A 125,219-nucleotide genomic window follows, 5' to 3' on the forward strand; every position below is an offset into this window, starting at 1 on the left:
TCACCAACTCCCGGAGTTTACTCAGACTCACGACCATTGAGTCGGTGATGCCATCCAACCATCTTATCCTTTGTCATCCCCTTCTCTGCCTGCCTTCAATCTTTCCCAGCATCAGGGTCTTTTCAAATGTGTTAGTTCTTCACATCAGGTGGCCAAAGTATCGGAGTGTCAGCTTCAGCATCAGTCCTTCCAATGAACACCCAGGACTGATCTCCTTTAGGATGGACTGGTTGGATCTCCTTGCAGTCCATGGGACTCTCAAGAGTCTTCTCCAACACCACAGTTCAAAAGCATCAATTCTTCGGTGCTCAGCTTTCTTTATAGTCCAGCTCTCACATCCATACATGACTACTGGAAAAACCATAGCCTTGACTAGACGGACCTTTGTTGGCAAAGTAATGTCTCTGCTTTTTAATATGCTGTCTAGGTTGGTCATAACTTTTCTTCCAGGAGCTGTTTTAGACATATTTTATTTCCATCACTTTATTTTGAAATTTTTCAACCATACAATTAATTTTTGTATGTGGTATGAAGTAGGGGATGGGATTCATTTTTGTTTTCTTATAGATGTCCATTGTTTCTACACCATTTGTTGAAAAAGATTTTTTTTTCTTTCTGGATGTCTTTGGCCTTTTTAATAAACTTATTTAGACATAGATTTTAGCATATATCCCTCTTGCATTTATGTAGGAGAATATATTTATTGATTCATGCATATATATCATGTGTATATATGATACATATTACACATATATACATACCATGCATGTAGATATAACATATATATGAGTAATAAAATTTCCATTTGTAGTCTTATTCTTCTGAACCACTTTTCAGTCCATCCACAATCTTTATGTGAATGTTTTTCCACATAGTATTCTCTAAGATATGAAGAATATCATATATTCAGGATCTCTTTAGAAAGTACTCCACTTTTATCTCTAGAATTTTTTTCCAGTGACCTCACACCCATTTTGCAAGTTTTGATTTTGGTGCTTTCTAGATCCCTGGGTTGGGAAGAACCCCTGGAGAAGAGGATAGCATCCCACTCCAGTATTCTTGCCTGGCGAATTCCATGGACAGAGGAGCCTGGTGGGCTACAGTCAGCGTGGTCACAAAGAGTCAGACACAACTGAGCAACTAATACTTTCACTTTTTTTAGATCCTACCAGAGGGGTCAATGTAAAAACTTGTGAATTAAAAAAAAACGTTAATCTAGCATCGTGTATCCAATGCCCAGGCCTGTGCCTGCCTACCAGGTGATCATCAGTAAGTATTTCTTGAACAAATAAATTGATTTTTTTTTTAATCTTAAAAAGTCCTTTGATCTGCTGTGTTCTCCTGTTCAGTAGTTCTGGCATATAAAAATATACTGTCATTATGTTTTCCAAGCCCCAAACCATTTGCTTACTAACTATAAAACTGTACTTGGGAATACCCACATTAACTTATTATTTGTGTTCTTGGATTTTCCTAAAGGCAACCTCAAGAATGAAGGAAAAGATGCACCAAATGTAGGTGTTTCCAAAGTAAATTTAAACAGTGCTTTTGAGGAACTAATGCTCAATGTGGCCTGGGAGGCAGGCTTTTCTGTTAATAGCTAAAATGTTGGTGCAGTAAGTTCTGTGATTGTGTATGCTATTTACTTCCATTTGAAGCAGTTCCAAAGTGTACTTGATGCATTTAAATAGTACTTTAAAGAAAAATGCATTTACAGTCTCATAACCACTAAGGATAAATGAAAATTTCCATCAGTATATTTTGTTACTTTAAAGTCAACTTATTTATTTTTTTAATTTTTGGCCATACCTTGAGGCATATGGGGCCTTAGTTTCCTGACCAGGGATTGAACCCTCACCGCCTGCACTGGAAGACGGAGTCTTAACCACTGGACTGCAGGGGAAGCCCTCAGCTTATTTAAACATGATATTTAAACCAATACATAGTCCATCAAAGCCCATGAAATATTCTGTTTTGACATCTATCTAGGACAGTGACTTGATCTCAGGTTACATATAATAGTGATGGTGGTTACTGGGTCCTTCTGCTGGATAGATACCTTGTAGAATAATCTTATTTGAATATAAAAAATCCAATAGGCCTCATCATATTTATGGCAGGATTTCCCCCCCAAATACTTGGTGTTTCAAAAAGAAATGATCTAGTCAATTTCCTGGTTTGGATAGGACACCATAGTTATGTCAGATATAACTTTGTAGTCTTGGGGAAGGGTACCTGGTACTTCTGTGCTATTTTTTAAATTATTTATTTATTTTTGGCTATGCTGGCTCTTCACTGCTGTGCGCAGGCTTTCTCTAGTTGCAGGGAAAGGGGGCTGCTCTCTACTTGCTGTGCACGGGCTTCTCATTGCAGTGGCTTTTCTTGTTGCGGAGCGCGGGCTCTAGAGCAGAGGCTTATAGGTTTAATTGCTCTGAGGCATGTGGGATCTTCCCAAACCAGGGATTGAACTCGTGTCCCCTATGCTGGCAGGCAGATTCTTAACCACTGGACCACCAAGGGAGTTCCTCTCTCTCCTATTTTTGCAACTTCTTTTGAGACTTTTCTTAGTTCAGGTGGCTTGTATATAGCAGAAATTTATTTCTTACAGCTTGGGAGGCTGGAACTCTGAAATCAGAGGGCTGCCATGATCTGGATCTGTGAGAGGCCTCCCCTGGGTTGTATCCTTACGGAGCAGAAAGGCTGCAAGCCAGCTGTCTGGCCTCTTAGGCCACTAATCCCATCTGTGAAGGTTCTAGTCTCATGACCTAACTTACCTTCTAAAGCTATCACATTGGGGATTATGGCTTTGATATATGAATTTTTGGCGAGACAAATATTTAGTCCATAACAAGACTATAATCATTTCAAAATAAAAATTTAAAAAAAGAAGTGATTTTTTTGGGGTCACTATATCTTAGCTTTCTGATTGGAAATTGACTTTTATGCCATTGAGAAGAAAAAGAGAAATTGCCCCTTGGAAAAAGTATCTCTGCATTGCTGTTACTAATTTTTTTCACTTTTGTACACAAAGCATAATGCTTTAAGCTTTAAAGATTTGTTTTTTAAAAATCCCACTTTAAAAAAATCCCACTTAACTTGAAAGTGAAAATGATGGTTACTTCTGGAGAGCAGAATAGGGAAGAACTAATTTTCATTTCTGTCATTTCTTTAATTGATAGAATATTATACAATAAATTTTTATTGCTTTAATAATTTGGGGAAGGAAACCTTAGACTTTTCTTGAACAGCTCTAAGTCTCAAATTACCCCATGAAAATGTTCCTGAATAATCCTCATTATCAGAGGGAAACCTTATTCCATTTTTAGTGGCCCTATAATTTATGTTTTGGGAATAATTTCCACATGAATAAATTTATACATCAAAATGATTTCTACTACTCTGATAAATAAAAGCAAACTACTGAATTAAAACTGAATCTTCGTATGCTTTTCCCCAAGTGGTCTACATTTTTTTCATAAAGGATTAGATGGTTATTAAAATTTCATAAAGCATCATTTTTATTTTTTCAAGATCAAAATATATCGTTCTCCAGTCACAGCTGTCATACACTATAAATAATTTTATGTTTCCAGCTGTGATATTACTGAAAATATTGGAAGAGCTTAATAATTTTTGACTGTAGGGTGGACTGCATTTCTTCCAAACTTTGGTGGTTGGATTTTTTTAACATCCAGACATGCTTGTGGGAGAGTGTGTTAGTCAATCAGTTGTGTCCAAGTCTTTGTGACCCCATGGGCTGTGATTCACCAGGCTACTCTGTCCATGGAATTCTCCAAGCAAGAATACTGGAGTGGGTAGCCATTCCCTTCTCCAGGGAGTCTTCCTGACCCAGGGATCGAACCCAGGTCTCCGGCATCACAGGCAGATTCTTTACTGTCTGAGCCACCAGGTATACTTTACTTATTTATTTATTTGGCAGCACCACTTGGCATGTGGGATCTTAGTTCCCCAACCAGTGATCAGACCCACACCCCCTGAAGTAGAATCACAGAGTCTTAACCACTGGACTACCAGGGAAGTCCCAGTAGCAGATCTTGTTAAATAAAGAGATTCTGAGATAACAAGGTAGTACTGTACAGCATAGGGAACTATATTCAGTATTCTGTAGTAAACCATTATGGAAAATAATATATATGTGTATTATACATATATTCCTTTTATACGTACAGATATACATATATGTATGTATATCTGAATCACTTTGCTATACACCAGAAACTAACACCACATTGTAAATCAACTATATTCAATTTAAAAAAACAAGGACTTGCCTCGTGGTCCAGTGGTTAAGAGTCCACCTTCCAATACAGGGGTGCCGGGTTTGATCCCCGGTCAGGACCATGAAGCCTGGGTGCTGCAACTAGAGAAGCCCAAAGGGGCAATGATGAGCCAGTGCAGCCAACGTTAAAAATAAAAACAGATCCTGGGATCACTCCTGTGCTTGGAACACTCCCTGGCTTTTGGTCACATTCATCTCCTTTGTTTTCCTCTGCTTGGGATATGGTTGTAACTCTCATTTATTTTTTTCGCAGCATACTAATGGCCAGTTGCTGATTAGCTAATGGGCTCCAGCATGATGCAGTAAATAGAATGAAATCCTTAACAATGGGCTTAGTCAATCTAACTCAGTAGGAAATATTGGTCCATTTGTGACTGGTAGTTAATCCTTCAGTAAACATCTGTCTCTATTGGGAGACACCTAGACCCAGCGTGACCTGCAGTAGAATTAGGGTGACCAGGTCGATTAATGATGTTTTGTTAGTTTCAGGTGTATAGCAAAATGATTCAGTTAAACATATACATGCATCTATTCTTTTCCCATTTAGGTTATTACAGAGCATTAAGCAGAATCCATGTGTTATAGAATAGATCCTCGTGGGTTATCTATTTTAAATATAGCAATGTGTGCATGTCAGTCCCAAACTTGTCCCCAACACTTGAAAGGCATTTTTAAAAGCAAGATTGCCCAGCACAATTTTTGAAAGTTGTGTGGGCATTTGGATACATGGAGAAGGTTAAATATAATTAAAGATTCCTGGAACAAGTATGCTATCTATATAGTAGTTTAATATCAGAGTTAATAAACCAAGGCCAATGGAGTCATTATTTGAAAGCACCCATCCAAATCCTTCCTTTTTCACCCATTGCTATTCCCAGAAGTTTTTAAAACTGCAGTCCTAACAACAGCAGGTAATTATATATGCTGTCTGGCTTAAAGAGTAAATTAATTTTGCATGTAATTCCCCCCAGAGATCTATATGACAGGCAATTCTGTTTTATACTTTTTTTTCCCCATAATGGCAATAAATAGCACAAGGTAACTGATATGAAACCAACTATTTAAAATCTACCTGCTTAGGTGATTTCCCTGGTGGTCCAGTGGTTAAGACTTCACCTTCTAGTGCAGGAAGTGCGGGTTCGATCCGCCGTCGGGGAGCTAAGATCCTACATGCCTCAGGGCCAAAAAACCAAAATACGAAACAGAAGCAATATTGCAAAGTCAGTGAAGACTTTAAAAATGTCCCAGACCAAAACAGACCAAAGACCCCCCCAATTCAGAGTTCCTCTCCCCGATTATCAGGAAGCCAGTTTGCTGTACTCTCAGTGATTCCCCACCCCCACCCCACTCTAATAAACTTTATTCTTCTTTCAAAAAAAAAAAAAACAGTCCACATTAAAAATAAAATGTACTTGCTGAGATATTCCCAGTTGAAAAAGCAAACATTTTTCTAGAAGGACTTAGAACCCATAAAGTAAATTTTCTGCATGGGTCTTTAATGGCTGTGCCTATTGACAAATACGTGTTTTCCCACATCAGCTGTGGGGGTGGGGCTGAGGTGGGCTGCGCATGCTCTGTGTACAGAGGCACTTGGAGCAAAGTCTTGTTTGCCCTCCAAACAGGCCACTCCATGGGGGCAGGTTAGAAATTATATTTGCATGTGTATTGCAGATACCTGAGTAGTAGGTACATTGTGAGAGAAAAAAATAAAAAACCTGAATACTTGTTACATGATATTTTGACAAATATGGGTTGTCTCTGGTTTGGATGCTGGATCCAAGCCACTGTAGAGAAGAATATTGGGTTCAGGTCCTCGTCTTTTTTCACACTTATTTACTTATTTTTGGCTGCACAGGTCTTAGTTGCAGCCTGCAGGATATTCAGTTTTTGTTGGGGAGTGAGGGATCTTTGGTTGTGGCTTGCAAACTCTTAGTTGGCCTGTGTGTGGGATCTAGTTCCCTGACCCGGGATCGAACCTGCGCCCCCTGCATTGGGAGCACAGAATCTTAACCACTGCACCGCAGTGAAGTCCCAGGCTTTTGCAGTTTTGAGGGTTCTCTTGAAAAAAGAAGACACACAATGATGAATACAAAATTAGGCAAGAAATGTAAAGGCATTGGTAGGGACCCTCACTGAGCTTTTGGAAGGGCCTGTGCAACAGAGGAGCTTGTGGCCATGACCTCATGATAACTCTACCTCTGAGTCTACAATCAACAGCATTAGAATGTCAGCTCCAGAGGTCAGGGATTTCTTTTTACTTTATTAAAGTATAGTGGATTTACAGTATTTCAAAGTAACAGTAAGGTGATTCGATTATACAAGCATGCATGCTAAATCGCTTCAGTCATGTCCGACTCTTTGCAACCCCATGGACTATAGTCTGCCAGGCTCCATCGGATTCTCCAGGCCAGAATACTGGAGTGGGTTGGTGTGCCCTCCTCCCAGGGATCTTCCCAACCCAGGGATCAAACCTGCGTTTCTTATGTCTACCTGCATTGGCAGGTGGGTTCTTTACCACTAGCATCACCTGGGAAGCCCTCAGTTATACATATGTGTGTGTGTGTGTGTGTGTGTTTATGTGTGTATGTATACATATATGAGGAATCCAGGGCACAGAGAGTTTAAGTTAGTTGCCAAAAGTCACACAGCTAGAAATGGCAGATCTGGGATTCAAAGCCAGTTCTTCTGGCTTCAGAATCTGTGCTTCTGACTACACTCCTGCCTCTCAAATAAGGCTCGGGGAGATCAAGGGGCCAGCGATAGTTAAAATGGGCCGACTTTTGCTCATGTCTGAAGTAGGTCCAAGCCTCTGGCATTTTCCTGCAGTATGTAGTCCTTAGATACTGCAAATATTGACTGCTCACTAGCAAGAGAGACAAACATGTCTGTTTAGTCTTTATTAGAACCCAGACTTAGTTGAAACATATGAAGAAAGGAAGAACTGAGTGGAAATCATTCTGTCAACCTACTTGGAAAAGTGGCAAAAATGTTGGGTGTCTTTCCTTTCAAAACCAGTGATTTCCAGGGTTCAAAGGTGTCACTGAAAGATGTGTGGGGTCCAGCTGCTTTCTGCTTAAAAGCCAATAAACAGGCCAGGTTGGTGGAAAGGAAAGAAAAGAAGTCAAAGTCGCTCAGTCATGTCCGACTCTTTGCAACCCCATAGACTATACAGTCCATGGAATTCTCCAGGCCAGGATACTGGAGTGGGTAGCCTTTCCCTTCTCCAGGGGATCTTCCCAACCCAGGGATTGAATCCAGGTCTTCTGCATTGCAGGCAGACTCTTTACCAGCTGAGCTACCAAGTTTGCTTTATTTCAGCTGCTGGCAACTGGGCAAGGGGAGGGTGGACATCTGTCCAAAGGCCGACTCTCTCCTTCATCCCTCGATCCCCAAGCAACCTGTGGGGCAAGAGCCTTTATACACAGAGTGCGGGGGTGGGGGCTAGATGCAGAAATAGCAGTCATCTCTGACAGTCGTCTTGAGACTGGTCATCGGTGGTCTGCTCAGCGTCATCTTGTTTGAGGTCCCGTTAATCTTCAGTTCCAGGGTCCGTTTGTTCCCATTTCTTTGAGGCCAGTTCTCAGAATTGTGGCAGCTCATGTCCTGGGTACAGTCTGGTCATCATATAGTTAACTTCTCCACCTGGGGTTTTGGTGTCTATAAGATAGCTCACAGGATATGGCTCAGAATATTATCTATAGCCCTGGAGAAAGAAGTAAAGGTCCTTGACTGTGCTTAATCACTGCATTATTATTTGGTCTCCTTTGACTGTTTTCCTTTGTTTCCACATTTCTCACATCTCTGATTAAGCTTATTATTTGACTAAAGTTTTCCACAGATAAAAGGCAGGTAAAGGACACGGGGTGGGACGGGGGCAAGAACCACAGGGTCCCGCTCTGTTTCGGGGGAGTGACCTGAATTAGTGTCTCCCCACTCTCAGCCCAGCCTCAGGCCCAGCTGGTGAGGGAAACATTTTCCCAACAGGACTACTTGACATTGGAGAATTCCCTGGTAGTCTAGTGGTTAGGGTTCTGCAGTTTCACTGCTGGGACTGGTGGGTGGGAGTTGGGGGGTTTCAGTCCCTGGTTGGGGAACTAGGATCCCACGAGCCTTGAGCTGCAGCCAAAAGAGAGAGAGAGAGAGGGAGAGAGAGAGGGAGAGAGAGAGAGAGCCCTTGACATAAATATGACTTAAAAGAAGATTCAAATATATTTCGCTTGTGTCCCATCCCTCCACTACCACCAAAAGATTTTTTTAAAAAGTCTTGCTCTGATAACATCAAGGAACTTGCTTTCAAAGACCTATTTGTAAGGAGAATGACTGGGCCATCCCTCCGGGGAGCACTATCTATTTCCTTGTATCCTTGGGTGAGTGATTTCATCTTTTTTGAGCCTTTCCGGTTTTCCGCCTGAAAATTCCATCAGGACACTGATGCTAGGCTGGAGGACTTCTGCTCTGCCCTGCTTTGCTCTCCTCTCTACCCTTTCCCATCCTGTTTTGGTACCAGACTGCCCTGGAGTCTGCCCTCTTGAGCCGCTTGGGAGCCTCAGCAGGTGATGGGAGAGAGAGGAGATGAGGCCTTTGCCAGGCCGTCACAGGCTGGCTGCTTCAGCTTCTGTACAATGGCAGCAGGAAGTTGTGAAAATCAGTGATTAAGGCAACCTGGAAGTGTGTTTCCTCTACCAGCAGTTAAAGGGAGCCCTCTGGGCCTTGGGTGGGGCCAGGGAAAGGCTGCAGAAGTGCCCATGTGCCACAAGCCCCTGCCTCCTACAGCCCAGATAAACACCACCTGTGGCAGGTGAAGACCTAAACTTTTGGGAGAGGAATTAGTCTCAGAACTGAAGCTGCTGAAAAGGGTCACGTTGGAAAGCCACCTGTGTTGGTTATTAAACATCTCTGCAGGATCTAGAGTTCAGTGCTTGGCCCTGCAAGTGAGAGCCCCAGGGAAAGTATTCCTTGGGCATTTACTTCATATTAGGCACGAATCTCTTAACTTAGATTCACAAAAGCCCAGTTAGACAGAAGGTACTATCTTATCATCCCCATTTTTCTGATGAGGATCTGAAAGTGTAAGTAGCGTGAAAGTGAAAATGTTAGTCGCTAAGTCGTGTCTGACTCTTTGCGACCCCATGGACTGTATCCCACCAGGCTTCTCTGTCCATGGGATTCTCCAAGCAAGGCTACTGGAGTGCGTTGCTATTCCCTTCTTCAGGGGATCTTCCTGACCCAGGGATCGAACTCGGGTCTCCTGCATTGCAAATGAATTCTTTACCATCGGAGTCCCCAGAGAAACCCAAGTAGCTTGCACAAGGTGAAAAGTACCTTGCACAGGTGAGAAGTTAATAGTGGCTGTTCTGGTTGGCTCCTGCTCTGTAGCAAACCATCCAGAACTGATGATGTAAAACAACCACCTTGCTATCAGGACATGGATTCATACATTGACTCAACAAATATTCAAGTGACAGCTGTGTGCCATGGTCTGTGCAAGTCCTGGGGAAAATGTGCCTGACCTCAAGGTTCTCAGTCCAGAAGAAAGGCTGCCAGGTAAATGTCTGTGTCTGATAAGTTCATTCCAACAGTCGTGTGTGGTTCACAGTCCAGTGATGGTCTGAGGGAGGCCATGACTAAGACTCCTAGGAAGAACTAGCACAGAAGGACAGGCCGAAATTGGATCCTGAAGGATAAGTAGGAGTTTGTCTAGTAGAGACCAGGGACATCAGGAAATCCAAGCAGAGGGCCAAACAGCACAACAGCATCCCAGAAGAGAAAGCTACCCATTTGGTCTAAAAGTTCGACCTGAACAAACCTGCCGTAGCTTAGAGTTCCCCCAGAAACAGACACAAGAGGAGGATTTTAGCACAAGTAGTTTATTTTGGAATCTGAAGAAAACAGGAGAAAAGAGCTAGGAAGAGATGAAGGGAAGGGAAGACGGCCAATAAAGGGGGCGTTGTTAAGTTAGTTACAGGCTCTGGACCCCTAAGCTTGGTCCCTTGAGAAGCTCTCAGAAGTGGGATGGGACACACGCCACAGATTTGTCTGGACCCAGGGCTGAGGACGCTGGGCTGTGGATGCTCTGACTCCTCCGGGCCACTTTGAGGACTGCACCTCTGCTTTCCTGCTCTGTCTTCCTCCCTTATTAGGTTTGGTCCTCAGTCCGGCTCCCCTTCACCCGATAGGCTTCTCTTCCAACCAATCAGGGCTTCCCTGGTTGCTCAAATGATGAAGAATCTGCCTGCAATGCAGGAGACCGAGGTTCGATCCAACCAATCAGGATGCAGAAATAGGATTACCCCTACTGCTTTGAACCAATCAGGGACCAGCCATGGGGCTAAAGGACAGATCAAACTCATTCTCCCACCATCCTCAGCCTACAGTGAAGGAGGAGTATGAGTGGTAGTTGGACAGGCAACCTCAAACCCACCCGGTCACGCAGGAGATTACCCTTTGACTTCAAGGCCTGGTTCAGGAAAATCTAAGGAACGGCGTCTTGTTTTCACAGTTCCAGATGGCTGCTTCTTGGAGCCAGATATGGGAAGATGACCTACCTCTCAGATCATTTTGTTTTCCTCTACTGTGTGAGTGTTTCATCATTCACTAAGGCTGCCAAGCTCCTACAGATTTAAGTTCTCTGGTTTTGATTTCAACATCTGCTTCAACCCATTTCAGGAAACATGATTCTTTTCCCAAGAAAAGGAAAAGGAAGGAGCTGGTGAAATTGAAAGGTGACATAGAAAAGCCCAGGATTGGGGTGATGGGCATTCAGGGAAGAGGACAGACCCTTTCCTGTGAGGTTAATTTAGAGAATAATAAATCAAAGAAGTCCCCTCCCCCAGCGAAGGTCACCTTGTATAAAAGGACAATTGTTCTGCCATGGTTTTCGATTATTTCCCTCTGATGCTATCTGCCCTGGTTGATGGACTCTGGAGTGCTTTCCAGTTTAACTGCTCAGAGAAGGGGAAAAGCAGAAACCGAGCTGCCCAGAAGTCTGAGATTCAAAGCAAAATGGAAAATTTCCCTGAGTTGAGACGTCAAATCAATTTAAAAAACAATAATGCAGTCCTGTGCTGTGGACACAGAGGTGAATGTCTGGAAGCCTAATATTTATTCTCCCTTCCCAGGTGGCTCAGTGGTAAAGAATCTGCCTGCCAAGCAGGAGATGCAAGTTCAATCACAGAAGATGCCCTGGAGGAGGAAATGACAACCTACTCCAGTATTCTTGCCTGGGAAATCCATGGACAGAGGAGCCTTGGAGGGCTACAGTCCATGGGGTCACAGAGTCAGACATTCAGTACAGTTCAGTTGCTCAGTTGTGTCCGACTCTTTGCGACCCCATGAACCGCAGCACGCCAGGCTTCCCTGTCCATCACCAACTCCCGAAGTTTACCCAAACTCATGTCCATTGAGTCCGTGATGCCATCTAACCATCTCATCCTCTGTCATCCCCGTCTCCTCCTGCCTTCAATCTTTCCCAGCATCAAGGTCTTTTCAAATGAGTCAGCGCTTTGCATTAGGTGGCCAAAGTATTGGAGTTTCAGCTTCAACATCAGTCCTTCCAATGAACATCCAGGACTGATCTCCTTTAGGATGGACTGGTTGGATCTCCTTGCAGTCCAAGGGACTCTCAAGAGTCTTCTCCAACACCACAGTTCAAAAGCGTCAATTCTTCGGCACTCAGCTTTCTTTATAGTCCAACTCTCACATCCAAACATGACCACTGGAAAAACCATAGCCTTGACCTTTGTTGACAAAGTAATGTCTCTGTTTTTTAATATGCTGTCCAGGTTGATCATAACTTTCCTTCCAAGGAGTAAGTTTCTTTTAATTTCATGGCCTCAATCACCATCTTCAGTGATTTTGGAGCCCCCCAAAATAAAGTCAGCCGCTGTTTCCACTCTTTCCCCATCTATTTACCATGAAATAATGGGACCGGATGCCATGATCTTAGTTTTCTGAATGTTGAGCTTTAAGCCAACTTTTTCACTCTCCTCTTTCACTTTTATCAAGAGGCTCTTTAGTTCTTCCATTGAGTCAGACGTTACTTAGCAACTAAACAGCAGCAGCCGCCCCTGTCCTCAAGCAGTGGCTTGGCAAGAACTCCAGGTGGACACCTAGGGGTGTGGCTCTGGAGAGGGAAGGGGTAGAGAATTAGACAGGCCAAATCAATTCTTGTAAAAGCTCAAGTCAAATCTTTAGGACTGTATTTTTTCCTGAAACTGTTTACCATCCTTAAGCCTAAAGCAAACAGTACAAATAAGATAACTGCTTTCTTGGAGTTCACCATCCTAATAGATGTGGGAGCTTTGGGACTACTTCCCTAGTTTTTTTTTGTGGGGAGGGGGGAGGGTACATGGAGAAAAGTGGGATAGGGTGTGTGGGAAGGGAAGACTGTTAAGACCATAGTTCAGAAACTTTGCTGTCTATTACGATCACCTGGGGAGGTCTATGGTCGGTTTAGTCGCTAAGTCATGTCCGACTCTTTGCAACCCCATGCACTGTAGCCCACCAGGCTCCTCTGTCCGTGGGATTCTCCAGGCAAGAATACTGGTGGGTTGCCATTTCCTCCTCCACCCAGGCTGTACTTCAGGCCAATTAAATCAGAATCCTTGGGGGTGGAGCCTGGCCTCAGTAGTTTTTAATACTCCTCAAGTGACTCTGGGCTTCCCTTGTGGCTTAGCTGGTAAAGAATCTGCCTGCAATGTGGGAGACTTGGGTTCGATCCCTGGGTTGGGAAGATCCCCTGGAGAAGGGAAAGGCTACCCACCCCATGTCCATGTCCACGGGGTCGCAAAGAGTTGGACATGACTTTCAGTTTCAGGTGATTCCCATGTGCAACCAGGTTCGAGAACCAGGGCTTAAAGCAGTGCTTCTAGTAAGCACGGAAGCACCAAGGATTTTGTTAAAATGCAGAGTCTAGCCCAACTGGTCTGGGGTGGGGCCCAAGCTTCTGTGGTACCAATGCTGTTGTGGCTGCTCTAGGGACCAGGGTAGCAAGATCTTCAGATGTTTCTGTAATGTAAGAGAGGGATGGAGCCAGTGACAAATCACAGCAAAACAAACAACTTTTCAGAACACACTGCTTCAAATCTTTCTGAAAATGTTCCCCTTTGCTGTAGAGATACATTGCAAACACCCTTCTATGGCTACAAGGAATCCCCTGGGAAATTTTCCCCAAAACACTGATGCCAGGGTTCCAGATACCACCTCATCCAGAGAAATGAAACCAAAGTTTCTGGGGGTGGGGATTGGACTTTGGTTTCTTTGTTAAGTTTGTTAAGTTCCCCAGATGACCAACATGCAGCTAGGCTCCAGGACTCCTGCACTAAGTTATCTGGTGGCTGTTATTTCCAGGGTTGCGATGCACCAGCCATTGGATGTTGATGGGATGAGGGGGCAGGCAGTGGGCATAAGTTACTCTCTTGGGCCCCTCCTTGGGAATTTGGGTGGGAGATGTAACGTCCAGCATGGTCTGGCTGCCCTTGTTAACCCAAGAGAAATGGAATAGAGAACTTTTGGCCACCATTTCTTACAGATAAACCAGGAACAGAGAAAGCTGGTTTTCTACTGGAAACACAAGATAAGGCAAAACATTTCTAAGGACTTGGGGGTCTTCAGGTCTGCCATCTTGAGGTTGTCTGTGGCCAGAGTGGCTAAGAACCTCAGTGACCACCACCTCCGTCTCTATAAGAGGGCCAGCTTCCAGGTTGGGGATCTTTATGTGACTGTCCCCTGTGATTCAGAAGCTCTGATGTGACCAACAAACCTTGAATAGTCAAATAGGAAAAATCTCTAAAACTTAAACACAACACTTCCACCTCATTAGCAACTGATCTCCTCCACTTCTATCCCCCACCATTAAAATTCTTGAAAAATGAGAAGACACGTCTTAAGTTTCAACAATAAGGACGTCTTGGTTCTCAAATTGGTTCTCTTTATAGAGCAATCATCAGCCTTGAATTTCTGCAGCTGCAACTTCTAAATCTAGACCCTCTGTGGATGTTGGGGGTATAATTGCTTGTCTTGTCTATTTTCTCATCTACAACATGGAATTAAGAGTACCAATCTGATCAGATGGCTTTTTGGAGCAACTCATAATAGGGTTATGGATCACGATACAGATGGTGTAGAAATGCTTCTCGTAAATGAGTCACCTTTCCCCAGAGCATCCCTGGGAGTAGTGGAAAAGAGGCCTGTGGAAAAGGGCTGTTGAAATCTCAGCCCATCCACCTACAAGTTGTGTGATCTTAGGCAAATTCCTTAACTACCCTGAGCCTCAGATTCCTCATTCCAGATACAGGCTAACCATGCCTATTTGCAGAGCTTCTGTGGGGAGTGAATGAGATGACCTGTAAAGACACTGGGTGTGCAGTAGATGCTCAAAGACATGACCTTCCTTTCACAACCTCACTCTTGACCTAAGGTGGGTTCATTAGGTTATGTTCTTACAGTTTTACTGTAAGGAAGACTGCTCTTCTCTCCCCAAACAGTAATGGTTAAAACTAGACGAAGAGTTTTCTCTCTCTCCTGTCACAAGCTGATCACAAAGGCATCTAGGCAGATAGGTTATGTGGTGTCCGGTACCCAGCCTTTCATCTTATCCTACCATCTTCAACGAGCAGCTTCCTTCTTTTCTTTTTTTTCACTTTAAGATTGATTTATTTATTTTTGGCGGCACTGGGTTCTTCGTTGCTGCGCAGGCTGTCTCCAGCTGCTGAGAGTAGGAGCTACTTTCTGTTTGTGGTGGGCAGGCTTCTCACTGCAGTGGTTTCTCTTGCTGCGGAGCGCTGACTCCAGGGCGTGTGGGCGTCAGCAGTCTCTCAGGCTCCAGCGCTCTGGCTCAGTAGTTACGGAGCAAGGGCTTTAGTTGCTTGGCGGCATGTGGATTCTTCCCGGACCGGGGATTGAACCTTTGTCTCCTCCACTGACAGGTGGATTCTTTACCACTGAGCCACCAGGGAAGCCCAGGCGGCTTCCAGCTTGTAGTTTAAGATGGTGACTTCCCACTGGCAGGAAGGAAAGATGGGGAGATGGGGAGCGAACCTCTCCCCTTTGAGGGTATGACCTAGAAAGTTTACTCACATTCCACTGGGCTGAATGTGAGCTAGAAGGCAATCTCTGAGGTTCCACTTTTTGGGTTAAAAAAATCCTCAGTTCTCCCACTTACCATCTGTAGTCATGGCCAAGTCAATGTCTTTGTACCTCTGTTTCCTAATCCTTATGGGGTTATTGTGAAATTTAAATGGGTTAGTACATGTAAAGCACTTCGAATAGTTACCTAACACATATTAGACTGTAAGATATACTATTATTGTTGTTGTTATTTGTTTAGCAACATGCCCACACCTCACTTTGAAGGAGGTTGGGAAATGTCCTTAATTAGATGACTGTGTGTCCAGCTAAAACTCTGGGGTTCTATTATTAAAGGAAGGAGGGGACAGAGGACATCTGAAGACAATTAGGGTCTCTCATGTAAGAGTTGCTAAAATAACTTTTATGAAAGTACTGTTGGTGATGAGTGATTGCAATCTCCGATTTGGGCCTAAAATACCTATGTCAACTGCTCTTTGTGTGATGGGGGGTTGATGTGATCCATTTCTAGACATGGAACAATAATCAAAATAAGAATAACACGTGAGCCTCTGTGTTGAGCACTGTCTCAATTGTCTGTGACGACCTGTTTAGAAATCCCACAATCCTCTGGTTTTGTGAAAAGTATTCTTTTTACCCAGTTCCCTCCCCAGATCCTGTGTGCTTATCACCTTGCAGGCACCAGGGTGGGAGTCCATGATGAATTTCATTCTCAAGTTTACAATACATTTTGAAGCTCTTGTGCAATGGTGGGGAGGGGCCTTCCCTGATGACTCAGATGGTAAAGAATCTGCCTGCAATGCTAGAGACCCGGGTTCAATCCCTGGGTCAGGAAGATCCCCTGGAGAAGAGAATGGCTACCCACTCCAGTATTCTTACCTGGGGAGATCTATGGACAGAGGAGCCTGGAGGGCTACAGTCCATGGAGGGTCACAAAGAGTCTGACACAACTGAGCGACTAACACCTGAAGCTCTCAGACGATCCCCCACTCTGAAAAGCACCCCACAGGGCCAGTCCACCTGCTTCTTCTCCATCAACCCCCACCTCTGACTGTGCAGGACATCTAACTGGCTTTTCTGGTTGCAGATTCACCAGGCCAAGGGAGGGGAGAAACCCAAGTGCAGTTTGTCATCCATCCATTAATAAACCTTATGCAGACGAGGCCCAGGCCATGTGACCCAGGCTCGGAGCCTCTCTCCCACTGTCCAAGGCAAGCACACGTTGTGCCGAAAGGACCAGTACCTTACCTGTGAACACAGGGATCTGAACGTGGGAATTCCAAGACAAATAAACAGGGGTGATTCTTGGCATTATTAACGTGCTGCCTGCTAAGTTGCTTCAGTCACGTCTGACTCTTTGCGACCCAATGAACTCTAGCCTGCCAGGCTCCTCTATCCGTGGGATTATCCAGGCAAGAATACTGGAGTGGGTTGCCAGTTCCTTCTCCAGGGGATCTTCCTAACTCAGGGATCAAACCCAGGTCTCACACATTGCAGGTAGATTCTTTACTGTCTGAGCCACCAGGGAAACCCTATTATTAACAGGCAATAGAATTTCTAGAGCCACCTCATAATGCCTTCTACCTTTTATTTGCCAGCAACTCTTCAAGAATGCATTTCAGTGTATCTTTTTGTACAAATGCATGCTTTTCATTTTGCATGCCTGCCTGCCTGCTAAGTCGCTGCACTCGTGTCCAACTTTTTGCGACCCTAGGGACTGTAGCCCACCAGGCTCCTCTATCCATGGGGTTCTCTAGGCAAGAGTACTCCAACGGGGTGTTTTATTAGTGCTTCTCGGACTCTTCGGCTAAAGATCCTAGCCACCTTTAAATATCTCAGCTCCATCCTCTCTCTTCAGTCAAATAGTTAACCATCTAGAAACAAACCCTCCAATTAATTCTTTCTAAAGCAAATGTACTTGGTAAGCAAACACCCACTCCCTAAATCGCTTGCTTAATACGCTCCTCTCAGAGAGTGTTCTGGAGAGAACCATGATGGATATAATTATCCTGCGTTTTCATCTCTGCTGTCCAGTTTTGGGGCGTGCTTCTGATCTCATTTGGGAAGATTCCTGGCGCTTCTTAGGGTGTAGTCAGCTATGTGGGGACAGGTCTTTGCTCATCCAGTAACTGGGGCAGAGGAATTCGCACGTGGGCGCCTAATAAACACTATTCATTAGCATTAATTACCTTTTATTCATTAAAAGGTGCTGGCAACAGGAACCTCAGATGCACCTCTGTTTCAAATTGTTATAAGAGCCTAGAACTTTTTTTTTCCGGTCCTACAAAAGCCTGTAGATTTAGCCCACAGAGCCTCCATGAGGCACTATTCACAAGCCCAGGGTATTGCTAACTGCCACTTTTTCCGGTTTTCCATCACTTTTGGAACTTTCTAGGGTGGCATTCCAAACTCAGCGGGGCTCCTTTCTAAATCCAGCACCCAGCCACGTGGGCCTCATTCTCAGACACATTCAAGGGTTTCCATTCATTTGTGAGCAATGTTGTCTGTTTTGTTGTTTGAATGTGATAAATGGGTCCCTGCAAGATATTGCAGGAAAATTTGCCCTTCCTCCTAGAAACCTCAGTTATTTTCCACTCTCAGACCTGATATGTGTGTGGGGGGTCGGGGGGGAGAGGTGGGGGTGGTTAACTAACCTGCCCTTCTTGGGGGAGTGACTTGGTACACAACCCCCACCTCCCAGTCCTCTTCTTGATCTTTGGTTTGGTAGGAATGGTACATGTATTGCCCATTTAATTTTCTACCGGCTTGTAAAGCAATTGCAGAGAAAGTAAAAAACCTACAGACCAAGAAAGTCTCAAGTACCTGACCTTGACTTTATTCACTTCTCTAAGAGGATGATATATACATATACACACAGGCACACCCCTGTACCTCTCAGGGTCTGGCAAGATCATGAGCTTTATCAGTGTCGCTGATGGAATTTCTCCCTATCTCCCCTTTTGCCAAGCACAGTGCAATTACTGTTTATGGACCAGATGGAGAGGGGGCAGGGAGGGCCAGTTGTTTTTCACCCTGGACAGTCAGGTGGGCTGAAACCCCCTGTCGGCACATCTCTCAGCAAACAAACAGATCCAGTGCTTCCTGAAGGGGAATTGTGTCCTTCGTCTGGAATTTCCTCCTCTAGTCCCTGATTCTTTGCTTAGCTAACTTTGAATGGCCCTTGAAAACACTTCAATGTCTGCTTCTGGAAGAAAGGAACCCTGGTCCCCAGGCTGACCATGCCGCCTTCTCAGTGCACGCTGACCTCCCCTGGCCTGGCAGAGATTCCCCCCATCACTCACTCACTAACTGCTCTCTCCCCGCTCCTGATATCATACTCAGTAAAGGAAGGGACAGTCGTACCGAGCTGTGTAACCCAATCATGCATGGACCTTGTGGATATTAGATCAGTGTTTCTTGAACCAGTGGCTGCAGCCAAGAACTCTGGGAGATCCATCTTTTTCATTGAGATCAAGACCCCTAAGAAGATTTCTAATTTTAATTTTATTTTAGTTTCATTTTAGTACGGCACAGCTTGTGGAATCTTAGTTCCCTAACCAAGGATCTAACCCAGGCCCTCTACAATGAAAGTGCTAAGTCTTAACCATTGGACCACCAGGGAATTCCCAAGAAGGTTTTTAAAAAATCAAACAGATGGAGTAGGAAATGGCAACCCACTCCAGTACTCTTGCCTGGAAAATTCTAAGGACTGAGGAGCCTGGCGGGCTATAGTCCATGGGGGTCACAAAGAGTCGGACACGACTGAGTGACTATGAACATCCATACAGTCTAGTCTCAATACAGCAGCGGGGATGACATTTAAAAAAAAAAAAAAAAAAAAAAATCAAACAGAATTCAAGTTAAGGCAGTGCTTGACCCAAAACAGACCAATAATAAATTAGTTATTACTTATTATTATTTTTACACCTTCCAAATATTAATACCTACTCCTAAATCAGCTGATTTTTTTTTTTTTTTTTTTTAACCACACCACGTGTGGGATCTTAGTTCCCCTGGCCAGGAATAAAACTGATGCCCCCCTGGGTGGAAGCTCAGAGTCCAAACCACTAGACTACCAGGGAATTCCCTGAATCAGCTGATTCTTTTTTTTTAAATTTTATTTATTTATTTATTTTAATTGGAGGCTAATTACTTTACAATATTGTGGTGATTTTTGCCATAGAATGACATGACTCAGCCATGGGTGTACATGTGTCTCCCATCCCGAACCCCCCCTCCCACCTCCCTCCCCATCCCATCCCTCTGGGTGGTCCCAGGGCACTGGCTTTGAGTGCCCTGTTTTATGCATCAAACTTGGACTGGTCATCTCTTTCACATATGGTAATACACATGTTTCAATGCTATTCTCTCAAATCATCCTACCCAATCAGCTGATTCTTAACCCCCCTATATTTTCCCACTCTTAACCTTCCTTGGCCCCACAAAACCCTAGCAGGCACTCACCTCTCCTCAGTAGGTCCTGCATGCCCCCTCCCGGCTCGGAGTCAACACCCCCACCCCAGGTTTCTAGCGAGCCTCCCAGAGGGAGGGGGAGGGGAGAAGAGGGCTGCCCCCTTTGTCTCAGAGGCAGCCAACTGATGGATACACTGTTCAGCCTGCAGAGGTGACACATACAGTCTTTTTAAAATGATGAATGTTAGTTACCAGTATTTAAAAATTGGGGTGCTTTTTAAATCGGGAGCTCCCTGGTGTCCCAGGATTACAGGCTTTCACTGCCATGACCCAGGGTTCAATCCCTGGTCAGGGAACTGAGTTCCCACAAGCCAAGATGTGCAGCCAAACAGTAAATGTAAATACATAAAAACTGGGATTTTTAGCAATACTAGGCCCCAAGTTTTGGAACTGAGCTCCTGAAAGCTGCATGGTGTGAATAAAGTAAAATAAAATAGAATACTGGGATTTCTAGCAATACTAGGCCCTAAGTTTTACAAGGTAGCAGTCAGGCGGAGCAGAAACCCAGCTGGCTCTTCTAAAGCATTCCTGCTCCTGTTCACCACAGACCCTACCACTCTGTGTTACATCCCCCACAACTGATTTCATTACATTCTCAGATTCCCAAATGTGGCTTTATGGTAAGAACAAAATGAAACATTTCTGGTCCCTGTGTTTCAAACTAAAGCACCAAAATACAGTGTGACCCAGGAGAGCATGTACTTGAAGAAAAAAGGGAGTGAACTGACTCCTTTGTGTGAGGGAAGAACTGTCTACAAAGTTAATATTTAAGCCCCAGTGTATCTGGTTAGAAGACCATAATTCAAGAAGCCATTCTGAAACAAAACAGACTGATGCATCTACTTGTTTGAACTTATCTGCCTAAACCCCAGAGGATTTAAAGCCTCTGGTCAAATCGATAGAGTATCTTGGAATTCAAACAGACCCTCTCTACACCCAGACCCAGGTGAATGGATCTGGGCCCAATGTCTGCCTGTTCTCAAATTGAGGAATAGACCAGACTGACTGATAGCTTTCAGGGCTGAGTGGAAAGAACATTCTCACTTCTCAGCCAAGCTCCTGGTTTCCTACAAGACCTTAATAATAAGTGGATGGGAAACAGGAAGTTCTGGGGTGGATAAATCACCCAGTCAATTGTGCTTGGAGGATCTGAACTACAGTTGGAATTGGAGAACTCTATTTGTGATCAACCATAAATCACTATTTTGATTTTCTTAACTTTGGGAAATAATTTCAAGCTAACCAAAAAGTTGCAAGAAAAAAAAAAAAAGACTTCCTGTAAAGTATCATCCAGACCCCACAAATGTTAACATTTTACATAAGATGTGAATTGTGGAATTAACATGGATACAATGCAGTTATCTAATGTACAGAATTTTATTCAGATTCCCCCCCCCAACCCCCACCCCCCCTCCCCCCCGCTATCATACTGAGGGTTTTTTTTAGAGTCCTTTAGCAATTTCACTTTGCACTTGGCTCTCAAGTGTGGAACAAATCCTCAGTGTTTGTCTTTCCTGACCTTGATACTTAGTAAAATGTCTCTTGATTTTGGTCTGTCTGTTTCTTCCTCGTGATTGAAGTTGGGTTATTCATCCTGATAAGAAGCCCATGGAAGTGACGTTACCTCCTTCTCGATGCCTCACATCGGGAGTTACAACGCTATCTGGTGACAGTGACTTTGACGTCTGGTGGTGTCTCACAGGTCTCCTCCCCTGTAAAGTTGCTTATAAATTCATAGTATTCAAAGGGAAAACTGCATCTTCTGGGGAGATACTCTGAGATGATGCAAATATTCTTTTCATTCTCATCATACTTTCATCCACTAATTCTAATATCCATTGATGGTGATTGCCTGAAACAACCATAATTAGTTTTAAACTAGAATAATAAGGAAGAGAAACAAGTATTAGGCATATCTCTAAAAAATTCTTTATAAATGAAAATGTCCCTTGATTCTCTTTTAGATAGCAGGTGGAAATCACAAGATGCCCCCCTTTTCACTGGATTATTGATGAGCCTTGCATCTCTATGGAGTGGCCTGGGCTCCGCAGACTCTTGGCAGTACTGTGTCTCATAGCTTGCTTGTTGGGTATTATGACCTAGTGGAAACCATAATTTGACTGTGTATAAACCCTCAACATACCCCACACAAGTCCTTTCTTCCATGCAAACAGATCCCCTTAGATTCTCTATCTGTACCTGGCCTACTCATGGGGGACTTGTGGTGTCACCTGGCCTGGTCCTATAGGCTGGGGTGATGTCTTTCTTACCTGTCCACCTTCTCCTCCAGTTTAACAAATTATATACCTCCCACAAGTCTCAGCTCAAAGCTCTGTTCTGCATGAAGTCTTTCACAGGAGGGCAGGGCCGACCTTTTCTTGCTCTGATACTTTTCTGCACTTAAGGATACAGTTTGGGGGGGTTCCTTGGTGGTCCAGTGGTTATGAACCCACTTTGCAATTCAGGGGAACATGGGTTCGATCCCTGGTCAGGAATCTAAGATCCCACATGACTCAGAGCAAGTAAACCTGGGCGCCACAGCTGTTGAGTCTGTACTTCCCAACTAGAGAGTCTGTGTGCCGCAACGAAAAATCCTACGTGCTGCAGGTAAGACCCATGAAGACAAAGAAAGAAAGAATAAAGTTTGCATTTCTGCATCACTCAACACCTCCTCTGGCAGGGAGGGAGACAAGGAAGGGTAACTCAAGTCCCTCAAGAAGAGGTAAGGAGAGGTGCATAAAATTAATGAAATGTAAATGAAAGAAAACAAGAGCAAGCTTTATGAAAACCTAGAGGAAATCACAGAAAGGTGATTTTTGAAATGGGCCTGAAGGATGCAGACTGGAGCTGTGGATGAAGTAGGAGGCTTTCTAGGCCGAGAAAAGCTGGTGATGGGTATAAAGCGGTCATACCTACAGAGACATGTGAAAATGTATTTGGGGTTGGGATGGGAAGCATCACAGAGCAGTTGGGAAAGGGGCAGAAGTGTGGGGTGTACCTCCTCCTCGTGGCTTTTACACTGTGCACAGTGAGACGTTAGCCCAGATCTGAGCCTGGCGTTTCGGGACAGTAATTCTTGCCGCAAAATGAAGGGTGGATTGAAAAAATACTTCATTGGAGGAACAGGCATCCCACTGGGAGGCTTGCAGGCAGAAGATGAGCACGTGAGTTTAGGCAGCGGTTGGGAAGAAGAGGACATTTGTCAACAACCAGTGTAGAATTTCTTTTTTTGTAATTCTGAAATCTAAGATGCTGAAACCCAAAAGCTTCCTCTCAAGCTGGCAGAAAATGTATCTGGAGAAATAGCCAACTTAACCTGGTAGGAAGTTAGTCGTTGTCTTTATTTGCTCCACTTCATGGATGAAAACACGGCCACAGTCGTTTTCTGCTCCTCTCATCTGTTTCCCCCCTGTCTGAATCAGGCTGCCCTGGTTACTGGCTTTGACCAATAGAATGGGGCAGAAATGATGCTCTGTGGTTTTCAAGGCTGGACCTTAAGAGATCTGAAACTTCTGCTTTTTTTTCCCCTCCTGGATGCCAGCTTCTGTGTAGAAGTCCATCTACTCTGAACCCACCATACTGTGAGGAAGCCCAAGCTTCATGGAGAGAGAGAGAGAGAGAGAGAGAGAGAGACCAGGTAGTGGAGCACTGAAGTGCCAGAAAGGAAGCAAACAGAATGTGAATGAAGGCTTTTCAGACTTTCCAGGCCTGCCCTGACCCCGTTGAAATCAGCTGAGTGAATGACTCCAATAGGCATGAGGAGCCGAATCTGCTGCCAAGTCCCACCCAAATTCCTGACCCACAGATTCATGAGTAAGATGGTTGTTATTTTAAACCACTAATGTTTGGAAGCATTTATCACATGGCAGTAGAAAAGCCAAACACACACTTATTTCGTTCATGTATTTTCGTTGCCCCAGAGGAGTGTATTTGATTCAAGTGCCATTCCACCACACCAAAGGTGTCATAGAGTGTATGGTATATGTACATTTTTACTTTCCTAAATTAAAGATCTGAGTTTTGAAGTCCATTTGGTCTCAGGGGTTTTCTGAGATGGGCTTGTCCTTTGTGATACAGAAATAGAGCTGTCTTAACTTCCTTCCTCCCTTCCTGCCTTTGATAATGTCCTTCGTGATGCCACAAACTACTTCTCAAGCCATTCCATGTGTATCTTTAATTTCTGCAGCTGCGAGATTGGTTTCTCTAATCCACTAACTCTCAAACTTCAGTGCATATCAGAGTCTACTGGAAGGCTAGTTCAAACACAGCCTCCTGGTCCTTGCCCTCAGAGTTTCTGATTAGTGAATCTAGGGTGGGGCTTGAGAACTTCCCTTTCTGAGAGCTCCTGGGTGATACTGATGCTGTTGGTCCAGGCACCACACTTTGAGAACCACTGCTCAAGGGGAAAGGGCTATATTTTTTGTCATATTTACCTACCAGAGATGCTCAGCACATGTTCACAGATGGAATTGCTCTAAATATCATCATCTTTGCAATGCTTTTTTTTTAAACAAAAATGTACACACACCCTTGTCACCACCATGACCACAGGCAAGCTAGGGAGCCGCTTATTTGCCATCCGTGTATCTTCCTAGAAGTGAAATGTCTATTAGCAGCTTTTGCCTATATTTTTAAAAAACGATTTATTTAATTTTTTGACTGCGGTGGGTCTTGGTTGCCGCACTCAGGCTTTCTCTAGTTGCAGAAAGCAGGGGATACTCTCGATGTGGTGCGTGGGCCCCTCATTGCCCAGGCTTCTCACTGTATTGGCTTCTCTTGTTGCAGTGTGTGGGCTCAGCAGTTGTGGAGCACAGGCTCAGCTGCTCCATGGCATGTGGGCTCTTCGCCCACCTAGGATCGAACTAGTGTCCTTTGCATTGGCAGGCGGATTCTTAAACCCTGGACCACCAGGGAAGTCCAGTGATGCTTTTGAAGTCTTTTACTTCCTGAGGTCCTCCTGCGTAGGCCCTAGACCCAAAAGAAACGAATTCCTTGTTTTACTAGATTGGATCGATCGTTTTTGCTTTCTGCTCGCTCACTCAGCTGACAGGACATTGTGGAAAAAAAAAAAATGTCCCTTCTGACCTTTTCCCAAAGGTGTCTTGGAACAGATAAAGAGGGAATGGAATGCCTGAGAGCAACCCTCTATTTGTGAACAAGGATTATTTCCTTTCCTTTAGGGCGTTCCTGAATAAAATAGAATATTTCTTGCCATTCTTTCACCAGACAGAAGGAGAGTGTGCCAGGAAGATGTTCTTGTTGGCAAGGTGCCCACTTAGGCATTTTACAGACGGTTCAACTGAGGTCCAGAGACGTAGGGCCCCTTGCTCCTGGTCACACGGCTGAGAAATGCAAGTGTTGAAATTCGGGTCAGCCTGACATGCCTCCATGCGTGGGGCTCCCTCATTCCCTCCCGCACCCCCGGAAAGCACAGCGGAAAGTCAGAAACTTCACTTTGCACAACTCGCACAGTTTTCAAGCTCTCCCCCAACATTTCCTCCCGAGGGTGATGGGACACTGATTCATTGTGACTAGGGGCCCCCAGAGATCTCCGCGTTCCCATCTCCGGGCCAGGCGCGGCCCCGAGGCTCCCCGCATCCGTGCGATCGAGCCTCTGAGAGCGCCTGGAAGCGTCTCGCCTTCCAAGTCCGGCGATGAAGCCGGTTCCTCAAATTGTTCCCGGCAGGAGGGGCAGGAAATCCCGCCCGGCTGCGGCGGCCGCCGCGGCGGGAGGGGGAGACGCTCCGGCCGGGCTGTCCCGGCGGCCACGCATCGATCTCGTTCGGGTCGAAGGTCCGGCCAGGTCGTAACTCCAGCCACTCTTTCGCCACCTGGAGTCATCGCCCCGCCCACCCCTCCATTCCCGGAGCCACGCGGCCCGGAGGCCTCGCTCTTCCCGGGGGCCCCCGAGCCGCGGGCCGGCCGCCGCCAGGTGCAAAGAGACAGGTCAGCGGTGACCCGCCCCCGGGAGGCGGCGCCTGGCTGAGCCGAGCAGCCGGCGGCCGCGACCCCGGGCCTCCCTCTGCAGCCCCCGCGCGCCGCGCCGCCGCGCCCCCGCGCCCTCCCGGCCGAGCAACAGGTGAAGCGCCCGCCGGCCGGCGGCGCCTCCGCGGGTCGGTCCCTCCCCGCCCACCGCGCGCCGCCCCTCTCCACGCCCCCTCCCCTCGGCCGGGCCTCCGCCGCCTCCCTCGGCCGCCGGCGGCTTCCCCCTCGCCGGGTCTCCCGCCGCGGCGCCCCCGCGCAGCCCGAGAGCCGGCGCTCGCCGAGGAGAGGGGGGCGCCGCGCGCTCGCCAGACTCGCGCCGCGGCCGGACGGGCCCGGGCGGGCGCCCCCGCGCGCCCCCGTCCCGCCGCCGCCGCGCTCCCCTCCCCCCGCCCCCGGCCGGTGTCCCCGGGCTCGGAGCCGCGCGGCCCGCCTGGACGCGCCGGTGGTCCCCGAGGCGGGGCGGGCGCTGCCCGGCCCCGGCGCGACGATGGAGGAGCCGCAGCGCGCCCGCTCCCACACGGTCACCACCACCGCCAGCTCCTTCGCCGAGAACTTCTCCACCACCAGCAGCAGCTTCTCCTACGACCGCGACTTCCTCCGCACCATGCCCGGGCTCCTCATCGTGGCGGAGATCGTGAGTGCCTCGGGGCGGGCGGGCGGGCGGGCGGCGCCGGGGCGCAGGTGGACCCCGCGCCGTGCTCCTCGCCTGGGAGCTTGTTCACATCCTTCCGACGGCTTCGGAGGAACGCTTTAGGCTCAGCCTCGCCGTCATCCCAAGGTGCCGGACTCCGAGACCCCCTCTCAGGAGACAGTCCCGTCTCACCCTGGGCTCTTCTAGGGGAGAGGGTCAGGAGCTTTGGGAGGACTATTGGGGACAAACCCGACCTGCTGGGCCCTCTCTGCGGCCGTGTCGTGTTCCCGGAGCGGGATGCTCGGTGAACATTGAGTTTTTGTTCATGAGTGTCAGGGATATCTGGTGCCTCCCTCACCCGATGTCCACGCGGGTGGCCTTTTCCCCAAAAGCAAAGCTTCTCGAAGATCAGGGGAGAAGACTTCTTCTTTTTCCTGATTATCTCCTTGGTAGTAAAACTGAGGTGAATCGGGAAGCGTTTACGGAATAAATTCCGAGGGTCTCCTGTCTGGTGCTTTTTGAGGATCAGAGAGTTTCTTGTCTGGTGCTTTGCACATCCTGGTTGAATACTCAGACCGTTGCTGGGAGGGGGTACAGAACCAGCCTTCTCCTCTCTGGAGGAGAACGTGGACGCTGAGACATCCAGTTATCGCCCCTTCAGGTTTCCTCCTGGCGGAGAAAGGTCCCGGGCTTGCTAACAGCTAACGGAGGCTACTGTTTACTCTCTTCAGGTGCCAGGGGCTCATCACAAGCCCTTTAGATACCCTCCTGCCCTCATTTCCCGCACAACAGCCCTATCCTGTGAAAAGTGAAAGAAAGTGAAGTCGCTCAGTCGTCTCCGACTCTTTGGGACCCCATGGACTGCAGCCTCTTTACCCTCTGAGCCACGTGGGAAGCCCATCCTGTGAAGGGAACTTTGATTATGACCCCATTTTACATGTGAAGAAACTGAGGTTTAGAGAGGAAGTAGGTCACACCTGGGGGTGGAGGTGGGATTCAAACCCAGGCCTGCCTGTCTCCAGGGCCCCGCTCTTAACTGTAATGGGGCATCCCTTCCTTCTGCCATAGCTCACACTGTTTACTTGGGCCCTGTTCAGTTGTATCTGACTCTTTGCGGCCCCATGGACTGCAGCCCACCAGGCTCCTCTGTCCATGGGATTTCCCAGGCAGGAATACTGGAGTGGGTTGCCATTTCTTACTCCAGGGGATCTTCCCAACCCAGGGATTGAACCCACATCTCTTGGATTCCCAGGCGAATTCTTTTTTTTGTTTTTGATTTCCAGACTGGTGTGTTTCAAAAAGGGTGTCATACAAAAGGGAAGGGGACCATGGCTTTTTCCAATGACAGGTGGAATTCTTTACCACTATGCCACCTGGGGGAAGCCCCATATCCCTCATACTTTCACTTGAACCTTTGTGGGATTGAAATCTAGCTTATATGAGCTTGGGGCCATGATGGTACCAAAGTGCCTGAGGACCCCAGTTGCCCTGAGAAACCTGCAGCAAAGCGTGCAACATAGCTCATCCACTTTTCCAGAGACGCAGAGCCACCCCAGACCAAATGAATACATCCTGGTTGGTTCCAGTGTACAGAGAGTTTGAAGTGTTGGCTTAGCCCATCCCCCATTTCGTTCCCCCAGCTGGCACTGAGGCTTTTGGGAGATCCAGTAGAAAGCTCGGGTATTGGAATCACCTTGCAGGGCCTGGCTTATAGGAATTCAACAAATATTTGCTGTGTGGATGAAGGAGTTGGCAGGCTCCTCTGCTCCACCTGAGCTAGTGGCAGCTACAGTGACAGAGGTGGGGCTTCTCCCCTGGTGTGGATGCGGACCAGGTGTAAAGTAAAACACCTCTTGTTTTCTGATTTATGATCAACAGACTCCATGTTCCATGCTTTCTCTGGAAATAGGAAAGGGAGAGAAAAAATGTAAATGGCCCACAATTCTGTTACTAGAAATAACCACTGTTAATGTGTTGGCATGTAGACTTTTTGATTTCAATATGTTTTTGGAAACTGATGGAAAAACATGTGAGAAAAATTATCCTGAATTACTACGAGAGTTTCTATTTTTGGCGATCTCTATATGCACAGGTTTTAGAGTCCTTGGCCTACAGGTAGACATATAACTTTCCCCCACCATTGCTGCACCAGAGGTACCCGCATTCACGTCTCTTAGACCTAAATAATGTGTTTATAATGTTCCTGATCCTTCCCCCACCAATGCTGTTATCCTTGGCTTTGCACTCTGACAAATGGGGCTTTAGCCCTCTTGGGCCACCCCTTCCCCATGCCCATTATACAGACACCTTTATGTCTTTGGGTTAGATCAATAACCAGTGCTGACCTTAGGATATCATAAACACTTTCAAGAGGAGCCGCTGAGCGGTCTGTGAGTGCTTTTCCTTTGCTGTCCAATTTCTGGTTTTTCCTGGAGATTGTAATTTTCCATTTCTGAGATCTCTAGATACTTAGTCACTAACTTTACTGTTTGAGTCTTCACTCAGGAAACTGAGAGACAGCAGGTATTCTATCAGGGTTGTCCTCTTGACCAGCCCTCTCTGGGAGCGTCTGACCTCCTCTCACCCGGCCTTCTCACCTGGACACAGCTGATGGCCTGGGGTCTCCTGCATGTGCCTTTTGAAAGCCCTTTCCCCTTTCTCCTGGGTTGGATCCTCTGCCTCCCAGGACCAGTGTCCTCCTCCGTCTGGACTCACTCTGACTCAGGGGAAACACACACCCTCTGGTAGTCTCCTAAAAAAGGATGCATGTGTAAATCAAGAGGCGCATCTGTCACAATGTCTCCATTCCACTGCAACACATAATTAATAGTTTGACTAGGTGAAGAATGGTAGATTGGAAATTTTTTCCTTCAGAATTATGAAAGTATTCCTCTGTTATCTTCTAGCTCTTCTAATTCTTTTTAAAAGATTCCAATTCTTGATTCCCCCACCCCCTTTCTGGAAACCTATAGAATCTATTTTCTTCCCAGAGAGCTGTGACATCACAGTGGTGTGCCTTCACATGAGTGTTTTCTTCCGTGATACCAAGAACTTGTTCTCTCGATCAGGAAAACTCATGGACATTTAAAGAGATTTAAAACATTTTTTTAAAAATTTATTTGGCTGCACTGGGTTTTAATTGCAGCACATGGAATCTTTCATTGTGGTGCACAAACTCTCTAGTAGTGGCCCCTGGGCTTAATTACCCCATAGCATATGGGATCTTAGTTCCCTGGCCAGGGATCGAACACACACCCCCTGCTCTGCAAGGCAGATTCTTAACCACTGGACCACCAGGAAGTCCCCTAAAGAGATTTTTTTTTTCTGTTTATGTTATATTCATTTATTCAACAAATATATTGAGCACCAATTTTGAGCCAAGCTAATTATTCTTTTTCTAAGCATACTCCAGTTTGCCTATGTCAAATGTTTAGAATGGCCTGAGGAAGTAAGAAACATTCTCTAAGCCTGCTTTATCCATTGTAGTGGAAATTGCTGTAGAAAGTTAAGAAACCTTCACTGAAATGCTGTTTTAACTAAAATTTCTTTTACACCATCTTAGCCTCTAGCACAGTGACTTTAAAGATTTAATGAGCATAAAAATCACAGTGAGCACTGTACTAAAATGCACATTCTAGAGTGCTGACTACAGAAATTCTATTTCAGCAAGTTTGCTGCAGTGAGACAGATACAGGGTTTTTAACAAGCTCACTAGATACTATTGCAAAGTGTTCTTGGATGATCCTTTGAGAAAACAGCTACAGAATGCTTAGATACTTTCTTTTATCATAATATACTATTATCTATAAAACAAATGTCAATAGCTAGCTATTTTAAAAATTCCAATTACTTCTGATATTTCAAGTGAGTCAGTTGATGATTGCAGAGTTTCTTCCAGTTGTGCTGTTTCGTAGATTACTTTCATCTACATAGAGGTTGGGCATGTGGAATGGGAGAGGGTGTCTTCATTCATGGGAGGAACGCTTCCTGAACTCACTGTCCGTACTGTGTGCTCGTAGTTCAGTTGTGTCCGACTCTTTGCAGCCCCGTGGACTGTAGCCAGCCAGGCTCTTCTGTCCATGGGATTCTCCAGACAGCACTATGGGAGTGGGTTGCCATTTCCTACTCCAAAGAGATTCTTAAAAATTTCTTTTTCTTTTTTTTGGCCATGCCACGGGGCTTGTGGGATCTTAGTTCCCCGACCAGGGATTGAACCCAGGGCCCCAGCAGTGAGGGCGCCAGGTCCTAACGACTGGATCACCAGAGGATTCCGTAGAACTCTTGAAAATGTTAAGAATCACTCTAAATAGTATATACTATGTTTTATTGATCCAGTATACTGTTTATATTTTATAAATATGTTTATTTTTGTTTATATTTTAACATCTGAGTCAGGATGTCGCTTACAGTGGATAGTTTTTTGAACTGTAAGGAAAATGGAACCATGGATTCTTTATTTGGGGGTGGAGGCAGGTCAGGTTTCAAACTTCTGCTGTTCCAGCCCTCAGATTAAGTTAGACCTGTCCCCAGAAGAATGTTACTTTCTGCCTTGAAAAAACAAAATACTGAGACAAAGAATTATGAAGAACCTGGCTTCTTGCTTGAGCCTGCGGGAAATAATAGAGAGTAAAACACAGTGTTTCCCCAAATCTGTTGTCAGGATCCCTTGGCCTGGCTTTCTCACAGAGGCGACCTGCTAAAACACCCTAGACGGTGCCGGTGTAAGATGGCATGGGAACCAAACTGTAGTGGTTTCCTTCCTCTTAAAGTTTTGTAACAAGCTAGAAGCAATCCAGGACTTGACCTATGACCTGTAGGATGTTGTGATCTCATAACAGTTATGAGGATTGGAAGAATAAAAGTGATTTGTCAGAAGCTGAGTTAAATTGCAGCCTTCCTGTTAATTGGCAACTTCAAAATGAGTTAGTTCATGCAGGTAATAATGTCAGATCGCCTCTCATTTACTTACTGTCATGAGCAAACTCAGTTGGGGGAGGACAGATAGGGTTTCCTGAGAACTGGCATCTAAATTAATTTATCCTGGGACTTCCCTGGCAATCCAGTGGTTAAGGCTTCAAGTTCCCAATGCAGGGGACAAGGGTTCGATCCCTGGTGGGGGGAACTAGATCCTACATGTGGTGCGGTGAGGCCAGGAGGAGTTAAATTAGTCTATCCTGGTGATTTCTTTTCAAAGAAGGATGAACACAGTTTCCTAATCTTGGTAGAAAAATGAGAAAAATGCAAGTAAGAAAAAAAAAAAAAACCCTGAACTGTGTTCCCCACAGTGGTTCCTGTCAGGCGTGTCAATATTGACCCATGTTTGGGCGTGGGGAGGCTTTGGGTTATTGTCATGCCTGGGGTCTCTCCTGGTGTTTAGCGCCCTGGGGGACCAGGGAGTCTCATGTCCTAAAGCGCTTGGGACGGTCCCCAGCCATGAAGAATTGCTTCGCCCGCTGCCTACAGCCCCACTGTTGAGAAATTCTGGGCGAACCACTGTTTACCCCTTGGAGTAAACCATTTCAGGGTTTCTACAGTGGCTGTGTATTATGTGCAGTTTTTAAAAATGCAGTCCCTTCTGAACTACTCCTCGTTTCCTGCTATGACCATCTGTGCTGGACGTCTTCCATTTGTCGCTCAGAGGCACCCTCCACCTGGCTCTCCACCCCGTAGGGTGACTTGCATGGACCCGGCCGTCTCCAGGGTCCCCTCGGATGTCACACTGGATTCCAGGGTCCTCCTGGCACCTGGAGGATGCGGCAGGTGGGAGGGGAGCAGGTTCAGGGCACTCGTTCTTGGGACCCCTCCCTGCCGGGGCTCAGCAGCCCAGCTGTGTCCCTCTGTACAAGGCGGGCTCTGGCAGCCCTCGGCCCTGGGCTGTTTTCCCTGGCTCTGTTATCCGGTCACTCCCAGCCACTTCCTATTGCCAGGGCCTGCGCAACGGCTTGTGGTTTTCCGCACCCTACCTTCTAAATAAGACCTTTATAAAACTCTGCTCAGATTACCCAATCTGAATGTGCCAGTTTTCCTGGGAAGACCTGATGAATTACCTTTCCGCATCAGCGGTTCATTTCTTTAGGCATTGTGTTTTGTTTTGTTTTGTTTTTCCAATTTTTAAAAACATTTTTTCTTCTGCTCCTGGCTTTAAAAAAATTATTGAAGCTCTTCAATCATTCTTAATGGCTGCCTGCGTGCGTGCATGCTAAATTGCTTCAGTTATATCTGACTCTTTGCAACCCTATGAACTGTGGCCTACCAGGCTCCTCTGTCTATGGGATTCTGCAGGCAAGGATACTGGAGGGGGTTGCCATTTCCTTCTCCAGGGGATCTTCCCGACCCAGAGATTGAACCTGAATCTCCTGTGGCTCCTGCATTGCAGGTGGATTTTTTACCTCTGAGCCACTGGGGAATCCCAATGACCTCCATAAATATCTAGGCTCCTACTGTTCAATTTAGGTTTCTTTCTTTCCTGTAACAAGGATGTAACAAACATTCCTTAAGCTCCATCTTTCTGGATATTCTTTTCAGATTTTCTATGGATGTGTACTTAGAATTGAGTAACAGGATATATGAATCTTCCTTAAAGTAAAATTTTGTCGATGTATACAGTAACATTTACCCTTTTTAGTGTACTGTTCTATGAGTTTGGGCATATCCAGGTTTGAGATTCAGCTTTATTGAGATATTAGCCATAACAGATTGATGATTTTTCTTTAAAAAACTAAAAATAGAGCTATCATCTGATCCAGCCGTCCCACTCCTGCATATATATTGGGAGAAAAGACACGTGCCCTCCTGCATTCACTGCAGCATTCTTTACAACAGTCGAGAAATGGAAGCCACCGCAGTGTCCATTGACAGACTCACGGATAAAGAAGTGATACATACATACAATGGAATATTACTCAGTCATAAAAAGTAATGAAATAATGCCTTTAGCAGCAATGTGGATAGATGTAGAGATGACGTAAGTCAAAGACCATTATCATGTGGTATTGCTTACATGTAGGATGTGTATGTCCTTTAATATACACCTGAAACATTTAAAATCAGCTATACTTCAAGAAATAATCAAATAAAAAACAAAAAAAATAAGAAAAGTAAAAATATACACGAAAAGTTGACCTTTCAAAGGTGTACAATTCAGAAATTTTTTAGGATATTCACAGAGTTGTACAACTTTGATCATTATCTGATTTTAGGACATTTTTGTCACCACAGAAAGAAACCTTCTATCTGTTAGCGTTCACTCCCTGGTCTCACCTTGCCTCAGCCCTTGGTAGCAACTAATGTGTTTTCTGCCCCTGTGGATTTTTCTGTCCTGGTTATTTCTTGTAGATGGAATCCTATAGTATGTGGCCCTTTCTGTCTGGCTTCTTTGACTTAATGTTTCCAAGGGTTATCCATGCTCCAGGATGTCTCAATACTTCATTCCTTTTATTGCCAAAGAATATTTCATTGTAGTATACATATATATATATGTATAGTTTATCTGTTCATCAATTGATGAACATTTGGGCTGTTTCCACGTTTTGACTGTTATGAACACACTGCTGTGAACCTCCATGCACAGGTTTTGTGTGGACTTAATTTTCAGTTCTCTTGGGCATTTACCTAGGGAAGGAGGGTTCAATGATATGGTAGGTCTTTGTCTACTATTTGTCAGGGTACTGCTAGACTCTTTCCAAAATGGTGACCCTAACTTACAATTCCAGCACCAATACTGGTTGAGTGTTCCGATTTCTCCACATCCTCACCAAGATTTATTTTCTGCCTTTTTGGTTCTAATCATCCTACAAGGTATGAAGTAATATCTCACTGTGGTTTTAGTTTGTATTTCCTTGATGACTAATGATGTTGAGCATCTCTTTATGTCATTTGTCTAGCTTCTTTGGAGAAGTGTCAATTCAAATCCTTGGCCATTTAAAAGGAACAACCAGGCCCTGAAAAGTTGAAAAATAATGTCAACAGCAACCTAATAAAGATAATGTTAACAACCAAAAAATCCTTTGCCATTTAAAAAGCTAATTTCTCTTATTGTGGGCTTGTAGGCATGCTTTTCATATTCTGGATACAAGTTCCTTATCATATATCAAATACATGATTTGCAAATATTTTTCTTCCATTCTGTGTGTTGTCTTTTCACTTTATGTGATGGTGTCCTTTAAAGAACAAGGGTTTCTTAATTTGATAAAGTGAAATTTGTTTATTTTTTTCCCTTCTTGTTTGTGTTTTTGATGTCATATCTAAGAAGACTTTGCCTAATGCAGGGTCAAAAGATTTGCTCCTCTGTTTTCTGCTGAAAGTTTTATAGGTTTTTTTGGCGGGGGGTTGGCGCTGCATTGCATTGCAGGCACGACTTCCCTGACCAGGGATCGAACCTGTGCCCCCTGCAGTGGAAGCACAGTCTTAACCTCTGGACTGCTGGTAAAGTCAAAAGTTGTATAGCTTTATGTCTTACATTTAGGTCTGTGGCTAATTTTGAGTTCATTTTTATATTGAATGTGAGGAAGGAGGGTTATTTCATTCACGTCCGTGTAGATATCTAATTGTCCCAGCACTATATGTTGAAAAGACAATTTTTTCCCCCACTGAATTGTGTTGGCACGCATTGTTGAAAATCATATGGCCATAAATGTAAGGGTTTATTTCTGCTTTCTCAGTTCTGTTTCATTGATCTAAATATCTGTCCTTATGCCAATACCACACTAACTGTAGCTTTGTAGAAAGCTTTGAAATCAGACTGTGAGTTTGCAAGTTTGTTCTTTTTTCCAAATTGTTTTGGCTATTCTGGGTCCCTTGCATTTCCTTGAATTTTAGTATCACCTTGCCAATTTCTGCAAAAAGGGCTGCTGGGGTTTCAATATGGGTTGTGCTGAATCTGTAGATCGATTTGGGGAGTATTGCTATTTGAAAACTGTTTTCTAATTCATGGACATGGGGTACCTTTCTGTTTATTGACATCTCCTCTAATTTCTTTAACAATGTTTTGTAGTCTTCAACATACATATCATATATCTTTTGTTAAATTTATTCCTAAGTATTTTATTCTTTTTGATGCTATTGTACATGGAATTATTTTCGTAATTTCATTTTCAGATTGTTTATTGCTACATCATCGAAATCCAGTTGAGCTCTGTATCCTTAACCTGTTATTCTACAATTTTGCTGATTTCATTTATTAGTTCTAATAGTTTTGTGTTGGAGTGGGGTTGCTTTATGTATTTTTAAGGCTTTTGGTATTACTGCCAAGTTGAACAGAAAGGTTTATACCAATTGGCATTCCCTCTAGTAGTGTTTCGGTGGGTTTGTTTCGTCTAATGCTCAAACTTTTAACATTTTCTCATTTTCTTGGGGTGGGAGATACTCTAATAAAACCTGATTTGGCATAGACACCCACCAGTCAGAGCATCAGCTAATATCAGGGGGGCCTTGGACTTGTGAAAAAAGAAAATTTTTTTAATTTGTATTTCTGTGATGATTAAAATTTAACATTTAAAATATGCTTATTAGCCATTTATTTCTTCTTTCAGTAAATGCCTGTTTTTCCCCTTCTACTCACTTAAAAAAATGGGCTCTTTCTTTAAAAGTGTTTTAAAGATATAAAAGGGAGTGAAAAAGTGAAAGCATTAGTTGCTCGGTCCTGTCCAACTCCTTGTGACCCCATGGACTATAGCCCGCCAGGTTCCTCTGTCCATGGAATTCTCCAGGCAGGAATACTGGAGTCGGTTGCCATTCCCTCCTCCAGGGGGTCTTCCCAGCTCAGGGATCGAACCCATGTCTCCTACGTTGCAGGGAGATTCTTTCTTGTCTGAACCACCAGGGAGTGAAGACATTTATGAAAATTTACCTCCAAGGAGGGAAATAAGATTGGTTTGTGGGATGTATTTGAATAGGGAGGTTTGCTTTTTAACTCCTTATTTTTTATATGGTTTTAATTTTTTTGTAATGAGAATGTACTTTTGCATTAATGTAATTAAAGAAATTCAGCAGTGTGTTCATTGTAAAAAACTTCACACCGTTTATATATAGAGTGAAAACTGAGCATCTCTGCTTACTTACCTCCTTCACTCTATCCAGCAGCTACCCCCATCTACTTAGTGTTCACAGACCTTTTCTGTATGTGTGCATGTATTTACACATAGTATATAATGTGCACACATGCATGAATGAGTGTAGTATACATATTCTGCAGGTTCTTATTCACTTAATGATACCTTGATATTTTTCCCTATTGCTTTTTTGTTGATTTGTAAGTTTCCTGTATAAGTATTAACTTTCTCATGTCACTTGTTAGTATCATTCATGCCATTTTCATCAAAATAAGTTTCTAATTTGCATGAAATCTAGAGTCTTACCCTTATTCAGCTTTCTTGGGTTTACTTTGCTTAAACATGCCTTCCTTATACCCAGGATTATACAAATATTTGAAGAAAATACCATGCTTTTAAATGTTAAAAATATTTACCAGCAGGAGTTCCCTAGTTGTCCAGTGGTTAGGACTCGGTGCATTCACTGCCAGGGCCTGAGCTCCATCCCTGGTCAAGGAACAGACCCTGCCAGCCATGCGGTGCAACCAAAAATATATAAACATTTTTTTTTCCTTTCTTTTTTTTCCCATTTATTTATATTAATTGGAGGCTAATGACTTTACAATATTGTAGTGGTTTTTGCCATACATTGACATGAATCAGCCATGGATTTACATGTGTTCCCCATCCCGAACCCCCCTCCCGCCTCCCTCCCCATCCCATCGCTCTGGGTCATCCCAGTGCACCAGCCCCCGAGCACTTGTCTCATGCATCAAACCTGGGCTGGCGATCTGTTTCACACTTGATAATATACATGTTTCGATGCTGTTCTCTCAGATCATCCACCCTCACCTTCTCCCACAGAGTCCAAAAGTCTGTTTTATATATGTGTCTCTTTTTCTGTCTTGCATATAGGGTTATCATTTTAAAAAATTGTGATCTGAAGGTATAAGTTCTTTCTGCGTGGATAAGAATGTAATTTCGTGATCATGGTTATCTCCCCTGCCAGAGTGAAGTAAGTCAGAAAGGGGAAAACAGATATCATATATTCTGTGGAATGTATGGAATCTAGAAATATGGTCCTGATGAACCTATTTACAGGGCAGGGGGCCCAGCAGGGGAAGTAGAGGCTGGGATGAACTGAGAGAGTACGACTGTCATATATACGTTACCATGGGTAAATGCATAGCTAGTGGGAAGTCTCTGTATAGCATGGGGAGCTTAACCTGGTACTCTAGTGCGGTGGGAGGGCGGTTCCCGAGGGAGGGGACACGTGTTTACCTGTGGCCGATTCACACTGTTGTATGGCAGAGACCACCGCAACTTTGTAAAGCAATTATCCTCCAATTAAAAGCAAATTTAAAAGAATGTAGTTTCATTTTTTCCCCCCAAATGGGTAGCTAGTTGTCTCACCGTTAATCATATTCCCATATATATGTAACTATTTCTTGATTCTGAGTCAATTCTAAATTGACTGTAGCTTTATCATGCATTTAAATATTCAATAGGGTCAGTTCAGTCGCTCAGTCGTGTCCGACTCTGTGACCCCGTGGGCTGCAGCACGCCAGGCCTCCCTGTTCTTCACCAACTCCCGGAGCTTACTCAAACTCATGTCCATTGAGTCGGTTATGCCATCCAACCATCTCATCCTGTCATCCCCTTCTACTCCCACCTTCAAACATTCCCAGCATCAGGGTCTTTTCAGATGAGTCAGTTCTTTGCATCAGGTGGCCAAAGTATTGGAGTTTCAGCTTCAGCATCAGTCCTTCCAATGAATATTCAGAACTGATTACCTTTAGGATGGACTGGTTGGATCTCCTTGCTATAAATCATACCAGTTTTTCTCTTTCTTGCTATACTTTTGTATACTTAAACTAACACTTGGAGGTGATTTTTTAAAATCATTGTTCCTTACATTCCACTCTGATTTTGACTGAGACTGCATTAAATTTATAAATTAATTTGAAGAGATATCTTTATGATATTGAATCTTATCACTTAAGAATATTGTATCTATTTATTTAAGGTCATTTTATGCTCTTGAAGTCCTAAGTTTTTGCCAGATGAGTCTATGTATTTCTTACTATATTTGATAAATAGGATTTATAAAAAATGAATTGGATTTGGCAATTCTTTACTGTTTGTAGTTTGAAAAAAAGCTGTTGATTGTTTTATATGTAGCCATTTTATTTGAATAATTAGTTCTAATTATTATTGTCCTAATTATTATAGTTAGTTCTATTATTATTTTATAACTTATAGTAATATCTGAACAAGGGTGGTTTTCTTCTTTTTATATTTATACTGTTTTTCATTATTGCGTAGGTTAGGACTGCTAGTGCAATGCTGAATGATTGAGGCAAGATGGATATCTTTGGCTGACTCATAACTTTAACTGCAGTGTTTCCAATACTTTAATTATAATACAGATTTTACTGTGGGTTCTAGTAGATATTCTTTATTGAATTAAGAAAGGGAGGTTTAACTGTACATATTTTAATCAGGAATGATTGTTGAATTTGGGAGGTAGTATTTGGCTGGGAGGGTGCCTTTCGTTAGGTCAGCATATAGGTTTTTTTTCCTTCTATTTGTTAAGGGAGTGAATTACATTAGAAAATCTAACGTTGACTCTTTCTTGTACTTCTGATATAATCTCTATTTAGTTATAATGCATTTTTTAAAGAAACTATTGGATTTTAAAACTTTCTTTTTTAAGTCTTGGATTTGATTTGTTGGTATCGTATCTGAGGGTTTTCTGTTTGTGTTAATAGAAGACCAGCCTTCTAGATTGCTTTGCTGTGTTCTATTTTGTCTGACTTTACTATTGTCCCCCCAGCTTTTTTTGGCCAGCATTTATCTGATATGTTCTTGTCCCTTTATTTTTAATTGAAGTGAGATTCACATAACATATAGGCATACTTCAGAGATATTGTGGTTCCAGACCAGTATAATAAAGCAGTACCAAAATAAAGTTAGTCAAATGAATTTTTTGGTTTCCAAGTGCATATAAATTATGTTTACATTATACTGTAGACTGATAAGTGTTTAATTCAATACATTTAAAAAACAATGTACATACCTTAATTAAAAATGCTTTATTGGTAAGAAATGCTAACCATCCCCAAATCTTCAGCGAGCCATCATCTTTTTGCTGATGGAACCTCTTGCCTGGATGTTGATGGCTGCTGACTAATCAGGATGGTGGCTGCTGAAGGTTGGGGTGGCTGTGTCAGTTCCCTAAAATAATACAGCAATGAAGTTTGCTGCATTCGTTGACTCTTCTTTTCATGAACAATTTCTCTGTAGCATGCTGTGTTCTTTGATAGCTCCTGACCCACAGTAGAGCTTCTTTCAGAGTTTGCGTCATCCTCTCACACCCTGCCACTGCTTTATCAACTAAGTTTATATGATGTTCTGGATCGTCAGCAGTTGATTAAGTTCACCATCTTTTATGGGCAAGCTTTGTGGCACCTCAAAACAGTTACAATTGTATCATCAGAGATCACGGATCACCATAACGAATGTAATAATAATGAAGAGGTGTGAAATATTGTGAGAATTAACAAATGTGACAGAGACCCGAAATGAGCAAGTGCTATTTGAAAAAGTCAGTAAGACTTGTTTGATACAGGGTTGCCACAAACCTTCAATTGAGAAAAACACAGTATTTTTGAAGCACATGAAAGTAAAGTGTAATGGAATGAGGTATGTCCATAAAATTAGCTATTTTAAAATGAACAATTGAATGGCGTTTAGCATAATACATTCACAATGTCGTTCGATCACTTTTATCTAGTTCCAGAACATTTTCATCTTCTGAAAGGAAACTGTACCTTTAATTTTTTTCCTTTCTCTGTCATCTTGTTAAGTCTTCTATATTGATCATGTAACTAGATTTTAGTTCTATACCCGGTCTGAGAATTCATCTTTCAATATGGAAATTTTTAACACATTTATATTTGTTGTGATAACTTATTTAGAGTTCTTAGTTTTCCTTATTTTTTTCTCTAGTGATTGTAAGTTATAAATTCTATTTCTATTTTGTTTGGAGTTATCTTTTAAATTTTACGCAAAGTATTTATCCATATTTTGCTAACTACCCAGAGAATTAAGATATGTAACCACATAATTCCATTCAAAATATAATGCTAACCTTTTCCTTATCATGCTCTTTGTGTTAGACAGTTTTTTATGTTTTTCTTAAATAACATTTTTTGAGATATAATTCACATACCATACAATTCACCCACTTGAAGTGTACAACTCAGTGGCTTTTGGAATATTCACAGTGTTGCGCAACCATCATCATAATCAATTTTAGAATATTTTTCATCACCCCAGAAAGAAACTCCATACTATTAGCAGCCATTCTCCATTTCCCCACAACCTCTTCCTATGCTATCACTAATTCTACATTCTATGTCTATAAAATTTGCCTATTTTGGACATCTCATATTAATGGAATCCCATAATATGTGATCTTTTGTGCCTGACTTCTTTCACTTAAGCTGACATTTTCAAGATTCATCTATGTTGAAGCATGAGTGAGTACTTCATTTCTTTTTATTGCCAAATATTATTTCATTGTGTGGCTTCATTTTATCCATCCATTCATGAGTTCATAGACATTTGGGTTGTTTCCCACCTTTTAGCTATTGGTAACGCTGCTAAGAACATACATGTACAAGTTTTTGTGTAGACATATACTTTTGTTTCTCTTGGATGTCTTCCTAGGAGTAGAATTTGCTGGCTTATATGATAACTATATTTAGCTATGTGAGGAGTTGCCAGACTGTTTTCCAAAGTGAATGCATAATTTTACAATCCCTGGGCTACTGTTTAAAAAACTAATTTCTTAGGAATGATTTCTTGCCAGTTGTCTGACGCTTTTACCCATAACATTGTTGTTTATTCACTAGTCACGTCTGACTCTTCTGTGACCCCATGGACTGTAGCCTGCCAGGCTTCTCTGTCCATGGGGTTTTCCCAGGCAAGAATACTGGAGTGGGTTGCCACTTTCTTCTCCTGGGGATCTTTCTGACACAGGAGTCAAACCCATGTCTCCTGCGTTGGCAGATAGATTCTTTACCGCTGAGCCACCAAGCAGTAATACCATTTGATATTACACCTGTGATACCAAATGACTGTTTTGATGACTACAAATTTAAATTTTTTCGTGCTACTTTTTGTGTCATTTGCTTTCTTGGTTTATTTTTCACTTTCAAAGTACTTCCCTGAGTAATTCCTTTAGCAAAGGTTTAAAGGTGTTGAATTTTTTTGAACCTTTGCACTTCTAAGAGCGTCTTTCTTTTTACCTTTACACTTGAGTAATTTCATTGGGTAAAATGATAGGTCTTAAAATTTCTTTTCATTACTCCTTTGAAGATGTTGCTTCATTGTCTTCTAGTATCCCGGGCTGTTAATAAGAGACCTGATGGTCTGGTAGTCCCTAGACAGGCCTGTTGGTTTCAATAATACCATACCCCACCCCCAACCCCTAACCTTGTGATTGCCATTCCCACAGATTTAGTTGCAGTATAACCTTGCATGAATGATGCCTTGCATATTCAATAACCGTAAGAATGTAGAAAGTTGGTGTGGATGGTGTAGCAAGAAATGGTAGGTGGATTGTCATTATACTATCAGGGTGAAATGGCTCATGAAAGGCAGTTTTGCAACCATATGAGGTAATTATACTGGAGCTTCAGGTTGATGTGGTTAGGAATAAAACAAGATTGTTGAGTTTCCACTTGGAGTTTCCTGCATCCTGGTGAGATTTGTCCCTGGGCAGGCTGAATACCCTCACCCCATCCTGGGAGAAATCCAGAAGACCTTGAAACCCTATCAGGACAGCTGTAGCCTGATGTTCCCTGCTGAGAGCAAACCTTTGCATTTATTTCAGCGAACTATGAGGTTTATGGTATTTAAGTCACAGGCTTGTTTTACCAGCTTTCAAACCCACAACTCTAGGGGAATCAGGTTCTCACTTCCTTTTTTCTTTTAATGTCCTTTTAAGTAACCAAATTTTAAAAAAAAAGTCTCTTTGAAACCTTTTGGAATTTTCTTCCCTTGTTTAGAGGGTGACTTAAAATTCATCTCCCCCAGCACTCCTTGGACCCTTTTATAACTATTACTCAGATCTGTCTTCAGTGCAGGGAAATTCCGTGTATTTCTTACATCTGTTCTTTCTGTTTTCTCCTTCAAAAAAGTCTTTATTCAATCCAGAAGTTCCAGGAGAGGTTAAACTATCTTCAATATCTTCTAACTTTTCTTTTATACATTCCTTCTCTGTGTTCTCTTGCAGAGTCCTAGGGAAATAACACTTACGGCTTAAAGTCAGATTTTCAGTTGACTACGTTCTGCTCTTCGGTCCAACTGCTGAATTAAAAAAAAAAAATTATTGACGTATAAGATTTATAATGTTGTGTTTATTTATTTTTAATTTTTGGCCACACCCTGTGGCTTATGGGATCTTAGTTCCCAAATCAGGGATGGAACCCTCACTCCCTGCATTGGAAAGCAAAGTCTTAATCACTGGACCGCCAGGGAAGTACCCCAGCTGTTGAATTTTAATTTTGGCTGTGATAGTTTTAATTCCTAATGTTTCATCATTCTTTTTAGTTTGCAGTCTGGTTGTTTTTTATTGAATCACTCTAAGACTGTTGGTATACAGTTGACCCTTGAACAACGTAGGTTCGATTGCCTGGTTCCATTTACAAGTGGATTTTTTTTTTGGAGTATCCAACCACAGGATCCAAGGTTGGCCAACTACAAGTTTTACTTAGATTTTCAACCACCGAGAGTCAGAGGCGCTCCAAACCCCTGTGTTGGTCAAACGTCAACCATATTTAAGCTTTCCATAGTTTATAGAGAGACCACTTCTACTTGTTGAGTCTGTTGCTTCCCATATGGCTGTTTTCCTCAACCATTTGTTGATGATTGTCGGTTTGTAGGGCTTCCCTGGTGCCTCAGACAGTGAGGAATCCACCTGCAATGGGGGAGACCTTGGTTTGATCCCTAGGCTGGGAATAACCCCTGGAGGAGGGCATGGCAACCCGCTCCAGTATCTTTGCTTGGAGAATCCCATGGACAGAGGAGCTTGGTGGGCTAGAGTCCATGGGGTCGCAAGGAGTCGGACAGACGGAGTGACTGAGCACATCACAGCACAGTCGGTTTGTAACTGTAGATGGTTGGAGGCTGCTTGGCTTACGTGAGAATCCATGAGCCCCCAGGAATGAAGGCAGGTTTTCATCATGTGACCTTTCAAGACATGATCTAATGTCTTTTTTTAGAGAAAAGGAATTATTAATAGGGTGGGAGCAGCATTGGGGGCAGTGTGGCTACTCGGACTTTGCTATGAGATGTGCAAATAGCTTGTTGGAGCATCTGGAAGTCTTGAGGCTTTACCTTGGGGGCTATTTCCAGAACTAACTGCTGGAGAGGGTGTGGAGAGAATGATTAACTTGGCAGCTTTCTAAGTCTTTAAATTTTTTCCTTATCAAATAACCCTTGGCTCATTCTTTTCCCCACCTTTGCTGTTACCTTTAATCATCGGACTTTTTTGAGTCTCTGATTGGAAACTTCCCTTTTTGATGGTTCTCTATTTCCCTCTCCAGGGCTGAAGACTGGAAATCTTATTGCTTGTCATTAGTTTGTTGCCACATACCTCCCAGGATTCCCTCATGGTTACATATTGTTGCTATTGCTCTTTCCAGCTTTTCAGCACTACTGCATATTTTAAAATTATTTATATGTATGGTGTTTTTTTTATTTTTTGTCATTTCAAGGGGATTTAGGGAGGATGGAGAGAGAAACATACAGGTCTAGTCAGCTGCCTTGAGAGAGTTCTGCTGTTTTGTTATTTATATAAAGGCGTATTTTATCATTTTATTTATTTTGCCCATGCTGAGTCTTTGTTGCTGCATGTGGGCTTCTAGTTAAGGCAGGCGGGGGCTATTCTTTCACTGCAGTGCGGGGGCTTCTCATTGCAGGGGCTTCTCTTGTGGTGGAGCACAGGCTCTAGGGCACACAGGCTTCAGTAGTTGTAGCTCTCAGACTCTATCAGTAGATGTGGTGATGGGCTTAATTGCTCCAAGACCCGTGGGATCTTCTGGGACCAGAGACCAAACGTCCCCTGCATTGCAAGTTAGATTCTTAACCACTAGACCACTTGGGAAGCCCTGTAAAGGCATTTTGAATGTAATATAAGGAATAGTCACCTTCTTTCTGAGTTGAAAATGTATTTTTCCAGCTTTTTGGTGCTTTGACTTTATTTATAAAAGCTTATCTTTTAAGTCTGTCTGTGGTGTTTTTTCCTTACATTTGGTTCATTAGAAAGCCCTACCTCCCTAACAGAACTAAATATCATTAAGTATGCATTGCTTTTTAAAATTTTAAATTTTCATCTATCTATGGCCGCGCTGGGTCTCCGTGGCTGCACGCGGACTTTGTCTGGTTGCGGTGAGCAGGGGCTCCTCATGGTGTGTGTTGCTTGGGCTTCTTCCTGCGGTGGCTTCTCTTGCTGTGGAGCGTCAGTAGTCGCAGCCTGCAGGCTCAGAAGCTGTGGTGCAGGGGCTTAGTTGCCCCCACAATGTGGGGGTCTTCCGGGCCAGGGATGGAACTTGTGTGACCCGTGTTGACAGGTGGCTTCTTAACCACTGGACCACCAGGGAAGTCCTTACACGTTAATTTTTGACCTGTATTTTTCTTGTAGTATGTGTTTTATGTTTAGCCTTAATATTAAAATTTACTTTAGCTGGAGGTAGAAAGTTGGGCTCTAACTTTGTTTTTAGATGTCTTCTCAGTTGCCCCAACATGATATATTGATAATCTGTAAGTCAGTTTTTCATTAACTAATGTGGATTGCTCCCTCTAGTTCATTGATTTGGTTCATGTATCTACTTGGGTTCAATGCTATACTTCCTAGTCTATTCCAGTCTTTGTTCCCAAGTTTTAAAGATACATTTTAACATCTGACAAGGTAAACCACCCCCACCCATAATTTTTAGAATTTTTTTAAGAAGTCATTCATTGCCGTGCCCTGTCTTTTCTGTGAAATTATCTTGGCTTTTTAAAAAAAATTTTTAAACTTTTTGGCCTCACCTTGTGGCATCTTAGTTTCCCAACCAGGGATCAAACCCCGCACCCTTTGCACTGGAAAGTGAAATCTTAACCACTAGACCACTGGGGAAATCCCTGTCTTGGCTTTTGAATGGGTTATTATATAATATTAACTTTGGAAAAGAGATTTATACTCTATAGTTTCTAATAAGAAGATGCCTCAGCTGTTCCTTTGTCTTCTGTTACGTATTCCTGTTGATTCTTAGCTCTTCAAGGTCTTTTCCAATCTGTAATGTGAGTTTTACAATGTAAATTAATTATGTGTATCTTATTTATTCAGCCATCAAATGTGTGTTGAATAATTGTGTTCTAGAACCTTTGTCTAACATTTAGAATATAGTGGTATAATACTTTTCTATTTTTATTTAAATGGATGGTCAATGATAAGATGTAAGACTTGAAAAGAAACATATACGTAGGATGATACTGAAGGCTAGTTTTTTTTAAACTCGCAAATTTTCAAATTTGAGCAGAAACTCAAGAGTCATTTATTCCTTGCTGGCCTTTTGTCTTTTACTCACCTCACAGACTTAAATCTTAAAATTTAACAGATGTAAAATACAGTTTCTTTCTATTTTTGCTAAGGTTTATGACTAGAGGTATTCCCAGGAAGGTGGTAGTACTTTTCCTTAGATGCACACTTTACCATTCATCTGCATTTAGAAGTCATTGATTTTTCACACTTGGTATGAACCAGCCCCAGACTTTGGGGAATTCCTTCTTTCATTTCCATTTCTAGTTAAGCCACTGAGGAAACAGTTCCCAAATTATATGTGAGTGAGTCAGCCGTACCCTGTAGGGTGCAAGTGAAACAGTTCCATTGGTTGCTTCTCCCTGTTCCATACTCACCCAAGACATTCATGGTAACCAGGCTGGTGGAATCTCCCTTCTGCGGGAAAGTAATAGATCTGTTGTCTCGGCCAGGTTTCACTTGCAGACAACATCTGCTGTAGCTAGTGGGAGCAGCCAGAGACTGATTATACATTACTGGATGGCTTCCAGAATTTTCGGTGAGGCTGGAGGCTGACCGGCACCTCCCAGAATGTCAGCCCAGAACCGGCCTGCCTGTCCCAGGAAGTGGAAGCAGGATGTCCTCAGGGCTCCTGGATCTTGGACCTCCCTTGTGACACATGGCCCCCACGAGCCCCCTGCTTATCTCTCAATACTCTGAAGCTCGGGATGGGGAACTGGGATTTCAGTTATAGCTGCTACAAAAAAACAAACGCTGCCTTGGCTGAGTCTGCCAGTGGGAATGCAGAAGGTGCCAAAGTGTGTCTTCTGGCCCCACGATGTTGTCTTTGGCGTCTTAAGTCCTGCATGGTTGCGTCTGCCCAAACCCCATCGTGTGTGGGGCCTGGACTTTAGTCTGACTCCCGTGTCTCTTGAGAGGAAGCCGTGCTACAAGGGGAGGGGAGTGGAGCTGAGTGCTCCATGCGGTGCTCCCTGCAGCCACTTCCATTGGGTTTTACCAGGGTCACTGCAGCCGAGGTGGAAGACCTCCTGTGATTTGTCACACTTCCAGAACATTCTAAGGAACTCACTCCTTTTACATCTAGATGTGCATCTTCCTGCCTCACTTCCATCCTTCCTTTCTTCCACGTGGCTTGCAGGATCTTAGTTCCCCGACCAGGGATTGAACCTGCACCCTCATCAGTGAGAGCTCTGTGTCCTAACCACTGGCCTGCCAGGGAATTCCCTCTAGATGTGCATTTGATTTCTAGCTCTGTGACCTTGCACAACCGATCAAAGATTTCCTGAACTTCCATCTATAATAATGAGAAGGGTAATGATGACTTTATAGGTTGGCAGATGAAGTGAGCTAACATACACATAAGCCCTATCCAAGAGGGAAATGTTAATTAATTTCTTGGGTAAATGTCGGCTTATTTCTTCCCTTCTTCCCTCAGTAGGTCCAGACTTTGTAGATTAATTGCATTTGAATGGGGCTGCATTTGGAATGAGTGGCCAAATCTTAGTTTCTAGTGAGTTCTCATGCACCCAGCAATGAGCAAGAATATAGAATTTGCCCTCTGTGGCATGTAGTGGGATTAGGGTTAGGATCAGACTTTCTCTGCCGCAAGGCATGCCTGATCTTCCCAGGGAATCAAACCTGTTTGTTCCCCCTCCAGTGAGAGCATGGAGTCTTAACCACTGGACCACCACGGAAAGTCCTAGGATCAGGCTTTTAACTAAAAAAAGCTAAAAAGTTACATTGAGAACCACAAAGACCTGCTTATTTTAACTTCAACACTGGTAGTTCATTTAGACTGTGAAAGATTAATAGAAGGATCTGGCCGCAGTGATGAGGGATGCCAGCTTTGTAGATGTAGTAGGAAGGTTTCATCGATTTGTGTCCCTGTGTAGACTTTACTCAGAGAAGGTCTAAAAAACCACTGGGTGGCTTCATTTTCCAAAGGTCTGAGTTGAATGGCCTGTTTTGGAAAACAGGCAAGTCATCGACCTTCTTATCTTGCCTCACCCTTTCCTTCGTCTATCCAAAACCTAATTACCAGAAATGCCACTCTCCAGGGAAAAAGTAATTCAGAGGAGAAAGACGTCTCTATCGTTGATTTATAACCCGCCTTTGTTTCCGGAAAGAACTCGAGGCAGGACAAAAATCTTTGAATTGAGGTTTTTAAAGAATACAACTAGAAATCTATATCAGTCACAGATCGACAAGTTTCAAAGATCACTTTAGAAAAAGAAACACTTAATCTGAAGCACTAAACCTTGAACAGACTCCCAGGGCCATTCTCGAATGAAGTTCCCAGAGACAGAAAGCCGCCGTTGTGTCTAACACAGGCAAGTCAACTAATGCGGTTCTGTCAGTGGCCTAACACCATGTGCAGCCGTCAAGGGAGAAAATATGGAAGACTTGTCAGCTCGTCTTCCTTCAGCTTTAAATTTACTTGAGGAGGAAAAAGTCTGTGTGCTTTGAGGCTCTGGCCTTCTGATTTCAAGGCCCAGCAGTTGCCTTAGAGATGGATGTTTGAGGAGATCTATAATAGCAATATCTAATCCTCTACTAGCTTGTACTTTGGAAGTCATGGCCCCTTTAACTGTGACATGAATCTTGAGTGGTTTTTCTTTTCACTCACATTTCAAATTAGGAGCTGATGTTCACACTGCCCTGGGAAGCGAAGGTTGGATTTTTTTTTTTTTTCGAAGGTTGGATTTTTAACTTGCCTTCATGTGATGAGGATGATTTCCTGAGAGTTGGGAGACCAGAGCTCAGCTTACCTAGTAAGATCGGGCTGGCTTTGCTGCCAGCTGGGGAATGAAGCTTGGATAGGAGTCGTCCCTGTTCTCCAGCTCTTGCGGACTTCAGAAAGATGGAGCCGTGATCCTTTTGTTGCTGACATACAGTTGAGAAGTAGGGAAGTGTTGTCTGAAGATTTAATCATGCCCCCAGGACTAAGATTCCTTCAAACTTCTTTGTATGGAATATCAAACAGTACTGAAACCTGTGTATGATTTAAAGAATGATACAACAAGTAACCATATGCTATCCGCTCAGGGTAAGAAACAGAACATTGTCTGATCTTAGAGGCCCCTGGTGTGCCCTGCCCACTTCTGCAGAGGTGACCGCTGTCCTGGCTTTGTATTCTGTAAAGTTCATGGTCTGGCTGTTGTTTCGCCTTGACCTTTTTCAAAGGCATTTCTTTTAAAAACAATTATTATTATTGTTATTTTAGAATTTTGTTTTTGACTGTACCTTGCTGCAAGTGGGGTCTAGGTTCCCCGACCAGGGATTGACCCCACCCCCTGCAGTGGGGGCACAGAGTCTTAACCACCGGACCCCCAGGGAAGTCCCAACCTGGACTTCTTTTGAATGTTAAGAGAATATAGGATCACATATTTTCTTCTATGACTTGCTACTTTAATTCATCACTCAGTGTTTTCCATGTTGCTACATGTGGCTGTTCACTCAGTTTAGAACTTGTATTGTAGTTCCTTACATGAATATAGTGTAATCTCCCTCTTCTGTGTTGATGACCGCCTGGATTGCCATGTTTTAGATGAATTAAGTTCTCTTTTTTGTATTTCTCATTTTTTTTCTTTCTCCTCTTTGTTTGTGAATTATTCTCTGTCTGTTCTGTCAGTTGATTCTCCAGCCGTCCTAACAGGCATAACAGTCTGTCATCCAAGTCAAAATGAGTCTGTATTTTTCCCCTGCTCCCAAACAAAAAGATGACCTTGGAACTCTTAACTCAGATGACATCCCTCACAATCTAAAATTGTTCTAGGAATTTAGTTCTGTCCTCTTTCCCGCCTGCAAGCTAGGCATGACACTTGTATACCATCGGCAGTTTGGTTTTATCCACAACCCACATAGTTGCCTGACATCCGTGCTCACTGTTCTTTCTTCCATCTCAGACCTCCCATCGGCCTTTGTTTTTCTGAACATCTTTTTCTTCCTCATTCTTGAAAGATTACTAGGCCAAATTCCACAGTGACAATCATTTTTGTCCCAGTTCATTGAAGATATCATTCTTTGTCTCACTGGTTTCCATGGCTGTTGTCACAGTCGGCAGTCAAAATATTGCTCGCCATTTCTCTTTAACTGAGCTGTTTTTGCTTTTAAAACTGTCTTTGTCTTTATATACAGCAATCTCACTGTGATCAGTCAAGCTGAGGGGTTTCTTTTTATTTATTCTTGGGTTTAGTTGGAATTCTTGAATCCAGTGATTGATCTTTCAACAGTATTGAAAAATCCTCAGTCTTTAGATCTTGAAATGTTGGAAGTATTGCCTTGCTCATTTTGTTTCATCTCCTTCTGAAATTCTTAATGTGTATTAGATCCTTAGGCTTTATTTGCCATGTCTTTTATATTTTTTGGCAGTATTAAAAAAAATTTTTTTTTAATTAATTAATTTGGCTGTGCTGGCTTTTAGTTATGGCGTGCAGGATCTAGTTCTCTGACCAGGGATCGAACCTGGGCCCCCAGTGTTGGGAATGTGGAATAGCCACTAGATCACTGAGGAAGTCCCTGCCATATCTTTTAAATTGATAATTTCCAACTGTGTGTTCATGATATACATATCAATATTACTGCTGTGTCTTCCAGTTCAGTGATTCTTTCTTTAGCTGTTTAATTCATATTGTTGTTTTTTAGTTGCTGAGTTGTGTTCAACTCTTTTGTGACCCCTTGGACTATAACCTGCCAGGCTCCTCTCTCGATGGGATTTTTTAGGCAAGAATACTGGAGTCAGCTGCTATTTCCTTCAGGGTATATTCCCCTAACGAGGAATCAAACCCAGTTCTCCTGCATTGGCAGGCAGATTCTTTACCTCTGAGTCACTAGCGGGGGGATCCCTGTTTAATTCATATATTCAAATTTAAATTCTTTTACATTTCTAGAGATTCTTTACCTTTTTCAGATCCAGTGTGCCCATCATAGTCTATGTAGACTCAGACCAGACCCAAAGGAGAGACTACATAGGAGTCTAAATGGAAAGGCAGATTTTTTAACCCCCTTACCAGTTGCCAAGGGTACTGGTGAAATTGCTCAGGACCTCAGTATCCCTGCAGGAGGAGCCTCAAGGCCCCCACCAGTGTTCTCCCGGTCTTCTCCGCTTCCTCCCCACCTCCCTGCCCTTCCGTGTGGCCCAGCTCCAGTGTCCATAAGAAGCCTGGCTGTCCACGTGCTGGGTGAGTTTCAGATAGTGACCAGTGATGGGTGTGGGGCTCTGGCCAGTGCAAACTGACCACTCCCTCCTTTCCCCTTCTTGTGTTTCCTCCTAGATTCCTCACCCTCCTCACCTCCAAATCCTTCTGCCTCTGTTGTGCAGGGAAACCATCTCCAGCTCCTACCTGCAACTTGTGTGTCTTAACCCACGGAGGGCGCCTCAGAACATAGGCTGCCCCGTGAGCTAGGAACTAGCTCCCTAGAGGGATGGCGTTAGACATAGGAACTTCGTCTTCTCTAAGGTGATTGAGTTTTGTTCTGTTCATGGCGTTGCTTGTCCGACAGTGAAGCCCTGGTGTTTCTCGTATCATTGTATCAGCTCTCAAGGATGTCACAGGGTAGGTACCTTGATGGCATCACTGCCTCTGGGCAGGGGGAGGGGTTGGCTCCGGCTCCCTGTGGACCTTAGTGTGAGTGACTCCCCTGCATTCCTGGGCAGAAGGAGGGCTCAGCTGAAGTTGCATCAGCAGGAGATTACCACTTAGAAGGATCGCTTGGAGCCATGCCTGGGGGCACTCAGGTGGTTTTCCGCAGCCTGTCTCATGCCTGGATCCTGCAGGCTGAGCAGTGGGTTTCACACCTTCTGCATTTCCTGCCACCTCCCAGTCCTTCTCCAGGGAGCTGTCTGTCTGGGTGAACCTGTTGGGTGAAGCTCCCAGACCTTCCATATGGTCTGTCATATGAGGGATGCCTTTTTCACTTTCTGTTTTTCGCACAAATGAGTGACATCTCCATGACACTGCCGTTTGTCCCTTAATCTTGAAAACAAAGGGGAAGAGAGAGAGAAAGGGAAGCGTCCACCCTGGTGAAGGCCTCGCATGGTGGGTGTGGGCTGCAGGCAGGTAAGACCCCAGGACTCCTACTGTTGCTGTCAGACTAGGGCAATTGGTGGCCCGGGGGCAGAACTGCCCTGGGGCCCTTACTGAGAGTAGTTAGAGCTGGTAGGAGCTCTCCAGTGTGGCCCAAACATGCAGAACTCTGAATGTCTTTTCATTGTCATCACCCTCAGTTCAGTCGCTCAGTCGTGTCTGACTCTTTGCGACCCCGTTGATTGCAGCATGCCAGGCTTCCCTGTCCATCACCAACTACTAAAGCTTGCTTAAACTCATTCCCATCAAATCGGTGATGCCATCCAACCATCTCATCCTCTGTTGTCCCCTTCTCCTCCTGCCTTCAATCTTTCTCAGCATCAGGGTCTTTTCTAGTGAGTCATTTCTTCATGTCAGGTAGCCAGAGTATTGGGGTTTCAGCTTCAGCATCAGTCCTTCCAATGAATATTCAGGATTGATTTCCTTTAGGATTGATGGGTTGGATCTCCTTGCAGTCCAAGGGACTCTCAAGAGTATCCTCCAACTCCATAATTCAAAAGCATCAATTCTTCCGTACTCAGCTTTCTTTGTAGTCCAACTCTCACATCCGTACATGACTACTGAAAAAACCATAGCCTTGACTAGATGGACCTTTGTTGGTAAAGTAATGTCTCTGCTTTTTAATATGCTGTCTAGGTAGGTCATAGCTTTTCTTCCCAGGAGCAAGCATCTTTTAATTTCATGGCTGTAGTCACCATCTGCAGTGATTTTGGAGCCCCCCAAAATAAAGTCTCTCACTGTTTTCATTGTTTCCCCATCTATCTGCCATGAAGTGATGGGACCAGATGCCATGATCTTAGTTTTCTGAATGTTGAGTTTTGAGCCAACTTTTTCACTCTCTTCTTTCACCTTCATCAAGAGACTTTTTAGTTTCTCTTCCCTTTCTGCCATAAGGGTGCTGTCATCTGCATATCTGAGGTTATTGATATTCCTCCCAGCAATCTTGATTCCAGCTTGTGCTTTATCCAGCCCAATATTTCTCATCATGCACTCTGCATATAAGTTAAATAAGCAGGGTGATAGTATACAGCCTTGACGTACTCCTTTCCCGATTTGGAACCAGTCTGTTGTTCCATGTCCAGTTCTAACTGTTGCTTCCCTACCTGCATACAGATTTCTCAGGAGGCAGGTCAGGTAGTCTGGTATTCCCATCTCTTGAAGAATTTTGCAGAGTTTGTTGTGATCCACACAGTCAAAGGCTTTGGCATAGTCAGTAAAGCAGAAGTAGATGTTTTCTGGAACTCTCCTGCTTTTTTGATGATCCAGCGGATGTTGGAAATTTGATCTCTGGTTCCTCTGCCTTTTCTAAAACCAGCTTGAACATCTGGAAGTTCATGGTTCATGTACTGTTGAAGCCTGGCTTGGAGAATTTTGAGCATTACTTTACTAGCGTGTGAGATGAGTGTAATTGTGCGGGAGTTTGAGCATTCTTTGGCATTGCCTTTCTTTAGGATTTGAATGAAAACTGACCTTTTCCAGTCCTGTGGCCACTGCTGAGTTTTCCAAATTTGCTGGCATATTGAGTGCAGCACTTTCACAGCATCATCTTTTAGGATTTGAAATAGCTCAACTGGAATTCCATCACATCCACTAACTTTGTTCCTAGTGATGCTTCCTAAGGCCCACTTGACTTCACATTCCAGGATGTCTGGCTCTAGGTGAGTGATCGCACCATTGTGATTATCTGGGTCATGAAGATCTTTTTTGTATGGTTCTTCTGTGTATTCTTGCTACCTCTTCTTCATATCTTCTGCTTCTGTTAGGTCCATACCATTTCTGTCCTTTATTGTGCCCATCTTTGCATGAAATGTTCCCTTGGTATCTCTGATTTTCTTAAAGAGATCTCTAGTCTTTCCCATTCTATTGTTTTCTTCTATTTCTTTGCATTGATCACTGAGGAAGGCTTTCTTATCTCTCCTTGCTATTCTCTGGAACTCTGCATTCAGATGGGTGTATCTTTCCTTTTCTCCTTTGCCTTTAGCTTCTCTTCTTTTCTCAGCTATTTGTAAGGCCTCCTTAGACAACCATTTTGCCCTTTTGCATTTATTTTTCTTGGGGATGGTGTTGATCACTGCCTCATGTACAGTGTCAGGAACCTCCAACTGTAGTTCTTCAGGCACTCTGTCTATCAGATCTAATCCCTTGAATCTATTGGTCACTTCCAGTATATAATCATAAGGGATTTGATTTAGGTCATACCTGAATGGTCTAGTGGTTTTCCCTACTTTCTTCAATTTAAGTCTGATTTGGCAATAAGGAGTTCATGATCTGAGCCACAGTAAGCTCCCAGTCTTGTTTTTGCTGACTCTATAGAGCTTTTCCATCTTTGGCAGCAAAGAATATAATCAATCTGATTTCTCTATTGACCATCTGGTGATTTCCATGTGTAGAGTCATCTCGTGTTGTTGGAAGAGGGTGACCAGTGCATTCTCTTGGCTAAACTCTGTTAGCTTTTGCCCTGCTTCATTTTGCACTCCAAGGCCAAGTTTGCCTGTTAACTCCAGGTATCTCTTGACTTTATTCTTTTGCATTCCAGTCCCCTGTGATGAAAAGGACATCTTTTTTTGGCATTAGTTCTAGAAGGTCTTGTAGGTCTTCATAGACCCATTCAACTTCAGCTTCTTCAGCATTACTGGTTGGGGCATAGACATGAATTACTGTGATATTGAATGGTTTGCCTTGGAAATGAACAGAGATCATTCTGTCATTTTTGAGATTGCACCCAAGTACTGCATTTTAGACCCTTTTGTTGACTATGAGGGCTACTCTATTTCTTCTAAGGGATTCTTGCCCACAGTAGTAGATATATGGTCATCTGAGTTAAATTCACCCATTCCAGTCCATTTTGGTTCACTGATTCCTAAAATGTCAATGTTCACTCTTGCCATCTCCTGTTTGACCACTTCCAATTTACCTTGACTGATGGACCTAACATTCCAGGTTCCTACGCAACGTTGCTGTTTACAGCATCTGACTTTACTTCCATCACCAGTCACATCACATCACAACAACTGGGTGTTGTTTTCACTTTGGCTCCATCTCGTCATTCTTTCTGGAGTTATTTCTCCACTCTTCTCCAGTAGCATATTCTGGTGCTCTTCTGCAGGCACCTACCGACCTGGGGAATTCATCTTTCAGTGTCCTATCTTTTTGCCTTTTCCTACTGTTTGTGGGGTTCTCAAGGCAAGAATACTGAAGGGGTTTTCCTTCGCCTTCTCCAATGGACTGCGTTTTGTCAGAACTCTCCACCGTGACCCGTCCATCTTGGGTGGCCTTACACAGCATGGCTCATAGTGTCATTGAGTTAGACATGCTGTGGTCCATGTGATCGCTTTGATTAGTTTTCTGTGATTGTGATTTTATTCTTTCTGCCCTCTGAGGGATAAGGATTAGAGGCTTATGGAAGCTTCCAGATGGGAGAGACTGACTGTGGGGGAAACTGGGTCTTATTCTGATGGGCAAGGCCATGCTCAGTAAATCTTTAATCCAGTTTTCTGTTGATGGGCAGGGCTGTGTTCCCTCCCTGTTGTTGACCTGAGACCAAACTATGGTGGAGGTAATGAAGGTAATGGCGACCTCCTTCACAAAGCCCCAGGCACGCACTGCCACACGCAGTGACCCTGATCTGCAGCAGGTCACCACTGACCCACATCTCTGCCGGAGACTCCTGGACACTCACGGGCAAGTCTGGGCCAGTCTCTTGTGGGGTCACTGCTCCTCTCTCCTGGGTCCTGGTTGCACACAAGGTTCTGTTTGTGCCCTCCAAGAGTCTGTTTCCCAGTCCTATGTAAGTTCTGGCGGCTCTGTGGTGGGGTCAGTGGCGACCTCCTCCAAGAGGGCTTATGCCACACCCAGGTCTGCTGCACCCAGAGCCCCTGCCCCCGCAGCAGGCCACTGCTGACCCGTACCTCTGCAGGAGACACTCAAACACTCAAAGGCAGTTCTGGCTCAGTGTCTGTGGGGTCTCCTGGTGCACACAGGTTTTGTCTGAGCCCTCTGAGCGTCTCTGGCGGGTATGGGGGGTTTGATTCTAAACGCAATTTCACCCTTCCTACCATCTTGCTGGGGCTTCTGCTTTGCCCCTGTACATGGGGTGTCTTTTTTTGGTGGGATCCAACATTCTCCTGTTAATGGCTGTTCAGTAGTAAGTTGTAATTTTGGAGTTCTTGCAGGAGAAGGTGAGCACACATCCTTCTACTTCACCATCTTGGGTATTATTGTCACCCTAAATTATATTACTGTTTCTAATGAAGTCTTTGCTTCAGAGAAGCCCATGGAATAGAAACAAGACTGGCCTGTATAGCATTGAAAATCAGAATTCACCACCAATGTGTAAAAGTCAGAAATTTTAGGAAAATCTAGATTTCCTCGGACCTTCCTGGCAGTCCAGTAGTTAGGACTCCCAGCTTCCAGTGCAGGGGGCACAGGTTGGATCCCTGGTCTGGGAACTAAGATCTGCATGCCCTCTAGCACAACCCTCCCCCTCAAATAAAAAATCTAGAATTCCATCTTCTCTTGGAAAATTGGATCAAGGCACAACATTGGGCTCACAGTCCCTTGTGGCATCATCCCCTGGCCTCTGCCTGTGAGAGTGCTGCTTGCATGCATGTTTGACTGTTGTGACAAAGCCTGAGATAAGGGGCTTAAACCAGGCAGGAACGTGTTTCTCTTGCATTCAGCAACCACGTGCTAGTGGCTCAGAGCAGACAGGGTGGCTCTGAAGTGCCAGGGGTCCTGCCACACCTGGCCTGATTCACTGTGCCCTGCACAGGGGGTTCGTCGTGGTCCCGGTGCTGTTGCTCACCATCACTTCTGCTCCAGGAGGAAGGCAGAGTGGAGGATGCAGCCCTCCAGGATCCTACTGGAAAGTTGCGCATGTCGTTGCTTCTCTGTTAGCACGTCCTTGGTGTAGCCACGTCTGGCTGCAGCGAAGGCTGGGGAAACGTGGTCTCTGTCTGTATGACCATGTAAATAGCCAAAGCCCACTTCTTCGTGAGCAGAGGAGGTGAACGTGGGTCTTGCTTTATTCCCCCTAGGCCCCATGTTCACCTTTCTGCAGCCCTCCACCCTGGGCAGTCTTCTCATGACTGAGAAGAGTCATTGCTATTCCTTGCGGGCTTCACTCACTTGTATTACCTGCTTGGTCCCAGGAGACATTTAAGGTTGCTTTCTCAACTGTGCCCTGATGATCTTTTTCAATATGACACCCCCGGCTTTTATACTGCTGCTGCCTCTGTTTAGAATTCCCTTCCCTCCCTTTCCAGGACAGAGGAGCCTGGCGGGCTACTGTCCATGGGGTCTCTAAGAATCTAAGACTGAGTGACTTTGACTTTCCATCTTCACTTTCCCTCCCTTTCAGGCCTGCCAAACTCCTGCTGAGGATAACTCACCTCCTTCCTTTCCCAAGTTGAGTTCTCTCTGCTTTGTCCCATCCTAATACATAAACTGCTAATTCTACATGTTAACCTGTTACTTACCTTCATAGCCTGAAAGCCTGCAAGGTTCCTGGTACATAACACAGAATAATGATCAGTACCATTTATTGAATGTTCGGAGAAAGGCATTGTCTAGAACTTCTATAAACATTTTTTAATGTGCCACAATGAAATAGCATGCTAGTCATGGCCTTTCCAGTTGGAGATGATGGAAACTTGACCCAGACTGACTTGAACAACAACAGAAAGGAGCATTTACTGGTTCATGTACCTGAGAAGTAGAGGTGTGGGACTAGCTTCAGTTACGGCAGAAGCCAAGAGCTGAAATAAAATGATAGCAAATCGCAGTCTCACTCTCCATCTCTTGGCCATGCTTTTTTCAGTGTAGACTTTATTCTTAGGAAGGCTTTCTCTGCAGGATGACATAGATGTCACCCACAGTTCTGTATTATTTTTATAGTTACTGATTCCAGGAAAAAAAAGAAGAAGAACATGAATCTTTCTCTTCATAGCGATAACCAAGTGCTGGAGGAAGCCTCGCATGGGCCTGCCTTAAGTCATATGGCCATGCCTAGTCCAGTCAGTATGGCCAGCGAGATCGAGCACAGTGACCACACCCCGGTCATCTGTCTACTTCCGGTACTAGGGAACGGAGTCAACCTCACTCAGATTACATTGCAGAGAAGCTTGATCTCCAAGGAGGGAGATAACAGGCAAGAACACATGCCCATTACATCTAGAACTACCCTTATCCTATTTTACCGATGAGGCTAAAAGAGGTTATGGAGACCTAAAATCACAACCAGAAAGTAGCAGAACTGGGATTCAAACCAGGTCTTTCTGACTCCAGATGGTGGGTGCTTAATTCACTGCACCTAACTTTTTTGAGAGTGAATGACCCTGGAACGCCATCTTTGTATGGGGAAAACTGAGATTTGGTGCCCGTATGTATGACCGTCAGAATACTGAATTTTCTCATAGCCCCCACCATGGGAGGAATTTGTGTAGAAGCACACATTTAGGGAATTTCCTAGTGGTCCAGTGGTTAAGACTTCACCTTCCAATGTCAGGGGTACAGGTTTGATCCCTGGTCGGGGAGCTTAAATCCCACATGGCTTGTGGCCAAAAAACCAGAACATAAACAATAGAAGTAATATTGTAACACACTAAATAAAGACTTAAAAAAAATACTACAGATTTAGCTATAAGCTCTGCTTTCCCTGGAATACTTCTGGTGCTGTACCTGAAAACACTTTCCTTGGCCAGTATAGAACTCATTTTACTTTCACGGAAGTAGGAGGAGTTGGCAGCTGGATTCTTTTCTTGGAATGTGTTGGTTACTTTAGCACACACATTCCCAATTGAGGCGATGTTATCTGCAAGGGAAGGAAAACTGGTTCCAGTTCTAGGGGTGAGTGAAAAAAACCTTACTCTTATTTATGTATAAGTGCATATGGACATAGGCTTCTGGCTCAGCAGCAAAGAATCTGCCTGCAATGTAGGAGACCCCAGTTCTATCCCTGGGTCGGGAGGATCCCCTTGAGAAGGGAATGGCAACCCACTCCAGTATTCTTGCCTGGAGAATCTCATGGACAGAGGAGCCTGGCAGGCTGCAATCCATGGGGTCGCACAGAGTCAAACACAACTGAAGTGATTAACCAGCAGCAGCATATGTACATATAGTACATAAATACATGTATGGTTTATCTGTGCTATTTTTAAAAATAGTTTTATTTAGGCTGAATTTTTGTACCATAAATTTCACCTGTTTTTAAGTGTATACTTCACTGGTTTTTAGTAACTTTGCAATTTCTTAAAAATATTTTTTTGGCTGGGCTGAGCCTTGGTTGCAGCGCATGGGGTCTGTTTTCCTGACCAGGGATCAAGCCCGGGCCCTCTGTGTTGGGAGCGTGGAGTCCTAGCCACTGGACCCCCAGGAAGTCCTGGGTTGTTTGTCTTTTTGATGTTTGTATGAATTCTTTGTGTGTTTTGGATATCAGCCCCTTATCAGGTACATCATTTGTAAATCCCTTCTCCCATTCAGTAAATTGCCTTTCCAATCCAAATTCCAGTGTTGGTGGTTTTCCTTTGCTGTATAAAAGCTTTTTATTCAGTGTAGTCCCACTTTTTTTTTTTTTTTTTGTACTTTTGCTTTAGTTGAACTTGCCTGAGGAGACATACACAGAAAGATATGGGTAAGACTGATGTCAAGGAGCTATTGAGTTATCATAAATGGATGTTGAATTTTGTCAAACTCTTCTTCTGCATCTACTGAGATGATTTTTATCCTTTGTTATAATGTGGTATATCACCTTGATTGATTTGCAGATGTTAAACCATCCTTGCATCCCTGAAATGAATCCTACTAGATTATGGTCTGTGATCCTTTTAGTGTTTTCTTGAATTTGGTTTCCTTATATTTTACCTAGGATTTTTTTGCATCTATGTTCATCAGAAATCTTGGCCTGTAATTTTTTCATCCCATTCACTCTCAGACCCACTTTAGTCAGCCTGTCACTATCCCACCCAACCACTGGTCAGGGTCATCAATGGTGCCATTTTGCCAAACCCAGTCACAAACTTTCAGTTCTCTTCTTACTGAACCTACTTTGACCCAGTTGACGATTCTGCTTTTTTTCTTTTAAGTACTTCCTTTTCTTGGATTTGGGCTGCTGTCCTAAATTTGTTCTTATTTCTTGGATGTGCTCCTCATCTGCTTTCCTGGTACCTCCTCATCTCCCCAAGTCTAAACATGGGAGCGTGGGGACTCAGGCCTTAGGATATTCTTCTTGCCTATCTATCGTTATTGATCTCCAGAATCATGGCTTTACACTTTCTCTCTATGTCTGTGACTTCCAGTTTCTATCTTCAGCTTGAACTTCTTCCCCAAATCCCAGATTTGTATATACCAACTTACTATCTCTTGTATATTTCATCAGCAACTCAGTGCTAAGTGCCAATTTTGGGGAAATACACAGGATAGAGAACCAAGTTAAAAGAACTCATGAGGATGCAGTGAGCAAAATCCAGACTGTGTTTATAGGACAAATGACCCAATTTCTTTAAAAAAAAAAATTAAACAAAAATAAAGGGAGTGATGGAAGAGAAACCTTATAAATTAAGAGACTTAAGAGGTAAATGTCAGTCGTGATATGTGGACCTTACTTGGATACTGATTAAAATAAGCAAATGGTTAAAAAAATAAATTATGAGATTATCAGGGATATTTGAATATTGATAAATATTAATATTAAATGTTACCATTAATTTTGTAGCCATGATAATGCTGATTTGATTATATTAGGAAAAAACATTTTTTAAAAATCTATCCAGAATGCTATCAGTTCTCACCACCTCCAGTATTGCTACCAGAAGTCAAACTAGGTCCTCTTTTGTCTTCTTCTTTTTTTTATATATATATATTTGCCTTTTAACTGATCTCCATGCTTTTACTACCTGTTTTCAGCAAAGCAGCCAGAGAGATCCCACTAAGATGAGTCACATTATACCCCATCCATCTCACTTGGAATAAAAGCCAAAGTCTGTTCAATCTTTAAAACCCTGTGTCCTACTCCCCTTCTGGGTCAGCCACTCAGCCTCCTGGCACCTGCCTTGTTTTTCTGCATAAACTTTTATCACCATCTGACTATCTGACGTGTAATTTGGGGGGCTGATACTCCCACTAGAATGAGAGTGATGTGAGAACTGAGACTGTTTATCTTGTTCATTTCTGTACCCCAAGGACTCCTCACAGATAGTAGACTCTAAGTAAATGTTTGTTAAAAGAAAGACACGTTTCACGGTGGGGAGAAACGGAAGGCTTTAGGACAGAAATGTTTACAGAGGTTCCTGGGGAGTGAAGGACCGTCTTGAGAAACGGCTGAGAAGCGGGCCCGGCCCAAGTCTGGGCAGAGCACGTGGTTGCCTCGGGGCTGCTGTCACCCCCTCTGCTGTGTTGTTCTGTTGCCTTTTCCCGTGTGGGACGGCCCGTCATCTCATCTATGACAGCTGCGTGTCACTGAGCAGAACTTGGCTAATCAATTCTAACAAGGAAGTGGAACTCACTCAGTTGTGTCCAACTCTGCGATCTCATGGACTGTAGCCCACCAGGCTCCTCTGTCCGTGGGGATTCTCCAGGCAAGAGCGGGTTGCCATTCCCTTCTCCAGGGGATCTTCCCAACCTAGGGATCAAATCCCGGTCTCCTGCATTACAGGCAGGTTCTTTACTGTCTGAACCACCAGGGAAAGGCTGCGTGAATTTCTTTTTCTTGGATTGAACCACAGTCTCTTTTTTTTTTTTTTTTTTGAACCACAGTCTCTTGAACTCATCCAGTGTGGCTAATACTGACCATCAAGTGGGACTTCCCCCGCCCCTCACCCCGTGGCAGGATGTTTATCGCCTCTGGCTCCCAGGGTTCATTTGACAGCAAAAAAGCATCTTAAGTGTGTTTCACGCACATGTCCACTCCCTCCCCCCCATAAGAGAACTGGGGTATCAGAGAGGCTTCTAGAAGGAACAGTGAAGAAGTGACCCAATCCGTGCAAAGGCTCCAGTGCACTTAGTTTATGGCTGGAATATGATGCTCTGGATATTTGCAATGCCTCTGGAGTATTTTCTGAAACTCAGTTTGTAGTAATTCACTGGGTATTTTATTTGTAGTTCACTTGTTTCTAAAAAGAGTTTGAAAACAAAAAAAAAAGAGTTTGAAGTAGCCTTTTGAGTATATATAACCCCCCCCCCCCCCCAACCCCCGTGCAAATATACACTGAAACTTAACAAAAGTGGGGAAAGCCCTACCCCGGGAGAGCAGGAGGAGGCAGGTGAGTGAGCGCTGGGGGTGGGGGCAGGGCGGTGAAGTGGGGTTCTCAGTGGGGGGTCACCTGCTGCCCACTAACCAGAAACTGGGGAGGTGTGCTCCCGCTCATGACTGCCATACTTTGGTTGGTCACACAGCGTGGTTTTTTTCCCCCTTTGGGCATCAGGTTGCTTTTTACTGAGAAGTCTAAATAACTGGCTCTATAGCATCATTGAAAAAGGTGGATATAGGACTTTGAGTAGACATTCTAGATGATTGGTGTCTATCTCCACCTCCTGCCAAGATCACGGCTCCCCGAGGCCATGAACTGTGACTGTTCATCTCGGTGCTCCAGTCCCTGGAAGGCAGGAGGAACTCGATAAATATTTTATTGAGTAAATGAATGGTGTTACGGTTCTCTTTACTGGAAAGCAAGAAGCCAGTCAGTTGTTTGAGGGAGAGTTTGATTGGTTGGTTTTTTTCCTGGCTCGTTTTGTTTTGTTTTTTGTGTGTGTGTGTGTGGATTTTTTTTAAAGTTGTGTTAGTTTCAGGTGTACAACATAGTGATTCAGATATATATATGTGTGTGTGTGTGTGTGTGTGTGTGTGTGTATTCTTTTTTAAGGTTCTTTTCCCTTATAAGTTATTACAGAACATTGAATATAGTTCCCTGTGCTATACAGTAGGTCCTTGTTGATTATCTATTTTCTATACACTAATGTGTATATGTTAATCCCAGCCTCCTAATTTATAGCTCCCCCCTTCCCCAAGTCTTTCTGAGAGTTCTCTCACATGAGCGGTTATATCGGGAATGTTGAATGGCATCCTGGATCTTGTCCTCAAGGAAACTTGGGAGAACCTTCAGACGTAGGGTCCACACGGCCTTTCCTTGTTGAGGGAGAGTTGCAGGCCTGGCATCACAGAGCAGTTGAAATGAGGGGAGCATTTCAGAGGCCCCGACAATGCAATCTAGGCACACACTTCGGCTCATCCGACCTGACCCGGGAGGGAAGCTTCGAACCCTCAGGGCATGTGGAGAGCAGCCCCTACGTGTTCCTGCTTCTGGGCAGCCGTGGGTGCCTGCTGGAGGCGGTTCAGTTGGAAGGCACATTATACAGTAGTGAAAAAGCAGGGCCCTTGCACAGAGGTGAATATTAAACATATACCAAAAAATACGTATGCCAAAGTGGATAAAATCCATGTAATTTCTGTAGACTGGTTAGGTGTCTTGTGCCTGTCTTAACGTATCAGAGTCCTGTTTTTAACGAAGTACTACGGTTATGTAAGATGGGAGAAGCTGAGTGATGGGTACCAAAGAGCTCTGGGTACTCTTTCTGCAACTCCTTATGAGTCTCTCATTTAAAATAACAACGTTTTGAATTTAATTTTTAAAGCGGGGACTGGCAGCAGGGCTGGCGTCAGTCCCATACTACCCTGTGCGGAGCAGTGACTTCCATCCCTTATCCCGACTGATAGCTACATGTTGCTCTTTGCTTTCTCCCCTTGGGAATATAAACTCCTTGAAAGCTGTATCTGTTTTGCTCACTATTAAATTCCCCTCCACCTAGCGTGGAGCCTGGCGCCTGTTGTTTGCACCCAGGTGTTTGAGTGAACGTAGCACAGGTGACTTAGAATCTGAGGCTCTTCTGACCTGTGTTGAGGAGAGCAATGCTGCTTCCTCCGGGCATCGGGAGAATTAAATGTCCATAATGTGGATAGAAGCTGAAGCTCTGATACTGTGGCCACCTGATGCAAAGAACTGACTCATTGGAAGAGACCCTGATGTGGGAAGGATCGAAGGCAGGAGGAGAAGGGGACGCCAGAGGATGAGATGGTTGGATGGCATCACCGACTCGATGGACATGAGTTTCAGCCAGCTCTGGGAGATGGTGAAGGACAGGGAACCTGGCGTGCTGCAGTCCACGGGGTCGCAAAGAGTCGGACACGACCGAGCAACTGAACACGGATGACAACAATGTGGGCAGAACTCAGGGCCTGCCTGAGAGCAAAAACTTTGAGAAAAACATCATGACTGTGTGTCATGCTAATTTAAAATTAGCGTGTCACATAGGGGTTGGCACGCTTTCCTTAAAGAGCCAGAGAACGTGTTTGGGCCTTTGCAGGCCATGCGGCTCTGCAGGACGGTGAGGAGCCGTGGATAATCTGTAGCTGAGTGAGCCTGCCTGTACTCCAGTGCAGTTTTACTTGCAGACATTGGAACTTGAATTTCATATAGTTTGCACTTTATGAAGTGTTTGCCTTCTTTTTATTCTGCCCCCCCCCCACTTTGAAAATATAGGACCCACCGTTAGCTCTTGGGCCTGTGGACTCTGCCTTTTCCCCAGACCCCCTCTCCATATCACTGGCCATGGGCACACACGGAAGCTCTGGAAGCTCAAGCCTCTGGGGGCAGAGTTAATGTTCCCCTCACAAGCGGTTGGCATAATGGTCCGTCTCTCGGCCCGGAGGAAGGCTGCTGCTCTGGCCTCAGGAGACCCAGCCTGCGTCGCCCTCGGGAAGCCCCTTTCCCCTGTGTGGGTTTCACAGAAGCCCGCTCATTTCCAGGCCCCTCGAGGTGGTCTCTTCGGGTGACTTGTCTCCTGGAAGGTCAGATGGGTTTGGTCTCAGCCTGCTCAGCCCCTCTCAGCCCCAGGGGGCGTGGTAGGGCCTTCAGGCCCTTGGTCACCCACTGGGCCCACTTTGGGGTTGGAGTTGCGATATGCAGTGGAGTCAGGTTTGGGGTGCTTCTCATCTTTTAATTTGGGCTGGCCAGGAGCCACTGAATCCCCTTTCCTGCCTAAGTAGTTAGACTCACGCAATGAGGACATCAACAGGCTGCTTTGAGAACTGACACCCGACAATAGATGAGGTCTCTAGCACATAACCACTATTTTTATTGGGTACCTTCTGTAATAATTGAGCCCAGATGAGGTAAGGGAGTTCCCAGCTAGAAGGGAATAAGGTAAGACTGTCTCCATGCCTTTAGACACACACACACAGCCACTCAATGTTCTTAGTTGGATGTTTTTCTTCAATTTTTGTCTTTATCAAAACTAGCCTGACACATAGTCATAATTTTTTTTCTCAAAAGTTTTATTTAAACCTCCTAGATATTTTGTTCCTAAATAGCCAGTGTAGTGACTACTTTTACTCTTAAAATCATGGAACACTTTAGTGGCTAATACTTTTAAGCTAGTACTAGGTAAATTATTTTCTTAGTGGTCAAATAAGTTTTAGTGTTTTATTGATTGGGTGAAGCCCACTAGTAAAGTTTTTTATTTTGTCTTTGTGTATGGCAAGAATTATAGTTATGCTGCCAATTCAGAATACAATTAAATTAGGACATTGGATTTAGGAAGATGAAAGTTTAGCAAAATATCTAAATGTCTGTTGGGAAGCTTTTAAAAGTTGATTGGATTGGTAGAATCTGAGTAAATATTTTAGAAAATTATTCTTTGATTAAAAATCTGCATGTTTCATATATTCTCCCAACCATATAGAGATGGCCAAATCAATTCCATTTCTGTACACAAACAATGAATAGTTTGCAAATACAATTTTTAAAACTTACTAAGACCTTTATAGTGCAGAACTATGAAATTCATTGAAAGATAAAGATCTAAGGAAAAAAGAAAGCTATACCATTTTCATAAATGGGAAGCATCCATATTGCACAGATGCCAACTCTTTTGCAAATCATTTCATTCAAAGTAATTACAATCCAAACCACAAAATCTTTGTGTGGGTGTGTGTAAGGTATGTGTAAATTAGGCTGCTTCTAAAATGTGTTCCCATGTGAAGCAGGATGACAGTCTGAGACCAAATTTAGAGGACTTTGGTGCTAGACTATGGAGTTTAGATATGATTAATATGTCAGTGTTTATTAGACTGGGTCAGAAATGTAAAACAAAGTTTTTTTTTGCATAGCTTTAATGTTATAAGCAAATTCTGGACATTCTGGGTTTACCCGGGGGTTGCCAGGCATGCTCAGGGGAGACATTTGTGTTTGTGTTTGCGTCACCTCAGTGCTGAGCTGTAGTTATCCATCATGGGCTGATGACAGAAGAGCAAGCAGACTGATTTTGTAAAGGGCAGCTTAGACCGAGCGAGGCCAGAGTTCGCCAAGGGGCTTGCAGCAGCTGGGGTAAAGTGACCGGAGAATTGTGTTGTCACACAGGATGTGACATGGCTAGTGAGCACAAAACAACTGCCACACTGCGCTTGGTCCCACATCTGCATTTCAGAGTGTTTCGTTTCATAAAATCTGGCCACCAAAAAATAACTGGTTGTGTTGATTTGAAGTTTATTGGATTTGTGATTTTTTGTTCTATTAAATTGCAAATTTGGTTTTGTTTTATCAATGGGAAGGAACCATAAGTAGAAGACGTGCATTTAAGAAATAGACTCACAGGCTAAAGAGGATAAACTTCTGGTTGCCAGGGGCAAGGATGGGGGCCAGAGATAGTTACAGGGTTTAGGATGGACTTGTAAACACTGCTGTACTTAAAAGGGATGAGCACAAGGACCTACTCCATAGTGCAGGGAACTCTGCTCAATGTTACGTGGCAGCCTGGATGGGAGGGGAGTTTGGGGGAGATGGATACATGTGTATGTATGGCTGAGTCCCTCAGCTGTGAACCAGAAACCATCACAACATTGTTTGTTAATCGGCTACACCCCAGTACAAAATAGAAACTTAAAAAAAAAAGGTCTGTGTTTAGCCCTTGTTCACACTGACATTACACGACTTAGCTGTTGCTGAGGGCTATTGTAAGAATTATTTTCACTTTACTTTTTTTATTAAAAATTTTTTTTGGCCATGCCATGTGGCTTGTGGAATCTCAATTCCCCGACCATGGATTGAACCCCGGGCCCTTGGATTGAAAGCACGGAGTCCTAACTACTGGACCACCAGGGAGTTCCCTATTTTCACTTGAAAGAGGCCCATGTACTTTTCAAGACTCAGAAATACTGAGACATGCTGAATAGGACGGGACTATGATGTAGATTTCAGTTTTCTTTCTCCACTGGCAATCTGTTGGGAGGGGAGAGGGGAAGATGAATTTCAGCGGAGAAGTTTACTTGTCTTGGGTCAGCTGTTGACAAGTCTTTAGGCGTTTCACTTAATCAGATGAAGAAACTGAGAAAAGTTAAGTGGCTTATTGAAAGCCCCGTAGCTGGAAGTGAAAGGAGGACACCAGTTCAGCTCGAATCCCTTCTACCGAGCTGTCAGACAGGGGTGATCGGTGGCCTCACTGGGTGGTGACGGTTGGATCCAGGGAAGCAATGAATCTGGAAACCTTATTTCTTGAATTTTCCTGTTCCCACCTAACAGTCAGAGATACCTGGCACCCGCCTGGTGTGTGGTGAGTTAAGTTAAGCCAGTGGCCTGCACAGTTAAGTCCTGGGCCCCGCATCCTGCCTCCTTTGACATTATTTATTTGTCTGTGTGTTTATTTGTTCATTGTCAAGTGCTGTCTTTTTTCCCCTTTATTGGCTGCCATGTGGCATGCAGGATCTTCATTTCTCGATCAGGGATCAAACCTGCATCCCCTGCAGTGGCAGCACTGAGCCCGAACCACTGAACCACCGGGGAAGTCCTGAGTCTTACGCATCTTGAACAGGGCACTCAGTGAAACTCAGGCTCGTCTGCTTTCCCCTGAGTGACACGTGTCCTCCACACGTCTGTTTCCAGGTCTTTGCTCATGCAAAGATGGTTGAAGCCTAGGATGGACCGTAGATATGTGTTCTCGTGTGTTCACCCAGCCCACTTGGAGGACATTTTGCTTTGTAGGAACCTGGTTTCCCTCTGCTGCTGCCTTGAGTGGGGTTCTGCTTCTGGTGCATTACTGGCCCAGTGACCCTGGAGAGACCAGCCGCACTCCTGGAGCCGTTATTAAACGACCTGCTGGGGCTGTGGGATGGCTTCACTTGGAGCTCTGTCAACATTATCCCGTGGGAATGATGCCCTTAGGGTAGTGTAATGTGCTGTGTTGCTTCACATGTTCCTGTCGGACTTGAGGTTCCGTGGGTCGTGACCCCTGCTTTGTTCACCCAGGTTTTTCTTGGGAAGAACAGTGGCTAGATTAACCACATAGGTGCCAGAGGGGTGCGTGTTTGGGTGCCTTAGTGTGTTGTTGATCCTTGGTCCCGCCAGTAGAGGGCAGCAGAGCAGCACCCCCCCCCCCACCCACCCCCGCAATGTCCATATTTTCATTATTTTAATAAGCTTCATGAGGTTACCTTTTCAGCTCGTTCCCCATATGTTTGCTCTCAAAAGATGGTTGCTCTTCTGGAAGATTTGTGTTCTAGCCACTGGACAAAGAGAAAAAGTCACTATTACGTGTTAGTGTAGAAAGATGATTTTAGGGACGTTGCCCTCTACTTTTGAAGAGGGATTGCACCAGTTCCTGGCCTTGAATGGACACATAACTTGAACTTCTTAACCAGGTTGTTCTCTTTTTTTTTTAAATTTTTTTACAGGCTATTCTCTTTTATGAAGCAGCATTCATGACGTCAAAGGCTCTTGTGGGATAAACGGTGGCCTCACCCAGAAAACCTCGTGGCTGGTCTCAGCCCTGTCTGCTGCTGGGGTGAACACTGCAGGCTGCTTTGTTTGCCTGAAATCCCAGGGATGTCCTTACAGTGTCTTGTGCAAAATGGTGGTGGTGAAAGATAACAATTTCTTCTATTGTTCAACAGCCTTATCTGGAGGAACATTTAATTACCAGCTTGTGGTAGTTAAGGAAAATAAGGTTGTTAAACTCAGGGGACTTTGGCAGTTGAAATAGGAAAAGAAGATCTGTATGTAGGAAGAATTTGGAGTAGTTTGGGTACAAATTTAAGTATTTGAAGTGTTTGTTCCTGAGAGAGCCCTAGCTAAGAATAACAGTTAAAAGTTAAAGATGCTGAAGGAACCCAAGTGTGGATGGAGGTAAAGAGGTCTGGTTTGTGTTCCCAGCACACATCATGGTCATTTGGCAGTTTTCCTTGCTCATAGATTTTCTGCATAATCTCAATAATCCCCTGGCTAAAAGCTTTGCGTATTGGAAGATCTAAAATATGAGACATGCAATAGACATTTGACTTTTTGCTTTTAAAAATCTTCCCTTCTCTTAAAATTTTTTCTTTAGAATTCTGGGTCTATTTCCAGGGAAACCCTAGCTAGGAATTTACTTACATCCAGTTTCTGCTTATAAAATGAAAACAGTCCTGATTTTATATTTCATTTGCTCCTATCAGCCAGTCCCACATGGCTAGTTTAAGCCCATCTTGGTTGGATTCACACCTTAAAGAGTGTGGTGTGTTTCCTGTGGAGAACAGTCCACGGTCTAGGACATAGAGCATGAGGTTAGAGGATGTCAGGGCACCGTTTCCAAATGTAAGTTCTCTTCCTTCTACTCCTCCTTTTTGGAGAAGAGTTCAAAACGGAGCATTGGATTAACTCAATGATAATATTGGCTTAGGTTACCCAGTATTTTGTAAACAGGTTGGAGTACTTCGGGTTAATCATAGGAGTGCCAGGATTCTATCTAGCTTGGGTGTTCCTACACTAGAGAGAGGTTTTTCTTATAAGGGGGTCATTGAGAAACATCAAAAACCAGTGGAAAGGAATTTTTAAGAAAAATTTATCCAAAACTTAAATATAAGGCAAAAAGAGATTACTGAGTATGCTTTCAATATCCCACTGGAGCATTGTTTAACAAGCCTCCGGCGGAGCATTCTAGGGCGGAAGCCAGCAGTTTTTTTCTGTAAAGTGCCACTTAGTAAATATTTTAGGCTTTGCAGCCTGTTTGGTCTCTGAGGTAACCAGTGAACTCGTTTTGTGAGCATAGCCATAAACAATGCATGAATAAATGCATTCAGCTGTGTTCCAATAAAACTTTATTATGGACGTTGACATCTGAATTTCATGTAATTTTCATGTGTCATAAAATATTTTTCTTTTGATTTTTCCAACCATTTAAAATATAAAAATCATTTTCGTTCACAAGCCCTATGAAAGCAAGCTGATATTAATAAGTTGCAAATGATTTTTGTCCAATTAAGGTGTAGAATGATTTCTCCCATGTAGGGAAGGCCCATCAAGGGTAAAATCTTTATGCCCTATAGGACATTAACTAGTTTTTTGTTTGATTTTTGTTTGTTTTTGGCACAGCTTGTGAAACCTTAGTGAAAGCGGTGGAAAAGTACAAAATGGAATTGTGTGCCTCTGTTGGCTGTTCAGTTTATGGTGCCAAGTGTCTTTCACAGGGTCTGTCTGTTCTTATACCTTAGGGTCACTTCTTGGTTCAAAGCTGGTTTTTGAGTCTGAGAGCAAAGATTTCCTGGGCTAAGGGAGGAGAAGATGAAACACAGCTTGGAAAAGGCAGGTTGGCATCCCAGCAAGCCAGGACCTTGGGGAGAGAGATGGAGACAGAAGGTAAGGGTCAGAGGCCCTCTTTAATTAAGCAGCACCCTTGTGGGTGCGTAAAGCCCCCTGAGGACTTCAAGCCCAGAGGAGCGATCATAGCAGCTCTCAGAAGGCGTTGGCCCTTAACCTTTTGGGGAGGTCAGGGGTCTGTTGAGAACTAGGGAAATCTAAGGTTCTTCTCTTCATAAAGTTGTACACACATACACACACACACACACACACACACCAGGTTTTGCCTGTAACTTCAGGGTCTTTTGAAACCCCAGATAGAAAGAGATTGACTCACTAAATTTAAACAAAAAATTCAGGGCCTTTGGTGTAGAAACTTGTCGTCTTTGGCCTAATGCCCAGTGGCCCTATTGAACTATTAAAATAGGGACTTCCCTGGTGGTCCAGTGGTTAGGACTCTGGACTTCCACTGCAGTGATGCAAATTTAGTCCCTGATCAGGGAACTAAGATCAGATGCGTGCTGCACAGCATGGCCAAAAACAAACAAAAACCTGTTAAAGTGATTTTCTCTCTCTAACCCCTAACCCTCACAAACAGCCACACACCCAACTGGGCAGCCTCCTCCTTTTCTCAGTGAATTGTTCTTGGTCACCATTACTTGAACTCCCCACTCAAAGTCCAACTACATAAGTCCCAGAATCCAAAATAAATTTGGGTTGTAAAGAAGAAAGGGTTTTTGAAGAAAATCTTTGTTGTCTTATTCTAAGTTGCTGAGAGTCACTGCTTGCTGGAATAAAGGCCTTTCCTGGCAAGATTTCCCTATATTCTCATGAGAACACTTGTGTTAACATGTTGCAAAGATGACTTTAATCTTCGTACGGATGACTTTAATCTTCGCTAAGGATTCACTTGGTACATGCCTACGTCTTGAAGCCTGTTAATGTAGCCATGAGAAATTTCTAGGACTTTTGAGAATTCTGATGCATCAAAACTTTGGATTTCAGCTCCCATTCTTAACGTGGTAACAGAGTCAAAACATGATTAGATTCAAGATTTTGTTTTTTTTTTAATTGTAAATCTTAGGTTCCAAACACTTAAAGTAACTCTGGTTACTTATTTTTGGATTTAAGGAAGAAAATAAGGTTCTTAATACTTTCTTCCCCATCATGTGATACATTTCTGAAGCATTCTGGCTTGATTGCATATGGATAGCAACAGATCTATACTTAGCTTTCTTTTTACTCCCAACTTTAATTTTGAAAAATTTCAAATCTGTAGGAAAAGTGAAAGGACAATTCAGGGACTTCCCTGGTGGTCCAGTGGTTAAGACTTTGCCTTCTAATGCAGGGGGTGTGGGTTTAATCCCTGGTTGGAGAAGTAAGATCCCACATGCTTCTCGGCCAAAAAACCAAAGCATGAAACAAAAGCAATATTGTAACAAATTCAATAAAGACTAAAAATGGTATATGTCAAAAAAAATTTTTTTATACGAAAGAAAGAACATTTCAATCCACTTTTGTAGACTCCATTTAAATTCTCAATTAGCATTTTGCTGCACTTGCTGTGTCTCCTTATATGTATTTATTTTAATTTTTGTTCAGTTGCTATGAATTTTCAGGTATGACACTCCCTAAATACTCTAGTGTATCTCCCGAGAACAAAGGTACTCTTATATAATTGCAGTCCCTTCATCACACTGAGGGCATTTATTAATAGCATCAGTTCAGTGCTGGTGGTTTTGTTGCTAAGTCCTGCCTGACTCTTTACGACCCCATGGACTGTAGCCCGCCAGGCTCCTCTGTCCATGGGATTTCCCAGGCAAGAATACTATAGTGGATGCCATTTCCTTCTCCAGGGGATCTTCCTGACCCAGGGACCAAATACTTGATTGTTAATGCAGCTCATATTCACAGCCCGCAAATGTCCTTTACCACCCCAATATGTCCCAATCCTGTCCTTTCCCTCTGCCTTCTGTTTAAGGGTCCAGTCAGAGTCACACATTGCATTTGGTGGCCATGTCTCTTTGATTATCTTTCATCTGGAAGTGTCCTCAGCCTTTTCTTGTCTTAGGACACTGACATTTAGGAGTCTAGGCCATTTTCTGGAATGGTCCACAGCCTGGTTTGTCTGCTTCCTCGTGATGAGATTCAGGTTAAACCATGTGGGCGAGAATACAGGTGAGTGGTGCTGCATGTTTCTGATCAGGGCCCCTCAGGAGGCACGTGATCACGGGCAGTTCCCATGACAGCGCTGCCGCGTGTGGTCCCTGGGTTCCGGGCGTATCTGCGAGATCTTGTAAAATGGGGCCCTCTTGTCCTCAGTCTGTGGGGGCCTATTTTGAAACCATATGCATGTACTTTACCCTAATGCACTTTCACCCGCTGATGTTCTTCTTAGCCCTGTTGCATCTGTTGCTGGAGGCTGCAAAGAAAAGCAGAAAAAAAAGGAGAAAAGAAAAGGACGTCCAATTAGATCTGTGTAGAACCATCCCTATTGCTGCTTTATTTGTATAATTGCAAGAAATGAATGCTGTGAGCGCTCTGTAGTTGCCAGAGTGTACAATCAGTCTCTGTGAACAAAAGAAGCTTAGTTGGGCTCCGTCTCCCCATAGAGAGACCTCCAAGGGCAAATATTTGTCTGGAGTCGGTAGCCTGCAGTGATTACTGAAAGTCTGGGTGAGGTTATAGAAATGCCTGGTGTTTGCCCTGGTGGCGTGCACAAGACAAATGAGGCAGAATTGTGTGAGCACGGTCACACGTCGGTTTTCATGTTTAGTTAATAGACAGAACAGGGACGTGGGCTTCAGCAGCCCCGGCTGGATAAATAACCTCTGCAGAGTCGAGAGAAGAGTCAGCACTGTCTACTGCTGACTTAAAGGTACATTGAAACTTTGTAAATAAAAGGTTTGACTGCAAAATAGATAACCAACAAGGACATACCGTGTAACACAGGGAACTATACTCAATATTTTGTAAAAACCTATAAGGGAAAAGAATCTGAAAAAAAAATAAAGTGTAACTGAATCAGTCTGCTATACACCTGAAACTAACACAATAATGTAAATAAACTGTATTCAAATTTAAAATAAAATAATAGGTTTGGCTAAAATCTTAGAAATATCTCTGCATGGATGTGAAACTTTGAGTGGATTTTGTTTTTTATTTTTAAAATTTTTGTTAGAGTATAGTTGATTTACAGTGTTAGGTTAGTTTCTGCTGTATGGCAAAGTGTATCAGTTATAGATACATCAAGTGGATTTTGTATTTCCTCTTTCCCCTTAGGGAAGTGAGCTAAGACTTTAGCTTGGAGCAGTGGATGTGAACCATCTAAGGGAAGATGCTGGCCATCTGAATCCTCCTGGAGAGGTATTCTGCAGAGCCTGGTGTAATTTGGTCATCTCACATGTTTGTTTCAAACATACGTGTTGTTTGTGAAGTTCCATCTCAGCATCGTAGCATCATGTAGCCCAATCTTTTATGACACTGATTCTTAGCCAGGGAGTGGTTTTGACTCGTAAGGAATATATAGCAAAATCGGGAACCATTTTTTATTGTCACAGCCGTGAAGGTGCTATGGGCCTCTACCAAGTAGAGGCAGTGTGTTAGTCACTCGGTCGTGTCTGACTTTTTTTGACCCCACGGACTGTGGCCTGCCAGGCTCCTCTGTCCGTGGAGTTCTCCAGGCAAGAATACTGGAGTGGATTGCCATTTCCTTCTCCAGAGATCTACCCAACCCAGGGATTGAACCCAGGTCTCCCACCTTGCAGGCAGATTCTTTACCAGGAGAGCTGCTAAAACATGCTGCAGTAAACAGACACCATCGTCTGCCACACACACATATTGCCAATGACAAAGGAATATCCGGTCCAAAATGTCAGGAGTACCAAGGTGGGAAAGCTCCTTTTTACGTGATTTATCAGCAAATGTTTGCAGTATATGAGGATGTTTGAAGAAAATTAAGTCACTCAAAAGACTGATGCTGAAGCTGAAGCTCCAATACTTTGACCATCTGATGTGGAGAGCCAACTCACTGAAAAAGACCCTGATGCTCGGAAAGATTGAAGGCAAGAGGAGAAGGGGACGACAGAGGATGAGGTGGTTGGATGGCATCACCGACTCAATGGACATGAGTTTGAGCAGACTTCGGGAGATGGTGAAGGACAGGGAAGCCCGGCGTGCTGCAGTCCATGGGGTCGCAAAGAGTCGGACAGAACTGAGCAACTGAGCAACAGCAAAGCTGATCACCTCGTTGGGAAAAGAGACGGCAGAGAATCACCAAATTCTGGTACATTCGTGGTTTTATTTACAAGCCACCTTAGCTGTTGGAGAGGAGCTGGTGCAGCCGGCTGTGAACAGGAACTTCCTCTGAGTTGGCGTTTACAGGGTGAGTCAGTGTGGAGCGTTACAAAACCACTCTTCTGTTCGGACATGAGCGCTGACCCCTGCGAGGCATCTTATTCCTTACCCCTTAACTACCTTTCCTTCTCCAATGGCAACTGTACGTAGGGTTTAAACATAAGTCTTGGATTTGGGGTTTTTTTTTTAACCCATAAAATGTTTTATTGACTTTCGAGGATATCTTAACACAACTGTATTTGCATAAATCTTCTCACTTCGTTTCTTTTCCAGTCAGCTCCGTGCTGTTGAATCAGTTCATTTTGCGGCACACCCATCCGTTGTGTTGCTTCTCGTCGCCGCATGGCCCTCCTTGGAGTGGATGTTGGTTAGTTGTGCTCAGGCTATGGCAGAGACAGTGGGGGAAGGGACCTCGGGGCGGAGACTGTTCACGGCAGTGATTCTGAAACCTCAGCATCATCCAGAAGATGATTAAATCGAAGCTCACTGATCTCCCACGCGCACGGGGTTTCTGACTTGGTAGGTCTGGAGTGAAACTTGCATGTGATGTTGCTGCTGGCCTGGGGACCACACTTTGGGAACCGCCAGTGTGGGACTAAAGCACACTTGGGAGCCCATGTTCAAGGAGTGTGTGCAAAGGGAAATAAAGCTGCAGAGGGTCCGGCAGATGTAAACGCTGGGAAGACAAGAGGATGCTGCTTCAAGAAGGAACTGAGATGAAAGTTAAGGTCATTCCTCTTAGGAACTCAGTTCGGGAAGAAAAGAGAAAAAAGGGAGATGGAGAGTGGGATTTTTTTTTTTTTCTCCTATTAATAGTAGTACTGTTATGGGCTTCCCAGGTGGCGCTAGTGGTAAAGAACCTGCCTGCCAATGCTGGAGACGTAAGAGATGCAGGTTCCATCCCTGGGTCGGAAAGATCCCTTGGAGTAGGAAATGGCAACCTACTTCAGTATTCTGGCCTGGAGAATCCCATGAACAAAGGAGCCTGGGGAGTCACAAAGGGTCAGACATGACTGAGCACCCACCCATACACAGTATTGTTACTACTATTCTTATTATGACTATCATTGCTATTAACATTACCCCTTCAGGATGGAGGAGGCATAAGCTTCCTTTCCAGAAAAATAAAACAGATGAAGAGTCACGCGCCCCCTCCCTCCGCGCCTCCTCCCGTGTCTGATCTGATCTGGGTGGGAAGATGCCTTCAGGCTCAATGGTCCTGCTCTCAGCAGCTTCAGACAACACAGAAGCAGGATCGTGTCTGCAGATTGTTAGGGACCTTAGTGGCTTAAAGAAGAAAAGACAAACGAGCTGCAGAGTAGTCGGTCACGCTTTCTATACGAGGAGAAACACGTGTACAAGCTCTTCCTCCCCGTGTCTGTGTCTGTGCCCAGAAGGAGACAAGACAAGTTTGTAGGAATGCCCAGGTGGCTCCGCGGTAGAGAACCCTCCTGCCGGTGCAGGAGATGCAGGTTCGATCCCTGGGTCAGGAAGATCCCCTGGAGAAGGGAATGGCAACCCACTCCAGTATTCTTGCCTGGGAAATCCCATGGCCAGAGGAGCCTGGCGGGGTACAGTCCATGGGTTTGCAAAGAGTCGGACAGGACTCAATGACTAAACAACAGCAGCAACCCTTGGCACATCCTTGGCGCCTCTGCCACACAGGTCCTTCCCCGAAGCTCGGGTGTTGGGTGGGCCCGCGGGAGGGGCGCTGACATAGGACATGGGGAGATTGGACTCCGACTTCGTTCACAGCCTCAGTGTTACATGAACTCTTCATGTTTCACTGCCAGGCACGTAGTGAATGCTTAGAGTAAATCTGAGCGTTTACTGCTGTTGGATTTTTAAAAATTGAAGTATGGTTCATTTACCAAATTGTGTCAGTTTCGAGTGTAAAGCAAAACGATTCAGTTACATATATATAATATATGTATTCTTCATCAGATTCTTTTCTAAAACCTGCTATTAGATTTGAGTATGGGTTGATAGGAACCGTGGAGCTTAGTGAGTTTTCATATATTATCTGCTAGATCCCATGGTGTCACCTTTTAATGAAAATAATGGAGTACCATCCCTTGGAATTTAAGGTTCAAAATGGTTTCACGGTTTGGGGTCACCGCAGCCCCGCCGGTTAGAGATGCACTGTGGCCAGAAGGCTGTCCTGAGAGCATTGCAGTCAGCAGTGCCTGCGGGTGGATAGCACCCACGTGGGCGCAGCCCCGGCCTGTGGGGTCAGGGAGCCGTGAGGAAGTATAGACAGAAACAGAGTGAGGTGCCCCGGGCAGTTGGCACTCAGGTCACACAACTTGAGTGGCTGATCTCTAGACACCCTTCTCTGAGCTGTGAAAAGCCTCCCTCCATTGCCCCAGTGCTGCAGCAAGAAATGCTGAGTTGAGTTTAAGTTGGGAAGCACTCATGCCTGAGCTGAAAACCAGTTTCTTCTTTTGCCCCCATGCTGGACTCACGGCCCACAAAGGGTCCCAGACTTGGGGCATCCTGGTATCTCATTTTGCCTCGGAGTCCCACTCACTGAGAGCCCAGTCATGTTTTTGGTGATGCAGCGATTCTAGCTGAGGGTTTGGTCCAGCAGGAAGTCGGGAGTGGACACTGAGGCCTTGAAGCATCCTTGTCCATGAGCGCTGAAGAATTGATGCTTTTGAACTGTGTGTTGGAGAAGACTCTTGAGAGTCCCTTGAGCAGCAAGGAGATTCAACCAGTCAATCTGAAAGGAAGTCAACCCTGAATATTCATTGGAAGAACTGATGCTGAAGCTGAAGCTCCAATACTTTGGCCACCTCATGCAAAAAGCCGACTCACTGGAAAAGACCCTGATGCTGGGAAAGATTGAGGGCAGGAGAAGCGGGTGACAGAGGATGAGACAGTAGGATGGCATCACCAACTCAATGGACATGAGTTTGCTCAAACTCCGGGAGATGGTGAAGGACAGGGAAGCCTGGCATGCTGCAGCCCACAGGGTCACAAAGAGTTGGACACAACTGAGTGAGTGAACAACGAAGTCCAGTAGGGGCCGGGAGCTTCGTATGGTGCCACCAGCACTCAGGGAGCCTCCTTCCATGGGTGAGGGGAGGGTTTGCTGCAACCCTTGACAGTGCTGGGTTGGCTCTGCATCTTACAGGATCGTCTGGGATTCTCACATCCAGTCTTTCTTTTCCTGGCTTAATCTTTAGAAGAGAGGTAGCAAACAAAGGACATTTCAAAATAGGACTAAACAAAAGCAGAGTAGGAAATTCACTGCTTTCTAATGTTTGCATGTAAGTTACATGTGGGGGAAGGAGCAGTGAAGGTATGTGTGATCTTTAAAATTTTTTTTTTTTTCTCAACAATTCAGATATCCCAAAACTACTGCATGGATTTTAACAAGCCACATCGGAGAACTCCCTGGCAGTCCTGTGGTTAGAACTCTGTGCTTCCATTGCAGGGGGCACAGGCTTGATCCCTGATCAGGGAACTAAGATTCTGCATGCTGCAAGGTGTGGCCAAAAGAAGAAGAAGTCACATGGGTACATCTTTGAGGGAAGGTTGTTGGAAGATCCCATCAGAATTCCATCGTGGGGGGAAGAGCAGAGGAACTTTGCCTGCACTGCAAGGCAGTAGCTTGAATTTACAGTCCAGCATACTTTTGCTCTAATGGAAAGTACACCTGATCCTCGAATCCTCTCATCCTCTGGAGGTGCTTTAGAGATGTCCCATTCAGTAAATGACATCTTAATTAGGAGCTTCGTCCCTGACTGCAAGGGGTGCCCATGGAAGACAGGAGTTCAGTGAAACTAGGTTGGACTTACAAGCCCTTGACTGCTTTGTTCTAGGGGCATTTTCCTGCAACGCAAGAGAGCAGTCACACTGCTATTGTGTGGGGGTTTCCTCATGGGAAGCTGAGAATTTCACTGCCGGGATTATCTGCTCATCCTTTATTATCAGCTCTGGGCACAGGCTTTGAACAGTGCCTCTGGGCCTCTGGACTAACCATTTAGAAAATACCCTGACTTGAAGGCAGAGTTCCACTCAGGGAGTATGAGTAAGAAGAGTAAGGCAGGAATTTTTTATTTTTTATTTTTATTTTTTATTTTTTAAAAAAGTATTTATTTGGCTGTGCCGGGTCTTAGTTGTGGCTTGAGGGATCTAGTTCAAGTTGGGCCCCCTGCATTGGGAGTGCTGCGTCTTAGCCACTGGACTCTTAATATATTTTTTTTCTTTCTTTCCATCACTGGTAAGGAGGGAGAGTTTTCTAGAATGTGCCTGTGGGTTTGATGGAGGCATCACTGATGGAGACATTGACAGCCTCTTGCAGAGATGTTGAATTGTGAGTTCTAGTGAGCTTGATACTTGAGTAAGTGGGGGAACTTCCCGTCACATCCATCCGTTTCTGTGTTCCTACTCGCCGACTCTGGAGCACCTCAGTGGGCCTTTGGGCATCCATTCGGTGGGTAAAGTAAATGGGGAAACAAACGGAGCTAAGCCGCCTTCGCTGTTTTCAAAACCTTACAGTTAAAGGAAGAAGAGATGTGGACACTGACCAGGCACAGGCAGGATGAAGAGAGTGTCAGAAAAGAGGGACCAGTGTACCAAGAAGATCACACTGGGATCCCTGCAGTGTTACCTTGGACGTGGAAGAGGGTCCATGCTGAGTCAGCTTGGAAAAGGCCAGGCTTCCTGGGAGGCCCTTCTGAGGCCGTAATGGGCTACATTTCTAAGACTAAGTCCAGCCTTTCCCAGACTAATTGGACTGTGAACCCTGTTTTTTGGACTATCTTAGAACATACTTTGAAAAATGTGACTTACGGAGCTGGTGGCATAGTTTTTGGTGACTTGTGGTGTTAGACACTAATTCCTACATTATCTGGGGTTGACAACCTATGTTATTCCTTTTAAGAAAACCAAATGCCCTTCCCCCACCTCCCCTTTTTTAAAATGAATTAGTTCTTTTTTTTTTTTTTAAAGTTTACTCTATTACCTTTTTTTTTTTTTTTTCCTTTGCTGTATAGCGTGCAGGATCTTAGTTCCCTGACCAGGGATTGAACCCACAGCCCCTGCATTGGAAGCATGGTGTCTTAACCACTGGACCCCCGGGGAAGTCTTAAATTAGCTCTCTTTTGAGACGCTCTTGACATTCCTTGAAATAACTAGACATCCTCTGGGAAGTTCCAAAAGGAAATTCACTGAAGTCTAAAATTGTACTCAATAACTCCTCTCATTCCACCTCTTTGACTTGCTGGGATCCATCTCCTGGTGGAGCCGATTGGATGAGATTGAGGCCATTGTCTTTTTCAAAATATCCCTGGAGATGAACTCAGACCCTTCCGGAGGCCTAGTGTTGTTTTTTTTTTTTTCATTTATTTTTATTAGTTGGAGGCTAATTACTTTACAAAATCGTAGTGGTTTTTGCCATACATTGACATGAATCAGCCATGGATTTACGTGCCTAGTGTTTTCAAGGGTGGTCTCGAGCCCTGACAGATGGACAGCTTCTCAGAGGAACTTAGGAGCCAGTTGACAAAAGGCAGGACAGGAATGTGAACTTCTCTGTAAGAGAGTTTGTGGCCAAACGTGTAGGGTCTTACAGAGGTGTCGAGTTATTTGTGAGCTTGAAGCTCTGTGAATATGAAACGGAAGCTGAATAAACAAGTGCCTGCTTTTCGAATTTGGGAGTAGTTTTCTTGGACAGCAGCAACTTTTGTTGAGACTCAAAATGTATTTGAGGGGGATGAGATGTGAAGGAGAACTGAATCACTTGAGTTGAAGGCTGAGTTTTTCAGTTCAGTTTTTAGAAACCAGTTGCTTACATGGTGAGAGACCTCCTCAGTGCTAAGTTCAGTTTTGTTTTTTTTTTTTCCTACATCATAGAATATATGGATTGCTATGGGTTTAAAAAAAAATTCTTTTTTGATGTGGACCATTTTTAAGGTCTTTATTGAATTTGTTATACTAGTGCTCCATTTTATATTTTGGTTTTTCAGCCGTGAGGCATATGGGATCTTAGCTTCCCAACCAGGGAGCGAACCTGCACCCCCTGCATTGAAAGGCAGAGTCTGAACCACTGGACTATCAGGGAAGTCTCTCTCCTTTTTTTATGTGAAACATCTTCCATTTATTAATATTTCAGAACTCCACCCTCAGCTGAAATCTGACCAGTTGTGAACCCAATCTGAAAGTCTGTTTGCCAATATGGTAGATATTTTGCTCTGATAAGAAAATACTTTTGTGTATAATTTATTCCTAAAAATGCAGGACAAGACTGTGTTTGGAAACAGAACCACAGACTTACATGTTACTATTAGAGGCCTGGATATTGGGAAGTGGCCTGGGATCTGAATTTGTAAGTTTTTCCAACTCTCAGGGTGGTGGAGGGGGAAGAGGGGGACCCCTGACATCAGTCTGTCACTCTTCAGCCATGTGTCCTGGGACAGTCAGTCGGTTCGGGCATCTCTCTTCATATGAACTGAGATTGGTGGTAGAATTGACCTCAGAATCGTGCCAGGTCTAAGCGTGTGGATCCAGGGAAGCCCTGGATGCTTGCAGCCCTGCCTGGCCCTTAGGGGCTGCTCAGTAAATGTTAGCTTATTTTTTATGTAAGACTTAAAATATAGATTAAACAGTAAATGTCGTCAACAGTGATTACTTCTCTAAAGTCAACTCTTCACATCTGACTTGGTCCATCGCACTTAAAATGACATTTGGCAGGAAAATAAGTGTTCATGTTGGAGGAAAGACTTACTGTTAAAGGGTAGGAGGCAAGAGATACTCCTAACGTTGTCTGGATTTTATTTTGAAATTCACATACTGCCAGTGGAAAAGTAAATAAAAGTGAGCAGAAGTCTAACCTTTATGAAGGGCAGTTGAACAGCTGTTCTTTGTAAGGACAGACACAGGTACTCTGACTTAGGAGTTACACTGCTGTATAAATTTACCCTACAGCGAGCCTGATTGTGTACAAAGTGATATTTGTACAAGGTGATTCCTTGCAGCGCTGTTGGCAGAGCAGGAAACCAGAAGCAACTAGCAGAGACTCTATACTCGGGAACATTATGTAGCAGTTTAATGAGAAATAGGATGCTTTGCGTTGGATCACAGAAAAAGCAAAAGAGAGTTCCAGAAAAACATCTATTTCTGCTTTATTGACTATGCCAAAGCCTTTGACTGTGTGGATCACAACAAACTGTGGAAAATCCTGAAAGAGATGGGAATACCAGGCCACCTGACCTGCCTCTTGAGAAACCTGTATGCAGGTCAGGAAGCAACAGTTAGAACCGGACATGGAACAACAGACTGGTTCCAAATAGGGAAGGGAGTACGTCAAGGCTGTATATTGTCACCTTGCTTATTTAACTTATATGCAGAGGACATCATGAGAAACGCTGGGCTGGATGAAGCACAAGCTGGAATCAAGATTGCCGGGAGAAATATCAATAACCTCAGATATGCAGATGACAGCACCCTTATGGCAGAAAGTGAAGAGGAACTAAAAAGCCTCTTGATGACAGTGAAAGAGGAGAGTGAAAAAGTTGGCTTAAAGCTCAGCATTCTGAAAACTAAGATCATGGCATCTGGTCCCATCACTTCATGGCAAATAGATGGGGGAACAGTGGAAACAGTGGCAGACTTCATTTTTTTGGGCTCCCAAATTACTGCAGATGGTAACTGCAGAAATTAAAAGACGCTTACTCCTTGGAAGGAAAGTTATGACTAACCTAGACAGCATATTAAAAGGCAGAGACATTACTTTGCCAACAAAGGTCCGTCTAGTCAAAGCTATGGTTTCTCCAGTGGTCATGTATGGGTGTGCTGCTGCTGCTGCTAAGTCGCTTCAGTCGTGTCCGGCTCTGTGCGACCCCATAGACGGCAGCCCGCCAGGCTCCCCCGTCCCTGGGATTCTCCAGGCAAGAACACTGGAGTGGGTTGCCATTTCCTTCTCCAATGCAGGAAAGTGAAAACTGAAAGTGAAGTCACTCAGTCGTGTCCAACTGTTTGTGACCCCATAGACTGCAGCCCACTAGGCTCCTCCGTCCATGGGATTTGCTAGGCAAAAACACTGGAACGGGTTGCCATTGCCTTCTCTGATGGATGTGAGAGTTGGACTATAAAGAAAACTGAGTGCTGAAGTATTGATGCTTTTGAACTGTGGTGTTAGAGAAGATTCTTGAGAGTCCCTTGGACTGCAAGGAGATCCAACCAGTCCATCCTAAAGGAAATCAGTCCTGAGTGTTCATTGGAATGACCGATGCTGAAGCTGAAACTCCAATACTTTGGCCACCTGATGTGAAGAACTGACGCATTGGAAAAGACCCTGATGCTGGGGAAGATTGAAGGCGGGAGGAGAAGGGGACAAAAGGGGATCAGATGGTTGGATGGCATCACCAACTCAATGGACGTGAGTTTGAGTAAACTCCTGGAGTTGGTGATGAACAGGGAGGCCTGGCGTGCTGTGGTCCATGGGGTCGCAAAGAGTCAGACACGACTGAGCGACTGAACTAACTACCTACCTAAGGATACTTGCTGGGATTCCCAGGTGGCACTAGTGGTAAATAACCTTCCTGCTGATGCAGGAGACTTAAGAGACATGGGTTCAATCCTTGAGTTGGGAAAATCCCCTGAAGAAGGGCATGACAACCTACTTCAATGTTCTTGCCTGGAGAATCCCTTGGACAGAAGAGCCTGGCGGGCTACAGTCCATAGAGTTGCAGAGTTGGACACGACTGAAGTGACCTAGCACACATGCACACACAAGATGCTTTCTAATTTCTTGGAAAAGATCTCTGAAACGTATTGTCAGGACAGCAAGGGGAGGAGGAGGGGGAGAGTTAAGTATAATTTGGGAAAGCTGCAGGAGAAACTAATAGCAGCGTTTGCCTCTGGGCAGAAGGAGGGCAGGAGGGATCCACTGTGGCAAAAGAAACCCAAGAGGGATCTGGTGACCAGGAGGCGCCTCACTGTCTGACTCTGTACTTCTCCACTTCCAGCTATGTCAGCGTATTGCCTGTTTGACAAAGTAAAATAATCAGGAGGCGGGAATTCCCTGGTGGTTCAGTGGCTAAGACTCTGAGCTCCCAATGCAGGGGGCCTGGATTCAATCCTTGGTTGGGAACTAGATCTCACATACCATAACTAAGACCCAGTGCAGCCAAATACAAATAAATAAATATTAAAAAAAATTTTTTTTAATTAGAAGGAATTTCCAGCCCAACTTTCCTCTTTTCATAAAGGTGACAGCAGACTGTCACCTGAGACCCTGGGGCTGAGACCCTGGGAATTTCTCTCTAGGTTTAGGTCTTGGGAATGTATGGCTTTATTTTAATTTTAATTAAAATTTATTTTAATTATGAGAAATTTCAAACTGAGTATAATATACTCCCATCTACCTGCCGCCCAGCTTCAGTCATTGTTAATTTATGCTTCTTCTATATTCCTACCCATTCTGCCTCCAGGAGGATTTAGAAGGAAATGTCATTTCACCTGTAAATATTTAGTAAGTAGCTCTAAAAAATAGGAATTATCTTTTAATATTTTTGGCAATAATTATATTTTAAAAAACTGTCAACTCCTCAACCCCTTCTCCGGTCACAATACTGTCCCACTTGAAATTTGACCATGAGTTTCTTTTCTCGAAATGTTAATTCTCAGTCTGTACTTTAAGAGATTTCACCGCTTCATTCATCTCTGCACCTTGCTTTTTAGATGCTCCCCAGAGAGCTACTTCCAGCATTTCCTACATACGAAGTTTGTTCTCAGCTGGACAGTCTGCTCACTTTGGTCCTGTGAACATGTAGTTAACGATGCTGTTGCCTTAATCGGTGGTTCCACTCTTCCATTTAACACTCACTCTGATGAGCTAAGAAGGGTAAGAGGCAACAAAATACTCAGATATTTGTGTAGACTAGCTCTGCTGAGAAGGCAGGCATGGCAGAGCTGTCAAAACCACCCTCGGAAAAAACAACCCACAATGCGAAATAGGTCAGCTCACATCAGGACGCTTGACATAAAAGGCTTTGGGAGTTGCAGTCGGTAATGTGCAGAGTGAACTTGAAAGTCAAGGCTCCTGTAGACTTCCTCCTGCAGGCATTCTGCGCTGAGCAGCTGTGTCAGAGAGGGAGCTCCACGAGAAACTTACGCTTCTCACTGGAGAGCTGTGAGTCTGTTGTCGAAAACCTAAACTGACTTCAATGCCGCTGCCTGTAGTCCTTAATCAGGTTCCTTGTGCATCTGAAATGGAATTCGAGTTCAGAGAAACGAAAATATATGCCCACACAAACACTTGGACGTAAATCATAAAAGCTAAAAAGCGGAAAGAACCCAAATGTCCATCAGCTGATAAATGGACAAGTGACATGCAGTGAGGCGTACAATGGAATGTTATTCAGCCATTGGAAAAGAATCATGCTACTGACACATGCTACAACACGGAAGCCAGGCGCAAGGGCTGCGTATTACATAATTCTGTTTATATGAAATGTCCACATCTGCAGAGACAGTAGGTCACTGGTGGCTCGGGGCTCAAGGTGGTGATGGTGGCAGGAAAGGGGCAGAGACTGCTAGTGGGGAAGGAGTTTCTTTAGGGTGATAAAAATATCCCAGAATCATGGTGACACTTGTACAGTTCTGTGAATACATTAAAATGCATTGCATTGTAAGCTTTAAATGGGTAGGTTGTATAGTTTGTAAATTACATCTCAATAGGGACTTCCCTGGTGGTCCCGTGGCTAAGATTCTGTACTCCCAATGCAGGGGTCTAGATTTGATTCCTGGTCAGGAAACTAGATCCTACATGCCGCAGCTAAGAGTTCTTATTGGGACAGCTGAAGATCCAGTATGCTGCAACTAAGACCCAGTACGACCAAATAAATAAATATTAAAAAAATAAATTATATCTCAGTAAAGCGCTTATTAAATACCATTGGCACGTCCCTGGTGGCTCAGTGATAAAGAATCCACCTGGCAATGCAGGAAACACGGGTTTGATCCTGCATCTGGGAAGATCCCACGTGCTGAGGACCAGCTGAGCCTGCGCTCCGCAACAAGAGAGGCCCCTGCAGTGAGAAGCCCCTGCACTGCGGCTAGAGAGTAGCCCCCTCCCTCCACAGCTGGAGAAAAGCCTGTGCAGCAGCAAAGACCCAGCACAACCAAAAAGAAAGAAAGAAAGAAAGGTATATTTTAAAGGCATTGGATTTACTTACAGTGCCTTGAAATGTACCCGAGTCTCTTCCTCGGCGTCTGTTTCGGTTTTTGTCTTGGATTCGGGGTGTGGTGCAACCCCGGGGTTGGGGCATGTTAGGTGAGATGAGGGAGGAAGGAGATGTGGTTTCCTTTCCTCTCTGAAACTCCATGCAAATCTTGTTTCTCTCCCTCCCAGATCACTGGGAAACAGAAGTGACTTTATTTGACCCCATGGTCTTATTTTACTTCCCACTCTTCATTTGAGGTTAGGACAGTGGTTCCTTTAGCAGCTAATGACTTCTTTTTTTCTCTCTCTACCACCACCCCAAAACTTGATTTTAAAGTATCGTTGTATTTGTTGGGTGACAGTCAGTGACTTTGCTTTTCTGGAGTTTTCCTGTGTTGGCAATTGTTTTGGTCTTCAGAAATCAGTGCTGGTATGAAAAAGACTGCCCCTTTTATTTATGTGACCCAAGAAAGAGAAAGAGTTTAAAAACAACACCTGTAGGACTTCCCTGGTGATCCAGTGGCTAAGACTCCCAATGCAGGGGGCTCGGGTTCAATCTCTGGTCAGGGAACTAAGATCCCACATGTCACAAGACCTGGCGCAGCCAAATAAATAAGTAAATATTTTAAAAAAGAAAAGAAAAGAACCCAAGGGAATTCCTTGGTAATCCAGTGGTTAAGACTCCGAAGTTTCCACTTCCGGGGACCCAGGTTCCATCCCTGGTTGGGGAACCAAGATCCTGCAAGCCAAGTGGTTTTGTGACCAAAAAATAAAAGAACACCCAAGTCAGAGGTGTATTTTCCTGCTGGTGAAAAAGCTGTATCAGCATACTTCCCTGGGAAACGTGGTGCTATTTAAATGGCATCGGGGACCTAAGTGAGACTTAGGTCGTGCACCAGCTTGTTCACTTGACAATCTGCTGAAAATTGAAAACTGTATGGGGAGAAGGGGGGTGCTTCCCCAGTGGCTCAGCCGCAAAGAATCCACTTGCAATGCAGGAGACATGGGTTTGATCCCTGGGTTGGGAAGATCCCCAGGAAGGAAGGCATGGCAACCCACTCCAGTATTCTTGCCTGGAGAATCCCATGGACAGAGGAGCCTGGTGGGCTACAGTCCATGGAGTCGCAAAGAACCGGACACGACTGAGGCGACTTAGCACCGCACTTGGGGAGAGGGGGAGGAACACACAGCTGGTGAAAGTGTGCATGTATGTGTGCTCGAGTGTGTGCGTGTGGACTGACTCCACGGACCTCCCTCCTGGGAAGCAGAGGGAGAGACACGTCCTGCCCTGACGTCTTCAGGGGAGCATCCTGGTGAAGAACTCCCAGGTAGGGGAGCTCGACCTTAGCATCCCGAACTACTTTTGAAGAGCAGGGAAATGGTGGCTGTAATTTGCTAGATCAGGAGTAGGCAGACCACGGTCTGGGGGTCCAGCCTGTCCTGGTGCCAGTTTTCAGGAACATTCGTCCAAACGGCCACGCCCCTTTGTTTAGATACAGGCTGCTCCCAGGTCTCAGCCAGAGACGGGTTACTGCAACTGTCTGTCCTGCAAAAGCCTGAGATATTTACACTCTGGCCCTTCACAAAAAAACTTGGTGAACTACAGTGCTCAGTGATGGAATTCCCTTCCCATGGGGGTCCCAGGAAGAGGCCTGGTCCGTGGTACTTGGAAATTGAGTCCTGGTGATACTTAGAAATCCCTTGGCCCACAGTACAGACTCTGGGAATGCTGGCTGTTTCTTTTTATTTTCTCCTGTAAAATGATGCAGGCCCCACCCAAGGCCGATTGGTTCTTTCAGTTGCCCGCATGTTTGGGTGAACTCAGCAGTGGGCTTCTCTGGTGGCCCAGGTGGTGAGGAATCCACCTGCAATGCAGGAGACCTGGGTTTGTTCCCTGAGTGGGAAAGATGCCCTGGAGACGGGAATGGCAAATTTTGCCTGGAAATTCTGATGGACAGAGGAGCCTGGCTGGCTACAGTCCATGGGGTCACAAAGAGTCAGACACGACCGAGCGACTAAGCCCACTCGCACGCACAGCACTGAATGGCTTTGAACGGGCCAGGTGGATTTGGGGCATTTCTGGTGAACCTGGGCTTGTACACCAGCCTCATGTTTCTACAGCTGAGTTGGCTGAGCTTTATTTCTCCATGAGGACTGACCTTCCTTTTCCGTCTGTTCACAGTGATCTGACTTCTCATTTTACTGGTGGTTCGCAACACCACCTATTGGGTCGTCTACTTAGGCATGGTCAAGTGTGGTGTCTGGGGCCTGGGCTCAACGCTGTTTGCTTATAACATGGAAACATTTCTCAAGTCTAGGAGCTGTATCTCCTGGGTTCAGTAACCTGCTTCCATCCACACATGCCCTCAAATTATCCCCTGTGAAAAATACTCTCTGGGCCTCTCCTTTCCAAAGAGAGAACATGAACTTGTTATAAAGATTATAAATGCCTGTTTGCTGAAATGTTCTGTCTCCAGTGGGCATGCTGCCAATTTAGTGTAATCATCTCGGGTTTATTGACCTGTTTGTCCTCTTCTTACGTGAGGCTTTACTAGGCCTCTCTGCAAGAGTGAAGGTTGGACCTCTTTTTCTCATTTAGGGAATTATCACTGTTAAGCTCATCTAAGGGAAAAGGAGGTTGGGGGTCTCTCACATCATCATGCCCAGGCAGGAGCTTGGTGACCTGTTTATGGTTTCAGCTCGGCTGGCAACAGCATCTCACTCCAGTTTTAATGGGAGCTGAGAAGGAGACTCGGGGAGCCGTAGTAATTGTGAACACGTTTATTCTCCCCTGGCTGGCACGGTAGCCATGACACGGAGTCTCTCCTGGCTGACGCAGCAGCCCTAGCAGCATAACCATCACTGCATAACCGTAATGTAGTCACAACATAGCCTCATATGACACAACCGTGATATCGCTCCAGTGTAGCCGCAGTGCCAGGGCTTTCCTGGTGAAGCTCAGACGGGCGTACCACACAGAGTAGTCCGTGACCAAGCCGGTAGCTTGTGATGCACATGCAAAGCGCTATACGTGATCTCAGTGTTAATAGTCCTCATTTACACTACGTGGGGTGAGAGAGTCTGAACACACCATCTTGGATAACTTGCTCTCTCCCCACAGGAGCACCGGTTTCATCACCTGTCTATTGAAATAGTGAAATAGACCTAGGGCTTCCTGGTGTAACTCAGCTAGGAGGAAAAGTTCCAGAAATAGAGATGCATTGTTATTGACTGCCTCGAAAAACACCTCCATGGTGCCTCCTCTTTAGGGAAACAAGATAACAAGTTTCTTGGACGACAAGTTTCTCCCCGGGGACGGAGGGGATTTGTCTTCCAACATTTAGTGGAAGGAAGATGTGACAGTACCTGTCCAAATTAACCAGTGTTGTTTCCATGAACCTGGGCTTATCAAGTTTTTCAACCAAAAAGATCCCCAACCTCTGAGAGCAAACTCGAGGATCTGAGGGTGAGGCCTGGAGCTACCCAGGTGGGTTTTTTTTTTTTTTTTTCTTAACAGGGGTGATTTTTATATTTTATATTTAAAATTCCTGCGAGATTTCCCCTCTGCAGCATTTCTGATTCTGATTCTTAGTGAAAAGGTACTCTCTCAGTCTGCTCAGCTACTGTAACAAAATAACATAGGCTAGGGGGCTGATAAGCCACAGAAAAAATTTTGACTGTTTTATGTATTTATTTGACTGTGTTGGGTCTTAGTTATGGTATGTGGGATCTTCGCTGCACCATGTGCGATCTTTTTTATTTTTTTAATTGTGGCGCTCAGGCTAAGTCGTTGCCACACGTGGGCTCCAGAGCATGTGGGCTCACTTGCTGCATGGCATGTGAAATCTTCCCGGACCGGGGATCGAACTTCCGCCCTCTGCATTACAAGGAGAATTTTTAACCCCTGCACCACCAGGGAGGTTGCAGCCACAGAAATTTCTCTCTTACAGTTCTGAAGATGGGAGCGCCAAGGCCACGGCACTGGCAGAGCAGGTGTCTGGTGAGAGCCTGCTTCCTACTTGATAGATTGCTGGCTTCTCACTGAAGGGGAGAGGGAGCCTCCTGGTGACTCATAACGATCCTAACCCCATTCATGACGACTCCAGGCTCATGGTCGAATCATCTGCCAAAGGCCCCACCTCCAGATACCATCATGTTGGGGGTTAGATTTCAGCATATGAATTTGGTGGGGGGAGACAGAGACATTCAGTCTGTTGCAGGTACTTTGTTATTTATCTGTGATAATACCTTTCCCCTAACTTACCTCTGAATCTTTGGCTTAAATTGTTGCTAAGATAATGTGGCTTCCTGGTAGCTCAGCTGGTGAAGAATCCACCTGCAATATGGGAAACCTGGGTTCGATCCCTGGGTTGGGAAGATCCCCTGGAGAAAGGACCGGCTACCTACTCCAGTATTCTGGCCTGGAGAATTCCATGGATTGTATAGTCCATGGGGTCGCAAAGAGTTGGACACAACTGAGCAGCTTTCACTTTCATACTTTGGCAGAGTGCCAGGTTCTCCCCAAGATTAGATGTGTGTACAGTATTCCTGCTTATCAAAGGATGTCCCCGGGGGCCAGGGGTTGACTGTAAAATGCCAGGTGGGGCATCTGAACCCACTGCGTGGAGGGCCATCACCCTCCTAGGAGCAGTGGTTGACGATGGCATCACCTAGGATGCAAACACTTTAATGGTACCCATGAAAGAACCCGGCTCAGGATGGCTGGCTTAGAACCTACTCTTAGGGACGCAGATCTGTTCCCAAGAAGCAGAGGCAGCCAGGTGGTGTGGAGGCCAGCCCAGCAGGGCCCCCGCTGCGCTCCTCCCATCCACTGGCTGTCTTGGCGACGTTACATTGAAACAGATCCTCCTGATAGCTCACCCACGCTCAGTGACATGACTGGCTCTCCCCTGCAGCTGTTGCCAAAGGAGATGTTGAGAATGTGCCTAGTCTGAAACACTGATGCCAGAAATATCTGTTTCCAAAAGTGCCTCTGGTCCTATGACGCCTGCCTGGCGAATCAAATCTGAACTCCCTAACCTGCTGGTTTGAGTTCTACAATGTGGCCCCAGCCACCCCGTGTATCTCCCTGCCAACCCTCTGGCCTTTGCCCACATCCTTAAAGCAGGTGGGTTCCAAGTCCCAGCCTTGCCCCTGCCTGGAGGGCGGCTACTCCCATCCTGGCCTTCCTGAGGCTGTCAGTCATCTCTGGGCACCCAGACTCATTTATTGCTCTTCCTGAATGAATCGCCCAGCATTTCTTGTCGTGATTGCACTTTCTTGGCCCTTCCCTTGGGCTGTGCTACAGGGTTTTCTGATTCTTTCATCTCCCTGGCCACACTGAACATTCTGCAAGGGAAAGGGCTGTGTCTTTTTCCTTGCACACATTCTCTGGCCCCGTGAAAGCCTGTCTCTTTGCTTGTCCTGGTGTCCAGTAATTTTAGTGACCCTCATCAGCTGTTGGAAGGAGGGAAAAAATGGAGTTTTACACAGATGTGCTATAAATAGGTGCAATCCAGGAAAACTCAAGTTTACATGGAAACTAAATTAAAAGGTAATTCTGCTCCCAAACAGGATTTTAGGCATCTTGTGAATGGCACTTCTCTAAGGTTTATGAATTTTGATTTACAGCAACTTGATACTCTTTCAGGAAAAGAACTTGAATTTGAAACTGTGAAATAAAATTGCCAAAGTAATCCCATTGTATTTTTCTTAGTTGCAGAATATCAGATTTGGCACACAGGGGAGTTTTGGAGGGCAGCTGGAAGGGTCCGTTCCAAACTATCAAATTATATAACCTGTTCCACAGCCTCCACTAGTCCTTAATGTAGGAGATATTTCAATTTTTAGATGACAGGTCAGAAATATTGAAGTATGGAATATACTGATAAGAGAAACTGCCTGGTCAATCTTCAGTAACATGGTGAATGGCCTCCTTCTCCATGTGAATTCTTTTCTGTTGCAGTATTAGGTAAAGCTTCAATCAGTGAGTGTTAAAACCCAGGAGTATATATTTATATCTGTGTTATAGAGATATGTGATCCTCACCATTAGGAAAGCAACACTTAATTTTTTTTTTTTTAAGATCAACAAAATTGACAGATCCTTAACTAGACTAAGAAAAGAGAAAAAAGACTGAGATGAAAAAAATCAGAAATGAGAAAAATCAGTAATGAAAGAAACATTTCAACTGATGCCACAGAAATAAAAATGCTCTTGAGATTATTGCAGACAATTTTACATCGACAAATTGGGCAATCCAGAAGACACTAATTTTTTGTAACATACTGTCTTTTATGACTGAGTCATAAAGAAATTAAAAATTTGAGCAGACCTATAACTTCAAAAGAGACTAAATCAGTCATCAAAAAACTCCCACCAAAGAAGAACCCTGGACAAGATGGCTTCATTGGAGAATTTTAACAAACATTTAAAGGAGACTTAATACCAGTCCTTCTCAAATTCTTCTCAGAAATTGAAGAGGAGAGAACATGTCCAGATGTATTCTGTGGAGGCAAGTGTTACCCTGATAGCAAAAGGAGACAAGGATGCTACAAGAAAACTGTAGATCAGTGTCCCTGTTGAACACAGATGCAAATAATCCTCAGCAAAATACTAGCAAACACAGTTCAACAACATGTTAAAGATACTATACATCATGACCAGATGGAATGTATTACTGAATACAAGGATGGTTCGCCATATGAAAGTTAATTAGTTAAAAAAAAAAAAAAAAGTTAATTAGTGTATAACTCACCACATTAACACAATGAAGGACAAAAACTACGTGATCATTTCAGTTAATGAAAAAAAAACATTTGACAAAATTCATCACCCTTTCAAGATAAAAATGCTCAGCAAACTAGGAACAACCTCCACGTAAGACTGTCTATGAAGACCCATGATTAGCATTGTACTCAGTGGTGAAAAACTGAAAATTTTCCGTCTGAGATGAGGCAAGGATGTCCACTCTCCCTACTTCCATTCAACAGAGTACTGAAAGTCCTAACGAAATTAGTCAAGAAAAAGAAATAAAAGTCATCCAGATAGGAAATGCGGAGAAGGCCTTGGCAACCCACTCCAGTACTCTTGCCTGGTAAATCCCATGGACGGAGGAGCCTGGTAGGCTGCAGTTCATGGAGTCGCTAAGAGTCGGACACAGCTGAGCGACTTCACTTTCACTTTTCACTTTCATGCATCGGAGAAGGAAATGGCAACCCACTCCAGTGTTCTTTCCTGGAGAATCCCAGGGATGGCGGAGCCTGATGGGGCTGCCGTCTATGGGGTCGCACAGAGTCGGACAAGACTGAAGTGACTTAGCAGCAACAGCAGCAGCAGATAGGAAATGAAGGAGTAAAATTACCTTTCTTCACAGATGACATAATCTTGTATGTAGAAAACCCTAAATATTCCACCAAAAAAAAAAAAAAAAAAGCCACTGTTAGAACAAATTAATGAACTAAACAAACTTTCAGGATACAAAATCTACACACAAAAATCCATTCTACTTCAATAAGCTAACATGGAACAGTCCAAAAAGGAATAATCCCATTTATAATAGCATCAAAAAGAATAAAATACATTGGAATAAACTTAAGGAGGCAAAAGATGTGTACAGTGAAAATTACAAAACACTGCTGGAAGAAATTAAAGAGGATACAAATAAGTGGAAAGACATCTGTGTTTGTGATTGGAAGGCTTTATATTGTTAAAATGTTCATACTGCACAAAGCAGTCTACAGATTCAATATAATCCTATCAAAACCCCAAAGGACTTTTTTTTTCAAAAGCAGGAAAAAATCCTAAAATTGATATAGAATTTCAAAAGATCCGAAATGTCTAAAACATCTTGAGAAAGAAAAGTAAGGCTAGCAGCCTTACGCTTCCTGATTTCAAAACTTATTATAAAGCTGCGGTCATCAAAACAGTATGGTACTGGCATAAAGACAGATGTCAAGCTGAGTACTATCACTATTTAACAATCCCAAGGGAGCAGAATGTCTCTTACTGATTACCAATCTCAGGAAGGACTCCAGACTCTTCTGCCATCGTATCTTGGTATTAGAGTTACCAAGGCTTTACCTATATGGTGAACAGACACCAGTTTCAATAGTAGACATCAGTCACTCCTCATTCGCTGGCTCTCCTCATTAGCCAACACAGGGCAGTTGGCCTGTGAGCACCCCTCTTAAGCCACAGTGGAAAGACCTCAACCCTTCCCCTGTGTAGTCTGAAACACTGAAAGCTGGGGGAGTGCCTGAGGGCTGTTGTGTACATACTAACAGAGGACAGAGGAACATTCCTTGCACTTGAAACAGGAAGAGATATTCCCAGGCAAGGTGATAAGCCCTGCTTAGGCTCTCTGGGTTCTTTATCTTGGGTAATGCAGCATTCCAGGCCCGAGGCTCATTCTTATACAGCTGAGTGAGGGTCAGAAGACTGCACAGACAAGACTGTCTTTCCCAACAGCAGACATAGAGCCCAATGGGTCAGAATAGAGAGCCCAGAAATAAACCCTCATGTCTATGGTCCCAGGTGGTGCTAGTGGTAAAGAACCCGCCTGCCAGTGCAGGAGACTTAAGAGACGTGGGTTCCATCCCTGGTTCTGAAAGATCCCTTGGAGGAGGGCATGGCAACCCACCCCAGTATTCTTGCCTGGAGTATCCCATGGACAGAGGAGCCTGGTGGGCTATAGTCCTCAGGGTTACAAAGAATTGGACACAACTGAAGCGACTTAGCATGCACATCTATGGTCACATGATCTTCAACACAAGTGCCAAGGCTAAGCAACGGGGAAGGACAGTCTTTTCAACTAATGATATTGGGAAATTTGGATATCCGCAGGCAAAATAATGAAGTTGGATACATCCAATGAAGTTGGACACCTTACCTTACATCATATACAAAAAGGAACTCAAAATGGATTAAAGACCTCAAGGTTAGACCTGAATTATAGAGCTCCTAAAAGAAAACATAGGGGGAAATCTTAATGACTTTGTATTCATCAATGATTTCTTGGATGTAACACCCAAAACAGAAGCCAAAGTAGGGAAAATAGGACTACATCAAATTTTAAAAATTTCTGCACAGCAAAGGACGTCATCTGTAGACTAAAAAGGCAGCTGACAGAATGAGAGGATGTATCTGCAAGTCAAGTGTCTGATACAGGATTAAAGTCCAGAATATATAAAGAGCTCCTACAACTTAACAAGAGATTCTGTTTTTAAATGGGCAAAAAACTTGGCTAGACATTTCTCCAAAAAAGATACACAGGTGGTCAACAACAAGCTCATGAAAAGCTGCTCAACGTCACTGATCATTAAAGAAATGCAAATCAAAATCAAATGAGATGTTGCCTCACACTGAGTAGGGTAGCAGCTGTCAGAAAGACACAATGACAAGTGTTGCCAAGAATGTGGAGAAATTGGAACCTTTGTGCCCTGCTGGTGGCGGTTTAGTCACTCAGTCATGTCCAACTCTTTGCAACCCCAGGGGCTATAACCCACCAGGCTTCTCTGTCCATGGGATTCTCCAGGCAAAAATACTGGAGTGGGTTGCCATTTCCTTCTCCAGGGAATCTTCCTGACCCAGGGATTGAACCCAGGTCTCCTGCATTGCAGGCAGATTCTTTACCAACTGAGCTATGAGGGAAGCCATGTGCCCTGCTGGTAGGAATGTAAAATACTACAGCTGCTATGGAAAAAAGTGTATAAAGCTTCATCAAAAAATTGAAAATAGAATTAACATTCAGGTGCTAGGTCTCTCCTTAGGTGCCTGTCTGCTCCCTGAGTAAGAACACACCTCTGCCGGGGACTTCCCTGGTGACTTCCACTGCATGGGGCGTGGGTTTGATCCCTGGTTGGGGAACCAAGATCCCACATGCCTCTCAACCCTCTTCACCTTCCCCAAAAAGAACACACCTCTTTCTTACTCTCTGACAGCCTGGGGCAAGAACTCCAGGGCTTTCCTGTCTGAAAAGGAAGGAAGGAAGGGCCAGAGCTGATCTCCAGGGATACTCATGGGTCTGTCCAGCTGGTGTGGGGCTGCCCCCTCTGCACCAGCCCTCACAGCTCTCTTTCTGGGAGAGTGGGAACAGTATGGTGCCTTCCTGTTGGTGCCAGTCTTCCTGCCTGCAGCGTGTTTGTGCTCATGTCCTGACAGGTGTAGACTGAGCTGGTATTTGGGGGTCAGTTGCACTAGCTGGCAGGTGGTGGGACTCCGAGGAGGTGTCCATAAAAACGTGGAGGTCGGACTCACCTTCAGAGTTTGACATTCTTGATTGTTTCTAGGGGCTAGATGGTTGTTTTTCTCCATTTCCTCAGCTTTGACCTCACTGACCGTGGCCTTCAGCCCCCTCTGAGCCTGGTCTAGCTGGTGCCAAGGGCAAAGGCTAATTGGGTCAAGCATGTGATGAAGGTTGCCTGGCCCCAGGTGTTTCCTGGACTGACCATTATGATGTATGTGTGCTTGCATGCTCACTCTGTCGTGTCTGACTCTTTGCGACCCCATGGACTGTAGCCCGCCAGGCTCCTGTGTTCATGGGATTTTCCTGGCAGGAATATTGGAGTGGGCTGCCATTTCCTTCTCCAGGGATTATGGTGTATAACTCACCCCAGTTTCCTTCTGTTTGAAACAAAAAGGCCTGATAATCATAAACCACGGAATCAAGAATGGCCTTTCCAGCTTCCTAGAAGGAAAGGGATCTGCCACTCGAGAGATCCGAGCTCTCGGCCAAAGATGCACAGCCTTATTTTCTACACTCAGAGGCAGTCAGATACCCACAAAGCGTGTGGACTGAGGGAAGGACAGCAGCCTGGACAGACAGCTGCAGAGCTCCCTGACCTGGAATGCAGTGGTCCAACTTCCTTGACATGTCAGTAACTTTTCACACCCACCGCTGTGGGGCGAGTGTCTGCCATCCTTGGCAGAGGGAAGCAGGTCATACCTCTGTGCTTGGCTTTTATTTCAGGGCTTTTAAGGCTGACATTAAAGAGCGGACGTATGGCTCCTGATGCTGTAGTGTTGACCGTGTGTGAACCGCTCCGTCTAATCTCCTCCCTTCCTGGTGCCTCGGAGGGAAGACAGAGGTGGCAATCCCTGCCCGCATCGTGGACACGGACTCACCCGGGGGCACGTGCCTGCAGGGGGCCCTGATGCAGCGGTGGCAGCATACAGGAAGACTAGTTCATCAAAGATGGGTTTTTGACCTCAGGTGGAGCTGTGCCCCTGTGGGCGGTCCTGGGAGGGCCCGTAGCCAAGAGAAACCCCAGACCCGGCTTTGGAGACCGCGGCTTTGGACCTGACCTTGCCCAGGGGGCCGTGACCCTCTGCACCATGCGGCTGTGTGTGTCTGAATGAGATGCGTGCTACGAGTGGCGGTACCATGGACAGACAGTGATGCCGCTGAGCGCTTCCCCCATGGAGAAGAGGGAGGTGCTGCTTCGTAGCGACTCTACCTCCCCGCACCCCACAGTTCCTTTTTCCTTTTCCTTCCTGCTGCTTCCTCCCTATAAGCCTTTTTTTCCTCCTCCTTCTTCTTTTTTTAGAAATTAAAAAAGATTATTTTTGGAGGCACTGAGTCTTCACTGCTGCAAAGCCTTTTCGCTAGTTACGGCAAGTGGAAGCCTTTTCGCTAGTTACGGCGAGTGGAGGCCTTTTTGCTAGTTAAGGCGAGTGGAGGCCCCTCTCTGGTTGCACTGTTGGGGCTTCTCATTGCTGGGGCTCCTCATGCTGCAGAGTGTGGGCTCAGGAGTTGTGGTTCATGGGCTTAGTTGCTCCGAGGCATGTGGGAATCTTCCCAGACCAGGGACTGAACCCATGTCTTTGCATTGGCAGGCAGATCCTTAGCTACTGAACCATCAGGGACGTCCCCTATAAGCCTGTCATCTCTTTGCTGTCCCTTAAAAGGTATCCCTTTTCCTTCCCCGCTTTGCCCGCACTTCACCCAAACGGAAGGAAATCAGCAAGGAATTTTGCTGAAAGAAGCCAGCAGGGCTGGGAGCCAGGCGAGCATCTGACCTCAGAGGGCTCCCTCAGCCGTGGGGATGTAGGCGGCCTTGGGGTGTCACCAAATCCAGTCTTCTCACCCCGAGAGTGTGGCTACCACTCTCGGTTCTGGAAGACTCTACGCTCTCTGACCAGGACTGGCTTCGCCTTTGCTTATTGGTTACCCAGGACCATGAATCAAGTGTTATTCACAGATTCCTGGAGAATATTGGAGCTGGTGTGTGTCCCTTGTGAGGAGATCTCTGATCAAGTCATTGTCACCCAAGATCCGTTGTAAGTCCCGGGCGCCATGGGGCTCCTGAGGGAGTCAGAAGGAAGAGAAGAGGAAGGGCCTTCTCAAAGGCAAGCTGCTGGAGACTTGTGAGAACTCGTGGGTGGCCCGAGAGTGCATTTCTAACAAGCTCAGGATGGTGCGGGGCGGGAGGGTGTGGGGTGCCAATGGTGCAGGGCGGGAGGATGGGGGGCGCCTATGTGACCGCATTGCAGTGGGGACCACACCCTCTGCCTCTGCAAGGCTCAAGGGCAGAGGCGGCAGACGATGGCCCACCTGCCATCTATTTAGTGGTTCTTGGCTGCCTTTGGTCTCTTGTGGCCTGCAGGGGGCTTCTCGTGCTGCGGAGGGTGAGCTCTAGAGCACTCGGATCCTCTGGTTGGGACGTGCTGGCTTAGTTGCCCCGCAGCATGTGAGATCTTAGTTTCCCCGACCAGAGATTGAACCTGAGTCCCTTGCGTTTGAATGATGGGTTCTCTTTGCTTTTTTAATTGGAGGATAATCGCTTTTCAACGTTGCATTCGTTTCTGCTGTACAAGGTGAATTCGCTTTAAGTATGCATCTGTCCCCCCCCTCTTGAGCCTCCTTCCCAGCACCCCCATCCCACCCCTCTAGGCATCACGGAGCCCCGAGCCCTGCTCCCTGTGTTACCCGGCAGCTTCCCACGAGCCAGCTGCTTTGCACGTGGCAGTGTGTATGTTTCAGTGCTGCTCTCTCCATTCGCCCCACCCTCTCCTTCCCCTGCTGTGTGCACAAGTCTCTTCTCTGTGTCTGCATCTCTGTTCCTGTGAAAGGTGGATTCCTATCCCCTGGACCGCCAGGGAAGTCCCTGCCGCCTGCTTTTGTAGTTTTCTTGGAACACGGTTACTCCCATCCTCCTGCGTGTGTCTGTGGCCCCTTTCATGCCACAGGGGCAGAACTGAGTCGTCGTGATGGAGATCATGTGGCCCAGAAAGCCCAAAATGTTCACTCTGTAGCCTTTCCCAGAAAAAAATGTGCCCGCACCTACTGTAGCATGTCCTTGACACCTGAGCCCCATGGTTCTAACTACAAGAACAGACCCCACTTTCTTCGACTGGCTACTCTTGGACCCTTAACTGCCAAGATGCTGACTCTGTTAAGCATCCTCTGGAGGAGAAAAATATGAGACTGGTAATGACTGCTGTTTACCTAGATCTTTGGAGATCACAAAGCACCTTCAGACCTTGCAGCAACCTTGGTAGTGCTATACCCATCTTATGGAGGCACAGACTGAGGCTTAGCGGGGACAGAAAGTTAGTGATGAACCTAGGTCTTTGGTTCTCTCTACCTACCACTCTGCTTCTTGGATACAGTTCATGTTGGATGCACTTGGGGTATTAGTCATCTGTTACGTGCATGCTAAGTCGATTCAGTTGTATCCAACTCTGAAACTCTATGGACTGTAGCCTGCCAGGCTCCTCTGTCCATGGGCTTCTTCAGGCAAGAATACTGAAGTGGGTAGCCATTCTCTCCTCCAGGGGATCTTCCTGACCTAGTAGGGATCGAATCCATGTCTCCAGCTTTGGCAGGCAGGTTCTTTACCACTAGCGTCCTCTGGGAAGCTTTTACTGTGTAACAGATTATCCCCAAGCATCACAGCTTGAAACAGCAGTAAACACGTGTTACAACTCGCAGTTTCTGTGGACCAGGAATTCAGGTTCTGCTTAGCTGGGCAGTTCTGGATCAGGTGTTTACCTGAGGGTCAGTCTGGTATCTTCATGGGTTGCAGCCAGCTAAGGCTTGACTGAGCCTGGAAATCCACTTCCAGGGCAGCCGCTCACCTGGCTGGCAAGCTGGTGGAGACCTTGTTCCTCTCTCTCTGGTTCTCCCCTCAAGACCGCTTGCGTGTGCTCACAACATGACCCTTTCCATGACTTAGTCTCCCAAATCACACAGCATGATTTCTGCCACACACTTCATAAGAATCACTTGAGGGACGCTTGTATCCAAGAAGTGAGTCAAAGAATTCGTAGATATATTTAAAAAAATTTTTTTCTTTTAACACCAGAAGCATTTTACATTGCTCCTGCTGCTTAGTCACTTTAGTCCTGTGACCTTATGGACTGTAGCCTGCTGGGCTCCTCTGTCCACGGGATTCTCCAGGCAAGAGTACTGGAGTGGATTGCCATGCCCTCCTCCAGGGGATCTTCCTGACCCAGGGATCGAACCTGGGTCTCCTGCATTGCTGGCAGCTTCTTTACTGCTGAGCCACCCAGGAAACCCATTTTGTTTTGGGGTGTAGCCAGTTAACAATGTTGTGATGGTTTCAGGTGAACGGTGAAAGGACTCAGCTATACCATATACATGCATCCGTTCTCCCCCAAACCCCACTCCCATTCAGACAGGCAACCTCCCATTAAACACAGATACATTTTTAAACCAGCCCAGTATGCAGATCTCCATTCCATTGCCTGATGGCACTATTGGGCTTCTGTGGATTCCCTCAGTGATTTAAATTTTTAACTATTTGTTTCTTTATTTGACTGTGTTGAGTCTTAGTTGTGGCAGATGGGGTCTTCACTGTGTCATCCGGGACCTTTTGTTTCAGAGCATGGACTCTCTAGTTGTACCATACGAGCTTAGTAGTTGCTCTGCAGCATGTGGGATCTTAGTTCCTTGACCGGGGCTCAAACCCGTATCCCCTGCATTGCACTGTGGATTCTTAACCACTGGACCAGCAGAGAAGGCCCCCTCAGTGATTTAATTGGTCATACATGTCAGACTAAAGTTCTAAGTAAAAGCAAAGTGAAGTCACAAACTACTAGCATCACCTAAGGCCAAGCCTCGTTCTGCTCTGCAGCACCTAAGGGTCTCCTATAGTGGCATTTGAGGAGGGGTCAGGGAGGGCCAGGGGGAGACACCCACCTCCTTGGCATGTGTGAAAGTGGGAAGATGACCAAGAAGAAAGTGGTTCGAAGCACACTCCACCCCCCCACCCCCACCCCCTCCCCGGGTCATTCCGATCTGCATTTCATTCCGGTCTGCATTTCCTAGGTCCTGGCCGCCTACTCCCATTTGAAAACAGTTTTTCTAACTAGACCTTCCCCGCCTCCCAGATCAGAAATCAGAGGCCCAAAGAGGCACAGTTTCTTGTTGGTGAAAGCAGCAGGTATTAAGCACACTTCAGTAAAACTTCGTAGGGGTGCACAGATTAAATTTGCCTTCCCAAGTCTTTGTATTGACTAATCCTTACCGCAGCTGCTGGCTACATTTCTTGTCGGATCTCTTTCCAGGCTGCGTCTGGGTCTAATGGATAAGTTCTAGACCGAGTTTATTCTGCGTCTTGCCACCTCTCTGGAATGTGCTTCAAGTGGAAGAACGCCTCTAGACAGATGGTAAACTCTGATTTCTTCCCACTGAACAGGGACTGGAGCTCCTGACTCTTGCATAAGCAGGGTTTGGTCACCCTCTAGTGGATAAATGGAAAACGTGGCCATGCTTGCTGAATAGAAATGCTGCTGATAATTGCTTTATAATATTGTAAAGCAGTTATCCTCCAATTAAAAGAAATAAAAAAAAGAGAAAAATAGATTCTTAAAAATTTAAGATACATACATTTGCCATATGGATGGAAAATTTCTTAAAATCTAACTGGCATGTGATAAAACATAGTTATTGATGATTACTAATAGAAACTTGGGCTTTCTTGGTGGCTCCGCTGGTAAAGTATCTGCCCTCAGTGCAGGAGACCCAGGTTTGATCCCTGGGTCGGGAAGATCCCCTGGACAAGGGAATGGCAAGCCACTCCAGTATTTTTGCCAGGAGAAGTCTATGGACAGAGGAGCCTGGCAGTCTACAGTCCATGGGGTCACAAAGAGTTGGACACAGCTGACACAATAGAAACTCAAAAAAAGAGAAGCACTGCTGATGTGTGACGTGGGGGTGACTAAACAGAGCCCCACTGGTGTTGGGAGCCATCATCTTGAGGAGGGTGTGATTCTTTGATGGTACAGAGAAGAGATACAGGCTATTGTTCTGTCATCTCCTGTGGCCCAATATATTAATAATCTGATTTATTTGAAACAATGCAGGAAACAAATAAAACAACAGTATGTGCATGTGTATATATTTCCTGATGCAGAGACTAAGTGCGATGGTCACAGCAGTGGTCCCCACCCTTTTTGGCACCAGGGATCAGTTTGGGGCTGATTCAATCGCATTATATTTATTGTATGCTTTATTTCTATTATTATCATATCAGCTCCACCTCAGATCATCAGGCATTAGATGTCAGAGGTTGGGGACCGGTGGTCAACAAGATTGGCTAAGTTTTTTCTATAAAGGGCCAGATAATAGATAGTTTAGGCCTTGCAGCCAAAGACCATGGACCCTGCCATCATAGCCTTCACTTCAGTTCAGTTCAGTCACTCAGTCGTGTCCGACTCTTTGCGACCCCATGAGTCGCAGCTCGCCAGGCCTCCCTGTCCATCACCAACTCCCGGAGTTTATCCAAACTCAAGTCCATCAAGCCAGTGATGCCATCCAGCCATCTCATCCTCTGTCGTCCCCTTCTCCTCCTGCCCCCAATCCCTCCCAGCATCAGGGTCTTTTCCAATGAGTCAACTCTTCGCATGAGGTGGCCAAAGTATTGGAGTTTCAGCTTCAGCATCAGTCCTTCCAATGAACACCCAGGACTGATCTCCTTTAGGCTGGACTGGTTGGATCTCCTTGCAGTCCAAGGGACTCTCAAGAGTCTTCTCCAACACCACAGTTCAAAAGCATCAGTTCTTCGGCACTCAGCTTTCTTCACAGTCCAACTTTCACATCCATACATGACCACTGGAAAAACCATAGCCTTGACCAGACAGACCTTTGTTGGCAAAGTAATGTCTTGCTTTTAAATATGCTATCTAGGTTGGTCATAACTTTCCTTCCAAGAAGTAAGCGTCTTTTAATTTCATGGCTTGCAGTCACCATCTGCAGTGATTTTGGAGCCCAGAAAAATAAAGTCTGACACTGTTTCCCCATCTGTTTCCCATGAAGTGATGGAACCAGATGCCATGATCTTCGTTTTCTGAATGTTGAGCTTTAAGCCAACTTTTTCACTCTCCTCTTTCACTGTCATCAAGAGGCTTTTTAGTTCCTCTTCACTTTCTGCCATAAGGGTGGTATCATCTGCATATCTGAGGTTATTGATATTTCTCCTGGCAATCTTGATTCCAGCTTGTGCTTCTTCCAGCCCAGCATTTCTCATGATGTAACCTAGAGCCAGACATTCTGGAATGTGAAGTCGAGTGGGCCTTAGAAAGCATCACTATGAACAAAGCTAGTGGAGGTGATGGAATTCCAGTTGAGCTGGCATCAAATTTCAAATTCTGAAAGATCATGCTGTGGAAGTGCTGCACTCAATATGCCAGCAAATTTGGAAAACTCAACAGTGGCCACAGGACTGGAAAAGGTTAGTTTTCATTCCAATCTCAAAGAAAGGCAATGCCAAAGCATGCTCAAACTACCACACAATTGCACTCATCTCACATGCTAGTAAAGTAATGCTCAAAATTCTCCAAGCCAGGCTTCAGCAATACGTGAACCATGAACTTTCAGATAATCAAACTGGTTTTAGAAAAGGCAGAGGAACCAGAAATCAAATTGCCAACATCCGCTGAATAATTGAAAAAGCAAGAGAGTTCCAGAAAAACATCTATTTCTGCTTTATTGACTGTGCCAAAGCCTTTGACTGTGTGGATCACAATAAATTCTGAAAGAGATGGGAATACCAGACCACCTGACCTGCCTCTTGAGAAACCTGTATGCAGGTCAGGAAGCAACAGTTAGAACTGGACATGGAACAACAGACTGGTTCCAAATAGGAAAAGGAGTACGTCAAGGCTGTATATTATCACCCTGCTTATTTAACTTATATTGTCATAGCCTTAGATGGTGCTTAAATGAATGAGCACTGGCTACATTTGTGAACTGTACATAACAGGCAGTGGGCTGAGGGTAGCCATGGACCATGGTTATCAACCCCTGTGCAGAAGAAGGAGCTGGACTGTGTTCATCTCTCACATGAGGTAGCCAAGTCCTCAGGGGCAGGCACTCATGCCCTGCTCACCTTTGGACCCTTGAGCACCAGCCCTGCATCTGACTTGCAGCAGAGATGCTCTGGTGTCAGCCTCTGTTGGGTCTCTCCTGGGTCTCCGTTGTGGCATGCGGGCTTCCTCTAGTTGTGGTGCACAGGCGTCTCTCATCGTGGAGCATGGGCTCTAGCACATGCAGACTGAGTAGTTGTACTGTGAGGGCTTAGTTGCTCCTTGGCATGTGGATCTTAGTTCCTGGACCAGGGATCGAACCTGCGTCCCCTCCATTGGAAGGTGGATTCTTAAGCACCGGACCACCAGGGAAGTCCCTGCCTACTCAGTCTTCAACTGCTTCTGACCATCCAGATGAGGTTGGGACCTTGTGCTTAATGGTCTTGCATCAGCCTAGTTTCCTTGTGTAGAACTTGTTACAGTTCATAGTCAGATATCCATTGATGGACCTTCTCCAGGGGCAGAAATGTCTGCTTCGCTCATCATGACACCACCAGGGCACACTCTGAGCTTTTTGATTGAATGTTGTCACATGTGTGTGGTATTAAACATAGCAAGAGGAGACCACTCAGCGTGGTCATATTATTCTGTTTTCTCCTTGTAGGACACGTAAGAGTAAATCTACAGGAGCTGGTCTCCAATGCTATTTTGCTGCAAGGAATTAATATGGTAAATGATCTCAAGTCCAATGAGGTATTTCAGAGGTGTGCTGAGCTCACCTGCTGGATCAGTGCAGCTCCGAGGAGCAAAGGCAGCTGGGAACAGCTGGTACATTGCTCCCGGGGTAGCCTAGTTCGTCATCAGAAGTCACCTGTCTATTTTGAAGACTGAAAGACAGATGGTAATCATGCTGGTTCCAGGCTAAAGTCAGAAAGAAATCAGCCAGCCGGTAGTGCCTAGAAAAAGCCCTGGCTCATAAGAGATGCTCAGTAGACATTTGAATAAATGAGGCCCTTTGAACTCCTCTCTATAGCAGAACAGCTGTCAAAGGCTCAGAGGCTTCACAGGCAGGAGAGTCCTCATGGACAAACTCAGTGTCATTTTGCAAAACCTAAGGCATCTGTTTCCTTGGTTCACAGGACAGAGGGTATGGAAGTTGTGTGTGGGCGAGTACACGCAGAGGGCCATCCAGGCTCAGTGACAACCTCAAGAGGTCACCAGGAGGAAGGCTTTCAATTTAAAAAACTTTTCTTCATAGAAAAACACGGATATCTGGTACCATTTGGGGCTGGGAGTGGGGATGGGGCAAGGAATCTTATTCCTCAAGGTAGTAACTGAAGAATTCAGTTCATTGCATCATCTCTATTGCTTTTCTTTTTAAAAATCTATTTATTTGGCTGTGCTGCTTCTTAGTTGCAGCATGTGGGATCTTTAGCTGTGGCAGGTGGGATCTAAGTCCCTGACCAGGATTCGAACCCAGGCCCCCTGCATTGGGAGCTCAGAGTCTTAGCCACTGGACCACCAGGGAAGTCCCATCCCTATTGCTTTCCTCCTCTGTATTATCATTTGTTCAGGTCAGTATCCAATATTTATTATCATCTCTATGTGAGTATCAGAGTCGCGTATTAGAGTGAACTCATAACTACAAACAACTCTCTTTTCGTTTTTACTGAAGTCAGTAGCATGCATAATTTTTAAAAATTTGCTCGCTTGTCTTTGTAGCTAATTGCTCTCACATTTGTCCAATAGCCTTTCAGTAAAGTCTCCCACAAGCCAGTCCCATCCGATAATCAGAGTTCTCATTTTTCACTTGGGCAAATTTCTCCTGGGGATCTCCCTTCACCTTGAAACCCCTTATACCTTTCTGTTGGGCTGAATGTCTTGTTCCCTGGATCCCTTATCTTCCTCTTTCTTGGCTTCCTCCCTCACTTGAGGTGGAGCAAGTTCCCCAATAGTCTCACCAGGTGAAAAAGTAGGGAAAATAGCATTCAGCTGACGGCCGTCACCATGTCTGTCTTTTGAGTCACTTGGCTCCAGTCTGACCTGGTTACTGTCTGTGCCTAGGGTGCTTATCATGTCTAGATTTCCCCTCCTCTGGGAGCTTACCAGAGTTCTGTTGGCTTACTCTTTTGTTCCTCTTTTAGAGTTCATGCCCTCACTTTGTTGGGTCATATCCTTCAGTAGATTCCTGAGAAAGAATGTGTGGAAGGTGGATTTTTTTAGACATTGCATATCTGGAGGAAAAAAAAAAAAGTGTCTGTCTCTTGCTCTTGATTGGTAATTTTCCTGGGTCATTTCTGGGTTAGAAATCACTTTCCTATCTGAAACCGTTTGTCATTATTTTCTAACATCCTGTCTGCTTTTGGAAAAGGTGAAAAGCCATTCTGATTTCTGATCCTTGGTGAGTCTTTGGTCGTTTGAAGCATCTTCTCTTTGCACCTGAGGTTCTAAGATTTCATGCTGAGCCTCAGTGGAGTCTGTGTTCATCCACTGTGCTGGGTACTCAGGGGGGCCCCTTCTGCATCCAAGCTCAGAAAAATATGTTACTTTTGTCTCCTTTCCTATTCATCTCATTCTGATGAAAGTTTTAAAAGGCTTTGGGAAAGGAACAAAATTAGATTAATGTGTTCATTTTGACATCTTTTCTCCCCAAACCTGAAATATACGCCAAAGCTATAGAAGTTGGCACTGGCATAGCATTGCCAGGTGGACACAATAGGGCTTCCCTGGTGGCTCAGTGGGAAAGAACCTGCCTGCCGATGCAGGAGACACAGGTTATGCAGGTTCTATCCCTGGGTCGAGAAGATCCCCTGGAGGAGGAGATGGCAACATGCTTCAGTATTCTTGCCAGGAGAATCCCATGGAAAGAGGAGCCTGGCAGGCTAAGGTCCTTGGGGTCGCAAAGAGTTGGACACGACTGAGCATCTGAGCACAGCTCATAGCAGTCGGTACAGATGCGTGGAACAGAATAAAGATTTCAGACACTGATCCAGTATGTGAGACGTCACCAGTGTGTGATAACAGATCACCTGACCATTTACGAGAAAGAAAGAAAATTGGACCTTCTTCACCCTATCTGTGGAACTCAGTTCTAGTTTGTTTGAAGATTAAGCAAACACACAAAGCTCTCAGAAAATATCAGAGAATATTTTTATAATATTGGTGCTGAGGAAGCCCTTCCTAAGCACGTAGGAATAAAAGAAGGCTCAGAGAGTGACCTATTAATTGTGTAAAAATTTTAAACTCCCATGTGACTGAAGACTGAAGTTTAAGAAAAAAACTGGATGGGAAAAGATTGCCGCAAGTGTTGGTGGTTATCATTCCTGTTACGTAAAGATCCCTACAGATCAGTAAGGACATGATTTTGTAAAAATATCCGTAAATCAGAACTGGAAGTGGCTAATAAGCCTTTGATGTCTTCCATCCTCACAACTGATCAGGAAAATGCAGACTAAAATAAGAATACTGTACATCAGTGGTTCTTAGTGTGCGGTCCCTGGACCAACAGCACCATCTGGGAATTTGTTGGAAACACAGATTCTCAGGTCCCTTCCTAGATCTGCTCCTGATCACAAACTCTGGCACGGAGCCTCTTCACCTGAGGGTTAATGACCCTTTCAGGCGGTTCTCTGATGTTTGAGAACTGGTGCTGTGAAAACACAGTGGCCAGTGTCGTGGATGAAACTCTCATTGCTGAGTGAGAGAAACCAAACATGGGAGCGTGGATGATAAGATTCCATGTCTTTGAAGTCCCAGACCACAGATGATAGAAGCCAGGGGCCTTGCTCCCATCGGAGGAAGGAAGAAGTTAACTAGGAGAGAGGATGGAGCCCCCAAGTGCTCTGTTTCTTGAGATGGGTGCTGGTGACAGAGGTTAGTCCAGTTTGTGAGAATCCACTGGGCTGTTCGCTTAGGGTTTATGCACTTTCCTCTGCGCTGTACTTCAGCCAAGCAGTGAAAGGCAAACAAGATCTCATTCTCTCTTTTTTAAAATCAGGTTTTTAATCATTTAAGACCTGGGCATTTAATGAGGTTGCAAAGGAAGAGCAGGCATGCTCTGATGAGAAGATGAGTTAGCACAAGATTTTTGATGGCTAATTTGACAGTACCTCTGAAGCTTAAAATAGCCTAGAAATTGCATTTCTAAGACTGTTATTCGGGAATTCGGGTTTGCAGGGGTGTATACTATCGGAGAAGGCAATGGCGCCCCACTCCAGTACTCTTGCCTGGAAAATCCCGTGGATGGAGGAGCCTGGTAGGCTGCAGTCCATGGGGTCACTAATAGTCAGACACGACTAAGCAACTTCACTTTCACTTTTCACTTTCATGCATTGGAGAAGGAAATGGCAACCCACTCCAGTGTTCTTGCCTGGAGAACCCCAGGGATGGGGGAGCCTTGGTGGGCTGCCGTCTATGGGGTCACACAGAGTCGGACATGACTGAAGCGACTTAGCAGCAGCAGCAGCAGCAGCATACATTCTATAAGAATGTTCCCTGGACATGTTTTGTAGAAGCATAAAAGTGACAAGTTAAATTTTTCTCCATAGGGAACAGGTCCCATGAATTATGGAAAACTGGGCAGCTGTTAGAATCGAAATAGATCTGGACGAAAGGCCTCCTTGGTACGGCTGACCGAAAGACAGAAGTTATAGGCACCCTGTACCGAGTGGTCCATATTTTCAAAGGAAAGAGAAAAGAATTGGCAGGTGGTAATGATAGTGATAAATGCAAGCGGAAGAAGTTAAGAAGGGTAGACATAAAATTTTTATGTTGGTTTCTCTTGAGAATTTACAACTGGTAGCTGGGGGTTATAACTTCTTTTTATGCTTTATATATGCTTTGTCTACTGCCATGTTTATTTTTGCCTGCATTTATCACTTTCAAAAGTTTTTTTTAGGTCTCAGATTTACCATTCCAAAAAAAGTATTAGCCTAAAATAATGCTTGTCAGTGAAAAACAAAAAGTATTTTTGAAGTCTAAGCAAATAAATATGTAGAGTTTGTCTTAAATACATACACACACACACACACACACACACACAACAGGAGATGAGTGGTTTTGTAGAGTGGTTTTCATCAGCGTTGGTTATAGTGAGAGACAAAAGTTGCTTCCGGGTGTATTTCAGTTGCCCAAGAAATTCACTTGAGTAGGAATTTTCTTGAAGACAATTTCCAAGAAAACTGTCTTTTCTTGACGGTTCTTTTCCTGTGTTTGCTGATGAGATACTGGGTCAAAGATTCCTACTCTTTGATAGCTCAGTTAGAGATACCATCCTTGTCTGTAAAAGATGACCACTGCTGGACTCCACTTGCTTTTAGTAATGAAAAGCATTTTCATATTCAGAGTCAAGAGCTTTTCATTAAGTCCATGTAGCTGGATATGAGCTTATCCTGGCAACTCTCAAACCCTTCCATGCTCCTGGAGAGATACCAGCCCCATTAGCAGTGGCTCCTCCCATGGTTATTTCCTGGGTGAATCCTCAACAAAGGACCCTTCCCACCCCTTCAGTTTGAATCAAGAAGCCCTTGATGTTATTTCAGATCCTGCCATACCAGATGACATGTACTACCTGTCCTATTGATACAATGGAATGTCACATCTGTGTGTGTGTAGGTTACCTGTCAGTTATGATGAATTCTGGACCATAACCCCAGGGGTGGGAGTCTTGACACTTTCTGGAATTTTATCCTGTTTGATACTTCTTTGCTTTCAATAAATTCCTTTGCCCCAGGTGTGCGCCCCAAAGTACATAAACGCTTCTTTGGATTCACATAGGACATCAGGCAGATAGAAGAACCTCAGCTTTCAGCTCCAGGGGGGGAAAGTAGCAGTGTTCAGAGTCTGCTCTCTGCTCCCCAGTGCAGACATCCAGACTTTGACAGGGAGGTGGGCTTGTCTCTATGAGCACTTTCAGAGGTCCCCTGGAAACCTGTCTTAGTGATGCTCACTCAGTGATGCTCCCAGGAAGTCTTCCTTCCTAAAGCAGGGCCTGAACTCTTCCCCTGGACCATCCACTTCTAACCCCATCCCAAGGTCCCAGGCTCGCTCCAATGGGCAAGGTTGTAACCTGAGCCCAGATCAGCCCTGTTAACCTGTTCCTGTATTTCATCTTTTCAGCTGAGGAGGTGACACCTAATCCACTGGGGAGTTTTTCCAGCGACCCGGGTGTACTTCCACTTTATCGTAATCTAATCCATCAAATCCGTGAAGGTCCTGACTCCTTCTGAAATTTGCCTTCAATCATTCACTTCCCAGTACTCACCAGTGTCTTAATCTTAAACACATCATCTTCTTCTTCCACTTGGATTATTACAACAGTCTCTGAATTTGTCTCTCCACCCCACAACCCAGCCACCTACATACCCGTTCTTGCCATGCAGCCAAAGTGATCTTAACAAAAACTTAACCTGTTCATATCATTGTCTTGCTCAACACCCTCCCTTATCTCTTAGAATAAAGTCCAAAGTCCTTAGGTGTCCCAGCACACAGAATCTGACCATCGCCAAGCCTTCTAACATCTTGTACCCATGTCCTAACATTCTCCACTTTTCTACAGGTTCTAGAAGCCCCTTCCCCTGCAGCTCTCTGCTCACATCATGCCCTCTGCCTGGGACAGCATCCGCCTAGCCGTCTTCATGCTCTTAGTGGGTCTTCAGACTCTTCCTCAGCATGGCCCCCTCTGATTCATGCCTTTCCTGCCCGCAAGCTCATGGCCCCCTATTAGAGACTCTGGTCACACCCTTCATTTCCTTCATAGCATGTTCACAATTGTGACTGTTCTGTTTGTGTATCTCCCCTCACAAGACTCTTAAGCAGTGTGTTGAGCAGGTCTGCTTGGTTTCTGCCTGGCTCTGTCCCCGGGGCCCATGAGCAGGAAGCCTGGCCCATGGTAGGTGCTCAGGTGTCAAGGCCGAATGACCAGAGTGATCAGAGTCCATTTTGTGTCACATCCCATGGAGAGAGCTGAGACAGGAAGGAAACTGCTTGATCCGAGTCATAGCAGCCAGCGCCTGTCCCAGATACCTGATGCTGTCCCCTGGGGATAGGGTTTAGATGCCAACTTGCCTGTGACTCAGGAATGCAGTCCTCCTGGGCCCTGGAGGGAGTCAGGGCCTCCCTGGTGGGAGACAGACACTTCGTTGTGGCCTCCCTCCTTGAGAACCAGAAATCCCCACAGCATCCTTCTTTCACTCAGTGCTGACATGACAGAGCTTCGGGCTGGTCCTACCCAGCAGCAGCGGTGAAGTCAGGAGAGTGTTGCTGGAATAAACCTACAGCTTGTTTCTTGTTCGCTTGACAGGTGTCGGGAACAGATTCCAGCCACAAATGTGTGTTGTTTTGTCCCTCTTTATTAGCGCTAACATTTGTTGATTCATTCATTCATGCATGCATGCATGCATGCTGCACCATGAGACTTGCGGGCTCTTAGTTCCCTGACCAAGGATTGAGCCCAGGCCCTCACAGTGAGAGTGCCGAGTCCTAACCACTGAACTGCCAGGGAATTCCAGGGTTGGCATTTAAAAATCAGGATTACCAGCACATACAAACTTGAGTTTCTGTGTTTTCCTGGGGGCAGGCGGGGAGAAAGAGCGAGAAAACCAGCCCACAGCAATTGGCCGGAGCTGGGCAGAGACAAGGCATGGGCTTCCTGCTTGCCCTGGTCTCTGCCCAGCCTGCCCTGTTCATTCATTTTCCCTTTCTGGTATTCCTGGGAATGTGAGTTTGCGCCCCAGTCACATTTGTTACATGTATCCATATGTGTGCATGAAACTTGTAGTTGACACTTTGCCTGATTGTTTTTTTTCTCTGTCTCCACTTCCTCCTCCTCCTTTATTTTCTCTTCCATCTCCCTTTTCCTTCCCACTGTCTCTCCCGTTTGACAGGTTCTGGGACTGCTGGTATGGACACTCATCGCTGGAACGGAGTACTTCCGGGTCCCTGCCTTTGGCTGGGTCATGTTCGTAGCTGTGTTTTACTGGGTCCTCACCGTCTTCTTCCTCATCATCTACCTAACGATGACCTACACCAGGATCCCCCAGGTGCCCTGGACCACGGTGGTAAGCCAACCATGAGTGTTCTTCCTGCCCGTTGCCCCTGAGGTGGGATGGAGTTTAGTCCTCCAGTCAATTTGCGATTGTCTCTATGCCAGTAAAGCAGAGGGCAGAGCCGGGGAGAGCCCTGCACTGGTGTTTTACGCCTGAGTGTGGAGCATCGTGTGGGAAGGTCCAGGAATTCCTCTTAGGCAAAGTAGCAAAGCGGTCCTCAGAAGACTGAGCCAAGAGAAGCTCTGTTCTTTTGTGTAACCTCTTGTTTTATTAATTCTCAATAAACAGTGACAGCTGGATACAGCTATGTCAGGGCACAACCGCAGTAGATCTTTCATCCTTCCAGCCCCTTCTGATGTCGTGGCTTTAACTCTTTGGGCAGCAGAGTTCTTTGATATTGAGATGCAAAGAGTTAAAATGAAAAATGAAAAGCACTGTTAGGACAACTAGGTGTGCTCATATTTGGGAGCAGGAGTAGTCAAAAGTGACTGGATTGTGGTCCTGACTCCATGCGGGATGCAGGATAACAAAGGGAAACAGAGTCCGGAGATGCGGGCCGTGGATGGCTAAGAAAACGTATAGATTACAGAACCTCAGTCTGCTTGGACGCCAGAACAATACCCTAGACCTTCAGTGACAGAAATTTCGTGCCGTCTAGGCTAGTCGTCTAGGATCAGGTGTCAGTAGAGTTGGTTTCTGGTGAGAGCTCTCTTCCTGGCTTGCAGATGCCTGCCAGTCTTGCTGTGTCCTCACGTGGCAGAAAGAGAACAGAGGATGTGAACTCCCTTTCATTTCTTAGAAGGGTGCTAACCCTCTCAGATGGACCTCACCCTCATGACCTCCTCTGACCCTAAGTACCTCAAAGGCCCCTTAACCAAATACTATTGCATTGAGGGTTAGGGCTTCAGCATATGAATTCGGGGGAAAAAAAAATTGGGTGGGCATAATATTCTGCCCACCCATATCACACCCGTCTCACATGCAAAGTGCATTCATTCCATCTCAACGTCCCTCAAACTCATTCCAGCATCAACTAAAGTCTAGATCCAAAGTCTCCTTTAAGGGACTTCCCTGGTGCTCCAGTGGTTAAGACTTTATACTACCAGTGCAGGGGACATGAGTTTGATCTCCTGATCAGGGAATTAACATCCCTCATGCCGCACGTAAAAGTAAATAAAACAAAAAATAAAGATAAATCAGACAGGTGTTAATCCTGCTTAAAAAACAAACAAAAACCTCCCCCCAAACCAAAGTCTCCTTTAAATATTATCTGTGTCAGATATGGGTGAGACTTGAGGTACAATTCACGCTGAGGCAAAATTCCTCTACAGCTAAGAACCTGTGAAACCAGGCAAGTTGAATGCTTCCAAAATACAGTGGCAGGACAGACACTCCCGTTTCAAAAGGGAGAAATAGGAAAGAAGGAAGGGGTGAGAGGTCTCCAGCAAGCCCAGAAAGTTACAAGGCAAATTCCATCTGATCTTAAGGCGCCATCATAGTCCTTTTTGGTTCAGTGTGCTATCTTCTGGATCCATCGGGAGAGCACAGTAACCCCAGTGCCTCTGCAGGGTGACCTCCCCCTGGGACACTGGGTGGGGACATGCCGGATCACAGAAACCAGAGAGGTAGCCCCACCCTTTGAAACTGAGGAGGAGCCAGCCTGATCAGTGGGCCCGTGACAGGAGTGCCAGCCCCAATGATCTCTGAATCGCCTTTCTTTTTTTGAAAGATAAAGCTATGTCATAGGCATATAGTTCTGTGGTTCTGTCCTGCAGAATCCAAGACGTTCAGCACCCCTCCTTCATTCTGGCCTATTTCCATCCCCTTCTGTTCAAACTGGCAGTGTTTCTACTGGTATAATCCCTTACTTGTTCATGGCTTCTACTGAGATTATTATTCAATTGCTAAGTCGTGTCCAACTTTTTGTGACCCCATGGGCTGCAGCATACCAGGCTTCCCTGTCCTTTACCATCTGCCAGAGTTTGCTCAAACTCATGTCCATTGAGTCAGTGATGCCATCCAACCATCTCATCCTCTGTTGCCTCCTTCTCTTCCTGCCTTCAGTCTTTCCCAGCATCAGGGTCTTTCCCAGTGAGTCCGTTCTTTGCATCATGTGGCCAAAGTATTTGGAGCATCAGCTTCAGCATCAGCCCTTCCAATGAATATTCAGGGTTGATTTCTTTTAGGATTGACTGGTTTGATCTACTTGCTCTCCAAGGGACTCTTAAGAGTGTTCTCCAACACCACAGTTGAAAAGCATCAGTTTTTCAGCACTCAATCTTCTTTATGGTCCAGCTCTCACATCCATATATGACTATAGCTTTGACTATACAGACCTTTGTTGGCAAAATAATGTCTCTGCTTTTTAACACGCTGTCTAGGTTGGTCATAGTTTTTCCTGTTACAGACACACTCTAATTCTAGTTCCAAAATCTGTACCCAACTCTCTGCCCCAAATTCTGTATTCATCAGGGTTCTCTAGAGAAATAGAAGTAATAGAATGTTTATCTATATAAAAAGATTTGCTCTAAGAATCGGCTCATGGGCTTATGGAGCCTAAGACATCCCGAGACCTGCAGACAGCAAGCTGGAGGCCTAGGAGGGCTAATGGGCCTGAGAACCAGGAGAGCTGCTGCTGTAAGTTCTAATCCAAAAGCTAGCAGGCTTCAATGTATGACAAAACCCACTGAAATGTTGTGAAGTAATTAGCCTCCAACTAATAAAAAAATAAAAATAAAAAAAAAGCTAGCAGGCTTGAGACCCAAGAGGACCTGAAGTTTCGGTTGAAGTCCAAAAGCAGGAACAAAGACTGGTGGTCCCAGCTCAAGGCAGTCTGGCAGGAGTTCCCTCTTAGTCACAGGAAGGCCAGCCTTTTTTTGTAGTCAGACCTTTACTGACCAGGTGAGGCCCACCCATACTTGGAAGGGCAGTCTGCTTTACCCGGTCGGTCTGCTGATTCAGACATCGATCTTATCTAAAAACACCTTGGTACACATCCAGAATAGTGTACCAGCATAAGTTAACATGTCAGATTAACCATCCCAGCACTCTGTGATACATACTAGCGTGGGGGGATGTACCAAGTGGGGTGCCCACGTTTGTATTTGGGGAAGCAGTTTGACTGACTCCTGTCTGTTTACCCAAAAACAAAAGTGAGGATTCCCCATAAAGACCTTCAGGAACTGGGTGCAGTTTCTGAGAGTTAAGTCCAAAGTGGTCCCACACAGGCCTGGGGCAGTGGAGGCAGCCCTGTTGGAACTGGCCCCCTGCTTCCCAGGCAGGCGCAGGAAAGACGGCCTCATCTAGATGAGGGAGTCACAGAAGGCACCCCGAAGTTATGGCACAGGGGATCCAGGTGAGGGGCAATCACAGTGAGTTGGGGAAATTTAAGGAAAGCTGTTTTGGAGGAAGAAGAGTCTTGAGCTAGGTCTTGAAGGAAATGCTTGAGTGCTGGAAAGAAGATGAGCCTGGAAGAGGTAACATGGGAGGCAGTGGTCCAGACATGGGGATGGGCAGGACCCTGACTTCCGCCTCTGCCCAAGTCTCCGTTTCGAGCCGATGCTCTGGACCAGAGGCTGGCAGACTTTCTCTGTCGCAGTCGTTCAGCTCCGCTCACCATGGGAGAGCCGCCTTAGACACTTAGCAAATGAACAAGCATGACTGTGCTTCAGCAAAACTTTTTACATAACGACTGGCAGGTCTGGAGGTCCAGTGGTTAAGACTCAGTGCTCCCAATGCAGGGGGAACGAGTTCGATCCCTGATTGGGGAGCTAAGATCTCCACATGTTGTGAGTGGTGCAGGCAAAAAAGTAAAAAACAAAAAAACTGGTAGACTGAGTTTCTCTGGCCTTTTCACACGTGGGTGAGCAGCCCTGAGAGAGAGGCGATGGTCTTTCTTGATGCAACAAAGGGATTAAACGCTTCTGAAGGGACTTCAAGTCTCGTTCTGCTGACGGCTAGTCAGGATTCTTTATCTTGCTGACCTTCAGCCTACAGCATCTGTTAGTCTCTTTCTCTCCGCCAAGCCTAAGATTCCTTCATTGATCTATTACATTAAAAATTTAAAACATTGCCTGTAATGTTACTTTTTTTTTTCTTTACTTGTTTAACGATGCTTCCTTCTGAAACTCCCTGGTTTTAAAATGCTCTGATTTGCATTTTCAGAATTTGTCATCATGAGGCATGTCCCCATTCTACCATAAGGAAGCTGAGGTTTGAAGCTTCCTGACTTTGCTTACATTCACACACAGCTGGGCCCATGTCTCTCGACTTCCACCCAGCAGTTTTTTCCTGCGGTCATCCTGCTCTGGGTGTTTCTCTGCCTGAGAAGTAATTAGAACCCTGGCCAGCAGCCAGGAGACCCCTTTGCATCAGGAGCTGCATGCTCACACATGCGAGGAGACCAGAAGGTCAGACGAGTGAGTGTAAACTCAAACAGTATAGAATCCTTGCCACCCAGGCCCACGGACTTAAACACCTGCAGAATAGTCTTCAACTAGAAATAGGCTGTGTTTCCAGGATCACTAGGTCTTCTGTTGTTGGCTTTTTCCTCCTCCCTGGAGAATCCAGAAATCTGGGTTTCTGTTTCAGCTCCCCCATTTCGAAGATGTTTGCAGCCAAATTTTGAAAATTTCATGTACTGCCAGTGGATGCTAATAAAGATCAGGTGTGTCTGTCTTCTAGTTGAGATATTTTATTTGCTGCTTTCATTGAGGAGCCCTTTTGCAAACCCTCATGCCTGTGTAAGTGGAGGAAGTAGCATGCACCAGGGACCCCTTAGGCACCAAGGAGCCGCCTTCTCATTAGCCTTGTTGATGCATCCTTGTTGATGCACTGCCTTCTTCCTGCATCCACATGAGCACCTTGCCAAGTGCGATTCTAGCTGCTTCTGGGGTCTGGGGGTGCCCAGACCTTCCCAGGCTCCCTAAACACTCTGCACCTCTGCTTTCCAGGGTCTGTGGTTTAACGGCAGTGCCTTCGCCTTATACCTCTCAGCCGCTATTGTGGACGCATCTTCCGTCTCCCCAGAGAGAGACAGTCACAACTTCAACAGCTGGGCGGCTTCGTCGGTGAGTGAGCCTGTCATCCCGGGGGTCTCCTCCTCTCTGAGGCCGGCTGCGGATCAGAGGGCAGAGGACAGAGTTGCCTGCAGGACTTCCTAGGTGGCTCAGCAGTCAAGAAACTGCCTGCCAGGGCAGGACGTGCAGGAGCCGCGGGTTTGATTCCTGGGTTGGGAAGATCTCCTGGAGAGGGGAATGGCAACCCACTCCCCAGTATAATGGCAACCCAGTATTACAGCCTGGACAATCCCATGGACAGAGGAGCCTTGTGGGCTGCAGTCCATGGAGTCACAAAGAGTCGGACACGACTGAGCGACTGAGGACAGCTCACCTGTAGGGAAAGCGTCACCTTCCAGGGGACCTTCTTGGCAACGAACTTCTGCTTTGCGTATCATGGGGCCTCCGATGGCCTGGAGCATGAAGAGGCTGGAATAGTGCACTGGAGTGAAAGCCAGACTCTGGAACAAAATAAATATTTGTGGGAGAGAAAACATTTGAGGCATTCTAAGAATAATTCTGCTGCCTACAGCATCAGCTGTGGGGAGGGACAGAAGATGAGCACTCTAGGATTCTATTTAAGTAGAAATTGTTGTTTACGCCCCAACGATGCCTGGAGGGATAAACCCTAGCGGAGGTTCCTTCCAGGGACTGTGATGGACCATGAGGGGTGTGGGATGAGAGGCTTCTGCTTTTTAATTCATGTACTTCTGTACTGTTGGCATTTTTGAATCGTGTGTATTTTTCAAATTTAAAAAACAAATTTTTCAAGTTGCTCTGAGATTGGCCTTAAAATATTTCACCAGCATCAGAAGTGTTAGGGGCAGTGGGCAGTGACACAGGAAGGCCAGCAGGATGATGTTAAAGCTGATGGGTGATACATGGGTGTTTATTGTGCCAGTGCTTTAAACTTATATTTCAAAATCTCTGCATGCATGCATACCAAGTTGCTTCATTCATGTCTGACTCTTTGCGACCGCATGGACTGTAGCCCACCAGGCTCCTCTGTTCATGGGATTCTCCAGGTAAGGATGGAGCAGGTGCTTTACCCTATTTGAAGGTAAACAGCATGAGTCCACATGAGATTAAAAATCATGGTCTGTTGTAGTTAACACACACAGCCAGAATCAGCTGGGCAGTGGCAAACTATTATCTATAGGATGGATAAACAACCAGGTCGTACTGCATAGCACAGAGAACTATATTCATCACCCTGTGATAAACCATAATGGAAAATAATATGAGAAAGAATATATATATATAGGCTTCCCAGGCAGCGCTAGTGGTAAAGAACCCTCCTGCCATGGCAGGAGATGTAAGAGACACGGGTTCGATCTCTGGGTTGGGAAGATCCCCTGGAGGAGGGCAGGGGTTTGGTGTAAAACGACAGGCTTCCCAGATAGTCCCAAGGAACAAAAACAGCCCAAATCCATTCCAGAAGGAAGGTAATTGAACCAATAAAGCAGTTTTAGATGAGAAAACTTGGAGTCAAGGGGTGCTATAAGTACATTATTCGACGGAAGTAAAGTGATGACTTTTGCTAATTAGGATGCATCCTAAACCCTCTTTCTATTGTGTTTTGTTTTCTCCAGTTCTTTGCCTTCCTGGTTACCATCTGCTACGCTGGAAACACTTATTTCAGTTTTATAGCTTGGAGATCCAGGACCATACAGTGATTCACCATTTTGAAAATTAAAAGGGGGGAAAAAAAGGAAGACTCACTGTAAACAAACAAACAAAAAACAAACCTGTAGGTATAATGTATATTTCCAGAGATTTGTATTTAACTAATGTTTTTATATACTTAGTTAAATTTGCTCACACTGGTTTGTTACAATTAAACTGGATACTTATCTGCTGTAGCTTCTGATGAACTCTTTAACTATCTTGTTGCTGTCTTCATAGACCTTATTTTCTTAGGCAATGTAGAAAGAGATGAACTGCTGATACGAAGAATGCATCAAGTTTATAAACCGAACTTTTAAAAATGCTAGATTCTCTTTTGATTAAATGTTGCAGAATCCAGGGTAACATGGTGTCTCGTTCAAGAAAGGAGACCTTTTGCTGAAGCCTGAGGCTGGGGGCTGCGGGGAGTTCTTCACCCTCACAGTGTTGCCCAGGGTTGATACTGCCGGGAGACACTGTCCACAGGCCAGTGTGTCGGAGAGATCCATCTCCCCAAGCCTGGGGGTCGTTGGCATCCATGATTCTCACACGCTGACCGGTTGGCATCAAAAGCATCTCATGAGCCTAACCTTGAAGCTTAGTAATGAGCCCCCCTTAAGTGATGCTCTGAGCACCGTGGCTGATGCGCTGGTGGTTTGGTTTCTAACACTGATTACAATAAACTCGTAACCATTAAAAGAATAAATACTTGCATGCACCTTAAAACCATCCTGCTGATCCCAGAGACAGAGGTCCCATATTGAGTGGAACATGTGTGACCCGAAGGTCCCAAATCTCTAGGCTCCAGCCTGAATCGTTTGTAACATTGTTATCAGCTCTTAGGAGACAGTAGGAAGATGCCCGTTTGGGAGGCAGATGTGCGCTCAGAGGAAGTGTTCTCGGGCAAGATGGCTCTTGCTGGCACGGCAGTGTACCTTGGGTGATTTTTCAAACTGAGCCTCTTTTGAAAAACAAAAAACCATAGAAATGTTAGTGTAGTTGGTGAGCAGGAGCGGTTCCGCCGAACACCGTGGACCTGGCCCCCCACCGTTCTGCTCGTGTGGCGGTGCTGTTTTCTTTCTGTTGTATGTTGTTCATGCTGGTTTTCCTGTTCCTCTGATTCCTCATCCAAGCTCTGTTTCCCCCTGTATGAGAAGGAGAGTTGGGATTTCTCCAGTGTCTAATGACACCCACCCCAGACCTTTGAAAGGAGCAGTAGAGAATGTTCTTGGCTTGTGGGTCCAAAGTGGTTGCGGGGAGGGGGCCGGGAATGGGGGCACGGGAGGCCTGTCTGAGCCCCACCTGTGGTCTCAATGCTTCGGCTTCTGCAGCTCACCCCTGCCTGCGATCTTTCTGGAGTTCTGTTCCCAGGCGTCACCCGGACAGCCTGCGACTTGCTGGTTTTGCAGGAAAAGCTGAAATAACTAGTCAGGGTTTGTGTGCCCCGCCTCCCTGTCCATCTTCCCCTCTCACACTCGCAGAAGCATATTCACCTTCCACGTACCTGCCGTGTGTCAATTTTTCTTAAATTGAAATACAGTGGGTTTACAGTGTTGTGTTTTAGGAGCACAGCAAGTGATACACTTTATATATAAGCATATATATTCTTTTTTTACATTATCTCACATTGCTGGGTGCATTTTTAAGTGCTTTGTATTGCAGTTAAGTCTCCATGAAAGGCAGAGAAACTGTAACCTAAGAGGTCTGTTTCTGGAAACAGTCATGAGGAAGAAGCCTGTTTTTATGTTCTCTGTGTATGTGTGTGTGTGTGTGTGTGTGTGTGAGAGAGAGAGAGAGAGATTTCTACAGCCATGGCCACATTTATAGGAAGTAGCTTCTGGGGTAAAAGTTTTCGTTAGCCAACTTGAAATAGCCTCCAAATAGACTGCAACCAGCTGTGGACCTTTCCTAAACTGGAAGCACCAAAGGGATCAATTTCAAGGGATCTGTTTCAAGAGATCAGTGTTTCATCTGTGTCCATGTGGGGTGGGGGGACTTGCCGTCATGTCTCTGTGGCTTTTCAAGAGCATGACGCTTAGCGTTGCCTTGAAAGTTCACCTCCAAAAAACCACCCAGAAAACGAAAAAACATTTATTTTTAGCTGAAAGGAAGTTATTTCTTCTTTTGAATACTGACTTTGTTCATGAATAATTTTTAAGTGTGAATTTTTAGACAACAAAATGATTCTGTTTTTCTGCTGAAGCTATAAGTTTTGAACTAGGCTTAATTTTTCTCTGGAGAAAGAAGGGGGGAAAAAAAGTAAAGCCACATGCAACACGGCTAGCATAACAAGAAGAGTAGTTTTCTGGGGATGAAAAATATTATTCCAAGTATAATAGAATGTGCTTACACTGTTGTCTGCATTCACCTCTTAGCCCTTCCAGAAACATCACATTCTCTTTGATAGAATGAAACCCGAGAGGGGCGGGTTTCAGTTGATGTATTTACCCACTCATGACAAATCAATGAAATGCTTTAGGCATTTAATTTCTCTCTATGGCTATTTCCAACTCGTAGCCCCACAAGGTAAATGTTTGGCCAATATTTTAAAACTGTAAGAAAATCTAGAGGCAAGAATGTTCAGCATCAGTTACTTTTGTACATTTTAAAATTCTCCCTTCATAGGCAACTCCCCGCAGGGTATCAGTGCATAAGCATGTTAAATATACAAGCTATCTCTGCATAGAGTACAGTCATTTAACAACACTAACTGAAGATGCAGCCCTGGGTAGGAAATCAGTTTAAAAGTCTGAATTTCTGTTCCCTCGACAATTCTTTGGAGAAGGCAATGGCACCCCACTCCAGCACTCTTGCCTGGAAAATCCCATGGACGGAGGAGCCTGGTAGGCTGCAGCCCATGGGGTCGCTAAGAGTCGAACACAACTGCGCGACTTCACTTTCACTTTTCACTTTCATGCATTGGAGAAGGAAATGGCAACCCACTCCAGTGTTCTTGCCTGGAGAATCCCAGGGGCGGGGGAGCCTGATGGGCTGCCGTCTGTGGGGTCGCACAGAGTTGGACACGACTGAAGCGACTTAGCAGCAGCAGCAAATTCTTAAATTGAAAAGAGATTTTCACAGGAAAAAAAACAATCCAGGCACACCTCATTTTATTGCCCTTCACTTTACTGCACTTCACAGACACCGTGTTTTATACAAACTGAAGGTTTGAGGCAACCCTATGTGGGCCAAGTCCATTTTTCCAATAGCATTTCCTCACTTCATGTCTGTGTCACATTTTGGTAATTCTCCCAGTATTTCAAACCTTCTCATTATTATGCTTCGTTCAGTGATCTGTGGTCTTTGATGTTACTGTTTGTTTTCAGGCACCACAAACCATGCCCATATAAGATGATGAATTTAGTCCATAAATGTGTGTGTTCCAACTGCTCGTTCCCCATCTCTCTCCCTCTCCGCAGGCCTCCCTGTTCCCTCAGACAACAGTATTGAGATTAGGCCAGTTAATAACCCTTCAATGACCTCTTAAGTGTTCACGTGAAAGGAAGAGGCACATGTATCTCAGTTTAAATCAAAAGCTAGAAGTGATTAAGCTTAATGAGGAAGGCATGTCGAAAGCCCAGACAGGCTGAAAGCTCAGCCTCTTGTGCCAAACAGCCAAGTTGCAAATGCAAAGAAGTTCCTGAAGGAGATTAAAAGCGCTACTCCAGTGAACAGAAGAATGATAAAGGGAAACTGCCTAATTGCTGATATGTAAGTTTTAGGGGTCTGTGTAGAAAGAAGATCAAAACACTTTTCTTGAAGCAGGGGAAAAAAAAAAGCCTAATCCAGAGCTAGGTCCTAACTCTCTTTAATTCTAGGAAGGCTGAGAGAGATGAGGAAGCTGCAGAGGAAAAGTCTGAAGCTAACAGAGGTTGGTTCATGAGGTTTAAAGAAAGAAGCCGTCTCTTTAAAGTTGGAGGTGAAACAGCACGTGCTGACGTAGAAGCTGCATCATGTGCAAAAGATCTAGATAATCCATCAACGTGGCTACTCTAAATAATGGATTTTCAGTGTAGACAAATCAGGCTTCTATTGGGAGAAGATGCCATCTAGCACTTTCCGAGCTGGAGAGGAGAAGTCAGCGCCTGGCTTCAAAGCTCCAGGGGACAGGTTGACTCTGTCATTAGGGGTGAAACACAGCTGGTGATTTTAAGTTAAGTTTCGTATTCACTTACCATTCTGAAAATCCTAGGGACCCTAAAGTGAAAGTGTTAGTCGCTCAGTCGTGTCTGACTCTCTGCGATCCCATGGACTGTAGTTCATCAGGCTCATGAAATTCTCCAGGCAAGAATCCTGGGGTGGGTAGCCATTTCTTCCCCGGGGGAATCTTCCTGACCCAGGGATCGAACTCAGGTCTCCCATGATGCAGGCAGACTCTTTACCGGCTGAACCACCAGGGAAGCCCCAGGGACCTTAAGGGTTATACTGTATCCACCCTGCCTGTGCTCCATCAGTGAAACAACAAAAGCCTGGCTGACAGCACATCTGTTGACAGCATGGTTTACTGACTACTTTAAGCCCACCGTTAAGACATACTGCTCAAAAAAAAAAAAGATTCCTTTCCAAATATGACTGCTTACTGACAAAGCACTAGGTCACCCAAGCGCTCTGGTGGAGATGAATACGAGATTAATGTTGTCATGCCTGCTAACACAACACCTGTTCTATAACCGATGGGTCATGGAGTCATTTCGGCTTATTATTTAAGAAATATATTTTGTAAGGCTTTGACTGCTGTAGATAGTGATTTCTCTGACAGATCTGGGCAAAGTCAGTTGAAAACCTTCTGGAAAGGACTGTTTTTAACAACTGATGTCATTTAGAATATTCGTGATTTGTAAGAAGAGGTCAAAAGGCCAACATTGCCAGCAGTTTGGAGAAAGTTGGTTCCAGCCCTCGTGGAGGACTTTGGGGGATCGAGGCTTCAGCAGAGGAAGTAACTGCAGATGTGGTGGGAATTGCAGGAGAGCTCGCTAGAAGTGGAGCCTGGGGCCTTCCCTGGCTGTCAGTGGTTAAGACTCCGAGCTCCCAATGCAGGCGGCCCAGGTTCGATCCCTACTCAGGGAACTAAGATCCCACATGCCGTGGAGCAGCCAGCAAAGAGCCAACCAGCAGATGGGGCCCAGTGCTGCCTCTCCTCTCCTGATGAAACTTTAATGTGTGAGGAGTTGCTTATGGATGAGAAAAGACAGTGGTTCCTTGAGATGGAATCTGCTCCTGGTGAAGATGCTATGAAGACTGTTGAAATGACAACAGGGGATTTAGAATATTACATAAACTCAGCTGCTAAAGCAGCGGCAGGATTCAAGAGGACTAACTCCAATTCTGAAAGAATATCTGTGGGTAAACGCTACCAAACAGCACTGCCGAGTGCAGAGAAATCATTTGTGAAAGGAAGAGTCAATCTATGAGGCAAACTTCACTGTTGTCCTATTTTAAGACTAAGACAGCCACTCCAAAATTCAACAGCCAAAATTCAACTTATTTTTTTAGCAAATAAGTATTTTTAAATTAAGTATGTACATTGTTTTTTAGACATAATGCTATTAGTAGACTATAGTATAAACAGAACTTTTATATGCATGGAGAAACCAAAAAAATGTGTGTGACTCTCATTATTGTTATGGTCTGGGACCAAACCCACCCAGTGTCTGAGGAAAGCCCATATCAGCCTAAATGCACACAGATGCACAGTGAAAAAGGGCAACCTGAGAAATATTTCCTAACTTGGTGTTACATAAATATTCTGGCTACATTCTGCTGCCGAAGTAATTGTAAGCAGACAGAGGTAAAAGAAGGTAGGTTACTCTTCCAGAGTTGATGACTTTGGACAATGAGAAAGATCAGAATATCTGTTGTTAAAAGTAAACTTACGTATTT

At 44.9% G+C, this 125,219-nt stretch overlaps 1 protein-coding gene across 2 annotated transcripts; it reads left to right on the forward strand.

Annotated features, from left to right (window-relative positions):
* Positions 1 to 25,605: 25,605 nt before the first annotated feature.
* CMTM8 (CKLF like MARVEL transmembrane domain containing 8) lies at positions 25,606 to 119,536 on the forward strand. Of its 2 annotated transcripts, none has more exons than XM_043886385.1 (4): positions 25,606 to 26,477; positions 112,456 to 112,629; positions 117,570 to 117,686; positions 119,267 to 119,536. In XM_043886385.1, exons 1-4 carry the CDS (start codon positions 26,331 to 26,333, stop codon positions 119,348 to 119,350), a joined length of 522 nt encoding a protein of 173 aa, XP_043742320.1. In that variant the 5' UTR covers positions 25,606 to 26,330; the 3' UTR covers positions 119,351 to 119,536. The 2 variants fall into 2 exon arrangements, with proteins under 2 accessions (XP_043742320.1, XP_043742321.1); XM_043886386.1 differs by lacking the exon at positions 25,606 to 26,477 and adding an exon at positions 70,714 to 70,833.
* The last annotated feature ends 5,683 nt before the right edge of the window (positions 119,537 to 125,219 follow it).

Source organism: Cervus elaphus, chromosome 24 (genome assembly GCF_910594005.1).
Source record: "Cervus elaphus chromosome 24, mCerEla1.1, whole genome shotgun sequence".
In the NCBI taxonomy this organism is placed as follows: Eukaryota; Metazoa; Chordata; class Mammalia; order Artiodactyla; family Cervidae; genus Cervus; species Cervus elaphus.

Coding starts and splice junctions, on each gene's coding strand:
- CMTM8 (XM_043886385.1), top strand. CDS start 26,331: ATGGAGGAGCCGCAGCGCGCCCGCTCCCACACGGTCACCACCACCGCC. Junction 26,478..112,455: donor TCCTCATCGTGGCGGAGATC/GTGAGTGCCTCG, acceptor CCCGTTTGACAG/GTTCTGGGACTGCTGGTATG. Junction 117,687..119,266: donor ACAGCTGGGCGGCTTCGTCG/GTGAGTGAGCCT, acceptor TGTTTTCTCCAG/TTCTTTGCCTTCCTGGTTAC.